Below are 144179 nucleotides of genomic sequence, written 5' to 3'. Positions count from 1 at the left end.
ACACTACTAGCTTCTGCAGATAATTTTAAAAATGGCATAACTATACATGGTGGATAATGAAAAGAGTTGTTTGAACATGGGAATAATTATTTGCATAACTATACACTACTCTATCCTCGATGCATAGTTGGCAATCTGGAATAGCTACATAGGCATTGTTTCTTGCTTGAAGTGGGCACCTCATAAGGTCATGTTTGTTACTGCATCCTTGATTCTCACGTTTTGAATACCTAATAATCCAAAATCAACAGTTGAATTTGGAAACTAGCAACCCTAAAGCTATAGGACAATCTGAACATATTTCTCAATGAGTGCACAGTAATGTCTATTTACTTCGCAATCAAACCCTTAGTAATGTTCGTGCATGCTAGAGAGAGACCGGCTTGCCTCACAACTTGTTTTGGTAAGAATTCGAAAGGGAGGACCATTTCTTTTGGTTAGTTCATAGCTTATGTAGAAATTCATAGTCCCATTACTTGTCATGAGTTACTATTTAGGCATTTTGTTTTTAGTTTGAGATTTTGGTGAACATTGTGTTGATAAGGTTGTTAGGTCTCTGAACTTCTCATCTCTAATTTTTCAAATTTTTTTTCTAGATTTGTTTTAGTTGCAATATATAGATAAATTGTTGTAGTAAGAATTTTTTTTTTATGAGATGTATGGGTATATATATATATATATATATGAAAATATAGGTTGATATTTTTTTTACATCTTTAAATTAATTTGTTTATTTTATGTTATTTTTCATCTTAAAAAAAAAATTTGTTAAGTTCTTTCAATTGATATTTTTGTTGTAACAAATACATATATAATTTTCATAATAAATAATTATTTGTAACAAATATGTCGTTGAAGACTATTTGTGATGGTACGCAAAAATCAAGGTTTGAGAAACATGATGAAATGCGATTTTCAAAGAGTACAAGTTCTCTTAGTTGCAACATCAATAGCCTTACATAATTTCGTAAGACGGAATAATCTCATTGATGAAGTAACGCAAATATACAAAATGCCGAGGACTACAAAGCGCCGAACCTTTTTGATCACCGAACAATGACAATGATTGGAGATATAATTATACCAGGAGATGAAGACATTAAAATGGCCAATGTGAGGGTGACTATTGCAGGTGCCTTGGCAACACGAACGCTAGTGCAGTAACTTTAGATTTGTCGGTAGGGGCAATTGGAAGTAGATTACAAGATTGTTTTTGTGTATATGAGAAATGTAAATTATGTTATTTTTGACATTTTGTTTTTGTTTGTTAAAGATTATTAAAAAAAAATAAAATTAATGCCATCAAAGTAAAAAAAAAAATTTAATTTTTTTTAAAGATTTATTTATGTACTGATTAAAAAATAAAATCTTTTAGATCATCATGAAATCTTTTTGTGTTTTGATAACTATGAATTTTTATCATGCAAAATCGTGACCCCAAGTGGAGATTGAAGGGGATAACCAGGTTGATATTCACCTGTATGTCTCTGAAAATGTTTCGCCTTGGGAGTGTGGTGCAATATTTAGCAATATTAAGCGGATGGTAGCTCAAAGGAGCTTCTCTTTTAGTTGGAGGCCAAGAACTACCAACAAGGCTGCTCATTGGTGAGCCTAAGCCTCTCTCCATGGTCGCTTTCCTCTTGATTAGGTTGCCAACCCCCTTATAGCAATCCCGATTTTTCCCGTCATATATTGTATTCCGAACTCGGGTCTATTGGTTGTATGTTGTTGTCTGTATCTTGTTTCCATCCTTTGATTCTGTGTATTTGAGTTTTAGGATGAGTTGGGCAAGTTTGGAGCAGGTTGGCTGTGAATTAGAACAAATGGTTGTTGCCCAGAATTTGACTGTTTCACTCGAGCGAGGCTTTTTGCGCTTGAGCGAGGCTTGCGTGTTTGCTTCTTCGCTCGAGCGAGAGTTCTTGCGCTCGAGCGAGCCTGGTCTGGTGTGTCTCTTCACTCGGGCGAGCACTCTAGCGCTCGAGCATGCGTCTACGTCTCTTTTTGACGTGAAGGTTGTGTTTCTTCGCTCGAGCAAGGCTTGGGTGTTTGATTCTTCGCTCGAGCGAGAGTTCTTGCGCTCAAGCGAGCCTGGTCTAGTGCATCTCTTTGCTCGGGCGAGCACTCTAGCGCTCGAGCGTGCATCTGCGTTTCTTTTTTACCTGAAGGTTATGTTTCTTTGCTCGAGCGAACTTTCTTTCGCTCGAGCGAGCGAGCTCTATGTTTTGTGTTTCTTTGCTCGAGTGAGGACTCCTGTGCTCGAGCGTACGTCTGGGTTGTAGACCTGAAGCTTCGCATTGTTGGCTCGAGCGACGCTTCTTGCGCTCGAGCGAGATTCTTTTGTGTCTGGTCGCTCGAGCGACCACTCCTTCGCTTGGGCGAGCCTCGAGTATATCAGATTGCAGCAGCGGGATTTTTACACACTTTTTCACTCTCTTCTTCCTCCAAACCCTAAATTCGACACACACTCTCTCTCTACAAATACACCTAGTTCTAGAGGTTTTCTACACTAGTTCCTTTGTATTAAAGCTTGATCTTTGCGAGGGCTTCGTTTTGATCCGAAAACGTTGGGATTTGGAGCACTTTGAGTTTCTTCCTTCTTCTCCTTTGAGCTCCTAAATTTGAGGTAGGGATAATCTACTCCTTCTTATGAGTTTTAACATAAATTTTAGTCTTTTTGTATAAATGGTGAAATATGGAAATTTTGAAAAGTTAGGGTTTGAAATTTGAAATATTGAAAAGAGGGGTTTTCAATTGTTGAGCTCCATGTGTATGTGAGACCTTGGGAAATGGGGTTATTGGTGTAAATTTGATGAAATTGAGCCTTAGGGCTAAAGTTTGAGAAAATTTGGGAAATGCCCTAATTGAATGCAATCAATTAATTTGTATAATTAATTCGGTAATTGTGGGAATATGAAATTGATTTGAAAATCATGAAATTGGATGGAATTGGGACTAATTGGTGTAGTTGGATTGATGAATCACTCACCGATGGAAAAATGTAATAAATTATCTGTTTGATAGATTTATTTATCTGTTTAGAAATAACTGCTTTGGGCTATCGATGGAGGATAGCCATGATTGTTGTAGACACTGAATGATGATTAGGTAAATTGGAACTAATTAATTGGAGTATGTCATTGAATATGACGGTTGGGTGAAAACATTGTATATGTGAATGGATTAGTCATTGTATATGACAACTTGTTAAATACATTGTATATGTATTTGTTTGGGAGGAGATAGGGGATGTACTCCATTATGTGGGAGGAGATAGGGGATGGACTCCATTGATAACTAAGTTGGCCGGAGTGTCCTGGGTGAAAGTCCCGAAACCTTATTTATTTATGGATGCCGGTTCCATCGGACGTAGTTCCGAAAAATGGCAAAGTTATGGAAGTGATGATCAATGATGCTATTGAAGTGTTGATATATGAGTTGTAGTCTCACTTTTGAATGTTTGGATGTCAATGAACTATGTCAATGAATTGATTGGATAGATAAGGGAAATGGATCGAAATATAAATGTTAATGTTGGTTGATCATGGAAAAGATATGAGATAGTTTTGAATTGTAAAACATTTATCAAATGCTAATATTTTAGTTAATTCTCATATTATGTTTAGCATATCTCTACTAGGCTTTGGCTCACCCTATATGGGACATTATTTTCAGGTACAAGTGGCATGCCGCCTCCAAGGAATTAGCTTTGGAGGTTGTGGGGCTGAAGTCTCCGTTTTGGTTGTTTTATTTTATGTTATATGTTTTTATTTCTAAGCCAAGGGCTTTAAATTGTAAAGGGCTTCTGACCCTCTTTTGTTGAAACCAAATGTTGACTTGGAAGGTTGTAAGTCCGGAGGGCATTTACTTTTGTTGTCAACATATGATATTTTTTGTAAAGAACACTCTGATGAATGGAAATATAATATCTCTGTTATGATTTTGGGATCTTATAAATGATTGGTTTGTGTACTATTTTGAGGACGTTACACCCCTCCCCCCAACAGAGCTTGCTTTACTTCTTAAATCCTCTTGGCTTAGGCCTCTGTTTGTTGCTGTGAGCTTTTTTTGGGATGTGTTTGCTTTTGTTTTTGGGTTTCTCTGGTTTAAAGCTTCCTCTATTCAAAATATATATATATATATGAAATAAAATAAAACGAACTGATACAAAATTAATTTGACGATCAGAAAAACACATTTATACAATTGTTAACAAATGTGGTCAAATGGATTGGAGTAATAGTTTATTTTGTAAATACATACGTATTTTCACAACACAGTTTTGTGTATGTGTGTGTGTGTGTGTTTTTTTTTTCTTTTCTTTTTTTGTTGTTGAAACAAGAGTTTTGCAAAATATTGGGTGAAAATAATTTTTTAATTTGACAAGTTTGGCTTGGTTATCACTTTTGAAAAAACTTGTGAAATTTTTTATCAAAATCGTCATGCCCAACACACACACACACACACAAAAATATTCAACATACAAAATTATGATGCAAAAAAAAATTGTTACAATTTGTATAAATTATTTCACAAAAACATTTCTTCAATTACATATTTTCAACATCGTCTAATATTTCGCTTTTTTACAAAAATAAAGTATGCATATTTTGTAAAAACAAAACTTTTGATTGAAATGTTTGATTATGTATTTTAAAAATAATTCATGAAAGACATTTTTTTTCTAAAGAAAACTCCCGTTTGTGTATGGGTTTTGAATTATGGGTTGGTTTAATATGAGTTTTGATGAGCAAATTTTTGTTATCAACAATGTTGACCCCAAAATCAAAAACACGGTACCAAAAAAAAAAAAAAAATTGGAATAGCAAAAACAAAAAACAAAAAAAAAAAATTAACGTACTCCATTTCATAATTCATTTGAGATGTGAGTTGATTTTTTGATTTTTTAATTATTTTAGTTTGGGGTTAAAAAACTTCATTTGTGATAGGTTTTTTGACTTTTTTGATTTTTATAAGAAAAAAAAATAAAATGATTATAGGTTAGATGTGACATTTTGTCATATTTAACTAAAATATATCAATTTTATCTTATATAATTATTTTAGCCCAAATATATATCCCAAACGGAGTCTTAGCATAAATTCCTGGTGCAAATGGATAAAAATGGGGGTCATTACACTTCAAAAATAATGCGTGTTCAGCCAAGTATGCAATAATGACACTCCTGCATCACTGCCCGCTGCAGGAGCAAGGACCAAAAAATAGAAAATGTTTGAGGGTCACAATTTTTGTCGTTATAATGGCTCAAAACTGTCAAAACGACGTCATTTTGACATGTTTTGCACCCAAAACGACGTTGTTTTTGCAGTTTTGAACCATTGTGGCCCCAAAAATTGTGGCCCTCTAGCATTGTTGCCAAAAAATAAAATAAAATAAAATAAAATAAAATAAAAAGAGATAGGTAGGTAAAAATGTAAAGCTGCATTTTTTTGGGTCGAAAAAGAGGGGTAAAAATGCAAATTTACATTACGAATCATTATTTTATATTACACGTAAAAAAAAATTGAAAATTTATTCTCAACATACCTCTTTTGTTTATCTACTTTTTTTTTAAAAAAAAATTTAAAAAATATTTTTATTTAGATTATGCCAAACATAGTCTAAAGAATTGTTTGGCATAAGCTTTTTTGCCTATTTTAGTCACAAAAAGATAAAATATACTAAAAAATCAATAAGACAAAATATCACATTCAAATCATAATCATTTTATTTTTTCTCTCACAAAAGTCAAAAAAATCAAAAAGTCCATCCCAAATGAAACTTTTTAGCCCCAAGTTAAAAAAGTCAAAAAGTCAACCCACATCTCCAACAAAGACTTAATTTAAAAACTAACTAGTCTTGTTTGAGAACATATTATCTTAGTAATTTTTTGATTTTTTATGAAAAGATATACAGATAATTAGAGAGAGTGATGTGACAAGTTATAATAACTTTTTAACATTTTGGTTAAAACTGAAAATTACCAAACAAGGCCTTAGGCTTGGTTTGGGAAGTGGGTTGATTTTTTTTGACTATTTTAGCCTGGATTTTGGAACGAATATTTTTTACTTTTGTGAAAGAACAAAAAGAAATTATTAAGATTTGGATATGACATTTTGTCTTACTAACTTTTTAACATATTTTGTCTCTTTGTAACTATTTTAATCCGGTAACCCCATTTTAGCCCATGCCAAACCAGGGCTTATATTCAAAGTTAGACACATTAATAACCACATGGCATAAAAATATGTTATTATATATAACTCACAACTATAACACAAATCTAAATCACAAATCTAATGTAACATTTTCTATCTAATTTTAAAAAAAAAAAACTTTAGAAGTAAATAAAAAAAAAACACTTGAAATATGAAAGGACATATTGAAAGGGAAAAAAAAACACTTTTAAAGGAAAATAAGAAAATAAACAAATATAAAGGGGCAAAGTGTAATTTAACAAAGGGTGGGGCCCAAGGTGTTTACCACGGGTCCCGTTTTGATGATCTAAATCAGTCTATATGTAAAGCTCGTCAAGTACTTCATCTCTACAAAAAAAATTACACTCAATATCGATAGTCTCTTGATTTGATCATATTTTTTTAATGGTAAATATGATTTTAAAAATAAATGTTGACAATATATGTTATGATCAAGGAGTTATCGATATCCGATCAATATGATTTTTTAGAAGAATAAAATACTCGACAAACTCTATACGATTCAAATAATTGAAATAACACCTACTAGTCCAACAGCACCGCTTTCTCTTTTAATAAAGTCAGGGGTTGTTTGGAATCCCCTATATTAGTACACTTCTTTATCTTTAAATTTTTTGTAGACACATTACCTCTCTATTTTTCTGCACATTTTTTGTTAAAAAATAAAAAAATATATACTTATTTAAATCATCTCAAATAACCATTTAATTTTAGCTGTCTTTTGATTCCATTCTTGTCAAATCAATTTTTTAGTTTTTGAAATTTAGGAAATCAACTATTCAAGTTTAAAATTAAAATAAGATAATATTAAGATAACGTTTTAAAACTATATCATTTTATTTTAATTTTGAATTTAAACAATTGAATTATCAGCGTAAAATTATTGTGGAGAAAAGAATGATAGAAGATTTTGATCGACAACTTTACACTAAAAATATGTATATTTTGGACAATAATCATTGGCTTGTTTTGCGGAGTAAGTTAAACGATGACTTTTTAATTTTTTTGACTTCTTATTTAAATATATATATGTAAAAAAAAAATAAAGAAAAAATGTGACAAAAAAATTAAAAAACCAAAAAATTTCGTTTAAACATATTCTCGACCACAAGCCAATATTGTTATGGTTGTCATATTATTGCTACTTACTGAATTACCCAAGAAGACCATTTCATACATGTGCAATGCATTTGAATTTAAAAAAGTGAGGTTTTAGTTTTAGCTGTATTTTGATTCCATTCTTATCAAATTGTCATAAAATTAAAGTAATAGAGAAGAAAAAAAGAGCTAAAGAGAATAGCAAAAAATTAGAATCAAGAGAATAAATATTTCTTCTCATTCCATCTTATGCATTCCAAAACATCTAGCAAACATTTGCTTATAGAGGAAAAATTTTAGTAGATACAACATGTGAATTTGAAGGAGTTGGTGGATATGGGAGGTTGGTGAAGTAAGTGAAAATAGTGAGATTGGAGGAGTTGTTGAGGTTGGACAGATAGGTAAATTAACACAATCTCATTTACTAAATTCCACCATGTTCCATTAACCTCATCTTTTTATCTTGAATCAAAATGATATCTCTTTTAATGGTTATCTAAATATTTCACAACACTCCCCATTGGATAATTATATACTAAGAATATACCTCGTTAAAACTTTACCAAGAAAAATCCAGTGGTAAAAAACCTTCTGTGAACAATATTCTTATATGCGATTTGTTTAGATTATTGTCTAATTAAAACATTGCTAAAGAAAATCCAGTGAGAAAAAATCTTAGACGAAGAAAAAAGAGTACAATCTACAAATTTGCTTAAATAGATGACTTTCCCTCAAAATTGTATAATAGATCTTTATGTTGACGCATCCCAATATTATGTACGAGCTTTTTGAATGTTGCAATCGGTAGTTGTTACCCAGAAGATAACCCAAGAGGGGGGTGAATTAAGTTTCTAAATAAATTGGTAAATTAAAAAATCAACCCAAATAATAAATAAATAAAGATGCTCAGTATAAAATACAGTAAGAAATAAAATGAGCAAAGAGAAGAGAAAGCAAACACAACGATTTATAATGATTCAGCACGCCGGGCCTACGTTCACTCTCCAAGTATCCTCCTCGGAAATTTCTCTACTATTCTTCAAATAGTAATTACACTACTAGTTTTATGAGTGCTAGTGTACTTTTATAACAAGTAACCAATCCCGATCACTCTGACTAGTTTTGAATCTGGTGCCTATATAGTCACCCCTCACCAAGTGATTTTATCTCAAAAATCACTCACAAAAAATACCACTCTTTTAATAAGAATAAGAATAACGGATATAAGATCCTTTTACAATTTTGTTTAAACTCTCAATAAATTTTTTCTTATAAAAAATAATTAATCACTAAAAATATACAATATAATATTTAAAAATACTTCAATATCACAATTTTCTTCAACGCTTCTCTAATTTTTTTGCAAGCAGAATACTCCAATATATGATTAAAAATTTATCCGTTAAAAGAAAAAGCCGCTCCTCTCGAATCACAAGATGAAAACCACGTGAAGACAAACCAAGCATGCGCAGCAGGAGTCCAGATCCCCTCCTTATCTTCTCTCCTTCACTCCCTCCGTACAAAGGCTGAGATTCAACAACCCAGATCCAATGGCTTAAAAAAAAAAATGAAAACAATTGAAATCAGTAATTTCCCGCCCCCCCGCTGCTACACATACACAGGTTATACATTCACCTCACTCTCACTCTCACTCTCACTCAGCCTTACACTCACCCCTTCTCCTCCACGAAGCTAGCCTCACAGGTGATACACAAAAGCTGTATAACCTGCATTTTCGTTTGGGCAGAAACTGAAATTTTAATTTCATTATTTTTTTTTTTTTAACCGTTGGATCTGCAACGGCTGATCTCAGCCGTTGCGCGGAGGAAATGAAGGAGGATTATCAAGGAGAGGATCCGAACTCTGCGGAGCAGGGCACGTTATAAGCTTTTTCTTTTTTTATTGTCGGGCGCCGCTTCAACTTTTCGAGCACACATGACCGGGCAACTTTATCTTTTGACAGATTGAGGATCTCTACACGGCTTCTTGGTAGGATATTGGCCCATTTTTTTGACTAATTTCAATAATTTAAATTGTTCATATTTTAGAATTTATCAAGTATATTGCATTTGTAAAAAAATTAAGTCGATTAAATATTGAAATCCATGTGTTCGGATCATTTAATTAAAAACCATTGTATTAAAAAATAAAATTATTTATTAAATTTTTTTAATAAATAATTTTTAGTTCGATGATTCAAAACACGTGATTTTTGATATCCAATCAAGTTGATTTTTTACAAGTATAATATATACTTGACAAATTCTAAAATATGAACAATTTACATAATCAAAATTGAGTCTAAAAATAGGCTTAATAACCCCCCAAATAGGGAGCCAACTAGAAATCCTCCAAGGAGAGGATCTGGGCTCACAAGCTTGAGTTTTGATTTAATAGGGAAAAGTCACCTTCGATGAACGGTGAACACCATTTGTGTACAGTACCTAACCGGCTAAAAATCAAAAGATAAATAGTGAAGTTACTATTTGCATAGGAATTTTTTTATTAAAAAATATATGAAACACTGTAAAAAAAAATTAAATAATATTTATATCATATCTAAATATATATTTTTATTTTATGAATTTTGTAGTTATTGTAGAAATAATTTTTAGATACATTCGGATGAAAGACAACCCACCATCACGTGAGTATACTAATTTTGTGAAAGAATGCGTAGTAAATTTACTATTTGTTGCACATAAAGTATTTTTATTTTAAATCGGTGCAATCAAAATCTATTTTTATATTTTTGTGTCAAATAATTGTAAAAATTTATATAATTACAAATTACAAATTATTCCATAATGTTTTAGACATTATCAAAATCAAACACATGATTAACAGTAGTGCTTTGGTAAATAGATCTGCCAAATTATTATTTGAGCGTATCTGTTGAACATCAATATTACCCTTCTTCTGAAACTCATGTGTAAAAGAATTTTGATAAAATATATTTTGTCCTGTCACCTTTAAAAAGATAAAGAATAAAAATTGCAATACAAGTCAAACGATTAATAAATTAAAAAAAAAAGTCGATCGTTATAATAAATAAATTTTTAATTTTATTAATTTAAATTATTAATTTTTTTATTTTCTTTCAATTTAAGTCATTTGTTTATTATCGTTAACTAAAAATGATTAAAAAAAAAATTTAAAAAAACAAAAACAAAAACAAAAAAAAGAAGATATTTTAGTTATTAAACTTATGCCTCGTTTGGTAAGATAGTTAGGACTAATTTATCTCACTAACAGATAAAAATAAGTTAAAAAATCAATAAGATAAAATATCATATCTAAACCATAACAAAAATACAGTCTACAAATTTGCTTAAATAGATGACTTTCCCTCAAAATTGTATAATAGATCTTTATGTTGACGCATCCCAAAATTATGTACGAGCTTTTTGAATGTTGCAATCGGTAGTTGTTACCCAGAAGATAACCCAAGAGGGGGGTGAATTAAGTTTCTAAATAAATTGGTAAATTAAAAAATCAACCCAAATAATAAATAAATAAAGATGCTCAGTACAAAATAGAGTAAGAAATAAAATGAGCAAAGAGAAGAGAAAGCGAACACAGCGATTTATAATGATTCAGCATGCCGGGCCTACGTCTACTCTCCAAGTATCCTCCTCGGAAATTTCTCTACTATTCTTCAAATAGTAATTACACTACTAGTTTTATGAGTGCTAGTGTACTTTTATAACAAGTAACCAATCCTGATCACTCTAACTAGTTTTGAATCCAATGCTTAGTCACACCTCACGAAGTGATTTTATCTCAAAAATCACTCACAAAAAATACCACTCTTTTAATAAGAATAAGAATAACAGATATAAGATCCTTTTACAATTTTGTTTAAACTCTCAATAGATTTTTTCTTATAAAAAATAATTAATCACTAAAAATATACAATATAATATTTAAAAATACTTCAATATCACAATTTTCTTCAACGCTTCTCTAATTTTTTTGCAAGCAGAATACTCCAATATATGATTAAAAATTTATCCGTTAAAAGAAAAGAGTCGCGCCTCTTGAATCACAAGATGACAACCACGTGAAGACAAACCAAGCATGCACAACAGGAATCCAGATCCCCTCCTTATCTTCTCTCATTCACTCCCTCCGTACAAAGGCTGAGATTCAACAACCCAGATCCAACGGCTTAAAAAAAAAAATGAAAACAATTGAAATCAGTAATTTCCCGCCCCCCGCTGCTATACATACACAGGTTATACATTCACCTCACTCTCACTCTCACTCTCACTCTCACTCAGCCTTACACTCACCCATTCTCCTCCACGAAGCTAGCCTCACAGGCGACCACTCCCAACAGCGACCCACTCCCGACGACGGCGACTCACTCTCACTCTCACTCTGTTTTTTTTTTTTTTTTTTCCCTTTCCTGGTGAACTTTTTTGCTGAATTGAAGTATAACAACCCTCACTCCAACTTAGTCATACTTGCATACATTTATGTATAACCTTGTCTTGTTACGTTGCATTTGCAAATCTTGCCTTCCTTTGCTTGAGTGTTGCTTGCATACTTTGTTCTTGCCTGGTGTGTTGCCGAGGTCATCCTTAGCCTAGTCACCTTTGGATCCCTTTTTACACTTGGAATTGTCTTGGAATCATTTTGGTTGATCTTCATCTTCGCCCTAGCATATTGGCCGAGATGTCACTATCTAGGCCGAGGTGTGCAGCACCAAGGCCGAGATGTGTATTATCTAGGCCGAGATGTTGCCCTTGCACCTAAGTGATTTTGCTTCTGGATTGGTATGACCTAGACCGAGGTGTGGCACATCTAGGCCAAGGTGTGGCACAGCTTAGTCAAGTGTTGTCCTTCCAAGCCGATGTCATTGTTGTCTACTTGCCGAAGCTTTGTCTTTAGTCGAGATCACCACTTGCCGGAGTACTATTACCGTCTAAGCTTGTTGAGCACACTTTGTCATAGTCTTGTCTTGTCAAGTCAGTCACCTTTTTGGAGAGAGCCAATCAGCCGATGCCACGTGTCCCAGCAGAGGGTTAAGTCAGTGACTGTCGAGAAAATATATCATTTTTGTATCAAATCTTGCCTTTTAGAGAGAGAGGCTCTAGGAAGTAGAAGGAGAAGCTTTTGAGTGAGAAAGTGGACTTCCAAGCTTGATTGTTAGAGTTTGAACCGTTAGATTCGAGTTTTGAGGTTAGAATCTTAATCTACTCTTGTTGTTCTTATTGATCATCTAGTTGCATTGCACGATCGAACCTGTTCTGCATGCCATGCATTGATTTAAAGTTGGTTTTAGAAAGAGACAATGGTGTTCATGTGTTCTTGGATAGAAGTCTTGTTTTTATCCGAAAGTTCGCAACAAGAACCATGTTTTTGTGTTTGTTTTCTTAAGATCTCCAAGTATGGGTACCCAGGTCCATGTTTTTGAACTCATAGCATGAAATCTCAGATTTTTTAATAACAAGTTATGATTTAAGCATGCGTGTTCTTCATCTTCTTCATTTTCCTGTTCGTCATGTTCTTGAAAGGGAAACCCAGATTTTCTCGACTTCGCTTTTGATTGTGGCCGTCGGGACCACACCTCAGCGAGAAGGTGTGGGACCTCGGCCAAGACCTGGTTGGTGCCCAGCTTATTTTTTCGAGATGAGAAACAGAGTTTTTGTTTTGATTTAACTTAGTTTTGAAGAATGCCGAGATCATTCGTTTGCATGTGAAACTTGTTTGAAAGAGCGTCCAATAGACTTTGCTATGTGTTTGTAGGACTTGGACTTTCGCCTTGACCCCGACGTTTGAAGAACTATGTGAGTGGTATTTTTAATAAAGTTATGTTATAAAGTTTTGATAAAGTCTTGCTTTGTTTTGAAAAGTATTTGATCAAGCATGAATGATTATCCCTATTTTGTGTATCAATTATTAGCTTTGTTTTGAATGACATTCTTGGAAAGTCCCTTGTGCTGGAGGACTCTAAACTTTCGCAGTACAAGTCCTTTTCGTGTTAGAGGACTTTAAGCCTTTGTAACATAGGTCCTTTTGTGCTAGAGGACTCTAAACTCTTTGTAGCACTCTTGTTTGAGATATCTCCCTCGCCACCGACGGCCTTGTGCGGGTGGGTTCGTTTAATCGATTCCGAGTCGATTATTCCCTTGTTTTGCCACTGACGATTTACCGCGTGGGTTTGTTGTTCGGTATGTCATCATTTTGTAATATGTTGATGCTAGTAAGCATCCTTTGGAGCTTCGAAGATTTGTTAGATGAACGTGGTTCATCCCTTGATTTGTAAAGTTTGATATGTTTTCTTTGAAAGACTTCAGCTATTATTCATGCAAATCCTTTATTACTTGTACCATTCACTAAGTATCCAAGCTCACCCTCTCTATATATATGTAGGTGATGAGCAGGACGGCGGCGACACCTAGATGTGTTTTTTTACAAGCTTGTTTTGGATTCATGTTATGTCGGCTTGACTTGTATTCTTGTTGGCAATCTTGAAGATTATGCTTCTCGACCTGTAATACTTGTATTTTGCATACGTCGGCTTGAGAAGCCTTTTGATCAAGATGTAACATGTATTTTGTTTTATTAAGCAACCGATTGTAAAATCATATTATGTATGTCATCCCGTTTGATCTATGCACAGTTCTTATGGACCGCTTGGATTTTAATTTACTGTTTCTGCATTTGTAAGCCCCTTATTTATACTCTGTGCGTGTGTGAATCCTCGTAGGAGGCCTTGGTAATCTCGGATTATTGGCCATCATGACACCATCCTACTAGGGGCGGTTTGGGGTCGTGACAGAAGATTCTTATACATTCAATTAAACCAAAGAAGACCCCACAATGCTTGACTATCTCAGAATCTCATGAAGGCTTTTTTTTTTTCTTCACCTCCTTAGCTGTTGAAAAGATATTTGGAGGAAATGAATGGACTAAATAGATATGCAAATTGGACCTTTCAGTTCATACTCTTTTATTGGTCATTATTCTATTTTCTTTGTTAAAAATGGACTAGCTCAATAAGCAGTTTTATACTCACTCTCACTATCACTCTGTTTTTTTTTTTCCCTCTTTGCTGGTGAACTTTTTGCTGAATTGAAGATTCTTATACATTCAATTAAACCAAAGAAGACCCCACAATGCTTGACTATCTCAGAATCTCATCAAGGTTTTTTTTTTTTTTTCTTCACCTCCTTAGCTGTTGAAAAGATATTCGGATGAAAGATACATCTGAATGGACTAACTAGATATGCAAATTGGACATTTCAGTTCATACTCTTTTATTGGTAATTATTCTATTTTCTTTGTTAAAAATGGACTAACTTAATAGGCAGTTTTATACACGCAAACACAGACATTGTTTACTGATGGTTGATCATATTCCCAACTACATTTAAATCTTAGAATCTACACCTGATCGTCACACAATGCCATATACGATCCTTCTGATAAAAAGTAGACCCAACTCTGGATTGAAGATGCTGAATTTTTTGTTGCTGTATTGTTATTTCTCACAACATGGAATCAACAATTTTGTGCTTAACCTATCATTTTTTAGATGGTAAAGTTGAAATTTAGAAGCAAAATGGCATCTATGTATCAGTAATCTGCTTGGAGAACTCTGGTTCACGAAGTACTCGGGTTCGTACATAGACTGGTTTGCTCACAAGGGAACTCTGGTTCGCAAAGTGAGGGCAAAGAGAATGAGGGCAAAACAATGGGTTAGGTTTGGGGAGTGGGTCGTCATCGAGAGAGTCGCCGGTGAGACGGGTTCAGTGAGGTGAAGGAGATGAGCGTGAGGACTCTGGTTTGCGAAGCAGACAGAAAGGGGCTGAGCTCGAAGGGACCTGGGTTGGGTTTAGGAGTGGGTCGCCGTCTGGGTCGCTGTCAGGGGTGGTCGCCGATGATGGTGGGTTTGGTAGAGGAGAAAGGGGCTGAGCTCGAAGGGGACTGGGTGAGAATGATAAACAAAAGCTGTATAACCTACGTTTTCGTTTGGGCAGAAACTGAAATTTTAATTTCATAATTTTTTTTTTTTTTTAACCGTTGGATCTGCAACGACTGATCTCAGCCGTTGCGCGGAGGAAATGAAGGAGGATTATCAATGAGAGGATCCGAACTCTGCGGAGCAGGGCACGTTATAAGCTTTTTCTTTTTTTATTGTCGGGCGCCGCTTCAACTTTTCGAGCACGCATGACCGGGCAACTTTATCTTTTGATAGATTGAGGATCTCTACATGGCTCCTTGGTAGGATATTGGCCCATTTTTATACTAATTTCAATAATTTAAATTGTTCATATTTTAGAATTTATCAAGTATATTACATCTGTAAAAAAATTAAGTCGATTAAATATTGAAATCCATGTGTTCGGATCATCGAATTAAAAACCATTGTATTAAAAAATAAAATTATTTATTAAATTTTTTTAATAAACAATTTTTAGTTCGATGATTCAAAACACGTGATTTTTGATATCCAACAAGTTGATTTTTTACAAGTATAATATATACTTGACAAATTCTAAAATATGAACAATTTACATAATCAAAATTGAGTCTAAAAATAGGCTTAATAACCCCCCAAATAGGGAGCCAACTAGAAATCCTCCAAGGAGAGGATCTGGGCTCACAAGCTTGAGTTTTGATTTAATAGGGAAAAGTCACCTTCGATGAACGGTGAACACCATTTGTGTACAGTACCTAACCGGCTAAAAATCAAAAGATAAATAGTGAAGTTACTATTTGCATAGGAATTTTTTTATTAAAAAATATATGAAACACTGTAAAAAAAAATTAAATAATATTTATATCATATCTAAATATATATTTTTATTTTATGAATTTTGTAGTTATTGTAGAAATAATTTTTAGATACATTCGGATGAAAGACAACCCACCATCACGTGAGTATACTAATTTTGTGAAAGAATGCATAGTAAATTTACTATTTGTTGCACATAAAGTATATTTATTTTAAATCGGTGCAATCAAAGTCTATTTTTATATTTTTGTGTCAAATAATTGTAAAAATTTATATAATTACAAATTACAAATTATTCCATAATGTTTTAGACATTATCAAAATCAAACACATGATTAATAGTAGTGCTTTGGTAATTAGATCTGCCAAATTATTATTTGAACGTATCTGTTGAACATCAATATCATCCTTCTTCTGAAACTCATGTGTAAAAGAATTTTGATAAAATATATTTTGTCCTGTCACCTTTAAAAAAATAAAGAATAAAAATTGCAAAATACAAGTCAAACGATTAATAAATTAAAAAAAAAGTCGATCGTTGTAATAAATAAATTTTTAATTTTATTAATTTAAATTATTAATTTTTTTTTCTTTCAATTTAAGTCATTTGTTTATTATCATTAACTAAAAATGATAAAAAAAAAATTTAAAAAACTAAAACAAAAACAAAAAAAGAAGATATTTTAGTTATTAAACTTATGCCTCGTTTGGTAAGATAGTTAGGACTAATTTATCTCACTAAAAAATAAAATAAGTTAAAAAATCAATAAGATAAAATATAATATCTAGACCATAACAAAAATATGTTGATGGTTTAAATTGAAATTAATTTAAAAAATTAAGATTTAAATTGATAAAATTAAAAATTCAATATTTATTTGAATACAATGGTTAAACTTTGGGATTTTGTTTATAATTTTTTCAAAAAAAAAAAAACACACATATTTTACGTTTAAATCTAAACTTGAGAGAAATTGAGGGACCAATGAGACCCATCACAGGTTTTGCTTCGATGATTAGAAAAGTTTATTACAAATATGTTTTTAAAAATATCCCATGAATTTTTTGAAGACAATCACAATAAAATAAAATGTTTTGATTCTTGGAATCAACTTAATTTTTTTTTACAGATGATATACACTGAGATTCTTTCAAAATGAACATTTCAAAATATGATAAATTACACTGACACTCCCTGAATTTCTTTGAAATCACACTGATACTGTCTTTATTCTTTGAAATATAATTACGCTCCCTTACTTTGATAGTAATATGTGTAACAGTTGTGTCCATCTGCTCATAGTAGGGGTGCTTGTCGTTCGATTGCAGCCGAGGAATCTCCAATCCGCTGAATTGGCAGATTGAAAAAAATCAATCCGCATCCGTCTGTCGAATTGGCAGATGTAGATTGAGCAGTTGGTGGATAGATGTGAATCGATTTAGTGGTTTAAACTTTTACAAATTTTGAACATAGTACAACATACTTGTCAACATTTTTTTTTAAGATAACAATCCAACTCAACATAACAAAAAGATTATCAGGTAAATTATCAAATACCAATAATAAATACATATAAGAAAATCATGTATTATCAAAACTATTTCATTACTTTTTTTATTAAAAAACTATTTAATTTGATTTTTTTTTTAAAAAAAGACAAAATTAAGCCTTATATTTTCCACACAAAAATACCAAATATCAACACTTGTGATTTGATAAAAGTCTTATAAATTGTTAAAGGTGCTCGTGGTTTTGTAGTTCGGTTGCGACCAAATGAATCTCAAATCCGCCATCCGTCCAAAACTAGACGTATTGGAAAAAAATCAATCCACAATTGTCTACTTGTTATCATGCATCCATCCAAAATGCAATGGATTTGGTTCGGTTCAGTCAATTTGGACGGATCGAAATATCAGTTGAGCACCCCTAGTTCATAGACTATCAATTAATGAACAAAAAATGATGAGTTCAGCATAAAAATATTTGAAATGCCAAAATTACCCTCTCTCTCCCTCCCCCTCTCTCTCTCTCTCTCTCTCTCTCTCTCTCTCTCTCTCTCTCTCTCTCTCTCTCTCTCTCTCTCTCTCTCTCTCTCTCTCTCTTTCATTTCCCACTCAAGGTCATAGCCACAAAACTTATATATATATATATAGGCCTCATCTGAGAAGATTTTGTTAGTAACTTTTTGATTTTTTAACTAAAATATAAGGTAAAAAAAACTAGTATATTTGGAATAATTTTTAAATTTTTTACAAAAAGATGTGCAAAAAGTATAGAAAAAAGAGAATCTTTGACTTTTTGGTATAGGTTATTAGTTTTTTAGTTTTTTTAGTAATTTTTTGACTTTTAGACTAAAAAGTGATATTGCCAAATGAGGCCTAAAATAGTCAAAAAGATAAAATATCAAATCACAGCATTTTTTTCTATTTTTTTTATATCTTTTCATAAAAAATTAAAAAATCAACTAAAATAATTTATTCTCAAATGGGGCCATATGTATGTATAAGTATGCATATTTACACATATCCATCGCCACTATTTCAAAATTCATAATCAATTCAAACAAATATGATATCGTAATTTTATAGAGGAAAAAAAGGTTTGAGAGAGAGAGAGAGAGAGAATGGTTAGAGAAGATTAGTTCATTCCCCACCACCAGTATAACCTCAACAGTGTTGAATTGTGATTTTAGGGGTAGAGAAAATTGTTGTGTCATTGAACATTGACAGTGGTAGTGGTCTTCTTGGTGGCTATAGCGATGGGGCGGATATAAAATGTCTTCTCACTTTTTTCTTTATTATACTATTCTCTCATTTAAAATAAATAAAGGACATGTTTGATTGAAAGGATTAGAGTATAGAATTGGAATTATTAGTTCATGGGCTCAATAATCCTATGTTTATTTTGAAATTTTGTTTTGGGATTATTAATCCAATGGATAATTAATCCAACAAATTTATAGGATTATTAGTAATGGGGTAGAAGTGAGATTATATATCATGAGCTGGGAAATAAAATAAAAAGACTCTTTTACCATTGACTAAAAATTAAAACACTTATTATTTTTATATAATTTTATATTTCAGAAGGCTAAACATAATTTTTAAAAATTTAAAAATATTTTTTGATATTTATTTTATCAAATTAGTTTATATTTAAAAAAATAAAAATAAAAAAACCAAACATGACCTTTGTATTTTTATTTTTCTTTTATTTATTTATTTATAATTTTTTTTCAAAACCACGTTTATGAAGAAATTTTGATAAAATGAAGATTGTGAATAGACATTGATGGATGGTAAAATTAGAAAAAAAAAAAAAAAAAGATAAATATAGTTGTAATCCTACATTCATATATTTTCTTATTCAATGCAAATTAAACAATAGACAATGAGATAATTTATCCTACTACTCCAATTGGATAGTGAATACTACACTAAATTGATGAGATTATTAATACTTTCACTATTAGTCCTATGAATCAAACATGACATAAGAGTATTATAATAATTTTACCATTTTAATTAATTGTGTCATTTGACAACAGGTAACAGTGTGATTTCAAATAATAATAAGGACGATACATTGATTTCAAAGACATTCAAATGTAATTTTCTTCTTAAATTATTAAAATAAATCTCACAAATTTCTCAATTTCTATCAAATTGACATTAAAAAAAAAAAAGAGAGGTGATTGAGTGCAAAACACTATCGTTTCACTTTGGAAAGGTGAATTGTGTTCTAAAATTTTCTTTGAGTAATACTAAAATCCAAACCCAATTATTAAAAAATTATCTAAAATTATCACCTAATTTTTTAGATTTATTTTATATATAAATTTCACACTATATAAATTTAATCACAACCAAACATCATCATTCTGAATAGATTTGAGGACCATAAGTTTGATCCCAAACTTTCTTTTTTTTTGTCATGTAAGGTATCCTGTGTCAACTTACGTGCACTAGACTAAGTCCCTACAATCTAAATAAACCTTCTAAAATACGACTTACGTCTTACCATCCATGATCCCAAGATATATATTTGCTGGCTAAGGAATTAGACTTACTCATTGGCTTTAGCTCTCACCCAAATTCCATATATGTATCGTAATTTTTTGTGTCCCCACTTTGTTTGCAATTGTTGAAAATTATAAACATTTAGTGTCACGACCCCAAACCGCCCCTAGTAGTTTAGTGCCGTGATGGCCAGTAATCTGAGATTACCGAAGGCCAACCTTCAAAATTCACACACAATCAGAGTATAAATATATGGGGTTTACAAGTGCAGAAGCAATAATTTAAAAATACAAGTGGTCTATAAGAGCAGTGCGTAAGTTACATGGAATGACATACAGCTTTACAAAATTTCACAACTTTGAGTTCAAATACAACGAAGTACAAAATACATATTACATCTTGATCAAAAAGCTTCTCAAGCCGACATGTGTAAATTACAAGTATTATAAGCCGAGAAGCATAATTTTCAAGACTACCGACGTGAATACAAGTTAGGCCGACATAACAAAAACCCAAAACAAGCTCGCGAATCACACCTAGGCGTCACCGCCCTCCTACTCATCACCTACATATATATAGAGAGGGTGAGCTTGGATACTCAGTGAATGGTATGAATAATAAAGGGGTTTGCGTGACTGGTATTCAAGATCTTTATCAAACAATACATAACATAATTAGTGCAAGTCAAAGGATGAACCAAGTCCATCTAGCAAATCTGTCAAGTTTCAAAGGATGCTTATTAGCATCATTATAATACAAGTGATGACATCTCGGCAAACAAGCCCACGCGGTAAACCGTCAGTGGCAAACAAGGCAAGACAAGAGAGATATCTCAATTCAATGGTGCCGTTGCATTATAGTCTCCTGACACTAAGGACTTGTGCTACTAATGCTTAGAGTCCCCTAGCACGTACGGGCTTCCAAACTTTGTGCTGCAAATGCTTAGAGTCCTCCAGCACGTAAGGACTTCCAAACTTTGTACTGCAAATGCTTAGAGTCCTCCAGCACGTAAGGACTTCCAAACCTTGTGCTGCAAATGCTTAGAGTCCTCCAGCACGTAAGGACTTTTAAAGATTGTGCTACAAATGCTTATAGTCCCCTAGCACGTACGGACTTCCCAAGAAAGTCATCAAAACAAGATAGTGTATATTTTCCAACTAGGAATAACCATTCATGCTTACAAATACTTTTCAAAACGAAGCAAAACAAGACTTTTATCAAAACATTATAACATAGCTTTATTAAAAATACCACTCACTTAGTTCTTCAAACGTCGGGGTCAAGGCAAGTCCAAGTCCTACAAACACATGGCAAAGTCTGTTGAATGCACTTTCAAACAAGTTTCACATGCATGCAGATGATCTCGGCATTCTTCAAGACTAAGTCAAATCAAAACAAACACAGTTCTTTATCTCGGGAAACATACTGGGTAACTGCTAGGTCTAGGCCGAGGTCTCACACCTCCTTGCCGAGGTGTGACCTCGATGGCCACTTTCAAAGAAATGAAGTTGGGAAAAATCTGGGTTTCCCTCTCTTGAAGAACATGATGAACATGAAGAACATGAAGAACATGAATATGAGGAAGATGAATGCAAAGATCATAATTTGCTATTACAAAATCTGAGATTTCATGCTATGAGTTCAAAAACATGGACCTGGGTACCCATATTCAAGGATCTTGTGAGAACAAACACAAAACATGAATCTTAATGCGAACTTTCGGATCAAACAAGACTTTTTCTTCAAGAACACATAAACACTATTTTCTCGTTCTAAAACCAGCTTTAAATCAATGCATGACGTGCAGAACAGGTTCGATCGTGCAATACAGCTAGATGATCAATAAGAACAACAAGAGTGAATCGAGAATCTAACCTCAATACACGAATCTACGATTCAAACTCCAAAGATCGAGCTTGGTAGTCTACTTCCTCCCTCAAGAACTCCTTCTTTTTCCTAGAGTCTCTCTCTCTCTAAAAGACAAGGATGTAATACAAAAATGTATATTTTCTGGGTCTGTCGGCTAACTTAACCCTCTACAGGGGCACGTGGCAACAGCTGGTTGGTGCTACTCAAAAAGGTAGCTGAGTGATAAGACAAGACTATGACAAAGTGTGTTCAACAAGCAAGATGGCATGGGCACTTCGGTAGGTAATGATCTCGGCTAAAAGCAAGGCATCAGCAAGTAAGGGAATAATGATCTCGGCTAGGAAGGACAACACTTGACTAAGATGTACCACACCTTGGCCTAGATGTGCCATACCTCGGTCTAGGTCATACCATTCCAGGACAAAATCACTTAGGTGCAACGGGTAACATCTCGGCCTAGATAATACACACCACGGCCTTGGTGATGAACACCTTGGCCTAGATAATGACATCTCGGCCAACATGTCAGGGCGAAGGTGGAGGTCAAACAAAGCGGTTCCAAGATAATTTTAAGCTGAAGATGACCTCGGCAAAACTCACACCAAGCAATGTACAAAACATGCTGTAACACTTAAACGAACAAGGACAAGACTTGAAATGCAAGCTTACAAGACAGAATCACATGAATGCATATGAGTATGGTTAGGATAGCGTGAGGGTTATTACATTTAGCATTCCCTTCTTCCCACTGGCACAAGTCAGGAAAGCGAAACAATGTCTTCTTTGAAAAAGAAAAAGAAGATTGGTAGTTCTAAATTAAAAATTTTAATAGTTTTAATTGATACGTGGATTTTATGTAATGTGATATTTTAATCTTTTTTTTTTTTTTTGATTTTCCACATTATTAGTATTTTTTTAGAACTCTCAAATTAGAGGAATGTATCATTTCTGTTTTAAAAAATAGATCTCTGGTTTGAAAAGTCTCTTTGATAATGTTTAGTTTAGTTTAGTTTTTGAGACATAAAAAATATATATATAAAAATTTATTTAGTTAATAATTTTTTAAAATACAATTCAAAACTTAATTATTTTCTACTCTTTTTTTTATTAATAAATTAATCAATCATTTTTTTTCTCTACCCTCTCCTCTCACATTTTACACATCATTTAATCAAATTTTCTCTCACACTCATCTATTCAACTAATATATATATATATATATATAGATATATTATAAATCATCCCAAAATTATTTTCAAAACTAATAACTAAACAAATTTTTAACTTTTAAAACTTTTTTCAACGACTTATTTTTCAAAATACAATTCAAAACTCACTTCAAATATTAAATCAAACGGAGCCTTTGCTTAGTTTATAATTTTTTCAAAACTGTTTTCAATCATTTTTTCTATCTCTTATCTTCTTCTGTCACATCTAACACATCAATCAATCATTTTTTCTCTCTTCTCTCTCATTCTCTTGGGATAAGTTCCCTTCCATATCTCATCTCTCTATACCTTCTCCATACTTTTATTTGCTTTAATTCGGGCACTTCGAATAATCAATCTCGTAAGCCCCACAATGAAGGTCAATCATGTAAAAAATTAGCTTCATCGAACAACTATAAACATAGGGACAAATCGCATTTTATTTTATAAAATAGATGGCTCAAATTTAATTATACTTACCATTCATTTTATAAAACAAAATCCAATTTATTTTTGTATTTATAATTTCTGATGAAATTAAATTTTTGCGTGGTTGACCTTTATTGCGTGACATACAAAATAGGCGGTTCAAATCATCAGTACGGGTCCGAATTAAAACTCATATTATGAGAATGGAGAAGCATAGAGAGTTGAGGTATGGAGGGGAGTTTATCTCTATTCTCTTACATTTAACACATTAATTAATCATTTTTTTCTCTCACATTCATCTATTCAACTACAAAAAAATTACAAATCATCTCAAATTATAAAACTACAAAACTCCAAAAATAATTTTCAAAATATAAAACTAAACAAATTTTCAAATTTTGAAAACTCTTTTTAAAAATTTATCTTTTAAAATTAAATTTAAAACTTAACCAAACGTAGCCATATGGTAGCATTTGATTTGATTTTAGAATCATGATTTTGATTAAGAAAATTCAAAACTCTATTCAAAACACATAATCAAGCAAAGTTTTCAAAATTCAATTCAAAAATTATTGTCAAAACTCATAACCAAATTATTTTCGAAACTCTTTTTTTTTTTTTTAAAAAGAAAATTCAATTTTTTATTTTATTTTTGTTATATAAAATTATTTTTCATTTCTTTGAAAAAATATTTTATTTATTTATTTTTGAAGAAAGATATTTTTTATTTTTTCAAAAAAGTATTATTTTATTTTTGTAAGTATTGGCCAAATAATTTGTTATGATTTAGGTATATATGAGCGATCCAAAAAAAAAAAATTAAATTTAAAAAAATTAAAATTTTTTAAACATTTTAAAAAATTAAAATATTTAAAAAGTAAAATAAAACATAAAAAATATTTAAAATAAAAAATTTAAATTTTTAAATACTTAAAATATTTTTAAAAATACAAAATTAAAAATAATAAATAAATATTTACAATAAAAAATATTTACCCTAAAAACATAAAAATATTTTTTTAAATATTGAAAAAAATAAACCTAAAACAATTTTAAAATACAACTCAAAACTCAAACTCTTTTCAATTTTTTTTCAAAACTCATAATTAAACAATTTTATTTTTCAAAACTCATTTCAAAATTTATTTTTCAAAACACAACTCTACACTCAAAACTTAATATAAAAACTAAATCAAATCTAGCCATTTGAGTTTTGAACTCTCAAAAATTATTTTCACAATTACGGGTTTATTTTTTAATATTTTTTACTATTTTTTTTTCTTTCTTTTTTTCTTTTTTATTTCAACATTTGACCATTCCCATTTCTATGTAGTGTAGTGGTGTCTAGCTCAGCTAAAAATAACTTTCAATCTTGCGTACGTCATGATTTTGATCTCACGAGGTAATCTAATTTAAAATTAACGTGAAAACACGTTGAGCCGTACCGTGACTAGGCTTAGACTTGGACTAAAAATATTTTAGTCAAAAAAAAAAAAAAATTATTATAAATAATCACTTCATCTTTTTCCTGTAATTTTTAAAAAATATTAAAAAAATATTAAAATAATTTATTCTAAACGTGGCCTTAGCACTCTCAATAATTGAGGACTTTAGGGATTATTTGACATATTTTTTTTATTCTTTTATTTTTTTAGATCACATTATTTTTCTATTTTTTATACATTTTTTTGATTTTTTTATACATTTTTTCGTAAAAATCAAAAAAATGTATTTATTTAAATTATTCCAAACACCCTCTTAATTTTCAAAATTAAACATTGAAAACTTTAAAAATTGGGGACTTTTCAAGAATTAAGGACTTTTAAAAAGTTTGAACTCTTAATTCATATTTTTTAATTTTTAATATATATATATATATATTTATATTTAGCCTTCGTTCGGCATGCCGGACTTTTTGACTATTTTAGTCACAAAAAGACAAAATATATTTTTTAACTCAATAAGGCCTCGTTTGGCAAGTGACTTTTTTAATCAAAAAGTCAAAAAGTTACTAAAAAAATCAAAAAGCCATCAACTTATACCAAAAAGTTAAAAATTCTCCTTTCTCTTTATTTTCTGCACATCTTTTCGTAAAAAGTCAAAAAGTCATACCAAATATACTAATTTTTTTTTACATCATATTTTAGTCAAAAAGCCAAAAAGTTACTAAAAAAGTATGTTCTCAAACGAGGCCTAAGACAAAATATCACATCTAAACCATAATCATTTTATTTTTTCTCTCACAAAAGTCAAAAAGTTAAAAAACCTATCTCAAATAAGACTTTTTAACCTCAGGTTAAAATAGCTAAAAAATCAGAAAGTTAAAAAGTCAACTCACATCCCAAACTACTCCTTAAAGGAAAAATTGATGATAAATTCAATATAAGAAATGTATAAGGCACTAGTGTATGACCATGACTAAAGACAAAGTGTAATTAATAATGAAATTAAAATATAATTAAATATTAAACTATTAAGTTAAAATATAATTTACCAAATTCATTATTAAAAATTTGAGATCAAAATATAATTACAAATCCGATTAATTTCGACTTTTGTAAAATTACCTTAGCATAAATGCACATGTTATTTATGTGTCGTGAGCTTTGTCACCGATACCGAACTGGGTAACAAACAACGTTCTGTTAAAAAAAAAAAAAAAAAGTTCTTCTTTTCAACTTTTAAACAAATCGCGTCACCCATCATCTCTCTTGTCTTTCTTTCTGACGTGCCTTTATCTTTCTTTCTCACTTGCCTTTTGAAAAGATTCTATAAGTAGTAAAACATATATATACTCTTTCGTCTTAAAATAATAGTTTCTTTTAAGGAATTTAATTTTTTTTAATAATATAATTATTATATTTGAAAAAAATTAATTTTTTAAAATTATCGTTTTAATAGTACATTTTTTAAAAATATCAATGTAATAATTGTACTTTTTATATTGTTTATTAATTTAAAAGAATGACAAAATAGAAAATTTATATTATTTTTGTACTTGATTTTTGAAGAGGGACTAATATTTTAGAATAATAAAAAATGAAATAAGGGACTAATATTTTGAAACGTAGAGAGTATTACTTTTATCACTTTTTTTTTTACCAGAACCTAAATTCAATTTAAACTTTAAGTTCAAACTTGTCCAAAAAAATAAAAAGCCAACATTTTCCAAAAAAAAGTGAATTTAAAAAAAACAACATTTAAACCCATTTTTTTTTAAAATGATGTTACATTTCTTAATAAACAACATTTTTTTATTATATTTTTTAAAATTTTGAGTTCAACACTGTCAACCAAAAATATATATATTTTGCACAAACATTTTTTAATATAACCACATTCACAATTCCATTTTTAAAATACTTTATTTCTCTACGCTTCTTTTTCCCCTCCAAACATAAAACGTTGGACATTGGACATTATTGTCTACAATACTCTTTTGGGGATTGAGAGCGGGTGCTGTGACAGCACTCATGCTGTCACACCACATATAATTTATTTTGATCATATTTTAGTACGGTAATATTTTTTTTATAATTTTTCTTCTCTCCACTTGTTTTTTTTTTTTTTCAAAAAATATGTTTTCAACAAGGTAGATGAACTGAAAAAAATTATCTACTCTCCTGTGATATTATACGTGTATATGTACATTGATATGTGGGCATGGGTGAAGTGTACGTATATATATAAAATAAAGTGTATATATATATGTATATATATAAAATAATAATTATTTTTTTTTGTGTGATGTTGTGCCGAGTGGTCTTCGTGGGACAGAACCCACGTGGCTGTCCATCAATTCCCTAATTGGCTATTTTTTTATTATTATATCGGTGTGTTTGGTTTTAATTTTTTAAATTTAATTTTTTAAAAATTAAATTTTTTATTTTTTATATTTTATTGTTTTTAGTAAATATTTTTAAAATTTTAAGTAATTTTTTTACTTTTTTAGATGTACCTTATTTAGATGTATCTAAAATAACAAAATATTTATGAAAAAAATATTTTAAAAAATTAATAAATACACAAAAATACGAAAATGTATTGATTTTTTTTATTTTTTTACATTTTTTGGTATTTAGTGTATTTTTAAAGATTTTTTTCACAAATATTATACTTTTTAAGTGTATTTATGTTAGATGTGTATAAAAATTTTAAAAAATACTTAAAATATTAAAAAAATTCATTGAAAACATTAAAATATGAAAAATAAAAAAATAGAATTTTCTGAAAATTATTTTCTAAAAACTAGAATCAGACATATATTTCTTTTTTCATTTTTTTCTCTCTCTCTCGCAGCATGCTCTTCTTCTCTGACGAGTCAATGTCTTTCTCTCCCCTTGATCTCTTAATATTTTCGAGGACAATAAATTTATAAATTTTTTATTTTATTTATAGAATTAGAAAATAAAATCCAATCTCTACAATTTTTTTTGTTTTCTTTTAATTTAGTTTCTTTTCACTCTTCAACTCTGTGTTTAATTAGGAGATTTAAGAATGAATTTAGAAAGAAAAAAAAATATAAGTAAAATATGAATATATTTTACTTAATTTTACACATTCTTTTCTCTTTTCAAATCTCTCCTAACAAAACACGAGTGGTGGTACATGCATACACATTAATGTACTAACTAGTGTTAAGTCATTATTATTGACTTCATTTATTATACAAATTACAAATACTCAAACGGTGGTGCAATATGCACCAATTAGTATACTAATTAGTGTACCAACACTAGTTATGATAGTAGTTTTGACCCCACTCATTAATCACATTACAAATCTCAAAACCTCTTAAATTATGCCACACCATCAATTAGTACATTAGCTAGTACACTAATTAGTACGTATAGCCTTATTCATACTCAAAATTTCTAAAATTATATCACATCATCAATTAGTATATTAATTAATACATATAACATTATTTAACAAAACACAATGTAAAAGTTATAATAGATGGCAATAAAAACATAAATACACACAATAAACGCATCACAAAAATCAAAAGTTAAGACATCAAAGAAATGGTCTCACCACGGTTCCTTTCCCTTACATTTTTATTTTTATTTATTTATTTATTTTTTTTGGGCGGGAGGGGGAGGGTTCTCTCAAATAAAGCTTCGGACCCCCAGTGGGGGTGCTGGGGGTCAGCTGTGATTGGGCGAAAAAACTATTTTTCTTTTTTTTTTTTTTTTTTTTCAGCCAATGATAGGCTGACACGTCACTGGGCACTACTAAAGAAAGGGCCTTTTGAGTCTGTTTTTTGAGTCGGCAAATTTTACCGTCGCAAAAGGTAGCCTTTTTGAGACGGCACAGAGTTACCGACTCAAATATCAAACCTTTAGCGCCGGCACCGTTGGCCGACACAAAAAATTAATATTTGATAGCATTATTTGAGTCGGTTGAATTTACCGACGCAAAAGATAAACCTTTTGAGTCGGCATAGACCTTTTGCGTTGGCAAATTTGTGCCGACGCAAAAAATTAGACCTTTTTGTGTCGGCAACTGATGCTGTAGCAAAAAAAAAAATTTATAGCCAAGATATATATATATATTTACTTGATTATATTTAATAAATATATTTATTTATACATATACTTTTATATTAATATTGAGTGTATATATTATAAATAATATATATCTCGTTTAATATCTGAAAGAGGTATGGTGGTGAAGTGGATTTAGTGCCGTGACCTCGGGTCAAATTGTCCAAATGGTGTGTGTTCAAAACTTGGGAGCCTCAATGAGAAAATTATGAGTTAAATTTTTTAAAACATTTAACCACTTTTTGAGTCGGCAATCTACCGTTTCAAAAAATTAAAACTTTTTGCGTCGGTAGATTGCCGACTCAAAAACTTTTTGCAACCCCACCATTTTCGTCCCTTGAGTTGCCGTCGAAACGCCGTCGCAAAAAGTTTTTGTGTCGGCAAATACGCTATTTGCGACGGCACGCTGCCGACTCAAAAGCCCTGTTTTCTAGTAGTGGGTTGTCAGTGGGGGTCACCTCACTGGGGGTCGGAAGCATGATTGGGGTTCTCTCTTTAGTGTGTTTGTCTCCCACTCATTCTCTCTCCATCTTTCGTCACTCATTGGCTTTGTTTGAGAAGTTGACTATTTTAATAAGTTATTTTAATTTTTAACAATTTTAATAGATTAAAATTTTTGTATTTAAAAAGATAGTTAAATTTTTATAATTAGATGTAATATGTGTGAGAAAAAAATAAAATGATTATGAATTTAATGTGACATTTTATCTTATTAATTATGTTAATTTATTTTATCTTTTTATAAATTTTAACTTTAAAAAAAAATCAAAAATTCACTTCCGGTCATTCTCTCTCTACCTATTATCTCTCCATCTTCTCCACTCATTCTCTCACATCTCTCCAGTTTCTCTCTCTCTTCTCATGCATAAAGGGTGTGCATTACACCCGAAATTTTTCCGCTTCTATTAATCTGCGAATGCGCGACAAAACTGGCCAAAGTATTGTCTTACACTGTCACAACCCAAAAATGAGCAAGGCAAACTCACCGAGAGGTCAAACCTCGAGCACTAGAACATTTGTACACAACAATTATGTGTAATTCTTATATGAAAAATATAGAGATTTCAAATAAATTACTAAATAAATTATTAAACCTCTCACACAAGTATGAGACCCATACACATGTGATTTGTGTGGGTTCCATACCTATGTGAGAGGTTTGGTAAATCATTTGGTAATTTATTTGGAGTTCCTAGCATAACTCTTCTTTATATTTATATCACCAGTAGTGTATAAAACCTTTCAATCAATTATCTTATATTAATTGATTCATTCAATTACAAAATATTATTATGTCACTTAGTTAATTCTCTTGCACCATCATCCAAAAACACTAAGATGAATTTATTTTTATGTGATGTTTTGAGAAATTAGTAAAAAGTTGACTTTTTAACTTTTTTGTGTACAAAAACTAAAAAACTAAAAAACTGACTTTTTACCAAAGTTTCCAAAGCACCCCTACGTCTAAATTCATATATATATATATATATATATATATATACAATCAACCTTCTTCATAAATACAAAAGATAAAACTATATCCTAGAATGACCTTATACAAAACCTCAACTACAAAACGCCCACATTTGATCCTCTAGAAAATCTAAGCTTCCAAATTGAGGCAAGCCAGCTACAGTCTAGGAATTTGAAAAAATATTAATTTAAAAATAATGAGCTAGAGCCCAATGAGTATACCAATTCCATGGAGTTATAAAACTCGTTCCTTCCAATTGGGGTCAATAATAAAGATAATAAATATAAGAGCGTGATCGGACTGAATTAATACATAGTGAAAAATTTCATAAACCATTATCAAGATTTTTCAAAAAATATAATAATGAGAAAAAATACATTTGAACAAGGAAATCAAAGCAAAAATATAATTTTTCAATACACTACATAGCTATCAACAATAAAGATAATAAATATAAGAGCTTGATTTGACTGATATTAATACATAGTGAAAAATTTCACAAACCATTATCAAGATTTTTCAAAGAATATAATAATGAGAAAAAATGCATTTGAACCAGGAAATCAAAACAAAAATATAATTTTTCAATACGCTACATAGCCTTAATTAGGGTTGCTCATGTAACGGCCCACTTTCGAGCCGTAAAATATATTAAAACAACTTCAAATATATATAAATTTTGCCCTAAAAATATAATTACACAAATTTCTCCAAAATATACAATAGTCTCCGAAATAAAAAATTATAAAATTCTCCAAATATAACAGAGTGGTGGGGCCCAAACTCTAACTTAATATTTCCTTTATTTGCTTTAAATCCGATATCTATTAAATTGCTCCACACCTGAAAAATAAAATAATTCGTAAAGTATACAATATGATAGGAATACAAAGCTTAGATGCAGAATAAATTAATAGGGATCTAACAATTTATAACATTACATCAACGATACGATAATCAAGTAATTTACCAAATTGTACAACAATTCAACCCGACATATGATAATTTATCCAGGACCAAATATCCGGTCATACTCAGTACATGACCAGTGACCAGCCTCACTCCTCTCACCGAAGCACAATCATTTATTCGGGCTATTGGTACAGAGTGTATTGGTAGGGTCCACTCAATCTATGTACGGAGTATTTCTACATCATTCAATTAGACAAATCAACATTGTTAACACAAAATATCTTCACAGAATTTTACCAAATGACTAGAATAATTAACAAATAAAAAACAAATGATTTTACAGAATTTATCAATGATCACAATAATTAAGAGGATTACAATTTGGGAATAGTAAAAATATAAAACTCTTTCCAAAAAAATTTAAAAGAAATATATTGTATACCACCCGAATTTACTTCAAAATAATTCATCCGTCACCATAAATCTAAATTTGCTCCATGGATCTCCAAAAATGATAGATTAAAATTCTTCTTTTATATAATTTTAAGGGAGATTAACCAATAAGTCCCTTATTTTGGACTTGTAATCCATATAATCCTATATTTTTTTTTTGTGATCTATTTAGTTCTTTTGGATGTGTAATAACTCATTTGTCCGCTACATTGAAGTGTCACATTTGGAAAAAGTACACTAAAGAGTTTTTTAGTGTCACATTATACCCATCACGTTAGAGTGTCATATTTGGAAAAAGTACACTAAAGAGTTTTTAATTTTTTTAGAGTATCACATCATACCCGCCATGTTGGAGTGTCATATGTCATATTTGGGAAAAGTACGCCAAGGAGTTTTTAATTTTTTTAGAGTGTCATATCATACCCATTGTCACGTTTGATAAAAGTAAACTAAGGAGTTTTAATTTTTTTTTTGAAGTGTTACATTTGAAAAAAATACACTAAGAAATTTTTATTTTTTTTAGGAGTAAAAGTTTTGGAGTGTCACATCATACTCTCCACGTTGTCACATTTAAGAAAAGTATACTAAGGAGTTTTTAATTTTTTTGGGATATTACATCATTGGAGTGCCACATTAATACCTGTCACATTGGAGCATCACATCATACATGTCACATTAATAAGAGGATATAGTTATCCACCAAAACACTATCAAAAATAAAAAATAAGACCACACAGAAATAAACTCTTCACTAATAAAACTTAACAAATCAATAAAAAAAATTTGGAACTAATTAAAACACTTATTTGTAAGATAGAATTTATTAATAAATATCCTTAATTTGAACTCTCACCCTAAACCCTCCCAAACTAAATTAAAATTATAATAACAAAAGAAGGGAGAACAATTTGCCAGATAAACGGGAAGATAAAACGGAGAGAGGAAACCGAGAGAAGGGGATAAGAAGTGTAATTGATAATGTGGTCCGTCCCGAGTGGATGGGTCGGGCTGGCCCAGGCTCTCCAGGTTCCGGTTCAGGGTGATGATTCCACCAAATGACCTGCAAGCAAGTCCAAAGGGGAACGGGGTAGTCCCCCAGTGAACCCTCCAGCGAGTGAATTAGTAGAGGAAGAAGGAAAATGTAGAGAGAGAGAGAAAAAGAGAGATAGAAAAGCCTAACCTTCCTCTTGTCTTCCATTCTTGCTTATATCCTTTGGTAATCATTTCACTGTCTCTCGTGACGTGCCTCGTTCCGCCGAAAGCCTGTGTCGTAGCTTACCTTGTTCAGGGTGAGCGGGCTCTGTTCCGACGGGGAGGTGTTGTCGTAATAAATGCTGTGATGGGATGCATTAATGGTGATGTGTTGTGGTAATAACTCTGCAGATCTTTGTCTGCTGACGTGGCCTGTGTTCCACCTGCCACGTGCCCGAATGCCATTGGCCCCCCGTGACTAGATGGCCTCCAGCTGTCCTGGGCTTTGCCAACCGGGTTATGCTATTGGTCCTAAGCGATGTGTTCGGGGTGGTTTGCTGTGGGTCGTATGCCTCGTGGGCCTGTCCATGTCAGTAGTCCCCCATTTCTGAGTGCAGCTTTAGTCCAACGAAGGGAATAGTAATAAGGAAGGGAAGGTCGAACCGAGTGGAGAGGTCTACAGGAAGCCGTGCCGATCGCCAGGGTGACTGAATCGGGAGAAGCTGACCGTGAGGGTGGCCGAGCGGGTGGGGTCGGCCGTGAGGCGTGCCGACCGCATGGGTGGCCGAGCGGGAGGGGTCGATCGAGAGGCGTGCCGACCGCGAGGGGGCCGAGCGGGAGGGGTCGGCCTCGAGGCGTGTCGACCGCAAGGGTGGCCGAGCGGGAGGGGTCGACTGAGAGGCGTGCCGACCGCGAGGGTGGCCGAGCGGGAGGGGTCGGCCGCGAGGCGTGCCGGCCGCGAGGGTGGCCGAGCGGGAGGGGTCGACCGAGAGGCGTGCCGACCGCGATGGGGGCCGAATGAGAGGGGTCGACCGTGAGGCGTGCCGACCAGGACGGCGTAGGGCTCAAAAAGAGAGGGGGTAGGGTGGGGCCATGTGATGATTTGAAATGGAAAGGACAGGGAAAGGGGAGGGGACCGTGCATCGTGGCCATACACGTGGTAATATCGTGGGGGAAGTGAAACGTTGGAGCAGAAATGAAACGATAGGTCATGAGGGGGGTTTTGAGAAGGCGGTTTTGGCGGCTGATTTGAAAGGTTTTGAAACGGGCGAAAATTAAATGTGGATCCATGGAATACGGGTAAACCGTGGGTGTTGGGTATAATGCGTTTCACCTACCGTTTGACAAAAACTCAAAATATCAAAGTGTTAATTCCTTCACTACGTACGACATACCTGTGTAGCATTCTCTCAACTTCCTTGCGCCTGTGTCAGAAGTGATTTGTAAGCAAACCCTAGAAATGGCACAAGAAGAAGTAGTCAATGTGAGGGTGGACCCGCTGGGGGATGATGATGCGGAGGAGTTAGCAGCGCAATACAGGACGGAGGCACGGATGGTGGGGGCGGGGTGGGGGAGACGGTGGGAGAATCGCAGGCATCGGCCCTGATATTGGCCCCAAAGCCACTAAGCCAGGTGGAGCCAGAGCAGTGGCACACTAAGGCGGACAAATCCACACTCACGGTGGCGGATTTGGAGGTGATTAGGGAACGATACCAGATTCCGACGGAGGTAGAGTTACTGCTGCCAACATCAAGGGAAAGGCCGTCTACTGCGAGGCCAGGGGAGTTTTCCCTGTACGAGGAGGCGCTAAAAGGGGGGCTGAGGTTGCCACTGCCTCAAGTGGTGGTTGACGTGCTGAATCGCCTGGAGGTAGCGCCGGGGCAATTGATGCCCAATGCATGGAAGATTCTGCTGGCCTGTGCGAGTGCGTGGCCTAAGGCGAATTGGGGGGAGGCCATGACGATAGACGAGTTCTTTTCGTGTTACAAGGCGTCGGGGCAGCAAGAAACTTGGGTCACCCTACAGGCGGTGATGGGGAGGGGATTGGTGGCGGGGCTGCCTACGTCAATCAAGGTGTGGCGGCCACGGTGGTTCTACGTGTCTGTTAATGGGGGGATGGGGGTGCGCACTATCTGGAAGGTGCCAACCAGGTCGATGGAGTCGAGACTGGGGGCGATGGCGGAAGAGAGGGTGAACAGGGTGAAGGAGTGGAGAGAGAGAGAGAAGGCCAGATGGGACGAGCTTGTCCAACCGTCTGCACTGTTTGAGGCGGGGCTGGGACCGCAGCTGAAAGGCGGAGACCTCAGCCGGGCGGAATTGGAGGCGAGGAGAAAAGCTCAGGAGATAGAGGATTAGGCCGTTTTGGCCAAGGCCGCGAAGTTCACGGAGGCGCAAAGGGACCGTCCGCCTCAACCGATCGCGCGGGAGAGGATCCGACTGCGCCCAAGGCCGTTGGGGGAAAAAGACTTAAGCAGTTTTGAGCCGCGGCCGCCGCCTGTAGACCCTGTAAAGGAACAGGCTAGAAAGGGGGTGGAGGCTCTAAAAAAGAAGAAGAAAAAGAGGAGTGCCCCAGAGGAAGCCGCAGATGCGTCTGGGGTCAAGAGGGCTAAGGTGGCCCCAACTGAGGTGGAGGTCCCTGTGGCTAAGGACGCCCCAGAGGTGGTGGAGATCATCCCAACGGTAGAGGTTGTGGAGATTGCTCCATCAGTGTAAGTGGAGGCTGGGCCGACTGAGGCAGTGCCGAGCGGAAGGGAACAGGTCCAGAAGAGGCCTGACCCCCAGGAAGGAGTGGTTCGTCTGGCTACGGCGATCTATCATGCGCGCGCGGTAGCTGGAAGGTTGGAGGGAGAAGAAGGCCCAGCCAGGGCGGGGGCAGACCGCCTGGTGAAGATTGTGGAGGAGACGGCTCTGCGCGCGGCATCAGGGTATAATGAGGCTGACCTGCTGAGGGGGTTATGCTCCGCCCAAATGGAGGTAACTACCTTGGCAGGGGCCCTCCTTAGGAAGGCAGGGGCCGCCAAGTTGAAGGCTGAGGAGGCCAAGGCCCAGTTGGCCAAATTGAAGAAGGACAGTGCCGACTGGAAAACTGCCCATGCCGAGCTGCCAGCAGTCAAGTTGGAGCTGGAGGACACACGCCGTAGGGTCGTGTCGCTCGAGTTCCAACTGGCTGGTGAACAGAAAAAGTTGAAAGAGTTTGAAAGGGCCTGCGCCGTGGCAGTCGAGCGGCATGAGGAGGCCATGACCAGCAATGAAGAGCTGGTCAGGCAAAAGGATGAAGCAGATTCCAGAATTGGAGATCTGTTGAAAGAGTTGGGGGAGGAACGCGCCAGAGTGGAGGAGGAGGAGAAGGGGAGGCTTCTGAGGGAATGGGAGGTAGAGGAGGCGAAGGCGGTGGCGGAGCTGGAGAGTCTGAAGAAGGGGGTGGAAGAGGAGAGGGCGACGGCGGCTGCTGAAAGGGGGGCCCTGCAAAGAGAGCTGGACGAGGATAGGGCGAAGGCGGCGTCTGAAAAGGCGGCCTACCCTGATCTGTGCGTCGCAGCAGTGGAGCAATATAAAGGGTCCCCCGAATTTCAGATAGTGGTAGACGCCGCTGTCGCCAGGAGTCTGGCTGGGCAAGAGTCTGGGGGGGTGGGCCCATCAAGGAAGACTGCTGGAGGTAGGACAGAGGCAGAGGTGATTGAAAACTTCCAGCAGTCAGACTTCTACAAGCACGAAATGGCCGAGTTCTGGGACAGCGGTTGGAAGATGTTCAAGCGCAGAGTTGAAGAGCTGTTCCCACACTTGGACCTTAGTAGTGTAACAATAGGTGAAGATGATGTGGCCCAGACCCCCCTGGACGAAGGCATTGAAGAAGAAGATTTGGCGTCTAGCGAGGAGGAGTAGCCAAGGAGGAGAAGAGGTGGGCGTGCTCTGTGTTTTGTTTTTGTTTTTTTTTTTTTTTGTAATGAACTTGTGAACACATTGTAAAGAAATAAGTGGATGGATGAATGTATGAAGAATTTAATTGTAATGAATTTGTGTATAAAGTTTATTTTGTTTACGTTGTCAGTTGAATTTTGTTTATTTTGCTTATGTTGCCAAAAATGAATGAAGTGTTGCTATAAAAACTGGTCATAAAGATTGGGTTAATAAAAATATCGTGTAAAGTAAAAGTTAAAAGTTCCTCCCTGCGGAGTGTGATTAGAGTTGTATGAAAATTGAAAGGATAATTGAAAAATTGGAGTAGGGAATTGTAGAACATAATATTAAGCACGGATGAAGAATCCGCGGATGAGGGCAAGAGGCAGGTTGCAAATTGTAACTAAACAGTTGGCAAATAATCTGATCAGTGAATGAAATAGGTGAGTATGTGGGGAATTTATCTAGGTAAAAACGTGGTCCTGGAGCTGTGAAGAAGCTTCAGAATGTGACTAAGTGTTAAAAATGTGATTCTGCTTGGCTTTGGAGTGCTCAGCCTGGCTGAGGTTGTTGAAGTGCTCAGTCTGGCTGAGGTTTTGAAGTGCTCAGTCTGGCGGAGGCTTTGAAGTGCTCGGTCTGGGCGAGGCTTTGAAGTGCTCAGTCTGGCTAAGGCTTTTGAAGTGCTCGGTCTGGCCGAGGCTTTGAAGTGCTCGGTCTGGCCGAGGTTTTTGAGGTGCTCGGTCTGGCCGAGGCTTTGAAGTGCTCAGTCTGGCTGAGGCTTTGAAGTGCTCAGTCTGGCTGAGGCTTTTTTGAAGTGCTCGGTCTGGCCGAGGCTTTGAAGTGCTCGGTCTGGCCGAGGCTTTGAAGTGCTCAGTCTGGCTGAGGCTTTTTTGAAGTGCTCGGTCTGGCTGAGGCTTTGAAGTGCTCGGTCTGGCCGAGGCTTTGAAGTGCTCGGTCTGGCCGAGGCTTTTGAAGTGCTCGGTCTGGCCGAGGCTTTGAATGCTGCAAGTGAAAAAGGTATAGGAGCGACATAGAGACAGTTGAATTATGAAAGTCTAAGTCACCAGTCGGGGTTTGCATTATGTATAGAAAGGGAATACAACAATATTGACAATACAAAAGTACGAATTTATTGATAGTAACGCTTCAAATGTTCCGCATTCCAAGGATGGGGCAGGTCTCGGCCTTCTATGTCTTGAAGTCGGTAAGTGCCTGGTCGTGGTCGGGCTTTGACAACGTAGGGCCCCTCCCATTTGCTTCCAGTTTGCCCTCGGTTGGATTCTTTGTAGCAGGAGTCACTTCTCGTAAGACAAGGTCCCCTACGGAGAACTCTCGTGGTCGAACTCGGCGGTTGTAGTGTGTTCTCATTTTCTGCTGGTACGAAGCCAATTTGACAGCAGCGGTCTCTCTGAGTTCTTCGACGAGGTCCAAGTCTGTTCGATGGAGTTCTTCGACTGCGGCCAGATCCCGATGTAAAACCCTAGGAGTGGGCAAACCGACTTCTACCGGAATAACCGCCTCAGCGCCATATGTTAAGCGAAAAGGGGTCTCACCAGTGGGAGTGCGAGCAGTGGTTCGGTAAGCCCAGAGTACATTTGGTAGTTCCTCAGCCCAAAGGCCTTTAGCAGCTTCGAGCTTGGTTTTGATGATTTTCAGAAGGGAACGGTTGGTGACCTCAACTTGGCCGTTTGCTTGGGGGTGACCGGGGGAGGAGAAGCACGGTTGAATCTGGAGATCTGCACAAAATTTTCTGTACTTCGCGTTATCGAATTGTTTGCCATTGTCAGAGATGATAGCTTGAGGGATGCCAAATCGGCAAGTGATCGATTACCAGATGAACCTGGTGGTGTTTCGCTCGGTGATTGTGGCAAGGGGTTCAGCCTCGACCCACTTGGTGAAGTAATCAATGGCAACAATCGCAAACTTGGTCTGACCTCGACCGGTGGGAAGCGGACCAACCAGGTTGATCCCCCACTTGGCAAACGGATAAGGGCTGCAGAGTGTGATTGACTCTGTAGGAGGAGCATGAGGGATGTTGGCGAAGCGTTGACATTTATCGCATCTGAGCACGAAGTCGGTCACATCCTGGTTGAGAGTTGGCCAAAAGTACCCAGTACGGAGTATCTTCTGGGCAAGGGACCTGCCACCTGAGTGATTACCACAAATTCCCTCATGGATCTCCTGCATTACATAAGTTGCTTGTGCTGGATTGAGGCACCGTAGATATGGCCGGGAGAAACCGCGCTTGTACAATATACCGTCGACAATGACGTAATTGGACGCTCGGGATCGGACTTTGGTAGCCTGCTGCTGGTCATCTGGGAGTGCTCCTGTGGTCAAGAATAGGAGAATGTCCGATGCCCAAGGGATGGGTTCATTTTGGATGTATTGTACGGCTTGCAGATCGGGTGAAATGGCCGGGTGGTGTAGATATTCGACGTGGACATCATGGCTGAGAGTAGGATGGTCAGCAGAGGCCAACTGAGCCATCTCATCTGCTTTGGAGTTTTCCGCCCGAGGAATGTGCCTGATGTGGAAGGTATTGAAGAGGCGAGCAATGGGGAGTGCCAGGTCTCTGTGAGCTCGCATCGTGTCGTCCCTGGCATCAAAGTCCCCCGTCATCTGACCGACGACGAGTTGGGAGTCGCTAAATACGCGGAGGTGGCTGACCCCTATGTCCTTGGCAAGGTGGAGTCCTGCTATTAATTCCTCGTACTCGGCTTCATTGTTGCTTGCTTCAAATAAGAAACGGAGGGCACATTTGAAGTAGCCGCCCTTAGGGGAGGTGAGGATGAGGCCGGCACCGCTTCCTTCTCTCCGGGACGAACCGTCGACATTAAGAGTCCAAGAATGGGGATCTTCTGGCTCTGTTGGAGTTGGTAGGGGCAGGGGTGTAGTGGTCGGGGTCGGCTTGGTGAACTCTATGATGAAATCAGCTACAGCCTGCCCCTTGATTGCTATCCGGGGGCGGTAAGAGATGTCGAACTGGCTGAGTTCTACGGACCACTGCATCAGTCTACCTGAGAGTTCTGGTTGCTGCATGACCTTCTTCAGGGGCTGGTCGGTGAGGACCACTATGGAGTGGGCTTGGAAGTATGGGCGGAGTCGTCTAGAGGCAATGACCAAGGCCAGGGACAGTTTTTCCAGCAGGGAGTAGTTTTGCTCCGCGCCCCTGAGAGCTCGACTGATGTAATAGACCGGCTGTTGGATTGAGCCATTTTCTCTGAGGAGAGCTGCACTGACTGCGGTTCCCGATACTGCTAGGTAGAGGAAGAGTGGTTTGCCCGTGATTGCTTGGGAGAGAAGGGGGGGTTGGCCATGCATTGCTTTAACTGTTGGAAGGCCTCTTCGGATTCAGTTGTCCATTCGAAAGTTTGTCGAAGAACTTTGAAGAAGGACAAACACTTATCTGTCGCACGGGAGATGAAGCGGTTGAGGGCCGCCACTCGGCCGGTGAGTCTCTGAACCTCTTTGACCGTCCTAGGCGACTGCATCTCAACCAAGGCCTTGATCTTCTCAGGGTTAGCTTCGATGCCGCGCTGACTGACCATAAAGCCCAAAAATTTGCCAGACCCTACGCCGAAGGCGCACTTCTCTGGGTTGAGCTTCATCTGGTACTTGTGCAAGGTGGCGAAGGTCTCACGTAAATCAGTAAGGTGATCGGAGGAGTATTTGCTTTTGACTAGCATGTCGTCGACGTAGACTTCCATATTCCGACCTATTTGGTGATGGAAAACGGCGTTAACCAGCCGCTGATAAGTGGCCCCAGCATTCTTCAATCCGAACGGCATTACACAGTAGTGGTAGGTACTTCGGTCGGTAATAAATGATGTGTGCTCCTGGTCAGATGTGTGCATCAGGATTTGGTTGTACCCAGAGAAGGCATCCATGAAGCTGAGCATTTGATGACCGGCCGTGGCGTCGACCAGCAGATCTATGCGGGGAAGGGGGTAGCTGTCTTTGGGACAAGCTCGGTTTAGGTCAGAGTAGTCGACACAGAGCCGCCATTTGCCATTGTGTTTGCGGACGAGGACCACGTTGGACAACCACCAGGATAGTCCACATTTTTGATGAATTGGGCCTCAAGGAGTTTGTCAACTTCGGCGGCTATAAGGGTGTTACGCTCCAGATGGAAAATGCGTTGCTTCTGGCGGTGGGGTCGAAAGTGGGGTTCGATGCTGAGGCGATGGGTTATGAGGGAGGGGTCGATGCCTGGCATGTCAGAATGGGTCCAGGTGAATACATCTCTGTGCTCGGTCAGGAGAGCAGTAAGGTCGGCCTTGACTTGGGAAGGTAATTGGCTGCCAATCTTGGCGGTTTTGATTGGGTTGGTGGGATCAATGTTAACTTCAACAAGTTCCTCTACAGGTTCACCTCTGACCAGCTCGTCCTCGTCTCGGACGTCAAGCCCTTCGATGATCATGGCCTCTTTTAGCTTGACTTCCTTGAGTGAGGTGACATAACACTCCCTGGCCACGGTCTGCTCTCCTTTGACAGTTCCGACACCGAGATCGGTAGGAAATTTGATGGCAAGATGATATGTAGATGTGATGGCTTGGAAGGCGTTGAGGGCTGTGCGGCCAAGGATGATGTTGTAAGCAGAGGGGCAGTCGACCACAAGGAAGGTGAGCAACTTAGTGGTCTGCCGCGGGTGCTCGCCAATGGTGATAGGTAGATCGATGGAGCCGATGGAGGTCACACGGTCGCCGGTAAAGCCGACCAGAGGGGTTTGGAGAGGAGACAAGCTCTCTTTCCCAATCTTGAGCTGGCGGAAGCAATTGAGGAAGATAATGTCTGAAGAGCTGCCGTTGTCTACGAGGACTCGTCTGACTTTGTAGTTGGAGAGGATGGCGGAAATGACAAGGGGGTCATCATGTGGGTAACGGACTCCTGCACAGTCAGTGTCGGTGAAGGTAATGGGTGCGATCCATTGTTTTGACTGTTTGGGAGGTCGGTCCACCGTTGCTACTGCTTTGTCTGAGCCCTGCTTGATTTTTCTGAGTTCTGCCTTCTGAGCCGAGCGGGATGGTCCCCCGCAAGCAAGGCCACCTGAAATAACTCGGATTTCTCCGACTGGTGGAGGGGGATTACCAGGAGGCCGAGGCTGTGGTGGTGGGCGATCGTGGCCTTGGTTAGGTGGGCCTTGATTGCGGGGTGGTGTTTGTCGGTGATTGTTCCTGGTGAAGTCGGTTCTTTGCCTCTGTGGAGGGCGGTTATCTGTGAATCGGCTGAGGCGGCCCTGGCGTATGAAGGTCTCAATCTGATCTTTGAGGTTAATACACTCGTCGGTGGTATGACCATGGTCTTGGTGGAAGCGGCAGTATTTGGACTGATCTTTTCGAGTGGAAGGGTTTCGTGAAGGTAGGGGCCACTTGAGGGGGTAGTCCCATTGGATCTGATTGAGGACGTGCTCCATAGGGGAGTTGAGAGGTGTGTATCGCTCAAACCGACCGGGCGGTCTGGTCGGAGTCGTCCGGTCGGCACGGGGGGGTCGGTCATTATAGTGGGGTGTTTGGCTATTATATTGGGTGGCTCTGGGTTCGGGGTCTTTCCTCTTGTCTCTAGGGGTCGGATTTTTAGGGGTGGGCTCTTGTCGAGCGGCCAGGGAATCTTCAGCATTCATGTACTTCTGGGCTTTGGATAGTAGGGCCGCCATGGTGGTTGAAGGGTTTTTGGAGAGGGAGAAAAGGAAATCCGACGACCGCAGGCCGGCCATGAAGGCGGTGAGGATGACCTTGTCGCCATTCTCCGCTACTTGAAGGGCCTCGGTGTTGAAGCGGGTGACGAAGCTGCGGAGCGACTCCCCCTCGGTCTGACGAATGTTGAGGAGTTGGGTGGCTGGGTGTCTCTAACGCTAGGCCCCGATGAAGTGGCTCAGGAAAGAGTCACTGAGGTGTTGGAAGGTGGAGACGGAGTCCGCCGGTAACTGGCTAAACCACAATCGAGCTGATCCCTTTAGTGTCACTGGAAAGGCTCGACACATGATCTCGTCAGGGAAAGCATGGAGGATCATGAGGGTGCGGTAGGTTTCCAGATGGTCGACTGGGTCTGTCATGCCATCAAAGGAGTCAATGGTAGGCATTTTGAACTTGGCGGGCAACGGTTTGTCGCGGATGGAGGCAACAAAAGGCGAGTGGGCGGTGGCTGAGGGCTTGTGTTGGATGTTCTGGATGACCCCTTGTAGTTGGAGTTTCATAGCTCGGAGTTCCGCGTCCCAAAGGGGAATGTTGTCGCCATGGTCGGTCAATGGGGGCTGGACACTGCTGGCTTCCCCTTCAGGGGGTAGTGGCACGACTGGCGGGCGTGGAGACGGAGGTGGTAGGCTCATATGTAGAGGAGAAGGGGGTTGTAAACCTTCTGGGTTGGGGGGAAAGGGTGGTGGAGCAGTGTGGTTCGGGGTTCTTTCTTGGTTGGATGGAATGTCTGGGGGTGGAGCAGGGAGGTTTCTTTGGAGCAAAGCATTGATCAGGGCCTGGTTTTGCTCGGCCATGCGGTTAATACTGTTGGTAAGTTCGATGATGTACTGTGGTGGGTTGTTTGGATGGGAAGGGTCTGTTTGATGATCGGTGGCATTATGGTGGGAGGCCATGGACGTAGTCGTGACCATACACCTGGACGGGTGAGAGGAAAAAGGTGATAGTGAGAAAGGGGGGCTCCGGCGATAGCGAACACAACTAGCGCACGAATAAACCACAAGATTCCCACAGACGGCGCCAACTGATAATGCGGTCCGTCCCGGGTGGATGGGTCGGGCTGGCCCAGGCTCTCCAGGTTCCGGTTCAGGGTGATGATTCCACCAAATGACCTGCAAGCAAGTCCAAAGGGGAACGTGGTAGTCCCCCAGTGAACCCTCCGGCGAGTGAATTAGTAATGATTAAAAGTTTTAAAATTAAAGTTTTAATTTGAGTTTTAATAGTGTAATATAAGATAAAAATCATAAATAAATAAACATAAATATAACATCATATCATGAGTCTTATTATTAAAATTTTTTATAAAATTTTAAAATTAGAATTCTCGTTTCTTCGGATGAGAAGAAGCAGAAACAATTGATGGAAGAAAGTGAGGAGGAGTAGGCTTAATTATAGGAAATAGGAAAGGAAGAAGAATATTAAAAAAATTAAAAAAGGAGTCAAAAAGATAAAGAAGTGAAAAGAGAGGAAGGAAAAGAAATGGTGGCAGGTAAATAGGAATGGCAACGGGGCGGGGCGGGGCCGGGGATCACCCTCCCCGTCCCCGATCCCCGATGGTAGAAAATTCCCGTCCCCGGTCCCGATCCCCGATGGGGAGCCTATCACCACCCCCGTCCCCGTCCCCAATGGGGATTGGGTTTCCCCGACCCCGATAATTCCCCGGCTAAAATTAAAAAAAAAAAAAAATCAGTCCATACAGATCTAAGCTGTGAAATCAGTCCATAAAAATAAAAAATAAAAATCAGTCCTTCAAAATAATCCATGAAATCAGTCCATATATTCACACACTCATCAACAACAACAACATCATCAACAGATCTGTGAGAGCATAAAAAAAATCAGTCCATACAGATCTGAGCTGTGAAATCAATCCATAAAAATAAAAAATAAAAATCAGTCCATAAAAAATCAATCCATAAAAATAAAAAATAAAAACACTAATACATGATTTTCTTCAACTTCATCTTCATCAGATCTGGGTCGGGGAAACACGATAGAAGCAACGGCATGGAGGACGACGGCGATCGGAGGGAGGCACAGAATCGGCGTGAGGCAGATCGGAGGGAGGGAGAGAGATCGGCGTGAGATCGGAGGGAGGGAGGGAGAGAGATCGGCGTGAGGCAGATCGCGGGAGGCAGTGATGGACATCGGGGAGAGGCAGTGAGGTCTCGGAAGGAGGGAGATCGGCGTGAGGGAGTGATGGAGGAGATCGGAGGGAGGGAAGGAGGGAGGGAGATGGGAGGGAGGGACATCGGATGAGGGAGGGGAAGGTTTGAGAGAGAGAGAGAGAGAGAGGGAGTGTGTGACTAAACTCAGTGTATTAGGAAACATATATGTATACTGTACACATATATTATATATATAAACGGGGGTATATTAGTAATTTCATGTCGGGGAACCGGGGCGGGGATCCGGATCGGGGATCGGGGCCGGGGTCGGGCCGAGGCAGGGGTTGAACACTGATCACCGTCTCCGGCCCCGAACAGATCAGGGATTGATTTTCAAATACCGTCCCCTCCCCGTCGGGGGTATTTTTCGGGGAAAAACCGCTAAAATCGGAGTCGGGGTCGGGGATCCCCGTCGGGCCGGTTTCAAATTGCCATCCCTACAGGTAAAGGCAAATAAATGGGTTGACCACGTTTGTTTGTCTGTTTTGTATTTTTTGTTTTTTAATACCACTGAAAGGTGGATGTGAAAGAAAAGGGAAAAGGCTATTTTTTTTATTCACCCAAAAAAATAAAGAAAAAGATAAAAAGTGGGTGTAAATTTATTTTTAAAAAGAGATGAATAACAATGAGATAAGTATAAACGAGATAAAATAAATATAAAAAAATAATTTAAATTAGACTCTTATCTAAAAATCTCACAACTAAATTATTATAATAAATCACTAATATCACTTACTAAAATATTAATATCTAAAAAATATGAGATTTCACAGTTTACCTTACGACTTAGATGGTGACAGTATCCTTACCCAAAGTATATTCATAGGAACATAACTCATTTCATCAAAGTATTTCAATTCTTATTTCAATATTTCGGTCTCCATGATCCTTTATGTACAACGACCTTTATGGTTCTTAAAATATTTCGGTTCTAGGACTCCAAAACATTTTGGCCCTTGTGGCTCCATAGACTATATTTGGTTATATGATCAACAAAAAGAAGTATTTTCGTATAACGTTTCATTGTCATTCCATCATCATCATCATCATAAAATTTGAAAGAATCAACTTAAATAAATTTTCATAGAAAAATTGATGCTTCATTATACAAATAAAATCGTTGATTTAAACTCGGTTTTTGACCTCCTTAAATTTGTAGATTTTTCAATACATACTAATATCATGATAACCCATGTAATTTAATTCATTCTCAAACTTTATATTTCAATTAGAGGGAATGTTTTCCATGGTAAGATATATTCACCTCCAAAATAGTAAAAAGGATAGATTTGAAACTCTACGAGTTAATTCCCAAGAGGTGTAGAGACGCCTTCCTCCAGTCTTAACAATGAGTAAATAAGATCTAAAATTAGGGAAATACTTTCAATGAATACTACAACATCCATCAAATTAATAATTTTTATACATGCAAAAACATCCATAGAAACTAAGAGTATGTTTGGTATGATGGAATGAAACGAGAGTGAGAATGGAATATAAGGTTGAATGGAATGGAATGTTTATTCTCATTCCATGTTGGCAATTGTTTGGTTGCAAACATGGAGTGATATAGGAATATGATGATAATTTTCATTATTATGTTTGGTTTTGCCTATTATCTCATGGAATGGAATAAGTTTTTATTATTTATTATTTATTTTTTAACAAGCTAGTAGCAAATAAATTAAAAATTTATATAGATTATGATAATGTTGATAGTTGTGGAAGTGATGGTGTGAGTCGTAGTGGCGGTGGTGGCGGCGGCAGTGGCGACATCGGTGGTGGTGATAGCAATGATAGTAGCATGGTGGTAGTAGATTGTTGTGGCCTTAGTGGTGGTGGTAAGGTGATATTATGATTGCGATGGTAGTGGTAGTGACGACAGCCAACGTTAGTAGAGTGGTGGTTCTCGTGATGGTGATGGTAGTGGTGTGATATTTATGAAGGTGGTAGTAGTAGTAGTAAGGTAGTGGTTGTGGTGATAGAGGCAGTAGTAGTAATGGGAGTGGTGGCAATATGGTGGTGTGGTGGTTGAGGTGGCCATCGTGGTGATGGTGGTAGTGGTGTTGTGGTGGCAATAGGGTGGCAGTGGCGGTAACAGAGATAGGAGAACGAAATGGTGATAGTAGCTAAATAATAATATATTTTGTAAGTGTTAACAAAAATAATAATAATAATAATAATTTTTTATTAATTCCATGATGGAATTGAATAGTTATTCCTTAAGTTGGAGGAATGAATAGGCATTTCCACATTTCGTTGGAATAGACATTCCAATGGAATGACTATTCTCACTTAGTTAAGGAATACCAAATAAGGGAAAGTGAATGCAAAAGCTGTAATGGGCATTCCATTGTAGCTCATTCCATCGTACCCACCGTGCTCTAAAACCTCTAATCTCTCAAAAAAAAGAAACTCTAAGCTTTGATCCTTCAAGAGGTTAAGAAAAATTTAGAGTTGGAACTTCTTTTGCTCTATTTTCGAAGAAAGAGGAGTGGGCAATCGGAGCTTTTTCCGACGAAGTAAGATGGCCGGTGGTGGTGGAGATGGTGGGGTGAGGTGGTGGTGTAAGGGTGGAGTAAATGTGGGGTGTTTGGTCAACAAGAAAGTAAGGAAAAAAGAGAGAAAGGTAGAGAAAAGTTAGAGAGAGAAGAATGAAGACAAAATGAAATAAAAATCTGCAATTTTTTGTTTTGTTTTTTGAGTTAAAAGTTGATGTTTAAGTTTGGAATTGGGTTTAGATATCCTAAGTGACTTTTAACTTGGGGGCTTTTGGGTTATAGGAAATGAGATTGAATTATGATGTATGTGGGGTCTATTAATATTATATTTGTTTATAAAATGGTGAAGACGATGCATAATACTTTGGGACTATGATAGGTCTCCATAGATGTGTTAGTAATTCCTCATGGGAGATGATATTAGAAAAACAATTTCTTGGGATTAGAGAAAGATTTACTATTTTGCCCTCTATTATCCTACCTAATTTACTTACTCTACTTAATTAGTTTGGTCTTTTCTTTACTATTTTTTTTTTAATTATTCTACTAGTTTTTACTCCACCATTCTTTATATTAAAATAATTTAATATAAAAATAATTTTTAATATAAAAATATAATAGTATAATAATATTTGTATCAAAAAAATTATATTAAAAAAATAAAATAGTACCAAAAAAATATATATTTATGAAATATAATTTTTAATATTAAAATATAATTTTAATATTTATAAAATATATATTCAATATTAAAATATGTAATGCATTTATTAGTTAGTATAAGTCCAAATATGATAATAATAAAACAAGAATATTTGTTAAATTTTACATGATTAATTTCACTCTTATCTCTCAAAATAAACCAAAACTATTACTAATGTACTAATTATCAGACAGACACAATTTGGTTTGGTTGTGAGAAACAAATTTTGGAGAAACTTTTTTTTGGTTTAGTGGTTTTGGAAAAAAAATTTCAAAATCACTTTCTATCTCTTACCTATCAATCAATTACTTTTTCTCTCTCCTCTCTCTTTCTCAATCACTATTTCTCACACCTATTTTTTTTTTAAAACTCTTTTCTCAATTTATTTTTTTTTTGAAAATTTATCTCCTAAAATCAAACCAAACCAAACCAAACCAAACAAGGCGATTGATAAATTTAGAAGGTGTTTGGGAAGTGGGTTTTTATGTAGGTTTTTTTAGTTGTAGGTTTTTATTGGATAAAATTTTTTTAGTGTTTGGGAAGATAGTTGGGTTTTTATGTGGTTGGATGTGATGTTTGTGAGAGAAAAAGTGAAATGATTATGGGATTGGATGTGATATTTTGTTTGGATGTGTTTTTTTTGATTTTGTAAAAAGTTTGTCTTTTAGTGAAAAAAATGAGAAAAAATTTGGAACCTAGGTTGCCAAACACCACCTAGTCGCTTCACTTCACTAACCATCCGTATATATATGTCCTCTTCTATTCATTATTGCAATTTGCAAGATCTGCAGATAGGTGAGCAAAAAGCTACGGTGAGCTATTCTTCGCTTAAATTATTGTTGTTTCACCTCATCCTTCATTTAAACAAACCACTATAAATTTTTTACATCAGAACTTTGATTGATAGTTATTGTTTCATTTCTCTTTCTTTATGGGGTGATCATGTTCTGTTTCAATTTGATAAATACACTATGCAAAAGCTGATAGTTTTCATTTTTTTATTGTTGAGGTTTGGTAAGACATTAAGCTATTGAAAGCTGAAGAAAATTGATTTGGAAATTCTTGTGAATCTTGTTGGTGACAAGGAAAGATATTTAAAATCTCACATGGTGCTAAAATCTTGAGATCTTAGAGGTATTTTTTTATTTTATTTTACGGACTTATTTATCTAAATTATGTGCTATTTTCTGTGAATATTTTCGTATATCTTCCTAGCATCAATACAGGATTAAAGAAAAGTGTTGTCTCCTTCATGATTTTTTCATGTTTCTGCAGAATTTTCTCTTCTGTACGCCCTTCATCCACAGTTGAATATCTCTATCTCACCATGACTCCGGATCGACTAAAATTGATGGTGTTGAAATTTTATTGTTCATATCTAGATCGGGTTATTCTCGACATTGTTTGAGAGGTAAAAATCTACCTAAGTTCCCTTTTCTTTTTCAAATCAAGCTCTTTGAATCATAGATTTAGGTATGAATTTTAAAAAAAAAAAAAAAAGGAAAAAAAAAAAGAAAATTGTGAGACAATTGTTAAGGGTCTGTTTGTGTAGGGATATATTTTCTGAGTACCAACACGTAGCAAGGTGACGCCGACGGGTTAGCCGAGGTGTCACGTGTCCTGGTCGTAACGCCGAGGTGATCTCGGCAAGGCCGAGGTTATCTCCAAAGATATCGGAATCCGAGATAAGTGGATAAGGGACAAGAGTCCTAGAATGAAAAGGGAACTCAACTTGGATGAGGGACAAGAGTCTTAGATTGGGAGAAGACTTCAGTTTGTATTAAGATAAGACTCTTAGAGAGTTTATCCTAATCTTACTGGGAGTCCAAGATTAGCAGTAATCCTGAGTCCATAGAAGTCAGGCTTCTATTGGGACTAGGTTTATGTTGGCTATAAAAGAGAGGCAGCCCCATGGGTCTAAGGTATGCTTTTGATACTCAAGCTTGTGAGTTTAATACTTGATTTATCTTTGAGAGATATACTGACTTGATCGTCGGAGTGCCCCTAGGTGGTCGAAACCACCGCGGGATTCTTATATTCCTGTTGCAGGTCAGTCAGGTGCCATCTATTCTGCCGGTGCTCTCCAACTGGTTACTAAGCGGGCAGTGTAGTCAGAAAATTACCCACACAATTTGGCGCTGTTTGTGGGAAAGAAAGAAGAATAGATGGCCAATAATGGACAGAAGGATCAGACTGGAGACAACGCTCCTGCTGGGAATGGGAGATCTATCAACCTCGACGTTGAAGGGGACAATAGCAACACAGAAACTCGTGACCGGAGTCACGGAGTGAAAGACGCCGGCCAGGAAGGTGACGCACCAAAGACAACAGATCGAAGCAGATACTACAACGAAAATGACCTCCAGGTATGGAAGGATAGATACCTGCGGAGAAACGAAGACCCTTCCAGAAGGGATGCAAAGACAGGGGGCATGAGCGCTCCCAAGAAGATAACATTCAAGTATAGAAGAACTCATCCTGAGTGAGCAGATCCCGGATTCCAGATCCTAGATCCCGGATCCGAGAAGACATGATCTCAGCCTAGACAAGTAGGCCCGAGAAGACGAGAGCTCAACCTAAGTGAGCAAATCCAAGATTCCAGAAGATAAGATCTCGGCACCTGAGTCCGAGAAGAGAAGAGCACAATGAGCAGATCTCAGATCCCAGAAGATAAAAAGGAAACACACAAGATCAGACTAAAGTTGGCCAGAATTGAGAAGTATGCTAGGGCCGAGGAAGACATGCCAGGAACAAAGGCGTCGGAACAAGAAAAGAGAAACGGCTCGCCGATGCGAGGCCGAAAAGCAAACTCAGGTTGGAGCCAAGTAAGATCAATAGAGAAACCAAGGCCGACAACCTCAGCTTGAATTTAACCTCGGCGACAAGGTCGAAGCTACATGTATGATGAGAACCCAAGTGGATTTTAAGTTCACACTGGGGATGTAGAGAAGAAGAATGCGTTTAGCAATTGTTGAAATTTGTGGACAATTTACAAGTTGGTTAAACGAAGATGATGTTTAACCGAAGTTAAGCTGAGATGATGCTTAACCGAAGTTAAGCTGAGATAATGCTTAACCGAAGTTAAGCCGAAGATGATGTTTAACCGAACTTAAACCGAGATGATGCTTAACTGAAGTTAAGCCCAGATGGTTCTTTATCTTCACTTGTTGAAATTTGTAGCAATTTACAAGTTGAAGTTAAGCTGAGATGGTTCCTTATCTTCACTTGTTGAAATTTGTAGCAATTTACAAGTTGAAGTTAAGCCAAGATGGTTCCTTATCTTCACTTGTTGAAATTTGTAGCAATTTACAAGTTGAAGTTAAGCCGAGATGGTTCCTTATCTTCACTTGTTGAAATTTGTAGCAATTTACAAGTTGAAGTTAAGCTGAGATGGTTCCTTATCTTCACTTGTTGAAATTTGTAGCAATTTACAAGTTGAAGTTAAGCCGAGATGGTTCCTTATCTTCACTTGTTGAAATTTGTAGCAATTTACAAGTTGAAGTTAAGCTGAGATTATTCCTTATCTTCACTTGTTGAAATTTGTAGCAATTTACAAGTTGAAGTTAAGCCAAGATTACTGTTTCTCTTCGCTTGTTTAAATTCGTAGCAATTTAAGAGTTGAAGCAAAACCGAGGTTATTGCTAAACACTTGTAGCAATCTACAGGTTGGTTAAACCAAAGAAGATGCTTAACACTTGTTGAAATTTGTAGCAATTTACAAGATAACGTTAAGCCGACATATGATCATCTGTTGAAATTTGCAGCAATTTACAGGTTGAGGAAAAAGCTAAGTATGTTGTTTAAACACTTGTTGAAATTCGTAGCAATTTACAAATAGATTATTGTTTAACACTTGTTATGTTAATCCTTGTTGATCCCTGTTACAGTATATGTTAATCCTTGTTGAAATTTGTAGCAATTTACAAGTAGGCTAGACCGAGATCACCGTTTAAACACTTGTTGAAACTTGAGAAAAAGTTTGCAAAGTTAACATTGAGTAGTATATGTTTCACACTTGTTCGAATTTATGAAAAGTTTACAGGTCAGTATCTTGCCGAAGCAAAAGTTTTGTAGCTATTATACCCGAGGTATGTAACCCCGAGAAGATTGCACAAAGGAGGCAAAGTATGAAAGGCATGCAAAATATTCTAAGTATAGAATCATGCAAGAGCAGTTAGAAGAAGATCAAGACAGAATTCATGGTGATTGACACGCCCTCACCATACAATATCATCTTGGGAAGGCCATGGCTGCATACAATGGGGGCAGTTCCATCAACGTTGCATCAACTACTGCGGTTCCCAACAGAACATGGGATTGAAGAAGTCATAGGGGATCAACTGCAGGCGGAGAATTGCTCCATGGCAGCACTGAAATCCACCTGCAGCATTCGAGAACTAGAGAAGGCAGAGATTGAAAACGAGGACATAGAGGTACTAGATAATGTCGGCAAGGAGCCAGTCGAGAGGTGTGAAGAGGCACTGAAAATCCTCATCCAGGAGGGGGATAAAGAACTCTTCTTTCTTCTCGGCTTAGGCTTAGCCGAAGAAGAAGAAAGGGAATTGGAAGCTTTTTTGAGAGCAAACATTGAGGTATTTACTTGGACACCTTATGAAATGCATGGCATTGACCCCGAGGTCACGTGCCGCAAAATGAACGTCGACAAGTCGGCCAAACCTGTAATCCAATGAGCAAGAGGGCCAACGGTGATACATGTCGAAGCAGTAGAGGAAGAAGTAGACAGACTTCTGGAGCTCAGGGCCATCCGAGAAGTCAGTTACCCAACATGGCTATCAAATACAGTGGAAAAAGGAATGATAATCAAGGAGCAAGGGATGTTAACATCGGCCAACAAACAGACATTTTTCAGAAGCAAAAAAGGTTGCATATGCAAAGAAAACAAAAGTACAAAGATGAAGACCCTAAGAACTAGGGACTAGGATAAGAACGTCGGACTAATCTACTACAAACGGTTGACGATGGTTCAGCATTAGCAGTCAGCTGGAAGAGCTTCTCTACCATGATCTCGGCAACAATTTCAAGAAGGGACGTGAGACTATGCAGAAAACAGAAACGAAGGCAAGAATCTGGAAATACAACAAGAAAAACAAGAAAAGAAAAATCAGAGTAAAAAAGATGACAAAGTTGAAGAATGAAGCCAAGCGCACAGGCACTAAGTAAGTATAAACAAGAAAGTAATGAACCAGACATGATACTAGTAGCAGAAAGCGAATATGACAAGAACAAGTGCCAGGCATTCAAACAATTCAAGACTTGAAGACAGATGAAAATAGAAGGCCACAGATGGAAAATAAACAGATTTAAAGTAAATCAAAAGAGTTATGAAAAATTAAGCTTAATAGCAAGTAAAGAGTTTATGAACCTACAAAGTGAAATGAACGCCGATATAAAAATCGCCGGAGTCAAATAGATGACTGGAAATCGGGAACTCACCAGAGAGTGTGAGTGGAGCAGGTGCAAAGCTCTTGGAGTTTACGAATTAATGGAACCAGAACCTCGGCTAGGAGGTGCGATTTCAAGCAGCGTGGAAAGCATGAAACTTGATTCTTGACACCAGTGGACAACAAAGTCCAGGGAACTTTGAGGTCGGCAAGTTTGATCTTGGACAGAGGGGCACAGATGAATGAACAGTGTAGATTCCATCACCTCAGAATGCCGAGGTAATAGAACCTAGGGGGCAGTTGTGGGGATATATTTTCTGAGTATCAACACGTGGCAAGGTGACGTCGACGTGTCAGCCGAGGTGCCACGTGTCCTGGTCGTGACGTCGAGGTGATCTCGACAAGGCTGAGGTTATCTCCAAAGATATCGGAATCCGAGATAAGTGGATAAGGGACAAGAGTCCTAGAATGAAAAGGGAACTCAACCTGGATGAGGGACAAGAGTCCTAGATTGGGAGAAGACTTCAGCTTGTATTAAGATAAGACTCTTAGAGAGTTTATCCTAATCTTACTGGGAGTCCAAGATTAGCAGTAATCCTGAGTCCATAGAAGTCAGGCTTCTATTGGGACTAGGTTTATGTTGGCTATAAAAGAGAGGCACCCCCATGGGTCTAAGGTATGCTTTTGATACTCAAGCTTGTGAGTTTAATACTTGATTTATCTTTGAGAGATATACTGACTTGATCGTCGGAGTGCCTCTGGGTGGTCGAAACCACCGCGGGATTCTTATATTCCTGTTGCAGGTCAGTCAGGTGCCATCTATTTTGTCGGTGCTCTCTAGCTGGTTACTAAGCGGACAGTGTGGTCAGAAAATTACCCACACAGTTTGGTAACGTTTACGTTTTCAGTTTATATTTACAAAAATTTTATAAACTGGTTTTTGTTTATTTTTAGAAAAACATAAACAACAAACGCGTTTGGTAATTGACAAAATGTTTAAAAAAATTTAAAAATATAAAAAAGAGTGACAAATGACAAGTGGTGGCAAGTGACGGCGGAAGACGGTGGTGGAAAGTGGTGACGGTGAGTGGTGGTGGGTGGTGGCGGGTGGGTGGTGGTGATGGGTGACGGTGGGTGATGGTGGCGGGTGGGTGGTGGTGGTAGGTGGGTGGGTGACGGTGGCGGGTGGTGGGTGGTAGCGAGGGGGTAGTGGTGGCGGGTGGTGGGTGGTGGTGGATGGCGGGTAGTGGTGGTGGTGGGTGGGTGGGTGGGTGACGGTGGCCGGTGGTGGGTGGTAGCGAGTGGGTAGTGGTGTTGGTGGTGGTGGCGGGTGGTGGTGGTAGGTGGGTGGCGGATGGCCGGTGGTGGTGGGTGGTGGCGGGTGGTGGTGGTGGATGGATGGGTGACGGTGGCAGGTGGTGGGTGGTAGCGAGAGGGTGGTGGTGGTGGTGGTGGCGGCGGCGGGTGGTGGGTGGTGGTGGCAGGTAGGTGGCGGATGGTGGTGGGTGGTGGTAGTGGGTGGGTGGGTGACGGTGGCAGGTGGTGGTGGTGGTGGTGGTGGCGGGTGGGTAGTGGGTGGTGGTGGTAGTGGTGGTGGTGGTGGGTAGTGGTGACGGGTAGGTGGCAGGTGGCTGGTGGTGGCGAGTGGTAGATAGTGGTGGTAGGTGGGTGATGAGTGGTGGTGGCGGGTGGGTGGTGGGTGGTGGTGGTGGTGGTGGGTGGTGGGTGGTGGTGGCGGGTAGATGGTAGATGGCTGGTGGTGGATGGTGGTGGTTGGTGGGTAATGAGTGGTGGTGGTGGGTAGGTGGCGGATGGTGGTGGCTACCAGTGAATGGTAGTGGCAGGTGGTGGGTGGTGGTGGCGAGGGGTGGGTGGTGGTGGCGAGTGGGTGGTAGGTGGGTGGTGGGTGGCAGGCGGGTGGTGGGTGGTGGTGCCAAGTGGGTGGTGAGTGGTGGTGCCAGGTGGTGGTGGGGGGTGGGTGGTTGGTGGTGGTAGCGGAAAACGGTGGTGGAAAATGGTGCTGGGTGGTAAAAAAAAAAAAAACTCAAAGCTCAGAACGGAAACACATTTTTTGAGTTTACATTTTTTGGCCAAATTTATAAACTGAGACCACTGATTTATAAATCAAAAATTTACCAGACAAGTTTTTATTTGAGTTTTTTAAATTTTTGTAAATATAAACAGAAAACTGAAAACGTAAGTGTTACCAAACGACACCTAATAAAATATAAGTTAATTTTTTTTATTTCTCTTTTATTGTCAAATTTTTATTGAGATCCATATCCAAATACAGTGTTATTTCTTTGTTTGAAATTTGCATTCAATCAAGGAAGCTATGTTTGTATGTTAATGTATAAATATAGATGGAGTTGTGTCCTGGACCGAATAATAAATATATACTCAAAATTTTATTTGAAAATTTATTAGAAATTTTTTTTTTCAAGTATTTGAATCCAAATTAATAAATAACATATTCTTATATTTTAATAAGTCTTATTATTTAGATATTTGTTTCATTAAATTTTAATTCTCATATTTAAGATATTTTTTTGAACAATTAGTGATATAAACATTTATATTTGACAACGTGAATGTTTACATTGACAGGGTGAATATTCACATTATGGTCTGTTCACACTATCAATGTTAACATTAATGCGCATTACCCTCTTATTGTTAGAGGTATTTTAGTAACTATGTCACTTCTAAGACTTAGTAGAATATACAAAAATAATTTAAATTAAGTAAAATATAAGTAGGTAAAAAAGAATTTATAAATAAACACCTCAATTTTATTCAACATTATTTAATTTAATTTTTTATTTTTTATTTTTATGCATGGACCTAAAAAATAGCTCTTGAATCTCCATCACAGGTTTAAAATATGGACAAATTTCTTACTCCCTCCGTTCCAAAATATTAGTTTCTTATTCCATTTTTTATTGTCTCAAAATATTAGTCCCTCTTCAAAAATCAAGTACAAAAATAATATAAATTTCCTATTTTACCCTTCTTTTAAATTAATAAACAATATAAAAAGTACAATTATGACAATGATATTCTCAAAAAATGTACTATCGAAAGGGTAATTTTGAAAAATCAACTTTTTTAAAGTGCAATAATTGTACTACTAAAAAAAGTTAGATTCCCCAAAAGGGACTATTATTTTGGAACAGAAAGAGTATTAATTTTTTGGACTGTAAATTTTGTGGTCCTGGACCTCCTTAACTTAATCTTAAGATATACAAGTATTTGAAGACTAGATTACTATCTTTTTTCGGATGTATCTCCAAAAAAAAAAAAAAAAACAAGATTATCAAGTTTTGGAAGGCTACCATAAACTCCATGTTTAGGATTTCAATTCATGTATATTATTTTTTAAAAATAAATAACAAACATAATTTAAAAATACATCATTAATTTTTTTAAAGATGAATGCATTAAAATTATGTAATTATATTTATCAAATCAATATAATTTTTTCAAAAAAAATTTAAACACACGTATTTAAAAAAATAAAATTTGAAAGGTAAATTACATTAAACTCCTCTCAACTATGACCTAGTTTTGAGTTGTCCCCTGAAGTATATGAATGGCAAAAGTCATTAACACTGTTAATAGAAATTATTAATTTACCTTTTTACCCTTCAATTATATTGCTACCAGACGACCATTATCTTCTTCAACAATTACCTGATTTCTTCCAAACCCTAATCAGATCAATTCAATCCCAAACCCTTAATTCCAGCGTCTCCACAATTCCAATTAACAAACACAGCAAATTCATTTGACAAAGGGAGTAAAGTCAGCCACTGTGAATCACCACAACAATTCCATATTTTTGCTGGACCTAATGATCAACAAAGGGAGTGAAGTTTGGGGGTGGCAATAGAGATAGGGGTGTTGTGTTGCAGGTAGAGAGGACGAAAGACTTAGGGTTTTGAACTCATTGAAGAGAGAGAGAGAGAGAGAGAGAGAGAGAGAGAGAGAGAGAGAGGGAGGTGAGGGGTTGGCGGTTGCTACAACGGCTTATGGCGATGGCAATGGCGACAATAGGGGTTGAAGACAATGACTCACCTCTCTTCATCTTACCCGCCACCACTCACCACCTCCCATTTCGATTCCCACCGAGCGGAAACCCCCTCCCCACACCTAATCAACGTATCACCATCAAAACCCTCAATTCTTTTGCTGTGAAACTTTTTTATCAAATCATAGTGGCTTGGCTAATAAGGGTTCTCTAGTTGGTATTAGCTAGGAGAGTTTCTGGCTATGGCTTGGCATTTCTGGCCATGGAGAGTTGCTGGTTGTGTATATATATACAATGTGTGTATGTATAATAAGGCTATTTTAGTCATAACCTTTAATTACATGTGATACATTTATGCCAAATGACTACCGGTTTGATGACAGAAGAGGTTTAGAGTTGCAAAACAAAACTATAAGAGGGTTGAATTTTAAACATGAAGGGATAACTTAAAAATGGAGGTTTTTTTTTTTAAATATTCCAAAAAAAAAAATCTAATTAGAGAATTAACTCACTTTTTAAACTATAATTAACTCACTTTTCAAACTATTTAAGAAATTAACTTACTTTTTGAAATTGCATTTTGAAAATGCGATTTTAAAATTGAAATTGCATCTTTAACATGCAATTTTACTTTAAAATTGTAAGTTGAAAATATAATTTCAATTTTAAAATCGCATTTTCAAAGTGTGATTTTAAAAACATGTTAGTTTTTCAAATAATTTAAAAAGTGTGTCAATTCTTTAATTTATTTTTTGTTTTAGAATATTTCAAAAAAAACTCCTTAAAAATGGGTCATAATTAAGAGGGATTTACCATAATTTATCCTAATTTGAATCAATGAAACAAAGTTTAAGGTGGACCCACAAACCAAAAATTCGACGGTCTAATCCTATAAGCCTTTAGCTGACTAGAGACATGCCAAGGGATATGTTCATAAGCATATTTTGAACATTTATTTATATCTTATATTGGTCCTGTTTGGTAGAGCTGTGAGAAAGTACTTATACCTTATGCCTTAACAGTTTATACCTTATAACTATGAATATAAGCTGATTTCTGACTTATAAATTAAGCATCTCCTGCCTCACTCAAAGAATAAGCTGATTTCTGACTTATAAAAATCTATAAGCTGCATTGTTAAGCTAAACCAAACATATCAAAATAGCTTAAATTAAGCTGAAAGCTAAAATAAGCAGCTTTTAAGTTGCACCAAATAGGCACATTGTAACAATAGTCTAACATTAAATGTTATTAATATTAGGAATGTAATTCAAATTGAATAAGTTTTAAGGTTAAACTGCACTCTCTTTTTTTCTGAAAAATTTTATCTTCTTTGATTTCAATTTTTTAAATTTAATTTTTTGAAAATTAAGTTTTTTACTTTTCGTATTTTTTTTTATTTTTAGTATTTTAAGAAATTTTTTATTTTTTAGATACACTTAATATAAATATAATTATTGTGAAAAAAATCTTTACAAAATTCATTCAATACCAAAAATACAAAAAAGACCACAAAATTTAGTATATTTTTATATTCTTATGTATATTTATTGATTTTTTAAAATATTTTCTTACAAATATTTTACTTGTTAGGTGCATTTAGGTTAGAAGCATCTAAAAAGTAAAAAAATTACTTAAAATGTTAAAAAAAAATTCATTAAAAAAAAATATGAAAATAAAAAACTAAATTTTCACAAAATTGAACCAAACAAGATTGTTAGAATAAATTCATATTAAATCAAGTCCATATGAAAGGATTTTCAAAATTTAAGTCCCTCAGTTATTAAATTGGGAGGCACTTTCTTTCCGGTCCATAATTTGGATTGGAAATCAATGTTTGAGACTGTGGATCCCACCATGGGATCCATTTCAATGTCGAACTATTCATTTTGTTAGGTAGCTCGTGTACATCTCGCACACAAAAAAGTAGATCAATTTGATAATTATTTTTTTTTGCTTTTGTAAAAAAAAGAAAAGAAAAATGGTCTATTTTAAAGACACAATGGTTGTCCCCCCCCCTCCCCCTCCCCTTTTATTGACAAACACAATATAAGTTATGATTATTGAATCAATTTGATTATTACTTTTTTGAATTTTCATCCCAAGCAAAATATTTGCTTTTCACTTGTTTCGTGACAAGTTGAGAGGCACAAAAAACTTGGACAGACTTCGCCTCGAGTGTTCTTGCAATTGCAAGTCCATTGATCAGGGCCTCATACTTGCATTCATTATTGGTTGTTGAGAAGTTCAGTCGAGCTGAACATTCGAGTATTCCTCTATTGGGAGTGCGTAAGACAAACCCTACTCCTTATCCTTTGCTATTTGAGGTCCCGTTGCACCACAAGATCTACGATGTATCCGATTGGCCATGGTTCTACATTTTCATCCCTTACACTTCTTGTTCGAGTGTGAACTCTGCTATGAAGTCTGCCAGGATTTGTCCCTTGATGGCAGTTCTTGGTCTGAACTATATGTCGTACTGTCCGAACTTAACCTCCCATTTGGAGATTCTTCCTGATAAGTCTAACTTGTGAAGAATCCTTTTGAGTAGATGTTCGGAATTCACGATGATGGGATGAGCCAAGAAATAATGCATTGACTTCCTGGAAGTGATTATGAGTGCTAAAACAAGCTTTTCTAGGGGTAAGTATCTTGTTTTCGTGTTGAGCAAGGTTTTGCTTACATAGAACACAGGTGACTACCTTCCTTAATGTCCTAATTAGTAGTGAGCTTACGACTTGATCGAAGACTGCCAAATAGACGTATAACGTTTCCCTTGGTTTGGGACTAGTGAGCAAAGGGGTTTTTGCCAGGTATTACTTTAGTTCTTACAATGCCTGATTACAATTCGATGTCCATACAAACTATGCCTTCTTTTTAACCAACTAAAAAAGGGTTTGCAATGATCGAATGATTGCAAATGAATCTGTAAAGTGTGGCTACCATCCTCTTAAGTGCCTCTATTCCTTTAATCGTCGTGGGAGAAGCAATGTTGAGCAGAGCTTTTATCTGGTCCGGACTTGCTTCTATTCCTTGTTGAGTGATGATAAAGCCAAGGAATATCCCTAACCCTACCTTGAAGGGCACATATCGTTACATTCAACTTCATTCTGAATCTTCAAAGGATCTCGAACACTTCTCAAAGATTTTCCAAATTATGACTGCTTTCTCGAGATTTGATCACCATATCATTAATGTACACCTCTAGATTCTGTCTTACCAGGTGTAGATAGCCCCGAACTCTCTTCGCGTGCGAGGGCGTGAATCATGTTCTTGGCTACTACAGTTCGGACTCCTATCACGGTTCTGAATCTAATCTCACAAAGTGCAATGTAAGACTGATAAATCACCAAAGAGTCCAAATTCGGCAAATCGTTTTGAAAAATCGATTTTAATCAAAAAGCGTCAAACATGGACTGCTTTGCCAGATTTCAGAGTCGCCACCTAAATATTTTATTTTGGGAAAATTTAGGAAACCCTGACTCGTGCCAAAAGCCACGTGTCCGTCATCACCAAAGTTGCCTCGGCTTGGGAACTTGGGTACGAGAGGGGAAGGTCCTGAAATGAGCACCCCCGCTCGCCCGATCAAAGATCGGCCTCTACTAACATGATATGTTGTTTTTGAAAACACATGTGTTCTTATTCAGATTATTAGCTAACTTACTATGTGATGCGCACAACACACAAGTATAGACTAAATCGCTCGATTTGGAACAAAACATCTCATGTTTGTTTTTTTGAAAATGATTTGAAGATGCTACTTGCAAGTAGGCTAAAACGCGGATTTGCCACCCTCAAGTGAGCTTAGAAAACAACATGATTTTGCCACTCTGCAAAGTGGGCTTAAAACGTATATTTTGATGAATTGTTCCAATTCAAGCAATGAAGCCTTCATCCACAGACATTTATGCAGTTAAACACTTAAGCAAATAGCCTCATGGCAAGCATGCTATCATGGTAGTCGCTTACACACATGCAAGGATGCTAAAGCATAAACACTCACAGTGTACTCCGAGCCAAAACAGAAGCTAGGTTAGAAATCAATGCATGATCCTAGCTATGTTAAGGTGCTTAATGCAACACATGCAAAAATGCGACTAAAATAGGCTCGGCTATCTAGAGTGGCATATAAATGCAACACTTGATAACATGCTTTGAAACACGTATTCAAGTAGGTATTGAAGTACAATGCAGTTTGAATGATGCGCCAAGCCCGGTGCATGCAAGACAAATGAATGGTGCACGCATGCAAGCATAAGTATGCTAATTGAAATATGCCCTAATCTAACCATTGAAAGCGGGTAAATAAAAGGGAGAAAGAAATGGGGGTCAGAAGACATGCACACACGCACGCACACTTATTACAACAGTGTGCCCTCTCGAAGGAGGGTCTGAATAAATAATACGAGCTAGCTACGCTAAGCTAAGCTACTTAACTAATCTAATAATCTAATTAGACTAATTATTACAAACCAAAACTAATTAACTATTCCTAGTTAACTAATTAGTTATTATAACACAAATTGATTAGCTAAGCACGTCAACTAATTAAGTACAAAACCAAGGAATTAGCTAGCTAAGCAAAGCAGGTAAAAGGAGCTTCAGGGCGAGAAGTGCATGCATGCTCGATCGCCTCGCTCGGAAATCCATTGCTATGCCCATAATTGCCTCTGTTTGCATTTTATTTGATCCCTGAGAAGTGCACAAACCTCCAGATAGTTTCTACTCTAACATGGGGACCTCCTGGTGGGCTGCCGACTAGAAAAGGGAGGTGTAGACCACCTGTAGACCAGAAAAACTGGTTGTAGACCAGAAAAAGGGGTCAGTCGACCACCTTTACTGGTCTACCGACCAGAAATTTTGCCAAACTCCAATTTTGCTGCAACAGAGAACAACAAGGGGTATAGCAGTGTATTTGCAAGATATGTGTGCGTAACCACCCTCCCTATCATTTCTCAGGTTCAAGAGAGTGCGATATTCGACTCTCGGGCCACCAACCGAGCATCGCAATGCACGATGGCTAAGAAGCTGAGTTTGCACAAGTCAATGTCAATGAATGCACAAATAACACATAAGAGCCTCCACCTCTATCATGCTTGATCAAGAGGGTCGACGATCGAGAAATGAGACGCGTTTCATCACTTCAAGTTTGAAACGTCCCTCGTTTCTCGTGTTTGGATTAACACCCAATCCAAACACAATGCAACACAAACAAGATGATCAACCTATCAATGTTAATGTGGCATGCACAAGGTTCTATCATGTTAACAATGCATGCAAGACATGTTTAAAAGCTAAGGCAAACAAAGCTAATGAAACATACTACGCATGAGGCATGCACTACCAAGTTTAAATGGCTAAACCAGCTATGGACAGACCTAAACCATGCCAAAACAAAAGCCAAAATGTGCTGAAACTTAAACACAAGAAGCAAGAAAAGCATGCTCAACTCATGGCTCGCAAACAAGGCACAAAGCTCAACCCTTAAACGCATTGAAAGAGTGATAAACATGAGAGTATAACAAGGCTATATGCTCTGAAATTATACGTTAAATGATGCCATATCACTCAAATAACACAAGTATAGCATGCAAGAGGCCCTAAAGCACAAGGCTAGTAGAGAGCGATACACAAGGAGCATGCAATACTAAGCTTAAACAACTAAACCAGCTCTGGACAGAGCTTAACCATGCCAAAACAAAGGCCAGAACATGCTAAAAAGGGAGCCCAAAAGCTTATACAAGCATGCATACGCATTGGCTCACAAACAAGGCATGGAGACACAACTCTCAAACACATTGAAGGAGGGGAAAATGTGAGAGTGTGGCAATGAAATATGCTCTGAAATCATGTGAGAAATGAGGCTGAAGCATGCAAATACCTCAAGCCAAGCATGCAAGATACCTCAAAACTCAAAACTAGTCAAGGCTATTGCACTACAAGCATGCACAACAAGCATCATACGACCAAGAAGGCTCAAAACAGAGCTAAAGCATGCCAAAATATGAATAAAAGCATGCTGGAGTATAGCCAAAATGAGCTAGAATAATAGGCTAAAGAGACAAGCATGCAAGGCTAGCTAGTAAGGGTTACACTACAAGTGTATAAAGCATGCAAGAGATGAGTCCACCAATCAAAATCAGAGTTATAACATGCCAAAATAACACCAAAAACATGCTTGAACTAAGCTAATTCAAACCACAAGAGCATGCTACTTTGTAAGGCTAACAAGGAGGATTACACTACAAGTGCAATAAGCATGCAAGAGGTGACCAAGACAGCCAAAAACAGAGTTATGGCAAGTCTGAAAAGTCACAAAAATGAGCCTAAACAAAGCCACAAAGAAGTAAAAACACATGCTCATTTGGTTGGCTATCAACACATGCAAACAAGAGAAGCAGAGAGGGGACCACCCCTACCTATTTGGGACCTCAAAACATGGTTTTTGTTACTGAAAAACCTCTGAGTTTTAGTAGTAAAAAGGCCCAAAAAGTTGGATTTGAAGGTGGTGAGAAGTTGCACAAAAGGTCTCACAAGCGAAGGGACAAAAAGGGAGAACAACCCCCTAGCCAAACAAGGCACAAACCAACACTTTTAGGACTGAAAAACAGAGGAAAAACAAAGGTTTTTGTAGTTCAACACTTCCCCCAAAACAGCCCCAAAGTAGTTGAAAACTAAGGCAAAACAATAGTGCATAAAGATCTTGAAAGGTTAGACTTTTACCTCTTGAAGCATAGCAGCAGAACAACCCCAATTCTGAGCTAAAATCACCTTTTGGAGCTCAAAAAAAGTCCCAAAGAATCTCAGCCCAATGGTGGTCAAGTTTGGTTAAGGAAATGCAGGCAAATGAGAGGTATATCTCCAAGTATATCTCTTGCATGCACACAAGGGCAAGAGGGAGAGCAAACTAGAGAGAAAAGCTGAAATTTAGCTTTGAAATTTGTAGAGAGAGAGAGATTTTAGTGTGAGAAGCTCCTACAATTGCTCAAAATGTTCTCTTCTTGCAAAATGAGTGATATGGCTTATATATAGCAATATACAAGAGTTTAGTCGAAATATCTGATTATAGGACAACTGGAGGTTGTGGAAGACAGCTGGAGGGAAAATATCTTCAAAAAATCTAAGTTTGGGACCTTAGTGGTCGGTCAACCACTTTTTCTGGCTGATCGGCCACTTCAACTGGCTGGAAAGAGGAAAAAGTGGCTGGCAAGTGTCCAAATTGAAGCCCCAGAAGTAAGCTTTCCAATAGTGGCAGCCTTGCATAAAAATTCCAACTGTGTAAAAAGTTATGCCTGTTTTGGTGAAGCCGCTCAGTTTCGATCCTACACGGATTTATGCCGAACTTCTCCTCAACTAGTTTTCTTCTCTCCTCTCTCATTTTCTTCAACTCCAAATCCCTAAACAAGGTGTTTTGAAAGATTTTTCAAAGATTTCATCTCTCTTTCATTCATTTCCACTTTGTCCTCGCTCGGTTTACCGAAAAATGCAACATTTAACGAAATGCGAGTCTCGAACATCGTACAAACTTTATTTCAAAAATATTTTGAAAGAGAGGGTTTTAAGGTCTAAAAACCATTCAAAATAGCTTTGGTCCAAAATGGGATATGAGGTTAGGATTTGACTCTCCTCTTGTCGAAGGAATCGAACCTTTGCACTGCACAACCTGCATCACTAAGTAAGCAATCAGCGGCGCCCAAGTCTTAAGGGCGGTCAAAAATGGGGTGTCTACACTAGGTCATGGAACATCTTTGCTATCCAGGTTTCCCCCATGTTCTTTAATCCAAACCACATCACCTTGTAGTAGAATAATCCTACAAGAGTGATGAATGCTGTGTTTTCCTGATTGTCTAGATTCATTGGTATCTAGATGATACCCTCGATATGCATCAAGAAACCTTATTCTGTGATGCCTCGATGTGGAATCCACCAGTTGGTCGATCTTCGGTAGAGGAAATTTTTCCTTCTGGCAGGCTTGATTTAGACTGGTAAAGTCAACACATACTCTTCATTTTCCATTCTTCTTTTGCACAAAAACAATATTAGATAGCCATTTCGGGTATTGAACTTCCCTGATGGCTTCTATTTCTAATAGTCTTGTCATTTCTTCCTTGATTGCCTTGGTGTGGTAGGGTGTCGACCTTTTGCTTTTTGGACTATCGAGTTGTAGTTTGGGTCTACATTGAGCTCGTGGCATACCATCTTCGGATAAACGTCTTCCATATCGTAGGGAGTCTACGCGAACATGTCTCTATATTGTAGTAGAAAGTGGGTTAGTTGGTGTTTGTCTATCGCGTTGAGGCTTTTCCCAACGAGAAAGAATTTTTCTTTATTTTCTGGGTCGATCGACACCTTTTCCAGTTCTTCAGTGCTGTTTGCGGTGAGCTCTGTGCCAACCAATTCTTCGCATACTTCTTTGGCGCGAACTTCCTAGATTCTTTTGTTAGATAAAGACCCTACCAAGCATTGCTTAGCGAATATCTGATTTCCTCTAATTTCACAATGCCATCTCTGATCAGAAATTGTATGACTTGGTGAAAAGTGGACGGAATTGCCTTCATCTTGTGGAGCCATGTTGTTCCAATTATTGCATTGTATAGTGAGGGGATGCTCTCCACCTAGAACTCTACTTGTTGGGTTACGACATTTGCTCTTACTGGCAAGATCTTTTCCAAGGGATAAATCGGGCTTGAATTAAAGTTGAACAGCGATGACTTAGTTGGATGTAGGTCTTCATGTGACAAACCCAATTTCTTAAACAATTCATGATACATGGTCTCTAAAGAACTTCCTTGGTCCACCAGCACCCTTCTAACAGTAAATCTTTCGATTTGCAGGATTACTACCAAGGCATCGCTGTGCAGGTGTTGGGCTCACATCAGATCGTTGTTGGAAAATGAGATCTTTAGCTTAGATGGTGGTGATCTTTTTGTGGGGGTTTCAGATAGGAACATGACCTCCTTTAGGTATGCCGACCTCTTTGTCCATTCTCTTATCTAGTTTATTTGATTCTTTGGAGGGATTAAGTATATCATATTAATGGTTGGGATTGGTTGAATGCTTCCATTGTTGTTGCCATGCTTGCCTTTGCATCTTGCTGAGTAGTCAACAAATGCCTACAAGTGTTTGCTTTGGACAAGTTTTTCTAAGAATTGCTTTAGGGATTCGTAATCTTCGATGAGGTATCCATAATCTTTGTGATAGGAACACCTCATCCTTCGATTTTTGAGAGACGGATCCCCAACCATCTTCTAAGGCCATAAGAAAGACGGCTCATTCTAGATCTTCATGAGGATCCGGTATATTGGTTTGTGAAGGTGGTGACAATCGCCTTATATGCTTCCTTCTGAGGCTTGGGTAGGATCCAGATTTCCTTTATTATTTTCTTCGGCTTTTGGGCTGAGGTTGTATTGGGCTCTACTCCTCTGCTCTTTTCAGATTGTCCTTGATCTTACAATGTTGTTCCATGCAGCTTATTAAACTTCCAATGTCAATGGGGGGTTTCTTGGTTGGGGATTGTCACTTTTCTCTAGCTTTCACTTTTCCATTTCTTCATCATAAGGAGCACCTCTTCTACTTTTGGTGCTTGACTATTGGTGATAAAGTGTGAGATGAATGTCTGCTACAGTTGTCTCTAATCATTGATAGATCGGGCTTCTAACTTGTAGTACCATATGAGGGCCATCTCTCCCAGATTGGAAGAGAACATTCTGTACATAATTGGCCAAATTTGCTCCATAGGGTCATGGCTTGCGTGTAATTCTGTATGTGGCTGGTCAGGTCTCCTTTACTGTCATACAGGTTAAACTTTAGAGGCGTGAATCTCTTTGGTGGGTCAATACTGTTGATGGCTTTAGAGAAGGAAGAGGCCATTTCTTCCAAAAAAGTTTATTTCGAATCGGTTTTGGGCTTTCTCTAGTATGTTGATCGAGCTAGCTCCCTAGGTCATTTTTTGGGAGATCAGGTGAACCGTTCTGATTGGTATGACATCTCTTCGACGTTCAACTAGGGGTGGCTGCTGGCCGTTTGGCTTGCGTCCATTTGGGGGACATCTTTTTTGTTCGGATGCTTTGCCTCTCATATGCCTTTCTCCGGTCCTCCTTCTTTCGGACTTGTTGTAGTTCTTTCAGGGTCTCGATTTGGGTAGTGAGTTGGTCCAGTAACTGATTTTCCAGATCATGTTCCCTTGGGGGAGATCATGCTTATCGAGTCTTCTGGTGGTATTTTAGAATCATGGCCAAAGTTTTAGCCTAGCATGTTCTTGATCAAAGTATGCTGATGATCACTTGGTATCCCTTTTAGAGAAGGATGGGCACTTATCTTTTCGTCGCTCCCACTGACGGCGCCAATTGTAGAAGGTGAAATTATCTCCCAAGGAAAACAAGATGATGCGCCCAATCCTTTGCCCTCTGTAAGAGAAACCAAACGTTAGTGATCACTCTCGACCAGGGTAGACAGGGATGACTCTCCGACAATCAAGTCAACATACTAATTGGCCATAGCACATAAATATTTAAACGAGAAATATTTATGGAGTAGAAGTTAATCTAGATTAGTAGAATTGGATTTGTTACCACTTACTTGTCCCCTTATGATTTGCTTGCTTACTCATTTATAGCTATTCTGGCTCAAATTTTATTTCACAGATCTTGTTTTGATTGAAGGGGTCTGCCTATATCTATTTTGTTCGGGCAACTTGCCATGTTGCCCTTGTCTTTGATTGTTGGATTTCTGTCATATGGACGGCCTGGATGATGCTAGACGTTAATGACCAGTTCGTCAAGTGTCATGTTCATAGGATTAATTTGATCGGACGACTCCGCTTCCTGCTAGGCCCAGCCTATGCTTTAGCCTTGTCTATTGTACGGTTGTCATCGTTGGATGATACCTAATTCGACGTCTCTATTTTATTTTACAGATTTGTCTTCTAGGAGATTATCTTTTATATTTGTTTGTCCCTCCATACACCTTGATTGTATGCCAAGTTGTTGCCAGTTACCCTTTGTGGGCTTCAAGCGATGAGTTTGGACTGACCACTTTCTGTTTTGGACTAGCGTAATTGGGTTTGGGTTTGGGCTTATATTTTTTCCTTCTACAAGAGGATCCGCACTCGAAGTAAGGGTAATTGAAAAAAAAAGAACAAAAGCAAGAGGACTTATACTATTAAAAAGACATTGATAAAATCTTTAGAGGGTTCACTCAGCGCACCACCCTGATGAAACCTATTTTTCGTTTGCAGGTATACGGCGTGAAGTGGATCATTCGCTTGGCAGCAACAAGGTAGAAATTCTGACTCACCACAATAATCATAACAAAATAGAATCCATTTAAGTGTAGGGAAAATTAGTGAAAAGCCTCTTTTCATGAATTTGTTTAGTCATAAATATTATTGAAATAGTTATGACCCAATAAATTCTACGTGCATGAAATTGTATATTAGAAATCTTTTTTATTGAATTAGATGTTATTCGATGATTATTTTATCCTTATTTTGGTCAACATGCTAATATTTTTTTAATTCTTTTCTTGATTTGTGAAAGTCAATTGTTAGTTATAGATTAGCACCTATGGGAGTTAGTCTCCCTACTTTTTATAATTACCAAGTGTTTGCCACTTTAATTCAACTCTCTTAAGGAGAGTTAAACCCATGACCTCCCCATAGGGATAAATCCTTAGAAAAGTCATGATGGCCAACTTAGCTTAGTTGGTTAACATGCTCATATTAAAGAAATTTTTTTTTTTAAAACTTTAAAATTTTACAACTTTTAAAATACACATATGTTTTTTTTTATTTATTTATAAAATACAGATTTTTTATATGGAAAAATTTATTTTATTCCCTTGTGATTTGAGGCCAAAGTACTTTACCCCTATAGTTTAAAATAGCCAGAAAGGTCTCATGTGATTTTGAACTTAAGTGCAACCGTTAACATAATTAGCTAGAGATGTAAAATGACTATAACATCCTCTCTCTCTCTCTCTCTCTCTCTCTCTCTCTCTCAATACACAGTTTATAATGTTTAATATTAATTCAATCCCTATACGTTCTCTCTCTCTCTCTCTCTCTCTCTCTCTCTCTCTCTCTCAATACACATAGTTTATAATGTTTAATATTAATTCAATCAAAACACAAGTAATTATAAATTCTTAATTATTTATTGTAATTCTTAATTTTTTATTTTAATTATATTTTAAATCACAATTCCTAATTATTATGTATTTTATATTTCCTTAAAATATTTAGTTATATTTTATATTTTAGATTAATCGTTCATTATTTATATTATATTATTTTTTAATTAACATATTAATCTTTTTATTGTATTAATTTCATTTTATTATTTCAAAAATATAAACCCACTATAAAATGGTGTGTGTGATACACCTTCCGTTAGTTTGATTATAAAAATAACGGCGACACTTTAGACCAAAATCAAATAGGGACTTTTTGATTATATTTAAACCATAGGAGGTGAAATAAATTTAATCTCTTTTTTTATAACTACTCAGCGAGATCGTTCTCAATTAAATACAAAATTATGTAAAATAAAATAGTACACTTTTTGAGAATTTGAAAGTAAAATTTTTTTGACTTTTAAAATTTCATACTTTTGAGAAATATTTTATCATAGGACTCATCATCATCACATTATAATAGTGTGAATTTTGTAATAAGTGTGACATTTGTACTTTTAATTATTAAGATATTATTAATTTTTAGAAAGTATGAAAGTTAGTATGAATACTTTTAAAAAATATTCACACTTTTTAAAATATTATAATTTATAATTCATTGAATGTGTGAAAATTTGTAGTTTTTAAAAAATTCACAGGTAAATTATAGTTTGCACCCGTGCATGCCCTTATACATGAAAAATATCTAGACAAAGCTAAGGCAATAGTCGAACAATTTTCCTCATTCTAAATACAACACGTCAAAAGAGATCAAAATAATCACACAGATACGTAGTTAGCCTTGCCACCGCAATCAACCTAGATGCAAAACGAAAAATCGAGATTGACATCATTGAAACACTAAGTATTGAAGGAAAAGTCCAGATTTTGAACATCCTGCCAGGTGAAAGCTGAATGTGCCCTATAATGTCCTACTTATCTGAAGAAGTATTGCCAAATGATAAAAAGGAAGCACATCGACTTCGATAGCAAGCTATGCGCTTTTGGCTAAATTAAGAAAACTAGTTGTTTAGAAGATCACACTTGGGGCCCTACCTTAGGTGCGTGCATGTGAATGAGGTAGAGAGACTGTTAACCCTATAGCAAACCCCTAGCCATTCGCATAACGGGGACTAGATTTGGTTAGACCTATGCCAAGGGCACTCGATAACAAGAAGTGGTTGATCGTCGCCATAGATTACTTTACCAAGTAGATTGAGGCAGAGCCCTTAGCAAGTATCAAGGATGTAGATATTAGGTAATTTGTGTGAAGAAATATTATATCTAGGTTTGGGATACCAAAGGCCTTTATATCCGATAATGACACACAATTCTATTGTGGCTTATATCGAAAGCTATGTGAGTAATATGGGATCAAGGCCTACTACTCTACTCACGTCTACCCACAAAGAAATGAGCAGGCAGTAGCATTTAATAAGACGATTCTGAATGGAATGAAGAAACAATTAGATGCCGCAAAGGGAAAATGGGTCGAAGAGTTTCCAATAGTGCTTTAGGCGTAAAAAACTACACCAAGAACGACAACAAATGAGACTCCATTTGCTCTAGCATATGGCATGGAAGCTGTTATCCCTCTTGAAGCCAAGCTCTCCACAGGAAGAGCTAATCTAGTATAGAATGGAATGAATGAAGATTTAATCACAAAGGAGCCAGATCTATCCAAAGAAAGAAGGGAGAGAGAGCTTTCATTTGCCTTGCTTAGTACCAACAAGAAATAGTTCAGGCGTACAACAAAAGAGTTCGGCAAAGCGGATATGGGATTGGTGATGTAGTTCTAAAGAAGGTTTTGCCAAGCAGTCACAAGATGGTTGATGGAAAACTTGGACCAAACTAGAATGGACCATACCAAATAATCGACATAGCTGGAGAAGGGGCGTACGAGCTTGTCGATCTACACAAGAATGTTTTCCCTAGGTTATGGAATGCATTACACTTAAAAAAGTTCTACCACTAGCCTTGTAATTGCAATGTAATAATGCTTAGATATAAAAACATAATGAATAAATACAAGGTTTAAGGACATTGTAGGAAAAATCTCTTTTATATTGATTGTAAACTTCTTTACATTGAAAAAAGCAAAAACATGGCTACCCACAAAAACTAAGATAAGGAGCTCGATGTATTAAAAAGAAAAAAAAAGAAAAAAAAGAAGAAGAGAAAAGTTAAAGATCATAGATCCTTCAGCTCGACTGGAATAAGAACGTTAGGATTAGGAAGAGGGACTTCATTAAATAGGGGCAGACTCGACCACTCCTGCCCACCTCATCGCCGATGTCCAATCATTTCTGAAGAAAAAGTTCTTTATTTTGTTCATTTGGCCGAGATAGGCAGCATTGCTTCTCGCTAAGCAGTAGTAGCCTTTTTCATGTCAGCCGCTGAGCTCTAACTTCCTCTAAGGTAACCTTGGTGGCCTCGAGTTTAGCTCTAAGCTGATCAAGTTATTGGGGACAACCTAAAAGTTCTCATCTGTCCTCATTTGTCTAGATTCGATCGTAACAACTCTCTCTTCTGATTGGGATGCCAGATCCATCGCGATCTATTTGTTTTCCTTCTCTCGGTGATTTCTCTCCCAAGTCACCTGAACATCAGCCTCCCTGAACATGTCATGGATTCCTCAGCCAAAGACCTGCTGGTCGGATAGACCTTCTAGCTAATGGATGTCTGCCGGGATGTGCATGCCTTCAGTCATGGCCAGTGCCACACTAATCCTCGAAAAGATGGAGTCACATTTATTCAGTTCACGGTTCTATATCAATGGCTGGTAGACATACTGAATAGGACTTTCAGATGAGGCCTTTGCTTGATTTTCGCCCAACGTGAGACGACAACGGCTTGCAAATATAGACGCCTCCTCAGGTGAATGCTCTACCGATCTACGGGCCCCACTTTAGTCCGCTTCTTAGATCATCATGGGCGACAAGTTTCTACCCAGGGACACAACGGTGTCTTGTGATAGCTAAAGAAGAAGAGTCCAATGATTTGACAGCAATTAGTGTGCCCTACTGACCTTGTTCGGTGCTCTCGAGTCGGTCAGACTCAGTCAATAACAAAAGCAACAGTGGTTCTTGCTCCTAAGATGCCTTGACCGCTTCAACAGTAACAACGAGGGCAGAAAGAAGAGGAGGTACAATAGGAGCAATCCGAGGAAGATATTGGTTGATCAACACTTTAGTTGTTCGGGAGGTGGCTCCCTTAAATCTCCAAACAATTTGGAGAGCTTGAAGATTAATGCCCCATGCTTCATCGTGGTGGTCAATATTCACTTGCCGATAAGCTAAAACAAAAAGAAAAGTGCAAAGAAGAATTATAGTTAGAATTCGTAGCATAATAGATAAAAGTTAACAAGTAAGATATAAGAAAAGTCATTTACATCTAGCATTCGGGAGATGGTGGCAGCACCAAGTGCAAAGTCAAGGGAAGTGAATTCCTAAGTCCCTAAAGCCATAACATCTTTCTCGTCTACTAAGAAAGACCCATGAAGCACTTGAACTAGGGAGCGGTCCCGATCTTGACTCTTGGAGGCCAAAAAGAACGTTCTAGTGCTAGACTGACAAAGGCTGTAGCAGTATTGAAGGTCCTTTAAACCTAGGTTGATGTTCAAAAGGTTATTTAGGGATAACATCCCATTTTCATCTTGAAGAAATTGGTGTTGAACAAAAATAGGGGAACCCCGTAGTGAGAAAGAACCTCGCAAAGAAGGGAATGAAGGGGAAACCTAACCCCACCCTCTACGATGGCTGAAACCAGGCATGGAATTCTATCATCTGAAGGAAATAATAAATTATCACTAGGGCGAGGAGCTTTGATAGCAACATTGGTAGGAATGCCGCAAGTCGCTCGAAAGTGTTCTAATCCCTCGAAAAAACTAACAAGATAGGTGTATTTGCCCATTGTCACAAAGCAAATATTTGAAGAATAGAAAAACTTACAGATAGAGAATCATGAACAAGAGGCTTGAATAAAGCTTTTTAAATGGTGAAGCCAAACCCCCCCCAAAAAGCACAGGTGTTGATGCCTAAGGATGTCTTGGTAGGAAACGCTATCAAATGGGATCACACATATCAAAGTAATGATTTGAACCCATATCTGTGAAAGAGGAAGGGAAACGATGCACTACTCAGATGCGCATGTCAATTCATATAAGAACATACCATCGCATTTAATGCAAAACATTGACGAGCATTCGGAATGGACAACACGTGCCCAACTAACATAAGCCCATTAAAGCTAAAGCCCCTAAAATATTAAACCTAAAACTAAATTGGCAAACAAAAGACCTATCCTGGGGATAGTACATCAACAGGGATGTTGTCGATCTCTTGTTTAGAGTAAGGAACAAATATATGATGGTTTCTTATGAAAAACCTATCCAAGGGATAATACATCAGTAGGAGTGTTGCCGATCTCTTGCCTAAAAAATAAGAAGTGATTCTACAATGATTTTTCCCCACACACAAAAAATAATATAAATAAATAGACAAAAGGTAGAACGATAAAGGAATTCATATTGATAAATACATAAAACAATGTTTACATAAAAGAAAAAGAAAAAGAAAAAGAAAAAATAAAAATCCTTAAAAATTACATCCTAAAAAAAAAAAAAAAACATAACAAACAAAAGAACAAGTTTTTCAATTTGTGGTGCGAGGATTTTCTGTGTTAGATCCATTAGCAACTTCCTCAGTGGGCTTCTCCAAGGCCTTAGGTCGGGGGTAGGGCATGTTCTTCATCAACTTGAACTCTTTCAAAACCTCAACAGCACGAAGAGCTACCATCCATCTTTCTTCAAAAAGGATGTTCTCTAGCTTGATGAACTGTGCTCCTCATAGCTAGTTGTGGCCTCATTGCATCCCTCTTTCTTCGTAGCTTTAATAGGTGCATTAAGACCAACCTTGTACGCGTCTAGGGCGGCAGAGAGCTACTGCTTTTCCTCCTTCAAGACGACAATCTCTTCAGCCAAAGACTTCAGCGCGATATCCATTGTATAAAGTTTTTTCTCCGTCTCCACTACCTTGCCCTCTGAAGCTGCTACCCTGAGCTCCAGTTCCTTCACCCTCTTATTCTACTTATCTTTGGCAGACTTGAGTTTGTAAGCAGTTTGGATGAACCTATCATAATGGCTCATGGCCTCATGAGTGGAAGTGAACCCATTGTTGTTATTGTATAAAGAATACGCGCTACCCTTGTATGGTTGTGATGCCGAGCTCAATGATGCCAAGGACTAGGCGCCTTTTTATTTTTTGTTCATATGTATTTTGTTTTCCTTCTTTTTTTTAGTTTGGCGCTATAATAGTTGCCCTATTTCCATTGTGATCTCAATTGCTGTAACTTGTTGACTCGTAGTATAAATTGCCTTATTTTGTGTTTCTGATCATATTCTTTACTTAGAACTAGATGAAATTGTTGATTAGAACAACTCGATATTTTATAAACTTGGACTCCTTTGTATTTTACAAGCGGAGATCAAAATTATACATTACATTCTTCATAACACAAGTGACATGTTTACGTAACAGAGGCAAAACGCTAAACTTGAATGAACACTTGTGCATGTTGCATGACATTTCCTTGCGGTAGCTGTGGGATAACCTCACACGTTACTTGGTCATGATTTCATAGGATCCATAATCCTTCAGATATCTATCTCATGGGGTAGACGATGGGATCCAGGATGTGAATAGTGTTGTATCCAAGGATATTGTTTGGAATTCATGCTTGGTACTGCTGCACTCAACCTCGGTGAGGGTGATCAGGTCATAGTATATGGTTGAGGCTAAATGCACATATTTCTGTAAAAAGTCCATTCGGCCCACTCCTCAGGTGTTATACATCAATATCTTGATCAGGCCCTGTCTAAGGAAAGAATGTTCCCCTGACTTATTGGGATCTACACTTAGTGACTCCGATTCGCAAGTTCCCACATTGTTTCCCAACCAAGTGATGGATGTGGGTAGTGATGATCATTGGAACCTGATGCTTGTAGGTCGTTCAAATCCCAGTTCACGATGAGATCTCCTTTTGTTTGTTGGGGCGTTATTGGAATGATTGCAAAATGATGGTCAAGATTAAATGGAGTAAGAAATTGGAACTCAGCAGCATGCACCACACTTTTGCCGAGTACAACATTAGGTGGTAGTGTTGGCAGATGACGAACAAAAAGCATGGGCAGTGGTTTCATGGGTTAGAGGACGCCACCATACCACTCGCCTAATGCTCTTGAGCAAAAAGAGCTACTTCAGCAGGAGCTATAAGATGTTCAACCCATGGTAAGTCATAAAACAAACCATAGAACTACCAAGGCGGCTGAGCTAGGAATTGCTTGAATCGCTTCCACATTGGTTCTGCTCCATCTAATGCCATATGCAAGTTGGATGGTTTAGGGAGTTCTCAAATAGGCTTTGTTAAGCAAAAAATAATGTTGAAACAACCAAATGTGATTATGACATGGGTCATTACGTGATGCCCCAGTGATATGACCTGGCACTATTTCCAAACATTTTTCTTTTCAGATAGGGAAAGAATAAAGTACCATAAAAAGTAGTAAGATGTTTCTAAATTTTTTTCTTTTTATGTTCATAGCCCTTTGTATAATCATGGCTCCCCTCGGTAAGGACTTTCATTGACTGGAAGTCGTTGCTGAGTGTGTGTATTAGACTTTAACAAGGCCAATGCTTCATGTGCGTGAAGGCTTTTATACATAGAGATCCTTACCCAAACAAAGCTAATGTTTCGCGTATATGGAGATCCTTACTGAGCAAGGCCAATGCTTCATGTGCGTGAAGGCTTTTATACATGGAGATCCTTGCTGAGCAAGGCCAATGCTTCGCGTGTGCAAATACTTTTTGTACATGGAGATCTTTTCTGAGCAAGGTCAATACTTCGCATGCGTGAAGGCATTTTATATATGGAGATCTTTGCTGAGCAAGGCTAATGCTTTGTGTGCGTGAAGGCTTTTTATTCATGAGATCCTTGCTGAGCAAGTTCATTGCTTTACGTGCGCGAAGGCTTTTATACATGGAGATCCTTGTTGAGCAAGGCCAATGCTTCACGTGTGGAAAGGCTTTTATGGAGATCTTTGTTTAGCAAGGTCAGTTCTTCGCATGTGTGAAGACTTTTTATACATGGAGATCCTTGTTGAGCAAGACCAGTGCTTCGTGTGCACAAAAGCTTTTTATATATGGAGATCCTTGTCGAGCAAGGCCAAGCCTTTGTGTGCGCGAAGGCTTTTGATACATGGAGACACAACACAGTATAATTGGTGAAAATTTCACTTTATTCAAACATAAGTATGAATCCCTAAACGACACTCATGTTTGCATAAGTGAGGCTATTACTCACAGTTTAGGTATTACAGCTCAGTGATAAAACTTTCGTAAGTTAGAAGAGTTCCACGGCCTTGGGATCTTGTTGCCTATCATGTCGGAGAGTCTGTAAGCCCCTCCCCCTACAATTGCATCGACTTGATATGGTTTTTCCTAAGTCGGTGAGAGTTTTCCATTTGCCGGATTCCTGGTATTTGGAAGTACTTTCCTCATCACTAATTCTCCTAGAGTGTATTTGCGAATCTGAACATTTCTGTTATAAGACTTGGAGAGCTGTTGTTGATATTGGGCTAGTTTGATTAGTGCCAAATCTCTTTGCTCTTTAATTAGATCTAGATCGAGTACAAGCATCATGTCATTTCACCCTGTATTGAGGGCAAGAGTTCTGAGGGTAGTGACCTTGATCTCTAGTGGTATCACAACCTTATTACCTATGTCAAGGTGTAGGGTGTCTTTGTAACGTCCCAAAATTTATAAACCTTTATATAGTCAATTCTTATTAAATATTCACCGTTTTTCATCAAATAACTCCATTTCTCTTAAGATAATGCTTTAAGAAAAATATTATCTCTCATTAAGTAAATCTCGTTCTCATTGAACTATATTGAACTATTACATCTTATGCTCACAATACAAGTTATAGTTCACAAAATTAAAGAAATCAAAAGTAAAGATACTCTAATGGTATACAGGTTTCAAGGGAAACCCCTTGGTTACACAAAAGGTCGGACATTCAGTCCCAACACAAAATAGCTTTGGAGCTTTAACAAATAACATCTAATGAGCCCATGTGCTCTATTCAAAATCTTTACCGGCTTGTCACTTGGGCAAAGTCACACCATCAATTCTTGAAATGTTGTTAGTTAATGCCCAGTAGGAAATACTTGTTAGGATCATGCCATGCACTTGTTAGGATAAAATCCATATTTTTCCTTTTAAAACCAAAAATGTTCAATGCATGATTTCCATTCAAATTCTCGTCTACAACCATGAGGTGGTAAATACGTTATGACGTCCCAAGAAAGAGCCCTCAAAACCATATATACATATATAGATTTATATACAGAAAATATTCTCACATTTATAGACTCTAAAACGGCGGGGTGACGGGAACCCAAAACCTTTCCTTTCCACATTTGGTGACTCCTAAAACGGCGGTCTCGTGGACATCCAAAATTATGTTTTTTTTTTCCACGTTTGTCGACTCTAAAAATGGCAAGCTCGTGGACATCCAAAAACATTTCCCACATTCGTCCGACGATAAGCTCAAGACAGGGCAATTGGGCACCTTGACTCCCCGTACATGTACCAAATACAACACATAACCCATTACTAAAACCCGACTCAACTACCCGGACTCATATGCTATTTAACCCCTTCGACATTTTCAAGCATTCACGAGATTTTAAAATGACATGAGAAAATTATAATGCACATGATGCATGAGTTTTCAAATCCAATTTCTCTAAGGTTTGTTCAATTCACAACATTTAATAGTATCAACAATAAAGGGTTTCTCTAATCCCATCATTTTTCATAATCTCAATAATTACCTATTTTAATACATATATCCAAGAAAATTCAATAATCTCATCTCTCAACACCATTCCATAATCATTCACCCAATTTCAAGATTTAAGAGTCAATTTGGCCAAACCTATTATTAAATCAAATTTGAAAAAAGAGTCAATATTCACCATTTTCTAACAATAATCAAGAATGATATGCATAAAGTTTTCCAAAACATGGAGTAAAACCCTTTTTATTCATCAAACGCACTTTAAATCACTAAATCATCTCATACATTACTATAACTAAGAAAATACCACATATATATCTCAAATTATAAATATATTAAGTTAAAAGTACCTCTACCTCAAGAATGGAGATAAGAAGATGAACATTCAAAGAGAACTTCGAAGGTAAAGCAATTTAATCGGTAGATATATTGGTTTTCACTTCCTCTTTGCTTATCTTGCAAAATCTAGGTTGAATCTTTGATAAATGTAGAAGAAATCATGGTTGTAAGGCTAGGGCTTTGGATGTGGAGGAGAAGGAGAGAAAAGAGAGAGAGAAAAAGTGACAAGATTTGGCTAAAAAGAGGGATTTTAAAGTGCTGACTTCTAATAGACCGCTCGAGTAGTCAAAACTTGGCTCGAGCGGTGAAAGAAAGTTCCCAGAATCTCTATAACTCGCGCAGACCGCTCGAGCAGTCAAAAGTTTGCTCGAGCAGACTTGCTTTCAACACAGGTTCTCAAATTTCAAACAGGCATAACTCCCTCGTCCGGACTCTATTTGGGTCGTTCTTATGTCTAAATCGAAGCCTTAGAAACAAGCTTTGCAATAGTGCTAGCCTCACATATAGATTCAAATTGTGTAAATAAAAAAAGATAAAAGAATGAAGACTGCTCATAGGACAATTATTCGAATCAATGTTTTTGGTTCAATCCTACTTTACCATTATGATACCACCTCAATCAATATTCTAAAATGAATCAAAAAGGCTCCAAGTACAATAATAAAAGTGTCAAGAGCAATCCCACTAGTCCAAGGAATATGAAGTGTTATAGTTTCATTGATTGACCTTCGGGGTGTGTTCGATATGCCCAGATGTCGAATGATGGCCAAGGGTTTAGTTTCTATCCATTTTGTGAAGTAATTGATTGTGACTATTAGATATCTTTTGTTCCCTGGTTTGCATGGCAGTGGTCCCACAATATCATGCTCCCATTGAGCAAACGACCATGGGCTTATGGGAGAAGTCAACTTTTTCACTGGGAGACGAGTCATCGGGGAATATCATTGGCATTGCTCACATTTTAGCATGTACTTCTAAGTGTCTTCCCTCATACTCTGCTACCAATACCTATGCGTAATTGCGTTGTGGGCTACCGCCTGAGTGTGTTTCACAACTTCCCTCATGAATTTCGTAAAGCAAGCTATTTACCTGGCTTGGATGGATACATTCCAAATATGGACTCGAGGTTGACTAGCGATATAGTTTTCCATTAGGATCGAGCTAATAACCCATCGCCCTTAGTTGCATTTGGTGCACCCCTTTCTTTCCCTCTGACAAAATTTCATTTCTCAGATAATCAATGATAGGGTCCAACCAATTTGGAGACTCATTAACTAAATGTACCTGCATTTCTTCAACATCTTCAATATTCGACGACGGGACAAAGTTCATCTTAATTGTTCTTTTGACGTTTGAATTAACCACCGATGCTAGAGATGCCAGTGAGTTGACATGTGTGTTTTGCTCTCCTGTTGTCTAGTTTAACTCAAAATTTTGGAATTCATCCAGGGATTGGTTAGCATTCCCTGCATAAGCCACCATCTGATTGTCTCTAGCCGCGTACTCCTTTTTCAGCTAGTTAATCACTAGTTTTGAGTCACAAAATATCTATAGACTCTTCGCTCCTAAGTTGCTAGAATGTTTTAGCCCAACTAGAGGGCTACATACTCCACTTTGTTGTTGAGGCTTTAAAATCGAGTTTGACGGGTTGCTCAATAACAACACCCTTTAGTGTTATAATTACCACTCTCATTTCGGCGCCTTGCTGACTCGAAGTGTTGTCATAGTACAACTTCCATGTTTTGTCGATATACATTCTTCAGTCAGGGCTTGCATCTTTGGGTAACTCCCCATTGGGTGATAACCCTAGGGTGAATTCGAAAATAAAATTTGCTAGAACCTGACCCTTAATCACGTTTCTTGGGGAAAACAAAATGTCATATTGTCCAAGTTCCACTGTCCACTCTGATACCCGATCGAAAGAATATGCGCATTTGAGGATGGACCTCAGCGGATGATCTAGAAGAACCCTTATAGTATGCGTTTGGAAATAATGTGCCAGCTTCTTGGATACTATAATGAGGGCCAGTATGAGCTTCTCTAGGGGAAGGTATCTAGTTTCAGCATCGACCATAGACTTGTTGACATAAAACACAGGCTGTTGGCCTTCCTTGTTATCTTGTAAAAGCACTGCACTAACGGCATATTCTGAAATAGCCAGATGCAAAATTTGCTCCTTTTCTTGCTCGGGTGTGGAGAACGACGATGTCGAGGTTGGTTATATCTTCAGTTATTCAAGATAATGCTGACATTCTTCCATTTAGTCAAAAGCTCTACCGTAGTGCAAGGTTTGGAAGAATGGGCAACATCGGTTTGATGAGCGACTAGTAAATCTTTTCAGGGCCGCCACCATCCCCATAAGTTTCTGGACTTTTTTTTACCTAATTGGGAGACTTGAGTTTGGTGATCATTAAATCTGCTTTAGATTAGCCGTGATTCCTCTGTGATTAACAAGGTACCCCAGGTACTTTCCTGAACTGATGCCCAATGCGCATTTCGAAGCTTTGAGTTTCATCTACTATTTCTTGAGAATTTGGAATGTATTCATTAGATCTTAGATGTGATTTGACTTTAATTTGTATTTTACCACCATGTCATCAATGTAGACTTCCATCGCCTTTCCTAACTTTTTTTTGAACATTGTCTTAATGAGCCTTTCATAAGTTGCCCCAGTGTTCTTCAGTCTGAACGACACCACCTTGTAACAATAAATCGCTCTCGGGGTTATGAATGCCGTTTTCTCTTGGTTCTTTTTGTGCATGGCGATCTGATGATACCCTTGCACGCGTCAAGAAAACTCATTCTCTCATGGAACGTTGTTGCATTAATTACTAATATATGTGCGGCAAGGGAAGCAGTCGTTCGAGCATATGTTATTTAAATCAGTGAAATTGACACAAATTCGTCATTTACCATTTTTTTTTCATGACCATTGTAGTTGACAGCCACTCCGGATAGAAAACTTCGCGAATTACGTTGACTTCGAGCGATTTTTTGACTTCCTCAATCATCGAATCGACATGCTTGACAACAGATCTCCTACTCTTTTACACGATGGGTTTACTAGCTGGATTAACATTGGGTTGGTGAACCATTATCTTAGGGTCAACTCCCGGCATTTCATGCGGAGTCCATGTGAACACATCTACATTGGTGAGCAGGAGCTGAGTAAACTCATCTTCTTCAGATGGTGACAACTCATCTCTAATTAAGAAATACCTTTCATGATCTTCAGGGGAGGTTTTTCTCAAATCTTCTATTACTTTTTTCTTGGAGGGTTTCCCATCATCTTCAAGGACCTCCTAATTCGGTATGTGGATAATGTGGACACAAACTTCTTTAGATTTCTTTATGATAGCCGTCACGTAACATTCCTTAGCCGTTACTTGACACCCTCTGATCTGTTCCACTCTATGATAAGTATTTGGCACTGCACTTAAGGTATGGAGCCAAGTTTGCCCCATAATAACATTGTATAGTGAAGGTAGTTTTTATAACAAGAAACCAAACCTCAATTGTCTTACTTCCAGCTTTCACAGGGAGGACTATGGATTTGATGGGGTATTCCAGATTCGTGTTGAAGTCAAATAAAGGATTCTGTGATGGCTTCAAGTTATCTTCTTTGAGGCTGAGTTTCTTAAAAGTTTTGTAGTACATGATCTCTGCCATACTATCCTGGTCAACCAAGATCTTTTCCACTGAATACTTGTTCATGCGCAAATTGATCACAAGTAGGAATGGCAACGGGGCGGGGCAGGGCCGGGGACCACACTCCCCGTCCCCGATCCCTAAAAGTGAGATATTTCCCATCCCCGCCCCCGATCCCCGACGGGGACCCATAGCCCGCCCCCGTCCCCGCTCCCGATCAGGGATCCTCGATCCCGAAAAATCCCCGATTTTTTTTTTTGATCTGTAAAAATCTGTAAACAATCCTATTGAAATATATTTTCAAACATATTTGTAACTCTGTCCAGCATATTTTCTGTAAACATATTTGTAACTCTATCCAGCATATTTTCATATTTGTAAATCTGAAATATATTTTCAAACATATTTGTAACTCTGTAAACAATCCTATTCAAACATATTTGTAACATTTTCAAATTAAAAAAATCTATAAACATCTAATTCAAACATATTTCAAATATGATATTTGTCAACATATTTTGTATCTGTAAAGAACAAAATAACATCTATGAATAACTGTGTCCAGTAGAATGGTCCTATTCAAATCAATATATACAAATCAATAAATCTGTCCAGCAGTTCTCAAAAAAAAAAAAAAAAAAAACGAATCTGTCCAGCAGCATTCTAAACAAAAGAATCTGTCCAGCAACATTTAGTGTCATCAACAAAACATCCTAAACAAAACATCTATCAAATATTCTAGCATCCTATTCTAACATCTGTCAATATATCCTCAACAAAACATCTGTCAAATATTCAGAGAATAGCATCATGTTCAACAAAATAACACAAACAACAAAACAGATGTCCAGCAGCCCACACACACAAGAAAATTCAACAAGTTGCAAAGAGAATAATTAGTCCCAAGCACAACCCGCAAGGGATAGGTTACCCAAAAATTGAAATTTAAAAAAAAAAGAAAAAAATTCCATTACAACATAAAAAATCAAATGCATTGTTTCTCCAATTCTCATACAAATCACACAACAACTTTCATCATCTCCTTCAACTTGAATTCCTGTTAAATAACAAAAGGAAAAAAACAAATAATTAATAATTGAGTTTCAAACTTCTAACAGTGAAAGAGTTTCAAACTTCTAATTAAATAATTGAGTTGCCTTAACCAGTATAGCATAGCAGAGATAGCTATTCTCTGTAATCTAGCCAAGGAAAAAAATGAAAGAGTTTCAAACTTCTAACAGTGAAATAACAAATCTAGAAAAGTAGAAATATCAAAGAAAACTCGTACATAGCAATATAAAAGAAAACTCATTACACTATCAGTCTAGTTTAAACTATTTTTCTGAAAATTGAATTTTTTATTTTATTTTAGTGATTTTTTTTTAAAAATATTCAAACTCTACTTCAGCATTCAACTCAAAGAAATGAAAAAATGACCAAATACAAAAGGTGTAAAGTGTAATTTATCCAAATATTATATACAGAAAGAAACAATGCATTACTAATCAATGCAACAAGTGCTTGTATTGAAATTCTGTCCTATACTAGCAACCAAGATATATGATTGGATTAAACTGTTTCTTTGCAGAGAATGTGTAGCATTGTGTTGTTTTTTACACCCAATTTTGAACATATTAATGTTTTCTTCCATTTTCAATAATGGTTGTCCTGCTGTAGTGCTTCACAAAAAAAATTATTAAATATTCTTAAAACAGATGTGATAATAATATGAAATCATAACATATTTGAGAGAGTCATTTTTTTGTTATTATTATCTTTAATTAGTTAATAAAAGTGAGTTAATATGACTCACTCATAAAACTTTTTGTTTTATAATTAATTTGAAGCACTTGTAAATAACTATCCTTCATACAAACACAGTGCAATTAACAACTGCAATTAATTAAAGCAATAATTTTGTTTTTATACTCTATTACCAAAGACTTACACGAGAAGCTGGTTTCATTTTTAATTATGAATCGGAGTATAATTATGAACCAAAGTCAACCAATTTGATTCATTGGCAAATTAATATCACTCAAATAATTTCTGAATGAGCAAACCAAATTAATATCACTCAAATTAATATCAATCAATAAAGAGAAAATACCTGGATGAGCAAACCAAATGTCAGTAGTGAGCAAACCAACTGAACTTAATTTCTACACACAGAATAACATCATCAACATCATCATCTTCAATAATATATAAAATAAACAGATCTAAAATAAAAATATATAAACAGATATATTTATATATATATATAATAAATAAATTTAGAGGAAAAAAAAAACAGAGGTTGAAGAAAACCCTAGATCGAAACCCTAGATTGAAATATATATATATACACCCAGATCGAAACCCTAGATCGAAACCCTATATACACTCAGATGTATATACATATATATAATATAGACATATATGTAAACCCTAGATCGAAATCCCTAGAGAGAGAGAGAGAGAGATACCTAAACAGAGAGAGCAGCGATGGAAGAGCGGCGGTGAGGGAGAATCCGCGGTGACGGAGGAGCGGCGGTGACGGAGAGAAAGCAACAGCCCCGTCGTCGTGTGTGTGTGTGTGTGTGTGTGTGTGTGTGTGTGTGAGAGAGAGAGAGAGAGAGAGAGAGAGAGAGAGAGGGAGGCAAAACGGTAAACGGCAGAGGTGAGGTGGTGAGGGAGGCTCGATGGTGACGGAGGATCGCCGGTGAGGAGGGAGGCTATAGCGATCCCGGTTGTCCCTTTACTGTTCAGTTGTATTCCGGACTCGGTTCCGTGGAATTGGTAGTTGTATCTATCTTGTTGTCGTCCTTGAAATCCATTTGTTTGAGTTTTAGGATGTGTTGGGCTTGGTTGTTACAGGTTGGTAGGGCTTTGGCTCCCATTGTTGTTGCCCAGTTTTTGAGTGGTCCGCTCGAGCGGGTCATTTTGCGCTCGAGTAGGGTTTATACCCTTCTAGCATTTCGAGTCCCTGCAAAACTTCTGCAGGTGTGTTTTCTACGCTCGAGCAGGTTTCTTGCGCTCGAGCGGGTTACGCTTGAGCGGGATTGTTGGCGCTCAAGCGGGTAGTACCTCGTTGGTGAAAGTTCTAGGAGATGAAAATCTACGCTCGAGCGAACTGGTCTTTCGCGCTCGAGCGGGTGTGCTTGGTCTTTGTGTCTTGGAGCTCGAGCGGGAATTCTTACGCTCGAGCGGACCCAGTTTTCTGTTCTTTACGCTCGAGCGTCCTGTTATCCGCTCGAGCGGGTATGTCGTATATCAGTTAGTAGCTGGGCGTTTTAAAATCACTTCTTACATTCTCTCTCTCTCTCTTACTTTCTAAAAACACTTTTTGAGAGCTTCTCTCTCTAGGATCTCCCTTCTCTCTAGGGTTTGATCTAGTTAGAGTGTCTCCCTATCCTTCGGCCTTTGTAAAGAGTGTGTTGATCGTCGAGGGCTTCGTTTTGATCCGAGAATCTTGGTGTTTGGAGCATTTTCGTTCTCTTCTCCTTCTCCGTTTGAGCTCTAAGTTCGAGGTAGGGATATCCTACTCCCCCTTATGAGCTTTGTCTTTGAATTTTAGCATTTTGATATGTTGGGGGTTGTTGGGTAATTTTGAGAAAGTTTGGGTCTTTGTGTAATTTTACAAAAGATGGGTTTTATTTATAATTAAACCTATATGCATGTTTGGCATAGAGAAATGATATAGATGATGAACAATAGATGAAAGCGGAACCTTAGGGTTGTTATGTTAATTATGGGAAAATACCCTAATTAGTTGGATAAATTAATTTGTATAATTAATTTTGAGAAATGAGGAATTAAATTGAGAGTATTCAAATTGAAAAGGATTATGGGATTAACGGGTGTAGTTGGATTCATTTAATCGCTCACCCAAGTTGAATGTTGATAATATATCCATTTGGTGCATTTATTTTCTGTTTAGAAATAACTGTTTGGGGCTATTGGTGGAGGATAGTCTTGATTGTTGTAGACAATGCATGATGATTAGGCAAACTAAAACTAATCGATTGTGTATGCTATCGAATATAGTGGTTGGAATAATACATCGACTTTATGTATTGGTTGTTCATGTATATGATCTATGTTTATATACATTGTGTGTATGTGGGAGGAGATAGGGGATGTACTCCACGGTTTAGGGGAGGATAGGGGATGGACCTCTAAACCGGATTTCGTGTGACATTGATACAGCACTACAATGTGTATCAAGTGTTGATTATGGAAGTATTTAAATTGATTTGATATAGCACTAAAATGTATATCGTTATCAATTGCGAAGTATAGAAGAGTTTCTATGTTATGTTGATACAACACCAAAATGTGTATCGTTCGTATAGTATGGGAGTGGTTTATGTGTTATTGATACAACATCAAAATGTGTATCCATCATGAATTTCGAAAGTGTTTTTAAGATGAGTCTTATTCTCATTAAGTTATTTGACTAAGTGCTGAGCCTTGTTTTCAAACTCAAGGTTGAAAAAGAAATGAGAAATGAAGTGTAACATGGACTTAAATGTCATGAAACTGAAATGTGATATAAGTGAGTTTATCGGTGTTGACTATCTATCAACTGCTAATCTTTTAGTCATTGTTCATAGCTGGTTTAGTGTATTTCTGCTGGGCTGTGGCTCACCCTTTATGGGACATCATTTTCAGGTTCAGGTAGCATGCCACCTCCAAGGACATAGCTTGGGAGGCTAGAGGCAGACAGACTGCTTTTGTTGTTTGCTTTCTTTTGATGTATTACATGTAAATTCAAGCCAAGGGCTTAATATGTATTGAGTTAGTACTCTTTTTTTTTGTAACCAAGTGTTAACTTGGAAAGCTGTAAGCCCGTAGGACACTTGCTTTTGTTGTTAACATGTAATACTTTTGTAAGAACTATTCTGATTAATGGAAAGATGGTTGGTTTCTTTTATGTCGATGCATGTCTAAAGTGATGGGTTTTACGTATTATTTTGAGGGCGTTACAGAGGCGTGGTGGAGAGAGAGAGAGAGGAGCGCTGTGTGTGAGAGGCTGAATGTGTGTGTCTGTGTCAAACCTAAACAAATACAAGCATATATATATATATATATATCTAGGGACAAAATCGTAATTGTACCTCGGGAACTAAGCGGGCTGGGACGGGGTCGGGGCCGGTTCTGAAACACCTATCCACGTCCCCGGCCCGGATATCATCGGGGATGAATTTTTGAATACCATCTCGGGCCCGTAGGGGATATTTTTCGGTGAATAACCACTGAATTCGGGGTCGGGGAGTCGGGTCACCGTCGGGCCGGTTTCAAATTGCCATCCCTAATCACAATAGCGTCATCATCGGGGAGATTGACCCCAATGAGATCTTCGTCAGAGAAGTTAATTATGTAGTCTAGACAGCGCTGTTGGTGCTTAGAGTCCGACTTGGCATTCGGTAACTAGATTATTAAGTTCGTGTCCATTGTCCTAGTATCTCCTTGAGTGGCTGAAACTCTTTGTGGGTGAGCAACCTCATAGATATCGTGGAACACTCCGATAGGGAAGAATCCAGCCTTACTACAAGTTCTTTTCATAAGATACACTTTCTCTTTTCTCTTGTCCGCCTCGACAAATATTCCTTGAGATGTCCATTCTTTATCAACTCTTCAAGGTGGTTCTTCAGAGCGTAATAATTCTTAGTGAGATGCCCATGATCCTTTTGATAACTGTAATAATTATCTTTGTTACACTTTGTTAGGATCTCTGTCCATCTTCAAGAACCAATAGAAGTATAGTCGAGTCTTGATATGTGTTACGATCTTGTAAACAGGTTCAATGAACTCTGTATATTGGCGGCTTTTGAATGTTCTTGGGGACGTAACCTGGTACTGCTTTTCTTGACATCGAGATCCCTTTCTCGGGTCACTTCTAGTATCACGCCTCTAGGGCAGTGAGACATCCTTCAAAAACTTGTCATTGGTGGCGGGTGAGATCGCCTTTAATGGCTCTACTAAGACGATGGTGTTTTTGGTTTGGATAGCATCGTCCTCAACCCTACAATACCGCTTCACTTTCTTCATCAAGTCACTAACTCTCTTGGTAGTTTTTGATTTAGGGCTTGCCTCAAGGCACTATCTTCCTGGAGTCCCATTTTAAGAGCCGTGTTAGCCATGGACTCATTACAGTGCTCGATCCCATTATATCACTCCCAATACCGATTGGAGTAAGCGCGAAGGGTCACTTATTGTAGGATTTTCATTGGCTATAGTTCGTCCATCTGTTGAGGTTGCTTTTGATTGATGATGAACCTTGCCTTAAACGACTTTTGAAGTTGCCGAAAGCTTCGAATTGAGTTTGGCTCCATTTTATAGTAGCATCGCATGGCTAACTACCCCAAACTTAATGAGAACATTTTGCATATCAGCTTTTTTTCATCCTTATACAGCATGGCCTGTTGATAATGTCTAATGTGATATACGCCACAAATGTGGGGGCTTTAAACTTTTTTGGGAGAGTAGCTTTCTCTACCCAACGCGCAAAGGGTGCACGGTGGAGGTCGTTTTTCAAATCTTCATTGTCTGTGCAGGCAGAGCTTTTATTAGCTTGTAACCATGGACTTTTCTCATAACTTTCGTTCGAGTTAGTGTTATGACCATATCTGGTTGTGAGGTGATGCATTCTGGATCTTGCATGATCATGATTCATCCCTTTGCATAAGTTATATGCCTTCGAGGATTTATTGACATGCGAATCCTTGCATTTGCTAGCCTGTCGACTCTCTGAGGTGCGATCCCTTTTATTACGGTTAGAGGTCCTTGCCTCTTCTAGTTCCTTTAGCAGGCACTAGGTTCTCCAAGGCCATAACTTCTATCTTCTTTCCATCTCTCTAGAGGCGATCAGAAAGCGCCTGAACAGAGTTATCTAAAATGATGTCGTTTGCTTCTACTCTGAGTTTCGAGATATCGCCCTCGTATTGGATGGGGCTAGTGGGGTTGTACTAGTAGGGTCAATTGGCAATTTCCTTGATGCAGGGTTTACGATGTTCTCATTTCCTGCCTTCATAGATAGGTCACACTAGTGGAGGTTTTCTCATCGACAACGCCAATTGTGGTGAGTTAGAATTTCTGTCTTGTTGTTACCAAGAGGATAATCCACTCTACGTCATATTCTTGCAAACAGAGAATATGTTCCAGCGGGGTGGTGCGCCAAGTGAACCCTCCGAAGATATTATCATCCATTCTCTTTGGTTCTCTTCTTGGCATGCGCATGCTTGGCCGATGCATATTTGTGACCCCTTACGATTCATGCTTCTTAGTAAAGCAATGCCAATTACTATATGCTTTAATTTTGGTTACAACAATTATTAACGTACAAATATTTGTGAATAATGTGTATGCGTTTTATATAGTATCTACAATTTCCCATCTCTCCTCAATTGTTTCTCTTATGTTTATCATATTTTTAGAATTAAAAAAAAAAAGAAAAAGAAAAAAGAAGAAAAAAAGTTTTTGGTAGAGAGAGCCTCAATGTACATAAAACACCTAAGTTGTATTTGGTTTATAAATTTAGAGAGGAATTAAAAAAGGGGCAAAAAAAAAAAAAAGTGAAATATGAATAAAATATAATTATATTTCAATTATATTTTACATATTTTTTCTTTTTTCTTTTTTCAAATCTTCTCACAAATTTATGAATCAAACATAGGTTTAGGTTGTGTTTAGTTCAAGGATTTGAGAAAAAATTTGAAAAAAATAGGTGAAATATAAATAAAATATACTTATATTTTACTTAATTTCACACGTCTTTTTTTATTTTTCTTTTCAAATCCCTTTTAAAATCTATGAACCAAATACAATCTTAGAGTATTTGGTTGGGGCTAAATTAGCTTACAAAAAAACAAATTAGGTTAAAAATCACAAAATATCACATTTAAACAATAATTATTTCACTTTTTTTCTCACAAAACCATAAAGAAGTTAAAAGTTTATCCCAAATAAATTTTTTTATGACAAGTTAAAATAACCAAAAAAATTAAAAAAAATCAAGCTAAAAAAATTTATTCCAAAATTGACTTCGGAAGCTCACAAGTCCTACCAGATATATATTTGTTTGGTGAGATTTTTAGAGGGATTTCTACCGTGAGGGCATCTATTGAAAGTCCATTTTGTTGCCGAAGTCGCGGAGAGTGGCTTCTCGAAAGAACTTGGCGAGAAGTGAATTTTCAGTTCTATGATAATTATTAAAATTTTAATTTTGCCATCTAATACTATTATATTTGGCCATTACTAACCCTAGTGATTATTATATTTATAAACTTACACCTTGTTTGGTTTTCAAATTCCAAAATTAATTTTTAATATTTTTGTTTTTTACATTCTGTCTTTAATAAAAAATTTTTTAATAAATTTAGTTGAATATTTATTAATTTTTGGATACATCTAATGCTTCTAAATGGTAAAATTTGTGAAGAAAATTAAAAAAAAAAAAAAAATTAAAATGAAAAATATTTATTAGTGTTATTTTTTTGGTCTGTCTTGAATTATATATATATATATATATATATTTAAATATTTTTCTTTTTAAGTACATTTACATTAAGTGCATCCAAAAAAAAAAAAAACACTAAAAAAATAATATAAAAAACATTTAACGTAAAGATAATTTTCTCAAAACTAAACAACACAGAGATTTTCCCAATTAAAAAAGATTAGAAAATGTGGAGTGTTCATTGATTCATATGTTTTTGTTTTTTTTGAGCCAAATATTTTTTGGTATTTATTTCAATCAAATTAATTTATATTTTGTTTCAAAAAAAAATGCAGAAAATAGATTTTGAAAAACAAATGAAATAAAGTGATTTGACTTTTGTTTCTGTTTAAAAAAACTAAAAATGATCATTGAAAAAAATATTCGGAGAAGTTCTGCCAACAAGGTCTTAGTATTATTCATCTATATTTTAAGGTTCTGTTTAAATTATGAATTTGATTAGAGATTGGAAATGAGGGGACAAAAAAAAGAGGGGGTTGAAATTTGAATGAATTATATTTATATTCTACCCATATTTTAATATTTGTTGAGTAAATCATCTGTACAAAAAAAAAAAAAAAAAAAAAAAACACACACAACCATTTGTATTTTAAAAAAATAAACGGTTAGTATGATTTTGTTGATAATTTTTTTTTAAATATAATCAAGACTTGATCATGGGTTATAAATATCCAATTATCCTAATTTTTATTTTTATTTCTATGAATAATATGTTTTATATACCGTACAATGTGAATAATTCGGATCATCAAATAGATTAAGCTTAACAATAACCTTATCCGTTTCTTTTTCTACTTAGTTATTGTCAATTTCTTTTTCATTTTTTGTTTTCCTAATCCGCAAAAGAGAATTTTATTTTCACTCTTTATTTCTCTTCTTTGATATCTCTGTTTTTGTTTTACCTGTAGATACAGACGGAAAATGCAAGCCGTACTGGATGGAATTGTAGAAGCAATAGTTGAGCCAGTGATCCAGTTAGTGGTGGTCCATGTTGGTTTTGTTTTTCAGTACAAGAAGCAGCTGAAGAACCTGGAAATTGAAATTAAAAACCTTGAAGAGCAGAGAAAAAAAAATCAAAAAAGAAGTTGATGAAGCCATTACTCGTGGTGAAGAAGTTGATGAACCTGTTTCAATCTGGCTAGCAGAGGTGGAAAAAAGAGTTCAGAAAATTCAGGATGACAATACTATTAACGAAAACAGGCAGTGCTTTAAACTCTCATGTCCAGATTACATCTCGCGCTACCGAATGAGCAAGGAAGCTGAAAACAAGATTGAAGAAGTAAAAAATCTCACTCAGAGTGGCAATTTAATCTCAGATGCACATAGTAAGAAAAACAAAAAAGAAAAACAGAAAAACAAGAAGAAAAAAAAAAGAAAAAAAAGCAAAAGTGGATTGAAAATATGTACCCCGCAAGCCGTACCAGATACAATTGTAGAAGCAATAGTTGAGCCAGTGATCCAGTTAGTGGTGGTCCATGTTGGTTTTCTTTTTCAGTACAAGAAGAAGCTGAGGAACCTGGAAGATGAAATTGAAAAGCTTGAAAGGCAGAAAACAAAAATCGAAGAAGAAGTTGGTGAAGACGTTACTGTAGCTGTTTCAGAATGGCTAGCGGAGGTGGAAAAAATAGTTCAGAAAATTAAGGATGACAATACTATGAACGAAAACAGGCAGTGCTTTAAATTCTCATGTCCAGATTACATCTCGCGCTACCGAATGAGCAAGGATGCCGAAAAGAAGATGGAAGAAGTAGAAATCCTTATTCAGGATGGCAATTTTAGCAAAGTTGCAAATCCTAAGCCATTTGCTCAGGAACTTCAATTCCCATCATCAAGTACAAACTATGCAAATTTTGAGTCGCGAAAATCGGTTTTCAAGAACATCATGGCGGCATTACAAGATTCCAATGTTAAAATGATAGGACTATATGAAATAGGAGGCGTTGGTAAGACGACAATGGTCGAAGAGATTGGCAAACAGGTGAAAAATGGACTTTTTGATGAAGTTGTGGTGGCTGTTGCCTCTCAGGATGCAAATGTGAGCAATATTCAAGGGCAACTCGCTGCTCGCTTGAATCCGGAACTAAAAGTGGGAAATTCTGTTGATTCTCCTAAACTCCTTGAAGTGAGAACAGCAAACCAATTGTGGAATAGATTGAACAATGGGAAGAAAAATCTCATTATATTGGATGATATTTGGCAAGAATTGAACTTGAAGACAATAGGGATTCCTATCACTGATGGAAACAATTGTTGCAAAGTTGTGATAACGTCTCGAATCCTAGGAGTGTTGGAAAAGATGCATGTTGATAGGTATGTTCCTATGCCAGTATTATCAGAGAAAGAAGCATGGGCCCTGTTCAAGAAGACGGTGGGAAATTCTGTTAACTCTCTTGAACTCCATGATATAGCCGGTTTGGTGTGTAAAGAGTGTGGAGGCTTGCCGATCGTTATACTTGCAGTTGGAGTCGCATTGAAAAATGATGTGCGAAAACATGTCTGGAAATCTGCACTTAATCAGCTAAAAAAGAATATTGCGGGAATCAACCCAAAAGTGTATGCTTCCTTAAAGTTAAGCTACGATTGGTTAGAGTCCAGTGATGTAAAATCATGCTTCTTGCTATGTTGTTTCTTTCCTAAAGATGATGAGATTTCAATTGAAGTCCTGGCAAGACACTGCATAGCAAGAAGTTTGCTTAGACAAGACACAAATTCACTAAGAGAAGCAAGCCATCGAGTACTTACAGCGATCGATCACCTCAAAGATGCTTGTTTGTTATTAGAAGGCAAAGATGAAAACTTTATCAAAATGCATAATGTCATTCCAAAAGTTGCTCTTTCAATTGCGAAAGCTGATGGCGAGGAAATTCTAGTAAACCATGGTGTCAAAAAGTGGCCCAAGGAAGATACATGCGAATCTTGCTCAGCAATCTCATTAAGGTTCGACAACACTCTTGAGCTTCCGGATGATTTGGTATGTCCACAACTCCACACCTTGACCATACTAGGTACCTATCCTTTGCTTAATGTTCCAGATAGGTTTTTCAGTGGAATGGAGAAACTTACAATTTTAGAATTGAATAGAATCTGTATGTTGCCTCCATTATCTCTTGCAAATTTGGTTAACCTTCGGATGTTATGGTTAGATTATTGTGAGTTGGGAGACATAGCTATACTCAAGGATCTAAATAATAACCTTGAAATACTTAGCCTTCGAGGTTCTAATATCGAGGTTTTGCCATCAGAGATAGGACAATTGACTCGTCTTCGGTTGTTAGATCTGGGAAATTGTTACCAGCTCACAGAGATTCCACAAGGTGTCATATCCAATTTGTTTCGCCTGGAAGAATTATACATTTTAGATGAGTTTGGGCAAAGGGAGGAAAGAAGCAAGGTGAATCTTGATGAGTTGGGGAAATTGACGCAATTAACCACTTTACAGGTTCACATACCAAATGTCATGCTATTGCCCAAGGACTTCTGCTTTGAAAACTTGATCAGATTTCAAATATCAATGGGTAAGGAATATGGTTTTTATGAAACTTATTCAGAGTCGTGTAAACTTGGGGGTGTTTCCTTAATGGACAAGTTTATCGTCTTGTTGATGAGAGCTGAAGAGCTACATTTGGAAAAAATTGAAGGTTTACAAGAGGTGCTGCATGACAGAGGTGGAGAGGGGTCTTTGATGGAACGTCATGGACTAAATCCATCAGGGTTCTTCAATAATTTAATTGATTTAACAATTAAAGATTGTAGGTTGAAATATCTCTTCTCCCTGTCCTGTGCAAGAGGATTTCCACGACTCCAGAGACTACAAATATTTGATTGTGAGATGATGGAAGCAATAGTTGGAATTGAAGAAGAAAAAGATGAAGATGAACTCTCAAGTCAGGTAATTAAGTTCAGTCAGTTGGAATATTTGCGTCTCGAAAATCTACCCAAGCTCATAAGCTTCTACCACAAAGTGGAGAAGATGACAACATCTGAAGGAAATTCTTCTACCCAAGCACAATTTTTGCTTAATGAAAAGGTATGCTTTATCAATACCCTTTTTATTTGTTTTAATCCATTATATCTAGTTATTATAAAATGATGATAAAAAAAAGAAAAAAAGAAAAAGGAATACAATCAAACAGTGCTAGGGTCTTTTCAATAAAAATCCAAATTGTTAATCCCTAAAAAAATCACCAAATTGTTTGTCATACAGTTCCAAGCATGAAATCATTACAACAAATCAAGATTTTAAAAATAAAAAATTATGAATAAAATTATATTTTGAGAACAAAATATTTAAGTTGTCAAAAGTGTCCTTGTTGTATGTTTAGCGATGAAATTAAATATTTAATGAGGAGTTACTATCATTTTTGGACCAAAATTTGTCTTAAAAAATGAACATCTTTTGCACCAAATTGGTTTCACTTAAAGTGTATTTATTAACAACATTTTTAAAATTTTGATGCTAAAAGTCTGTCTTCTCACGTTTTGAAAAGATTTTTTTAACAACAATCCTTGTGTGACAACAAAAATTAGTCCCTAAATATTTTTCATTTTGGAGACAAAAATTTGATTTTTAAAACTCTTTCTCCCTTCTCTCTATAAATGAAAAGAAATATCAATTATTTCCATTATTTCATTTCCACGTCAAATTTAATTAATCATTTTTTTTGTCACCAAGTATTCCAAATGAAGTTTTAGTTAATGGTTTACTTTTAGATTTGCTACTAAACAAAACTAATGTGCACCTAGCCCCCTACCCATAATCTATATGAAGTAAAATTTAGATTAAGCCCCAAAGTATTAATCTAAAACTTTTATTTTAAATGTTAAAAATATGCATTACTGGTTCAAATTTATGTTGACAGGTAAATTAACCTAGCAAAAAACTTATGCCAACATACTTGCGTGATTTTTTTTTTTGTAAATCGATAGAAAATTAATTATAAATGTGAGAAATATTACATCAAACTAGACAATCAAAGTTCAAAAGTAGACAAAGCCATATATTGTATCAATGAAAAATGCCAACTGAGTTGTGATACACACAGTAACTTGAACTTTTTTGAAGTTCTAACGTTTATGCTATGAATAACTTTCAAGACTCCCAAAAAGGTTCTTTCAATTTGATCATCAATAATGATATGATTTGTTAAGTATCAATTTTTAATTTATCACAAATCCAATCATATAAGACATAACTGTCTTGCCACATCATTATGGATGAATTATAGTATTCAAATTGTGATTTTCTAATATTTCTATTATAAAATTTAATAGTAAATGGGATTCAAACTCAAATATTACCAGCAAGCCTAGACACCAGAAAATATACTCTTATTTAGGAGATTTTATAAGTTTCTAATTTCAATATTCTAGGTGGAATTTAATGTGTTTTTAAGTTGGGAAACTCTACAATACACACCTCTTAAAAGTATTATTTTAGTTATGATTCATGAGATCATATGTATTCATAATTATGTCATTTTCTTATTTAATTATGATCAATTTTCTTCTTTAGTTATGACATTATTTTAGTTATGACTCATGAAATCTTTAGTTATGTCTTACGTGGTGTTTGGTTATAATTTTTTTATTTTAATTTTAAAAAAAAATATGATTAAGAAAATATGAAATGATGTAATTTTTTTCTTAGTTATAAAGTGCATATTTTAAAAGTGTTTATCATAATATTTCTCTTTTAAGTCTGAACAACTTTTCACCATCTGAAAAAAAAAAAAAAACGTGAACAACTCCCTTCAACACACCACATTTACCTAAAGTGAAGGAATATGTAAGTTTGTTAAATTGTGTTAAGGTGCCGGAAAAATGTTTATGGTATGACAATATCGTTTTTATTCTTTTTTAGAATAAGATTATATTATTATATTTTTAAAATATCTTTGATGATCTATTTTTCAACTAAATGTTTTAAAATAATACTATCTAAAAGGGTATTCAAGAAATATTGTCAATAGTGGTAATAGGCCAGATCGGTCAATTATTTATGGTAATACTTTTTTTAATATTATTAATATTTGATATTACAATGAAACTGAATAAATTATAATTGTCAAATATAATGCATAATTTATACAAAAAAATTCGAAAATATAAGAGAAAAAACTTAAACAAATATACAAAGAATAAGATTCACGCATTAGTAGGACGATTCGAACCTCTTATGCCCTGAAAAGTCATAATGTCATACATAAGTGAGCCCTGCTCTTGTGTTTAAAGCCTTGGCAACTCAATATTTAGTTTAAAAGTCAAAAAGTCACCAAAAAAAAAAAAACTAAAAATGCAACAACTTATACTAAAAATTCAAAGATTTATTTTTCTCTTTACTTTTTGTACATATTCTCGTAAAAAATTAAAAAATCATTCCAAACATACTAATTTTTTTGCCTTATATTTTAGCTAAAAAATAAAAAGTTACTAAAATAGTCTGTTTCCAAACAAAAAATTAGAGATTTTATCTATGATTATAGCTACATGATTTTAATATATATATATATATATATTTATTTATAAAAATGAATAATAATATGTTTTTAAAAATAAACCTTTTAATTTTTTTTAAGACATAATAAAATCATAGGATTAGGATTAACGAAACAATCTAAATTTTTTTGTGAATGAGTTACACACATGGGGCCAAAATGAAATCACACTTGTCGAATTTTGAATGGAAAAATATCCTGTGCCAAACCAAAGAGATTAAGGTAAAATTCAAACAAACTATAGGCACCAGTGTAATAAATAAATTATATTGCACTGATGGTCCTATAGTTTGTTTGAATTTCAATTTGAACTCTCTAATTTTATATGTGATTTTTTTCGGTTTGAAATGTTAATGGCGTATAATGGAGGAATTACATTACAACAAAATTGTAATCTCTCATAGCTTGACCTTTTTCTTTTCCCTTTTAAATTAATGTTGTTCGATAGTGATATCTGGGAGTTTCTAAATATTGGTTTAACAATAATGTAATAAACCTTGCAGGTTGTATTCCCCGTTTTGGAGGATCTGTTCATAAACAGAGTACGAAACATAACAAGTATATGGGATAAATTGCACTCAATAGAGTCGTTTTGTTCTTTGAGGCGCATGGTGATCGACGATTGTGAAAAACTGGTGAATATTGTTCCGTCTTATATGCTTCCGCAGTTGCGAAATCTGGAAGTTCTCAATGTTTATAGTTGTCTAAAGATGTTAGTGATAGTCTCAGAGGAAGAGGGAAAAGAAAAAGATGTTGATGAAAATACCATTTTGTTCCCTAAACTAACTACTTTGAATCTTAAAAGTTTGGACAACCTCAAAACTTTCTACACACAACCCTTCCTCAACCACCAGGTATGAACTGAATGTCCTCTAACTCTTTTTTATAGTTGTGCTATGTTTTTTGATAGACCAATCCTAGTATTCCATCCGATGACTCATACAATACCCATTACAGATTACTGGAAAATTATTAATAATCTCAAATTATCTCATACTTATCAACTGAAGTCTCAACAAAATGTCATTTGTCAAAACTTAAAGCAGACTTTTTCCTCGCCGTTTCCAATTTTACGCTGAGCAAAGCTCATACATTTTTTTTTCTTCCTATAATAGAAAATAATTTTATCCACAATCATACTAAAAAATATGGCCTTTATCTTATTTGTTATCCATTTTTCACACTTCAAGACACTTAAATGAATCTCATGTTATTTCTTAACGTGGGTCCTATTGTCTAGAAAATTATTAGGTGCTCTCGGAATACCATATATCCATATTCCTTAATCAATCATCATTCACCATTCCCCTTCATATTTCTCAATTACTCAACACAAAATTATAATACTCCATATTCTCCACCAATCATAATACCATGGAGCACTACGTGGCCGTACTCCCAAAGTACTCAATAATCACCCTGTCTAAAAAATTATTAGGTATGTCCGGAGTACTACGTTATGTCTAGAGTTAGAAAAAAATATTATGTACACTCTTTTTCTTGTATTAAACGTATAGTACATCCAGCACATGTCATCCCTTGATCCATTGGTGATGAAGTGGAATTTTGGCTCGTCTAATACAAAACATGAATCACCATCATCACCGAGGTTCAATTCCAATCAGCAAATTATCCTACTTCATTAAGTTACTAAACAATATGTCAAAATAAATTTTGACAGGTTGCACTCTCAAAGTTGAAAAATCTCTGTCTCGATCAATATTTACAGCAATGACTTTTGAAAGGAAAGGTAACCATGAAATGTTATGAATTTTAATTTGCAGAATTTCTTCCTCAACCAGATTTATGGTGAATTACTTTTTTCATTTGACATTTTTTTTTAAATTTAAAAATCATGGAATAATATGAAACTGAACTTCCTATATTATTTTATTTCCTTGTACATCATTTTCCTTTTATTTAGGAATGTGCAATTATGAATGAAAATGATGATAAGGAAATTGAGCAGGACAAACAACGACTTCTGAGAGGAAAGGTAATCATAAAATGTTACGAATTCTAATTAGCATAATTTATTCCTTAGCCAGATTTATGGTGAATTATTTTTTTTTAAATCTTGGAATAATATGAAACTAATCTTATATATTTTTACTTCCTTGTATGTCACTTTTCTTTATTTAGGAATGTGAAATTATGAATGAAAACGATGATAAGGAAACTGAGCAGGACAAGAGACGACGTTTAAAAGGAAAGGTAACCATGAAATGTTACGAATTTTAATTTGTATAATTTTTTCCGCAACTAGATTTATGGTGAATTACTTTATTTTATGTGATTTTTTTTTTTTTAATCTTGGAATAATATGAAACTAACTTCCAATATATTTTTGTTTTCTTGTATGCGGCTTTCATTTTATTTAGGAATTCCGCAATTATGAATGAAAATGATGATGATAAAGAAACTGAGAAAGGGCAAACAAACATTTCTCCAACTTTTGACTACATCTATGACTGATGGTAAAATAGCATGCGGCAAACAGTAAAGTAAGTTGATCATCCTTCATGATTATTACGAGGAATGTTACTGACTAAGAAACAACACACTCAATAAATAAATAAAATCAAGGAAAAAAAATGTGTAGCTTTGATTCATTAAGTGTAGGATTTACAATACAAATGTTAGATCATAACCACATTTTTTTTGTGTGTGTGAATATATTTGTGTGTTTGATTTCTTTGTCTGTAGCATTAGTCCTATTATTATTGATGGAATTGGCTTCCCTCCATCCACTTTTTGGACAGGAGGGTACAATTTCCTCCGTTTGGGAAGTAAGTTGGCTTTTTAACTTTTTGGCTTTTTTGGCTATTTTAGCCCGGGCTAAAAAGTTTGGTTTGGGAAGGGCTTTTTGACTTTTTTGCTTTTTGAGTTTTTTTTGTGAGAGAAGAATCTAATGATTATGGGTTGGATGTGATATTTTGTTTTTTTGTGGCTAAAATAGCCTATTTTGTCGCTAAAATAGCATATTTTGTCTTTTGTGACTAAAATAGCCAAAAAAGCCCGTTTAGCTCTTGCCAAACGGAGTATATTGTGGGCTCATTTTTGGTCTATCTTAATAATTTGAATCATGCAACTTTTAGTGTCATCAGATTGCATTATTCAAAAAAAAAAAATAAAAAATTAAGTTGATTTGATATTGATAGTCACATGTTTCAATCAAATTTGTCTTTAAAAAATGAATTGCAAGTATAATTTCGCAAAAAATAGACCATCTATATTTTTAAGACAAATGTGATCCAAACATATTTGTACTAATTTCTAATCAATCTAATTTTTTTTTAAAAAAAAAAAATTCACCAAAGACGAAAATAAGCTAGCAAAAAGCCAAAAAAAAAATCCAAACACCCACAATATCATAAAATTATAAAATTATGAAGAATGTGTTAGCATAATGGGCATTGGTGTAGCTACATTGTAATCAATGGTTCAATTGAACCCACTGAAATGTTAGACATAATCCATGTTAATTCAATATTTTAATTAATACTTGTTGGTATTTTTTCATAATAATATATGAAAAATATATAAAATAAATTAAATAGAAATGACACAATAAATTTTTTTAATATTTAAAGAATGAAATACAGAATAAAATACATAACTAAAAATACATAAATGAATTAGATTACATTACTAATAGAATAAATTATTAGCATGGATAACTAAAGATTAAAACTCATCTTTGTAAACTAAATTTTTGAAAAAATTAGAACAAATGATAAGAAAAGAAGCAAATTGAAACCCACATTAGATAGTTTTCTTAAAATAGATTCACCACCTCTCGATGGATGCTGGAGGTACGACGTCGTCCGTCTCCCAAGATACGTCGGTCGAAACTAGCTAATTCAAAAGCACTTTCTGAATAGTTTCGTTGAACTTGACAATGGTTGCACCCTCTCTAATAAGAACCAAAAAAGGAGGCTAGCAAAAGAAGATAGGAAACATTTTCTTTGGTGAAAAAAACATCTGCAACTTTTTATCTCAAAACACCATCTTATTTTCTATCACAAAACCTCTCTAAAAAACACCAACTAAGTTGGAGGAGAAAGGCATCTATTTATACTAGTAGGGGAGAGCCTTAGCCATGAAGGCTAACATCAATATGGTCATCAAATGTCATCAACTCTAGCCATTAGGGCTAGACTTACAAAGGTTCAAAACTCCAAAACTATTATTTAAATCATAATGTGTATATAATGTATAAGTTTTGAGAATTAAACTATATGGGTTACAAAATTGAAACAGGTGTTGGGTCACAACCTGATCCAAGCCCAATCTCAAACACATGCACAAACTAAGCCCAACATAGCTTAGCCTAAAGCTCAAGATCAGGTCCAGGTCCAAGTCTAAGTCTAAGACCAAACCAAACACATGCACAAGTACAAATCTAGGCCCAGTCCAAAAGACTAAATCCAAATCTAAACCCAACTTTATTGATACTCACTTTATGAGACAATTCTCATTCACAACTTAATAGTTTCGACTCATTATTTTTGTATTGTAATCTTCTCACCTAAGATAATACAAAACTACCACTACAAGAAAATGCACCTACGGCGACCAAATTGGCGACTAAAAAAAATTATAGTCGCTGAAAGTATAGGTTTTGGCGACTAAAACAACATTAGTAGCCAAAAGTAAAACTTTTTGGCGACTAAAAAAATTTAGTAGCCAAAAGTATACGTTTTGGCGACTAAAAATCAGTTAGTCGCCAATTATCTACTTTTGGCTACTAAAATATTTAGTGGCCGAATGAAAAATAAAAAAATGATTTTTTCTCTTTGGCAACTAAACTTTGGTCCCCAAAAATGTACTTTCAGCGACAAAAAAAAATTTTAGTAGCCAAATATTGACTTTTCGCTACTAAAATATTTAGTAGCCGAATGGAAAATAAAAAAATAATTTTTCTCTTTGGCGACCAAATTTTTAGTCGCCAAAAATGTACTTTCCGCGACAAAAAGAAAGTTTAGTCGCCAAAACTAAAATATTTGGAGGGATTAGTTTCAAAATTTGGAGAGATTTTATAAAACTAATTGGTGACTAATTGAGATTTAGTCGCTAATGGTCTTTTCGCTACATTACACTTTTGGCTACAAAAAGTTTAGTCGGTATTGATTATTCTTTGGCGACCAAATATAATTTTAGTCGCCAAAGGTAGAAACAATTTTTTTGTTTTAGAGGGAACCGAATATTGGCGCCCGCGCCCTTCTTTCACACAATTTTTTTTTTTCAGATGAGAAGACAAAAATAGTTGCGTCATTTTCTTCTTATTCGGTTCAATCTCTTGCTGCTTTCACATTTCATCTATCAATTCCCACATTCCTCCATCAACTCTCTTCATTCCAAACCCTAATTCACTACTTTCGTTATCCATATCATCAATAAACTAAGTCACTGACAATTGTGAATTTTCAAACCCTAATCAACGCAGATTCGATCTTCGAAATTCAATCAGTTTGGTTTAGGGAATTGGAGAGACGATGAGTGCTCAGAAGAAGAGGAATTTTCAGATAGAAGCTTTTAAACATCGGGTCGTGGTGGATCCGAAATACGCAGAGAAGACTTGGAAGATCTTGGAACATGCGATTCAGGAGATATACAATCACAAAATTGGTTGTGTTCTCTCTCTCTCTCTTCTTGGGCTCACTGCCTCCATTGCCTTGTTTCAACCACTTGCTCTTCTGGATTTCGAGTGATTCTCTGCCTAAACACGCGATTTTCATCCTTTATTGGTAAGTCTCTCTCATTCCTTTGCTTTATTTCACTTAGGGTTTTAGGCTTTAGTTTTTTGTTTTGTGCGATTGAACCCTATATAGCCATGTTCGGTTTATTTTTTTCATCTGAGTTCGTGAAGTTGTTCTCCTCTTGAGTGCTTACTTTGTTTTATTTATTCCTACTAGATTTAGGATTTATTTTTACTTTTACTTTATTTTTTTAAATTAGTTGTGTTGGTTGCTAACATTGTCTACATAGTTTATTACTTATATTTATTTATTTTTTCCGTTGAGTATAATGTTGTTACTAATTGTGGTTGCTATTTGACGGATGATATTGGGATTGGTGGTATTGTTGATTGTTGGATCTTGTTTGGGGGTTATGATTGTGACTTTGGTGGGTGTTTTCTACCCTCTTGTTGGGATGTCTAAATGTGTCGGGTTGGTTTGTCATCTCTGTTGGAGTGTTTTTTCTGACACACAGTCTTAAGTTATGGCCGAATCTTCCAAAAGGAAAAAAGCTACTGCCTCCTGCTTGTCCTATAACTCTGATAAATTCCAGTCAAAAGAGAAGGCCAAATTGTTTTGGGATTTCTACGAGTCTAGAACTATTCACTTAGAAAGAAATGTATTCAAGTTTGTTAGAAATTAAGGAGTTGGACATATTCATCATTTAGTTTGTTAGAATATGATTGTTGGTTAGATTGCCTAGCATAAACATTTATACACACATTTTATTTTCCCCTCTTTTTTCTTTGACTTGAGAATTCAGGGTTTTCTAAGTGAGAATTCTCTTTTGTTAGATGTAGAGTTATCTCTCTTTGTTTCCTCCCCTCAATTTTATTTTGTGATTTTCCTGACTCTCTTTTCTTCTCTCCTTCCCTTCTTTTCTCAAATTCCCCCCACTGTTGCTTCTCCTTCTCCTTTTCTTTCCTTCCCTTCTTTTCTCAAATTCCCCTCCACTGTTGCTTCTCTTTCTGCTCTTTGCTCTATAGATATGCAACTATTTTGAAATTTTATTGCCTTTTACCTTTACAAATTGTTGCAGGTGTACCCAGATGGGAAAATGAGTCAGCATTTTGCAAGCTTAAAACCTGGCGATGTAGTGGAAGTGAAAGGGTAAGACATACACATGAGCAACCAGTAGGCAAGTATTTTTCTGTATTTCTTCTTACCATTGGATCCATTTGGTTGATTAGAATGAGTTGAAATGGAATGAAATGGTCATTCTTAGACTCCACTTCAAAATGATTATTTCCTTATGATAGTGAATGATGATTCTACTTTTAATGTGTTTTTTGTCATATTTTTAGTCAACCAAATATGGGAATGGATATTTTGGTGGAATAATCATTACATTCCAATGAACCAAACACTACCTAAGTATTTAGCAATTATTCATTTTAGTGTAAGAATTCAAATTGTAAATTCTAAAGGAAAAGTCTATTGCATTTGTGTCAAGCTTAATTAATTCCAGATGTTGGCTCGTAGTAAGCTACATATATGCTTTACATGCATATTCCTGCAGTAGATGTTGATTTTAAATGTTTGTGTCTTTGGACAATTCTGTATGCTAGTGGGCTTATTATGCAGTTTTATGCAATGTATGTATATGTTTATTGTTCAAGCAAGTACAATGAATTGAACAGTTGCAACTCAGAGTTAATATAACTTCTGTCATTATGTTTCAAGAATTCTAAGCCTTGGTATATATTTTAATTCTACAATTCCCTCATGTTTGCTTCTTATGGTTTATTATGATATAGACATGTAATTATAGTAAGTTATTATCTCAGAGGATACAAAAGACAAAGTCAGATATAATTGCAAAGGCTGATGGTAATTTTGTTCCAAGAGAAAGAAGAAAGAGACACAAGGAAAAATATTGGTTAGACCCTCTGGCACGCCTGCCTGGAATTACACTTTGTTGTCCATTTTTTTTGCAGTAATGATCTGAAATCTTAAATGAATCAATAAACTGTGCCAATCACATTAGATATTGGAAGTTCCTAAACTTGTATTAGGGTGCTTGCTATTTGTGAACTGCTCATAGTTCATGGAGTAATAACATTGATTATAGTAAGGTATCTTGTACTTACCTGGCAGTAGCATAAAAAGATGTTTGCCATGCAACATTTGCTACCAAAAGTATTTTGGCAAGAAAAATGTCGATGCCACTTTATGTTGTTCAAGTTAAGACTTGTGTACAAAGAAAATGGTAATCTACTAATTTTATTTTTAGCTATTTATTTATTTTATTTTATTTTATTTTTTATTTTTTATGTATAAGTAATAAAATGCTAACGTGTAAGTGTTAACAAACAAACTGAAGGAGTATTGAAATCTAGCTGAACCTGACATAAATATCAGATAAGAATTTGTGATTTTTTTTTAGAGAGAATTGACTGCATGGCCTTGTTTATTGTGGTGCTCGACATAAACTGTTTCAATGATGGAATCAATCTTTTTGTGTTAGCAATTTTAAGATAGTATACTAATGCTTATTGCTAAAGCATGGTCAGAGTGTTCTGTTGTGAAAAGATAACATTATTTTGATTAGTATTTAATGTAAGATTGAGATTAATGTAATCTTCCAAGAATTAAAAATGGAGGTTTATTCATTATTAGATACTTGGACATCCTTCAGTGTCAGTTGTGTATTAAGTTTATATCTCATACTTAAAACAGAAAATTGACTTATTTTGTTTTCCTTGGCCTATGCAATATTCTTTTAAATCCGATTTAATCATTGCCCAAAATTCGTCTTTGTTCTTGCTAAACTGATCTGTTGAATTTAAGATCTTTGACTCTTTAGTGCTGAGCTGATCACATTTCTTTTATTTCAGGGTTTCTCTTGCATTTTGGTTTTATTGCTCCATTGTCATATAAAATATTGGTTCTATACCCTTATCTAGTAACTCTTCCTTGAGTGATCTAAAAGTTAGTTTTAGTAATTTTCTTTTTTCTCTAGTTATCATTGCATTTGATTCATTTTCTCTAGTTATCATCTGCTTGAGGTATAGGCTCTCTTCTAATTCTTCTTTCTTTTTATCATATTTTTTATTTTAGAATCCTTTATTGGGCCTTTCATGTGTTTAGGAGGAAACATATTCTCATGTAATCTTCCAAGAATTAAAAACAGCTCCCAAACCTCCGTGTGCCCCTCATGGACAGCATCCCCACGACTAATAGGGCTTGTGACAATTCACAGAATTTTATTAGGACCTGTAGGTTGGGAGTTAGAACTAAAAACGTCCAAAACTTAGTCGAAAAATGCCGTTTCGGGGGCGAAAATTGAAAACAGCCCCTGAACCTCTGTGTGCCCCTCACGGACAGCATCCCCATGACTAATAGGACTTGTGAAAACTCACGGAATTTTATTAGGACCTGTAGGTTGGGAGTTAGAGGCGAAAAAGGCCCAAACTTAGCCGAAAAATGCCGTTTCGGGGGCAAAAATTGAAAACAGCCCCTGAACCTCCGTGTGCCCCTCATGGACAGCATCCCCATGACTAATAGGACTTGTGACAACTCACGGAATTTTATTAGGACCTGTACGTTGGGAGTTAGAGCCGAAAACGTCCAAAACTTAGTCGAAAAAGAGCATTTCGGGGGCGAAAATTGAAAACAGGCCCCGAACCTCCGTGTGCCCCTCCCGGACAGCATCCCCATGACTAATAGGACTTGTGACAACTCACGGAATTTTATTAGGACCTGTAGGTTGGGAGTTAGAGCCGAAAACGTTTTGCATAAGGAGCTCTTTATCTAAACATTTTTTCTTTTAGTTTTACCCCCTCTGACTGGATTATTTAATACGGATGAGGTTTTGATCTCTATTTTGCATCCTCATAGCCTACTTCTCACCATTTCCTTAATTTCTTGACATTGTTGTGGGTGTTTGTCTGATCTGTTGCTTTGAATACTAGTAGTTAGTCACATGGTGAACACGTTATTCTAAAAAGCTCACATTGCACATGTCCTGCACGCTTGGGCACTAGCAGGTGTTATCCCATTAGAAAACTAGGTGGAGGGATTTTTAACCAATTTCTAAAATGATTATGTTATCAATTAATGTTATGACTCCGCTTTATTCATATTACAGTGGTCTAGTTACCCTCAAATACTCTAAAGAACTCTGTGGACTCGTTCTGTGGTCGTTGGTTGTCAAGCCATCTGTTAAATATGTCAACATGAGAGCTTTAGCTATGAAACTAATTCTTTGCGAAAGCAAGTGCCTCATTTTAGCTATGAGAACTCTGCGAAACTAATTCTTTGCGAAAGCAAGAGCTAATTCAAGTCTTTTCAAGGTTTGGAGTAATTATTTTTATCATGTATTTTATAGCGACCCCGGTCTTTTCCCATTTGATTATTGTATCCGGACTGTTCCGTAGATTCTGTCATTGTATAATTGTTGTTGTTGTTGTTCCTTATTTTTCTCATTTGGAAGTATAGGATGTGTTGGGCAGGTTTGTGCAGGTTGGTTGGGTTTAGAAACCAAGTGTTGCTGTCCAGAATTTTGGTTATTCGCTCGAGCGAGGAGTTTGTCGCTCGAGCGAGATGTTGTTTTGGTTCTTCGCTCGAGCCGGGGTTTGGTAGCTCGAGTGAGAGTTTGCGTCTGGGTTGGACCTGTAGCTTTGCATTCTTGGCTCGAGCGAGCTTTTCTTCGCTCGAGCGAGTTAGTTTGTTCTTCGCTCGAGCAATAGTTCCTTCGCTCGAGCGTGAGTCTGGTTTCAGACCTGAGGGTTTGAGTTCTTCGCTCGATCGAGCTTTCTTTCGCTCGAGCGAGCTTTTGGGTTGTTGGCTTGAGCAAGGCTTCCTTGGCTCGAGCGTAGTTTCTCTGTGTCTGGTCGCTCGAGCGACCAAGGCTTCGCTCGAGCGAGCCTGTCCAGTTTAAATACACAGCAGCGGGATTTGATCAGTCTTTTTCATATTCTTTTGATTCCAAACCTTAGGTTCGACCTCTCTCTCTCCCTACTCACCTTCTCTCTTAGGATTGATCTGTTTAGAGAGTGTTTCAACCCTAGATCCTTCATTAAAAAGATAGAGGGAGTCGAGGGCTTTCATTTAATCTGAACATTTGGCAATTTGGAGCATTTTGGTCTTTGGGCACTCATCTCTGTCTTCACCATTAGGGTTATTTTCTTTGAGGTAGGGATTTCCTACTCCATTTTATAGGTTTTGTTCTAAGTTTTGGTATTTTAACATGTTGGGGATACTTTGGTGAATTTTGGAAAAAAACCCTGGTTGTTTTATTGAATTAATTTGTATAAGTAATTCATGGAATTGGGAAAAGAGGGTTAAATTCATGGAATTGGGGAATTCATTGATTAAATGGCATAATTGAGTAATTGGTATCATTTGTCTATTGAATTGTTGACATAGTTATTTTCAGTTTAGAAATAACTGTTTTGGGCTATCGGTGGAGGATAGTCGTGATTGTTGTAGACATTGCATGTGGATTAGGAATAACTGAAACTAATCACATTGATTAAGTCATTAATTTTGACTATGGCATTGATACAGAAAATACGTGTATTGATTGAGCATTGCATTTGCATACTTTGTTTTGTGTGTGGGAGGAGATAGGGGATGTACTCCACGGTTTAGGGGAAGATAGGGGATGGACCTCTAAACCGGATTTTGTTTGGGAGGAGATAGGGGATGGACTCCATTAGCATCACTTTTATGTGTGCTTATTTATATAGAAGTGTTTTATTGATACAGCACTAAAATGTCTATCAATCTGGAAGTATGAAGTGTTTGATTTGAGCTTGAGTCTCATTTGTTTGTTGATATTGGAAGGATGTGAATATTATATATGTGATTCACTGTTGTAAGTTTGGCCAGGTTCTGAGCCATGTTGATAAAATTGGAAAGTAAAACGTATCTTAGACAATAGTGTCATGAGACTGTGAAATGAAGTAATTGATTATCTTGGTTAACCATCTGTTGAATGCTATTGCTTTATTCATTGCTTATATGTGGTTTAGTATATTTCTACTGGGCTGTGGCTCACCCTTTATGGGAACATCATTTTCAGGTTCAGGTGATAAACTACCTCCAAGGACTTAGCTTGGGAGGGTTTGGCTTCTGGATTGAAGAAGACTACTTTTAGTTAATTGTCTTTAATTATTAGTACATGTAAACATTCAAGCCTAGGGCTTTTCTTGTATTGAGTTAGAACTCATATTTTTGTATCCAAGTGTCGGCTTGGAAAGATGTAAGCCTGTAGGGCATTTTATTCGATGATACATGTAATGCTTTGTTTGTAATACTCTGATGAATGAATTAATAAATTGTCTTCTTTAAATAATGAATGACAATGATATATAATGGGTTAATTTTGAGGGCGTTACATATTTTCCTAATATGTGAAGCTTGTGGAATTTAATTTTCTATTTCTTTTTGTCCTTTCCTAGTTGCCATGGATTTATAAAATTGAAGATGCAGAGCACATATGGAACTTCGGTTGCATTTGTTGATTTTCAGGTACTTTGTTACTGTCATTGAAGGTTAAAAAAACAAGCTGTAATTTTTTTTATAGTAGTATGAAGTGTCATGATGGCTTTTCAATATCTGGTGGATCTTCCTTATTTTTGGGATTGATTTTAATTCAGCATAGTGAATGAAAAAAGCTACTTAGAATTCTTTGGATGATAGTAAATTTGTTATAAACTCAATAGACGTTTAGGGTCTCATCATTTACCTACAATGCTTTTATAGAAGAATTTACGCTGATTTTTGAATGAAATGGTAAGTACACCCATAATTTCTATAATTTGGTAATACCTACACAATTTACTTTTACATTTAACTATTAAAATTTACTTAGATAGATTTAGAGATTAAAAAGCTAAAACAAGAACTCATGATGGGTCCATGTTTGGATGTCTTTCATTAGTTAATAACTATTACTCTTCTTGTCTTTTAATGTTTGAAATTATTACAATATATATATGTCGTCCAGAAGTGCCTCTATATGCACCAAACTAATGATTAAAATTTGTTTTTTGCAGATGTTTTTGGACATACAAATGTGGATATATTTTTTTTGACTAGTACAAGAGGGCATTGTTTTTATATCTCTATCCGTATGTATAGTGGTCTGTACAAATTATTTTTTTGGTGTGATAAATATCAGCTAAGTTGGCATGGTAGAAATTAACATAGCACGTGGTACAAAATAGTTTTGGGGCAGTACAAAATATAATTTTTGTTGTGGTACAGAAGTTCTAGGTGTACAATTAATTTGGTTATTCTTGTATTATGTATGGAATTAAATTATTGACGTTGGATTAGACTTGGTTCTTATGGAATTTGTTATATATATATAATTGGACGTTCAATATTAATTATTTGGATGGTTGAAACTGAAATGTGTGCACGTTGTTGAATGCTTGATAACATATTTAGTGTTGACGGATTATATTGTTTATATAGGGCACTGGTTGTATTCATAATGGATACAGGTTGTTTAGAAATTTCTTTTTTTAAAAAAAAAAAAAAACACGTTAAAATATTTGGCCACAAAATATTTTGGTAGCCAAATACGGAATCAAATGTTTTGGTGACTAATAATTTAGTAGCAAAAACATAACCCAAAAAGTTTTTGCAACCAAATAATTAGTAGCTAAACAATTGAGAATGAGAGAAAGAAACTGTTGGCCACTAAATTTTTTAGTCACAGAAAAAAAATGGTATCATTTGGCGACTAAAACATTTGGTGGCAAAAAGTGAAGAAGTGAATGTTAAGAGGCATTTGGTTACGAAACTTTTAGTGGGCAAAAGAAACAACGACCAAAATTACTTAGTCGCTAAAAATATGTATTCTATTGGTGACCAAAATGTTTGGTCTATAATAGTCATTCTCATTTTATGGTAGCACTTTTAGTGACTAACACTTTAGTCGCCGAAATCACCTTTTGCCGACTAAATAATGTTTCGTAGCCAAATGAGTACTTTCCGCGACCAATTATTTAGTAGCTAAAAGTGACACTTTCCCCGACCAAACCAACTTAGTAGCCAAAAGTACTCATTTGGCGACTAAAGGTTTTAGTGGCAGAAACATAACATTTGCCGACTAAACTAAATTTAGTAGCTAAATGTAGTCACTTTCGGCGACCAAACAAAGTTTAGTCACCAATACTATCGCCGATAGGGTAAAGGCGACGAGATTGGTGACAAAATATTTTAGTCGCTAAATCGTTTTAGCGACCAATTATTGGACTTTTGGCGACCAATATTTTGGTAGCCAAAAGTGACATTTCTTGTAGTGTACTCAGATCCACCTCAACCGGCGGTTGGGTCCCACTTTAATTTTGAATTAAAATTGCTGAAAAATCATTATTTTTCAACAATACTTTGTAATTTCATGAGATAAATTTAAAAAACTAAGTGATATTTTGAAATTTCATTAAAATGACCCCACTAAATTATATTATTTTATGAGAATGACAACTTTTAACATAAAAAAATATTGATTTTTTTTTTTTTCTAAAATATGATTCATATTCGAAACTTAGTTGAAAATCAAAAACAAAATGATATATTTCTAGCCTTATACATTTTTAGTTATTTTTTTAGTACATTAATACTCGTGTAATGTATTTTGATTATTAATTGACCCCACTAGCAATAAATACTAGCTCCGCCATTGATAATGGGTCACACTTTTAATAAAATTAACAAAGAGAACAGCAAATGAAAATACTTTTAGTGGGTCACACTTTATGTTTTCTTAAATGATTAAAATTAATTTTTTTTCTCCGATTATGAATCTCCATGCATCCTGCACATATTTGATGAGAGGAAAATTCATATTTTGTTGTACATTTACACCATCAACAGTTTGCATTGAAGTTTTGGTCAAGCACAAATTTGCTGGGGAGTGTAGAACGCTGGACTACCTTGTGCACAAATTTGCTGGTTTCTCTATTTGGCCAATAAGAAAGGTGAATGTTTTCTAATATTTTTCATTTGTATATATTTTTAGCCACAATGGTTTAGTTTTATAGCTTCCATTGTGAGCTTGATTTCCCATTCCATTGTTTATGAACAACTTCTTGAGTGTGCATGCAACTTGAAAAACTATTTAGCTACCTACAACTGTGATGATATGTATGTGATTGTGTACCCTATTTGGCATAACCTATATAAGTGCACTTATTTAGATAAGTGCACTTATTTGAATCACATCACATTTCTACTTTTCTGCACATCTTTTTGTAAAAGGTCAAAAAGTATACTTATTTAGATTATCCCAAATACTCGATTTGTGAGTGGATTTGTGTATATGATTTTGGATGCTTGGTATGCTAATTATTAAGGGATGTACATTTGGGTTGTATTTGGATCATGGATTTCGATAGAAATTTGAAAAGGAAAAAAAAATGGCACTGAAATATAGGTAGAATATAATTATATTTCATTCACATTTTACTCATATTTTCTCTTTCACTTTCCAAATCTATATCCAAATTCATAATCTAAACACAATCTTGGAGTGCATTGCATGGGAAATATTATGAGAGCAGTTTATGTCCTATTTGCGTTTTGATTGTATCTGTCTAATTTTGTTTTTTCGACCATAATAGGATCGGTTAAGAAAATTCGATTCGATTAATTAATACTTCCATTTATGTAGATGATTTATGAAAAAAAGTTAAATTAATTGAATAATTATAATTACATGATTTCATATATATATATATATATATATATATTACAAAAATAGTACAATACATATGATTTTAATAAAAAAAAATTGTTGTGCATTTTCTTAAAAGACAAATATGTTGAAATCTTATGGGTATAATCAATCTATTTTTATTTTTATTTTTTTTATTAATAAAGAAAAATGCTAGAAGCAGCCCTTAGGGCTGTTGTTAATGTTGCAAAATGTGTAAAAATTATATTAAAATGTGTATAAGTTGTATAATTACACGGGTTTGGTTTCTCTGAAGTTATCATATCGACTTGAGAGAGTGTTTGAGCTTGATAAGTCCATTTTGGGACCGATTTCGGTAATCTGAATTGTTCACACTTTAAAACTCGTTGAGTAGAATGTTCATATAAAATATCAAGATGATTGGACATCGATAGCAATATGTTTGAACAATATTTCTTTTAAAAAATGAATGACAAATATACACTACAAGAAATCTAGGCTATTGTAACGCCCTCAAAAAAAATAACATAAAACCCAACAATATAGACATGCATTGATTTACAAAAGTTCCACATTCTTCCATTCATCAGAGTTTCATTCCAAAAAGTATTACATGTTAACGACAAAAGCAAATGCCCTAAAAGCTTACAGCTTTCCAAGTTAACACTTGGTTACAACAAAAAAGTACTAACTCATTTACACGTTAAGCCCTTGGCTTGAATTTACACATAATACATCAAAAATAAGACAACAAAAGTGTGTCCGCCTCTAGCCTCCCAAGCTACGTCCTTGGACGTGGCATGCTACCTGTACTTGAAAATGATATTCCCATATAGGGTGAGCCACAGCCCAGTAGAAATATACTAAACCAAATATGAACAATGACTAAAAGATTAGCAGTTGATAGATGGCCAACACAGATACTTTCCCTTATCACACTTTACGGTTTCATGACATACAAGTCCATATTACAGTCCATTTGCCAATCCCTTTCAATTCTCAATTTACAACCATGGCTCAGAACCTGGCCAAACAACTCATATGAGACAGTAACTCATATCAAACACTTCCCATTTCATAATAGATAAGCATACTAGCTATATCACACAACAACAGATAAGCATACAAGCTATATCATCACTTCCACAGATATGCATATGAGCACTATCACACTTCCAATGACAAGCATATGAGCTCTGTCAATACATTAATAGATAAGCATATGAGCTCTATCTATGGAGTCCATCCCCTATCTCCTCCCAACACATCCGGTTTAGAGGTCCATCCCCTATCTTCCCCTAAACCGTGGAGTACATCCCCTATCTTCTCCAACACAACACAATGCATATAAACAACAATTATACACATCATCACACAATACATAAATTTAATGTATTCTTTCAATCGTCAATCTCAATGACACATTCCAGTGATTAGTTTCAGTTTGCCTAATCATCATGCATTGTCTACAACAATCAAGACTATCCTCCAACGATAGCCCAAAGCAATTATTTCTATACAGAAAATAAATGCAACAATGGATATATAATCAACATTCCAACTAGGTGAGTGATAAATAATCCAACTACACCCTTTTATCCCATGACTTCCCAAATCAATTCCTCATTTCTCATAATTAATTATGCAAATTAATTAACCAATGTAATTAGGGCATTTTCCATAATTTACATTACAACCCTTAGGTTCCATTTTCATTAATGTCTTAACATTAATTTCACATTTTCCATGCCAAACATGCATCTAGGTTTTATATAGCTAAAACCCCAACTCTTGTAAATTTACACAAAAAGCCCCCAAACTTTCACAAATTTACCAAACCAACCCCAGCATCTCAAAATACTAAAATTTAAAGACAAAGCTCATAAAGAGGAGTAGGATATCCCTACCTCGAAGTTAGAGCTCGGATGGAGAAGAGACCCAAAACCAACGTGCTCCAAAGACCGAGATTTTCATATCAAAACGACGCCCTCGACGATCAACACAATTTTCACAAAGGCGAAGAGAAGGAGGACACTCTAACTAGATCAAACCCTAGAGAGAAGGGAGTATCTAGAGAGAGGCTCTCAAAAATGGTTTTTAGAAAAAGTAAGAGAGAGAAAGAAAAGCAAAAAAGTGATTTGAAATCACCCAGCGGATAACTCATATACGTATGACCCACTCGAGCGGAGAACACGACGCTCGAGTGCCAAGAACAAAAATCTGGACACGCTCGAGTGCAATAAGGCCCGCTCGAGCGCCAAGACACAAGAATAAAGCACTTCCGCTCGAGCGAGAAAACCAGTCCGCTCGAGCGCAAATCTCCCTCTCCCAGAACCCTCACCAAGATAGTACTACCCGCTCGAGCGCCAACAATCCCGCTCGAGCACAACCCGCTCGAGCGTAGAAAACACCTCTGCAAAAGTTTTGCAGGGACACGAAATACTGGGAGTGTGCAATCTCCGCTCGAGCGCCAGAACACCCGCTCGAGCGCTAAACTAGAAACCAAACTCTGCTCGAGCGCAGAATGACCCGCTCAAGCGTAACACCAAAAACCTGGGCAACAAGGATAGAGACCAAGGCTTAACCCACCTGTCCAACACAAGCCCAAAACATCCTAAAACTCAAACAACGAATTTAAAGGATAGCAACATGATAGATACTACTACCAACTTCACGGAACCGAGTCCGGAATACAACAGAACAGTAAAGGGATAACCGGGATCGCTATAACCTCCCTCCCTTAAAGAATTTCGTCCCCGAAATTAAGCACAAGTTTTTTTTTTTTTTTTTTTTTCAAAAACAGGTTTTATCCATTCTCAATAATATTACAACATAATATTAAACAACCCGACCCATTACCGGTCAATTCCATCTCTTTTCAAGAGGCAAAACACAAGATATATTACAAGTGCATTATCAACATGCAATTTCCTTCCATTTCCAACCATTTTCAACATACATGGTTCACAGTTCATATCATAATCAATATACATGATATAACTCCAATTCTACAATATAGCCAACATATGCAATATCATAATCAACTCCCATATCAAGGTAAGTTCTACAACGTACTTTACATTAAACCAAAACATTACCAATGTTTTACAACTTAAGACATATATAAAGCTCTTAAGTCCAACCACATTACATAATCTAAACACCAGATTACTCATTAATAAACAAGTCCGGATATTTCTCGCGGACCTCCAACTCACGTTCCCAAGTGGCTTCTTCCACTCCGTGATGTTTCCACAAAACCTTTACCAAAGGGATGGTCTTGCCACGCAGGACTTGATCCCGCCTATCCAAGACCCGAACCGGTCTCTCCTCATACGAGGCATCCTCATCTACCTCTAAGTCGGTCCAATCTAACACATGTGATGGATCCGGCTCATACTTCCGAAGCATACTCACATGAAACACGTCATGCACTCCGGACAACTGCGACGGTAAGGCTAAACGATAAGCAACCTCTCCAACCCTCTCAAGGATCTCAAAGGGACCAATAAATCGAGGGGATAATTTCCCACTCTTCCCAAACCTCATCAAACCTCGCCTAGGTGATATTTTCAAGAAAACATGATCACCTACCTCAAACGCCAAAGGCCTCCTCCTACGGTGGGCATAAGATTTTTGACGACTCTAGGCTGTAACTAGCCTCCTACGAATAAGTTCAACTTTCTCCGTCGTCTCCCTAACCAACTCCGGACCCAACAAAGGTGCATCACCCACCTCGGCCCAACACACTAGAGACCTACACGGTCGGCCATACAAGGCCTCAAACGGTGCCATACCGATGCTAGACTGGAAGCTGTTGTTGTAGGCAAACTCCACCAATGGCAAGTGCCTCTCCCACGTCCCACTAAAGTCAAGGACACAACCTCGAAGCATATCCTCAAGGATTTGAATAGTCCGCTCGGACTGCCCGTTGGTCTGAGGGTGATAAGCCGTACTAAAGGTCAACTTAGTGCCCAAGGCACTCTGCAAACTCTGCCACAACCTGGAGGTAAAACGAGGATCTCTATCTGAGACAATCGTCACTGGGACCCCGTGCAATCTCACTATGTCCCGAATATACAAGTCGGCAAGATGATCTACCGAATCTCTCATGCGCATAGGAATAAAGTGCGCCGACTTAGTCAACCGGTCTACAACCACCCAAATAGCATCACTACCCCGCTGAGTCCTCGGAAGACCTACAACGAAGTCCATAGTGACATGCTCCCACTTCCACTCGGCAATAGGCAAGGGTTGCAACAAACCCGCTGGCCTCTGATGCTCGGCCTTCACTTGCTGGCAAGTAAGGCACTTCGATACGAAAACAGCCACATCTCTCTTCATACCCCGCCACCAAAACTGGCGACCCAAATCCCGATACATCTTAGTGCCTCCCGGATGCACCGCAAGACGTGAATGGTGAAACTCTCGGAGTACTTCCTCTCGGCAAGACTCCGGTACAAACGAACGGTCTCGGTATCTCACACTTAGGTCAGGATACACCGTCAAACCCTTCTCAACTTTCCCACTGGAGATCTTCTCTCGGAAGGACTCTCCCTCAAGGTCACCTCTCTGTGCCTCTAACACTCTAGTCACAAGTGTGGGCTGTGCAACAACAGAAAACAAGGCCGCAGCCTCAACAGATTCGCCCAGATGCAAAGCAAACTCGCCAAGTACACCCAACATCCCTCTTTCCCGGATGGCTATACAAGCTACATCACTAATGGATTTCCTACTAAGGGCATCGACCACAACATTGGCCTTCCCCGGGTGATAATGCAACTCAAAATCATAGTCCTCAATGAACTCCATCCATCTCCTCTGCCTCAAATTCAAGTCCCTCTGGGTAAACAGGTACTTCAAACTCTTGTGGTCCGAGAACACCTCGAACCTCTCACCACAAAGGTAGTGCCTCCAAATCTTCAAGGTAAAGATCACTGATGCTAACTCTAGGTCGTGTGTAGGGTAATTCTTCTCGTGAATTTTGAATTGACGTGAGCCATAAGCTACCACTTTCCCCTCTTGCATCAATACACAAACCAAACCCTTTCGTGAGGCCTCACAATAAACCGCATAACCCAACCCTCTCTCCGGAATAATCAAAACCGGAGCGGTGGTCAATCTAACCTTCAACTCTTGGAACGACTTTTCACAAGTCTCACTCCATACAAACTTGACCCCTTTCCGCGTCAATCTAGTCAACGGCGAAGCTAGTCTGGAAAAATCCTTCACAAACCGTCGGTAATACCCAGCTAATCCCAGAAAACTGCGGATCTCAAACACACTCTTAGGCTGTGCCCAATCTTGCACTGCCTCAACCTTGGATGTATCAACAGACACCCCTTCCCTGGATACCACATGGCCTAAGAATTTCACCCCTCCTAGCCAGAACTCACACTTCCCAAACTTGGCATACAGCCTATGGGCTCTAAATAACTCAAGAACCACTCTCAAGTGTGTCTCGTGCTCCTCCTCTGAAGGCGAATAAACAAGAATGTCGTCCACGAAAACGACTACAAATCGATCCAAGAATTCCCGGAAGATCCGGTTCATCAAGTCCATAAAGACTGCTGGTGCATTGGTAAGCCCGAATGGCATCACCAGAAACTCATAATGGCCATACCGTGTACGGAATGCCGTCTTAGGAATATCCTCCTCCCTGACCCTCAACTGGTGGTAACCCGATCTCAAGTCTATCTTAGAGAAACAAAGGGAACCCTTCAACTGGTCAAACAGATCATCTATACGGGGCATAGGGTACTTATTCTTGACGGTAGCCCGATTCAACTTCCGGTAGTCTATACACAATCTCAAGGCACCATCTTTCTTTTTAGCAAAGAGGGCCGGTGCTCCCCACGGCGAAACACTAGGGCGAACGAAACCCTTATCTAGCAATTCCTGGAGTTGAATCTTCAACTCACTCAACTCGGCTGGGGCAAAACGATAAGGTGCCATAGAAATCGGCGCTGTGCCGGGCACTAAATCAATAGAGAACTCTATCTCTCGATGAGGTGGCAAACTAACAAGGTCCTCGGGAAAGACATCCGAATACTCACAAACCACCCTCGGCAACACAACATTGGTCTCATCACACTCACCACTCTCAAAGCTAGCAAGTAGACCACTAAGCTCACTTCGTCCTCACGAATCATACCCCGGTGGTAGAACACAACCAACCCGGTCTCCCAAGAAATGGAACCACTCCCCGCTTAAGGTACATAACGTGACCCTCTGGCGGTAGCAATCGATAACAGCCCGGTATGACGATAGCCAGTCCATACCCAAAATAACATCAAAGCCCTTCATGGACATGACCACAAATGGAAAAGGAAACCTATGGTCGGCGACCTCTATATCACAACCTCACCTTGTTTCAAGATCAATTCACCACCAATAGGCGATACCACACAAATAGGAGATGCTAGCTGTGCCAACTCCAATTCCAAAACAGATGCAAATGCAGCAGATACAAAAGAATGAGATGCACCCGTGTCAATCAACACGCTAGCAACCGAGTTGCAAAACAGAAAAGTACCTCTCACTACTGATGGATCCGGTACTAAATCCTGCGCGGTAACAGCATGCATGCGCCCCGTAAGCCCCTGGTCTACCTGCTCACCTCTAGCAGCATACGACTGCTGCACTGACTGGGATGACGAAGCTCCCGGATTGGCTCTCGAGGCCTGCACAGACTGAGCTGGCTGAAATCCCTACGTCTGCCTAGAACTAGACGCTCCCGAAGTAGCACTCAACTGTGGGCAATACCTCTTCAGGTGCCCAGGCTGACCACACTGATAGCAAGACAAAGGCTGGCCCCTGCCCTGACTCTGGCCCTGAGGTCTAGCTGAAGAAGAAGCAGCTCGCTGACCCCCTCCCTTCTGCGGGCAAACTGAAGACTTGTGACCTTGCTGGCCACACGCAAAACAAGTCAGGCCGCCCTGACTACCTCTTCCCGAGCCCGCACTCGGCACCGGAAAGGTCGATCTAGCAACTCCACCCTTAGACTGCTGAGGGTTAGAACCCTTCTATCTCCTGCCATCACCCTGACCATCTTGGCTCCTCTTAGAGCCTCTCTGCCCCTCATCCTCCTCCTGCATCATGAGCTCCATATGAGCTGCAGCATCCACTAAATGTCTATACTCTCAGATGTAAGACCCACCAACTCTCAGCTTGAGGCCCCGTCTTAACTTCCGCTCAAACTCATAGCAACGGCGTTCTTCGGACGCCACCAACTCAGGTGCAAACCTGGACAAACTAGTAAAAGTGGCGTCAAACTCTGCCACAGACATGCCCTGCTGATTAAGCCGGCTAAACTGATCCCTCAGCTTCTCCCTAGCCACTGCAGATAAGAACCTCTCCTGGAAAGCATTTACAAACGCCTCCCATGTACCACCAATATGAGCCTTCTCGTACTTCCACCATTGACCCGCATCTCCCTTCAGCTAGAAGGATACCAAGGTCACTTTCAGTGCCCCGTCCTCGATGCCAAGCATCTCGAACGTCTTACTCATTTGTTCCAACCACTCGTCAGCCTTCAGTGGCTCCTTTGGATCCCCAACAAACTCATCCGGGTTAGACCGGAAGAACTCCCTCTTCAAGAAAGAAGGCCCTGCCTCAGCTGCCTGATTCCCAGCTCTGAGAATACCCAAAGCCCCTGTTATCTCTTGTGCCAAGGCACTCATAGCCTGCTGGCCCGCTGGCTCGGCCACGTTGGCCTGACTAACACCCTCCTGCACTGCCGGAATATCATCCGGTAAAGGTACTTCCTGCCTCGCAGGCCTACCACGCCTAGCACCTCTTCCTCGCCCTGACATCCTAATAAAGGTAATACAGAACGCTAACACATTCACAAATGTGCCAAAACTAAACACTCACGTCGTAATGCTTGGACAACTGTAATTCATTCCACGTAAGCACATAAACACATAAGCACTTACGAATTTCATTTCCGGATAATGATAGTCCCGAGGCGTTACTAGAGTTCCGGTTAGAAACAGCATTGATCAAGTGCCTTTCCAACAAGACTCACAGAAACCCAAGGATCCAATCAACATCCTAGAAACTAAATCCCATACCTACATAGTCACATAAGAATGTTATCAATTAAGCACATAACATATGACACTACATCTAAGTCTCTATCAAGCGAGACAAACCCATTGTGATCCTAATCACTTCCCACGTACCCAAAGTATTCGAACCCGGTACGCTCTGATACCAAGTTGTAACGCCTTCAAAAAAAAAACATAAAACCCAACAATATAGACATGCATTGATTTACAAAAGTTCCACATTCTTCTATTCTTTAGAGTTTCATTACAAAAAGTATTACATGTTAACGACAAAAGCAAATGCCCTAAAGGCTTACAGCTTTCCAAGTTAACACTTGGTTACAACAAAAAAGTACTAACTCATTTACACGTTAAGCCCTTGGCTTGAATTTACACGTAATACATCAAAAATAAGACAACAAAAGTGTGTCCGCCTCTAGCCTCCCAAGCTACGTCCTTGGACGTGGCATGCTACCTGTACTTGAAAATGATATTCCCATATAGGGTGAGCCACAGCCCAGTAGAAATATACTAAACCAAATATGAACAATGACTAAAAGATTAGCAGTTGATAGATGGCCAACACAGATACTTTCCCTTATCACACTTTACGGTTTCATGACATACAAGTCCATATTACAGTCCATTTGCCAATTCCTTTCAATTCTCAATTTACAACCATGGCTCAGAACCTGGCCAAACAACTCATATGAGACAGTAACTCATATCAAACACTTCCCATTTCATAATAGATAAGCATACTAGCTATATCACACAACAACAGATAAGCATACAAGCTATATCATCACTTCCACAGATATGCATATGAGCACTATCACACTTCCAATGACAAGCATATGAGCTCTGTCAATACATTAATAGATAAGCATATGAGTGCTATCTATGGAGTCCATCCCCTATCTCCTCCCAACACATCCGGTTTAGAGGTCCATCCCCTATCTTCCCCTAAACCGTGGAGTACATCCCCTATCTTCTCCAACACAACACAATGCATATAAACAACAATTATACACATCATCACACAATACATAAATTTAATGTATTCTTTCAATCGTCAATCGCAATGACACATTCCAGTGATTAGTTTCAGTTTGCCTAATCATCATGCATTGTCGACAACAATCAAGACTATCCTCCAACGATAGCCCAAAGCAATTATTTCTATACAGAAAATAAATGCAACAATGGATATATAATCAACATTCCAACTAGGTGAGTGATAAATAATCCAACTACACCCTTTTATCCCACAACTTTCCAAATCAATTCCTCATTTCTCATAATTAATTATACAAATTAATTAACCAATGTAATTAGGGCATTTTCCATAATTAACATTACAACCCTTAGGTTCCATTTTCATTAATGTCTTAACATTAATTTCACATTTTCCATGCCAAACATACATCTAGGTTTTACATAGCCAAAACCCCAACTCTTGTAAATTTACACAAAAGCCCCAAACATTCACAAAATCACCAAACCAACCCCAACGTCTCAAAATACTAAAATTTAACGACAAAGCTCATAAAGAGGAGTAGGATATCCTTACCTCAAAGAATGACCCCCAACCAAGAAGGCGAAGAGAACGAAAATGCTCCAAACCACGAACTTTTCGGATCAAAAGATAGCCTTCGACGATCAATAACTTTTTTGTAAAGGCCAAAGGTGAGGAAGTCACTCCTACTAGATCAATACCTAGAGAGAAGGTAGAGCTCTAGAGTGAGAAGCTCAACAATGGTGTTTTTGGAAAAGTAAGAGAGAGAAGAGAAGTGGAAAAAGTGATTTGAAAAGTCAAAACACGGAGCTTTAACCCAGTCGCCCTGCTCGAGCGTCAAACGCCCCGCTCGAGCGTCACTCACAGACTCCCGCTCGAGCGTCAACAATCCCGCTCGAGCGGCGGATACACACTCCCAGAACTTATACAGAACTAGGTCTCCGCTTGAGCGTCAACTCTCCCGCTCGAGCGTCACACACAACATCTCACTCGAGCGTCAAAACTCCCGCTCGAGCGCACAACACTGCAGAGGAGATACTAGAAGATGGAAAACTACGCTTGAGCGTCGAAAACCCCGCTCGAGCGGACAGACAACAACAAAGGGCCCGCTCGAGCGTCAAAATCCCCGCTCGAGCGTGAAGGCCAAAATCTGGGCAACTACTCTTGGTTTCCAAGTTCAACCAACCTGTTTCAAACTTGCCAAACACAACCCAAGACTCGAACACAAGGAGTAGAGGATGTAAACAAGACACACACAACAACTAACTCCACGGAACCTAAGTCCAGATACAACAATTAAAGAAAAGGGAAACCGGGATCGCTATAACCTCCCCCCCTTAAAGAATTTCGTCCCCAAAATTAAACACAAGTTCAAAAATAGGTTTTCTCCATGTCCAACAATATTAGGACATGATATATAAACATTTCGACACATTACCGGTCAATTCCATCTCTTTTCAAGAGGCATTTCACAACATATATTACAAATGCATTATCAACATGCAATTCTCTTCCACTTTCAACCATTTCCAACATAGATGGTTCACAGTTCATATCATAATCAATATACATGATACAACTCCAATTCTACAATATAGCCAACATATGCAATATCATAATCAACTTCCATTAAACCAAAACATTACCAATGTTTTACAACTTAAGACATATATAAAGCTCCTAAGTCCAACAATATTACAAAATCTAAATACAAGATTACTCATCAGTAAACAAGTCCGGATATTTCTCGTGGACTTCCAACTCACGTTCCCAAGTGGCTTCCTCCACTCCGTGATGTTGCCACAAAACCTTCGCCAAAGGAATGGTCTTGCCACGCAGGACTTGATCCCGCCTATCCAAGACCCGAACCGGTCTCTCCTCATACGAGGCATCCTAATCTACCTCTAAGTCGGTCCAATCTAACGCATGCGATGGATCCGGCTCATACTTCCGAAGCATACTCACATGAAACACGTCATGAACTCTGGACAACTGTGGCGGCAAAGCTAAACGATAAGCAACCTCGCCAATCCTCTCAAGGATCTCAAAAGGCCCAATAAATCGAGGGGACAACTTCCCACTCTTCCCAAACCACATCAACCCCCGTCTAGGTGATAATTTTAGGAAGACATGATCACCAACCTCAAATAACAAAGGCCTCCTCCTACGGTCAGCATAAGATTTCTGACGACTCTAGGCTGTAACAAGCCTCCTACGGGTAAGTTCAACTTTCTCCGTCATTTCTCTCACCAACTCCGGGCCCAACAAAGGTGCATCACCCACCTCGGCCCAACAAACTGGAGACCTACACGGTCGGCCAAACAAGGCCTCAAACGGTGCCATACCGATACAAGACTGAAAGCTGTTGTTGTAGGCAAACTCCACCAATGGTAAGTGCCTCTCCCACGTCCCACTAAGGTCTAGGACACAACCCCGAAGCATAGCCTCAAGGATCTGAATAGTACGCTCGGACTGCCCGTCAGTCTGAGGGTGATAAGCCGTACTAAAGGTCAACTTAGTGCCCAAAGCACTCTGCAAACTCAACCTAGCAGTAAAACGAGGATCACCATCTGAGACGATCGTCACTGGGACCCCATGCAATCTCACTATGTCCCGAATATACAAGTCGGCGAGATGATCTACCGAATCTCTCACGCGCATAGGAATGAAGTGCGCCGACTTAGTCAACCGGTCTACAACCACCCAAATGGCATCACTACCCCGCTGAGTCCTCGGAAGACCTACAACGAAGTCCATAGTGACATGCTCCCACTTCCACTCGGCAATAGGCAAGGGTTGTAACAAACCCGCTGGCCTCTGATGCTCAGCCTTCACTTGTTGGCAAGTAAGGCACTTCGATACGAAAACAACCACATCTCTCTTCATACCCCGCCACCAAAACTGGCGACCCAAATCCCGATACATCTTAGTACCTCCGGGATGCACCGCAAGACGTGAATGGTGAAACTCTCAGAGTACTTCCTCTTGGCAAGACTCTGGCACAAACAAACAGTCTCGGTATATCACACTCAGGTCGGGATACACCGTCAAACCCTTCTCAATTTTCCCACTGGAGATCTTCTCTCGGAAGGACTCTACCTCAAGATCACCTCTCTGTGCCTCTAACACTCTAGTCACAAGTGTGGGCTATGCAACAGCAGAAAACAAGGCCACAGCCTCAACGGATTCGCCCAGTAGCAAATCAAACTCACCAAGTGCTCCCAACATCTCCCATTCCCGGATGGCTATACAAGCTACATCACTAATGGATTTTCTACTAAGGGCATCGGCCACAACATTGGCCTTCCCCGGGTGATAATGCAACTCAAAATCATAGTCCTCAATAAACTCCATCCACCTCCTCTGCCTCAAGTTCAAGTCTCTCTGTGTAAACAGATACTTCAAACTCTTGTGGTCCGATAACACCTCGAACCTCTCACCATAAAGGTAATGCCTCCAGATTTTCAAGGCAAAGATCACTGCTGCTAATTCTAGGTCGTGTGTAGGGTAATTCTTCTCGTGAATTTTCAACTGACGTGAGCCATAAGTTACCACTTTCTCCTCTTGCATCAGTACACAACCCAAACCCTCTCGTGAGGCATCACAATAGACTGCATAACCCAGTCCCCTCTCCGGAATAATCAAAACCAGAGTAGTGGTCAATCTAACCTTCAACTCTTGGAACGACTTTTCACAAGTCTCACTCCACACAAATTTGTTCCCTTTCCGTGACAATCTAGTCAACGGCGAAGCTAGTCTGGAAAAATCCTTCACAAACCGACGGTAATATCCAGCTAATCCCAGAAAACTGCGGATCTCAAACACACTCTTAGGCTGTGCCCAGTCTTGCACTGCCTCAACCTTGGATGTATCAACAGACACCCCTTCCCTGGATACCACATGGCCTAAGAATTTCACCTCTCCTAGCCAGAACTCACACTTCCCAAACTTGGCATACAGCCTATGGGCTCTAAGTAACTCAAGCACCACTCTCAAGTGTGCCTCGTGCTCCTCCTCTGAAGGCGAATAAACAAGAATGTCGTCCACGAAAACGACTACAAATCGATCCAAGAATTCCCGGAAGATCCGATTCATCAAGTCCATAAAGACTGCCGGTGCATTGGTAAGCCCGAATGGCATTACCAGAAACTCATAATGGCCATACCGCATGCGGAATGCCGTCTTAGGAATATCCTCATCCCTGACCCTCAACTGGTGGTAGGGGTGCAACTCGGGCGGGTTCGGTCAGGTTGGGGGTCTGCCCAAGCCCGACCCGAATTGTATTTGGCGCTGCCCAAGCCCGCCCAAGCCCGACCATGAACCCGAATATTGTTGCCCAAGCCCGGCCCAAGCTTTGTATTTTGAACTCGGGTTGCCCGAATTGCCCGAATTGCCCGAATTGCCCCGAGTTCAGAAACCTGTAGGTAGATCTAAGGGTAGACATAAAAGATGCTAATCTAATGGTAGAAAACTAACCAAAAAAAAATAAAAAATAAAAATTAAGACTAACTCTTTTACTTAATAGAAGACTAACCAAAAAAAAAAAAAATAAAATAAAAATTAAGACTAACTCTTTTACTTAATTTATATATATTACATAATTTATTAAATTATATATATATTATATATTATATATTATATAATTTATATAATATATTAAATTGAATTCGGGTTCGGGTTGCTCGGGTTGGCCATTGGTTCTGCCCAAGCCCGGCCCGAATTGCAATTCGGGCATCAAAAATCTGCCCAAGCCCGTCCAGATTACAAGGTATAGTTGCCCAAGCCCTAAAAAAACTCGGGCTGGGCTCGGGTTGCTCGGGTTGAGCCCGCCCGAGTTGCACCCCTAACTGGTGGTAACCCGATCTCAAGTCTATCTTAGAGAAACAACGAGAACCCTTCAACTGGTCAAACAGATCATCTATACGGGGCATAGGGTACTTATTCTTGACCGTAGCCCGATTCAACTTCCGGTAGTCTATACACAATCTCAAGGCACCATCTTTCTTTTTAGCAAAAAGGGCCGGTGCTCCCCATGGTGAAACACTAGGGCGAAGAAAGCCCTTATCTAGCAATTCCTAGAGCTGAAATTTCAACTCAACCAACTCTGCTGGAGCAAAACGGTAAGATGCCATAGAAATCGGCGCCGTGCCAGGCACTAAATCAATAGAGAACTCTATCTCTCGGTGAGGTGGCAAACTAACAAGGTCCTCAGGATAGACATCCGAATACTCACAAACCACCCTCGGCAACACAACATGGGTCTCATCACACTCACCACTCTCAAAGCTAGCAAGTAGACCACTAAGCTCATTTCGCCCTCGCGAATCATACCCCGGTGGCAAAACACTACCAACCCGGTCTCCCAAGAAATGGAACCACTCCCTGCTCAAGGTACATAACGTGACCCTCTGGCGGTAGCAATCGATAATAGCCCAGTATGACGATAGCCAGTCCATACCTAAAATAACATCAAAGCCCTTCATGGGCATGACCACAAATGGAAAAGGAAGCCTATGGTCGGTGACCTCTATATCACAACCTCTAACACCTTATTTCAGGATCGACTCACCACCAATAGGTGATACCACACAAATAGGAGATGCTAACTGTGCCAACTCCAATTCCAAAACAGATGCAAATGCAGCAGATACAAAAGAATGAGATGCACCCGTGTCAATCAACACACTAGCAACCGAGTTGCAAATCAGAAAAGTACCTTTCACTACTGATGGAGCCGGTACTAAATCCTGCGCGGTAACAGCATACACGCGCCCTGTAGGCCCCTGGTCTACCTGCTCACCCCTCGGAGCAAAAGACTGCTGCACAGACTGGGATGACGAAGCTCCCGGATTGGCCCTCGAGGCCTGCACAGACTGAGCTGGCTGAAAACCCTGCCTCTGCCTAGAACTAGATGCTCCCGAAGTAGCACTCAACTACGGGCAATACCTCTTCAGGTGCCCAGGCTGACCGCACTGATAACATGACAAAGGCTGGCCCCTGCCCTGACTCTGGCCCTGAGGTTTAGCTGAAGAGGAAGCAGCTCGCTGACCCCCTCCCTTCTGCGGGCAAATCGAAAACTTGTGACCCAGCTGGCCACACGCAAAACAAGTCAAGCCTCCCTGACTACCTCTCCCCGAGCCTGCACTCGGCACCGGAAATGTCGATCTAGCAATTCCACCCTGAGACTGCTGAGGGTTATAACCCCTCTGTCTCCTGCCATCACCCTGACCCTCCTGGCCCCGCTTGGAGCCTCTATGTTTCTCCTCGTCTTCCTCCTGCATCATAAGCTCCATATGAGCTGCAGCATCCACTAAGTGTCAATACTCTCGGATGTAAGACCCACCAACCCTCAACTTGAGGCCCCGCCTCAACTTCCGCTCAAACTCATAGCAACGGCATTCTTCGGACGCCACCAACTCAGGTGCAAACCTGGACAAACTAGTGAAAGTGGCCTCAAACTCTGCCACAGACATACCCTGCTGATTAAGCCGGCTAAACTGGTCCCTCAGCTTCTCCCTAGCCATTGCAGATAAGAACCTCTCCTGGAAAGCATTCACAAACGCCTCCCATGTACCACCAACACGAGCCTTCTCGTACTTCCACCATTGACCCGCATCTCCCTTCAGCAAGAAGGATGCCAAGGTCACTTTCAGTGCCCCGTCCTCGATGCCAAGCATCTCGAACATCTTACTCATCTGTTCCAACCACTCGTCAGCCTTCAGTGGTTCCTTTGGATCCCCAACAAACTCATCCGGGTTAGACCGGAAGAACTCTCTCTTCAAGAAAGAAGGTCCTGCCTCAGCTGCCTGATTCCCAGCCCTGAGAATACCCAAAGCCCCTGCTATCTCTCCCGCCAAGGCACTCATAGCCTGCTGGCCCGCTGGTTCGGCCACGTTGGCCTGACCAACTCCCTCCTGCACTGCCGGAATATCATCCGGTAAAGGTACTTCCTGCCTCGCAGGTCTACCACGCCTAACACCTCTTCCTCGTCCTGACATCTTAATAAAGGTAATACAGAACGTTAGCACATTCAAAAATGTGCCAAAACTAAACACTCACGTCCTAGTGCATGGACAACAGTAATTCACTCCACGTAAGCACATAAACACATAAGCACTTACGAATTTCATTTCCGGATAATGATAGTCCCGAGGTGTTACTAGAGTTCCGGTTAGAAACAGCATTGATCAAGTGCCTTTCCAACAAGACTCCCAGAAACCCAAGGATCCAATCAACATCCTAGAAACTACATTCCATACCCACATAGTCACATAAGCATGTTATCAATTAAGCACAAAGCGTATGACACTACATCTAAGTCTCTATCAAGCGAGACAAACCCATTGTGATCCTAATCACTTCCCACGTACCCAAGGTATTCGAACCCGGTACGCTCTGATACCAAGTTGTAACGCCCTCAAAATAATAACATTAAACCCATCAATATAGACATGCATTGATATATAAAAGTTCCGCATTCCTTCATTCATCAGTGTTTCATTACAAAAAGTATTACATGTTAACGACAAAAGCAAATGCCCTAAAGGCTTACAGCTTTCCAAGTTAACACTGGGTTACACAAAAGAGTACTAACTCATTTACACTTTAAGCCCTTGGCTTGAATTTACATGTAATACATCAGAGAAAATAAAACAACAAAATGTCCGCTTGCCTCTAGCCTCCCAAGCTACGTCCTTGGAGGTGGCATGCTACCTGTACCTAAAAATGATATTCCCTTATAGGGTGAGCCACAGCCCAGTAGAAATATACTAAACCAAATATGAACAGTGACTAAAAGATTAGCAATTGATAGATGGCCAACACAGATACTTTCCCTTATCACACTTTACGGTTTCATGACATACAAGTCCATATTACAATCCATTTTCCAATTCTTTTCAATTCTCCATTTTATAACCATGGCTCAGAACCTGGCCAAACAACTCATATGAGACAGTAACTCATATCAAACACTTCCCATTTCATAATAGATAAGCATACTAGCTATATCACACAACAACAGATAAGCATACAAGCTATATCATCACTTCCACAGATATGCATATGAGCACTATCACACTTCCAATGACAAGCATATGAGCTCTGTCAACACATTAATAGATAAGCATACGAGCTCTATCTATGGAGTCCATCCCCTATCTCCTCCCAACACATCCGGTTTAGAGGTCCATCCCCTATCTTCCCCTAAACCGTGGAGTACATCCCCTATCTTCTACAACACAACACAATGCATATAAACAACAATTATACACATCATCACACAAAACATAAATTTAATGTATTCTTTCAATCGTCAATCTCAATGACACATTCCAGTGATTAGTTTCAGTTTGCCTAATCATCATGCATTGTCGACAACAATCAAGACTATCCTCCACCGATAGCCCAAAGCAGTTATTTTTATACAGAAAATAAATGCAACAATGGATATATAATCAACATTCCAACTAGGTGAGTGATAAATAATCCAACTACACCCTTTAATCCCACAACTTTCCAAATCAATTCCTCATTTCTCATAATTAATTATACAAATTAATTAACCAATGTAATTAGGGCATTTTCCATAATTAACATTACAACCCTTAGGTTCCATTTTCATTAATGTCTTAACATTAATTTCACATTTTCCATGCCAAACATGCATCTAGGTTTTATATAGCCAAAACCCCAACTCTTGTAAATTTACACAAAAGCCCCAAACTTTCACAAAATCACCAAACCAACCCCAACGTCTCAAAATACTAAAATTTAACGACAAAGCTCATAAAGAGGAGTAGGATATCCCTACCTCAAAGAATGACCCCCAACCAAGAAGGTGAAGAGAACAAAAATGCTCCAAACCACGAACTTTTCGGATCAAAAGATAGCCTTCGACGATCAACAACTTTTTTGTAAAGGCCAAAGGTGAGGAAGTCACTCCTACTAGATCAATACCTAGGGAGAAGGTAGAGCTCTAGAGTGAGAAGCTCAACAATGGTGTTTTTGGAAAAGTAAGAGAGAGAAGAGAAGTGGAAAAAGTGATTTGAAAAGTCAAAACATGGAGCTTTAACCCAGTCGCCCCGCTCGAGCGTCAAACGCCCCGCTCGAGCGTCACTCACAGACTCCCGCTCGAGCGTCAACAATCTTGCTCGAGCGGCGGATACACACTCCCAGAACTTATACAGAACTAGGTCTCCGCTCGAGCGTCAACTCTCCCGCTCGAGCGTCACACACAACATCCCGCTCGAGCGTCAAAACTCCCGCTCGAGCGCACAACACTGCAGAGGAGATACTGGAAGATGGAAAACTACGCTCGAGCGTCGAAAACCCCGCTCGAGCGGACAGACCACAACGAAGGGCCCGCTCGAGCGTCAAAATCCCCGCTCGAGCGTGAAGGCCAAAATCTGGGCAACTACTCTTGGTTTCCAAGTTCAACCAACCTGTTTCAAACTTGCCCAACACAACCCAAGACTCGAACACAAGGAGTAGAGGATGTAAACAAGACACACACAACAACTAACTCCACGGAACCTAAGTCCGAATACAACAATTAAAGAAAAGGGAAACCGGGATTGCTATAACCTCCCCCCCTTAAAGAATTTCGTCCCCAAAATTAAACACAAGTTCAAAAATAGGTTTTCTCCATGTCCAACAATATTAGGACATGATATATAAACATTTTGACCCATTACCGGTCAATTCGATCTCTTTTCAAGAGGCATTTCACAACATATATTACAAGTTCATTATCAACATGCAATTCTCTTCCACTTTCAACCATTTCCAACATACATGGTTCACAGTTCATATCATAATCAATATACATGATACAACTCCAATTCTACAATATAGCCAACATATGCAATATCATAATCAACTCCCATTTCAGGGTAAGTTCTGCAACATACTTCCATTAAACCAAGACATTACCAATGTTTTACAACTTAAGACATATATAAAGCTCCTAAGTCCAACAATATTACAAAATCTAAATACAAGATTACTCATCAGTAAACAAGTCCGGATATTTCTTGCGGACTTCCAACTCACGTTCCCAAGTGGCTTCCTTCACTCCGTGATATTTCCACAAAACCTTCGCCAAAGGAATGGTCTTGCCACGCAGGACTTGATCTCGCCTATCCAAGACCCGAACCAGTCTCTTCTCATACGAGGCATCCTAATCTACCTCTAAGTCGGTCCAATCTAACACATGCGATGGATCCGGCTCATACTTCCGAAGCATACTCACATGAAACACGTCATGAACTCCGGACAACTGTGGCGGCAACGCTAAACGATAAGCAACCTCGCCAATCCTCTCAAGGATCTCAAAAGGCCCAATAAATCGAGGGGACAACTTCCCACTCTTCCCAAACCTCATCAACCCCCGTCTAGGTGATATTTTCAGGAAGACATGATCACCAACCTCAAATAACAAAGGCCTCCTCCTACGGTCAACATAAGATTTCTGACGACTCTGGGCTGTAACAAGCCTCCTACGGGTAAGTTCAACTTTCTCCGTCATTTCTCTCACCAACTCCGGGCCCAACAAAGGTGCATCACCCACCTCGGCCCAACAAACTGGAGACCTACACGGTCGGCCATACAAGGCCTCAAATGGTGCCATACCGATACTAGACTGAAAGTTGTTGTTGTAGGCAAACTCCACCAATGGTAAGTGTCTCTCCCACGTCCCACTAAGGTCTAGGACACAACCCCGAAGCATAGCCTCAAGGATCTGAATAGTACGCTCGGACTGCCCGTCAGTCTGAGGGTGATAAGCCGTACTAAAGGTCAACTTAGTGCCCAAAGCACTCTGCAAACTTTGCCACAACCTAGCAGTAAAACGAGGATCTCTATCTGAGACGATCGTCACTGGGACCCCGTGCAATCTCACTATGTCCCGAATATACAAGTCGGCGAGATGATCTACCGAATCACTCACGCGCATAGGAATGAAGTGCGCCGACTTAGTCAACCGGTCTACAACTACCCAAATGGCATCACTACCCCGCTGAGTCCTCGGAAGACCTACAACGAAGTCCATAGTGACATGCTCCCACTTCCACTCGGCAATAGGCAAGGGTTGTAACAAACCCGCTGGCCTCTGATGCTCGGCCTTCACTTGCTAGCAAGTAAGGCACTTCGATACGAAAACGGCCACATCTCTCTTCATACCCCGCCACCAAAACTGGCGACCCAAATCCCGATACATCTTAGTACCTCCGGGATGCACCGCAAGACGTGAATGGTGAAACTCTCAGAGTACTTCCTTTCGGCAAGACTCCGGCACAAACAAACGGTCTCAGTATATCACACTCAGGTCGGGATACACCGTCAAACCCTTCTCAATTTTCCCACTGGGGATCTTCTCTCGGAAGGACTCTACCTCAAGATCACCTCTCTGTGCCTCTAACACTCTAGTCACAAGTGTGGGCTGTGCAACAGCAGAAAACAAGGCCGCAGCCTCAACGGATTCGCCCAGTAGCAAATCAAACTCACCAAGTGCTCCCAACATCTCCCATTCCCGGATGGCTATACAAGCTACATCACTAATGGATTTTCTACTAAGGGCATCGGCCACAACATTGGCCTTCCCCGGGTGATAATGCAACTCAAAATCATAGTCCTCAATAAACTCCATCCACCTCCTCTGCCTCAAGTTCAAGTCTCTCTGTGTAAACAGATACTTCAAACTCTTGTGGTCCGAGAACACCTCGAACCTCTCACCATAAAGGTAATGCCTCCAGATTTTCAAGGCAAAGATCACTGCTGCTAATTCTAGGTCGTGTGTCGGGTAATTCTTCTCGTGAATTTTCAACTGACGTGAGCCATAAGCTACCACTTTCCCCTCTTGCATCAGTACACAACCCAAACCCTCTCGTGAGGCATCACAATAGACTGCATAACCCAGTCCCCTCTCCGGAATAATCAAAACCGGAGCAGTGGTCAATCTAACCTTCAACTCTTGGAACGACTTTTCACAAGTCTCACTCCACACAAATTTGACCCCTTTCCGTGTCAATCTAGTCAACGGCGAAGCTAGTCTGGAAAAATCCTTCACAAACCGACGGTAATACCCAACTAATCCCAGAAAACTGCGGATCTCAAACACACTCTTAGGCTGTACCCAGTCTTGCACTGCCTCAACCTTGGATGTATCAACAGACACCCCTTCCCTGGATACCACATGGCCTAAGAATTTAACCTCTTCTAGCCAGAACTCACACTTCCCAAACTTGGCATACAGCCTATGGGCTCTAAGTAACTCAAGCACCACTCTCAAGTGTGCCTCGTGCTCCTCCTCAGAAGGCGAATAAACAAGAATGTCGTCCACGAAAACGACTATAAATCGATCCAAGAATTCCCGGAAGATCCGGTTCATCAAGTCCATAAAGACTGCCGGTGCATTGGTAAGCCCGAATGGCATTACCAGAAACTCATAATGGCCATACCGCGTTCGGAATGCCGTCTTAGGAATATCCTCCTCTCTGACCCTCAACTGGTGGTAACTCGATCTCAAGTCTATCTTAGAGAAACAACGAGAACCCTTCAACTGGTCAAACAGATCATCTATACGGGGCATAGGGTACTTATTCTTGATCGTAGCCCGATTCAACTTCCGGTAGTCTATACACAATCTCAAGGCACCATCTTTCTTTTTAGCAAAGAGGGCCGGTGCTCCCCATGGTGAAACACTAGGGCGAACAAAGCCCTTATCTAGCAATTCCTGGAGCTGAACTTTCAACTCAACCAACTCTGCTGGAGCAAAACGGTAAGGCGCCATAGAAATCGGCACCGTGCCGGGCACTAAATCAATAGAGAACTCTATCTCTCGGTGAGGTGGCAAACTAACAAGGTCCTCAGGAAAGACATCCGAATACTCACAAACCACCCTCGGCAACACAAGCTGGGTCTCACCACACTCACCACTCTCGAAGCTGGCAAGTAGACCACTAAGCTTACTTCGCCCTCGCGAATCATACCCCGGTGGCAAAACACTACCAACCCGGTCTCCCAAGAAATGGAACTACTCCCCGCTCAAGGTACATAACGTGACCCTCTGGCGGTAGCAATCGATAACAGCCCAGTATGACGATAGCCAGTCCATACCCAAAATAACATCAAAGCCCTTCATGGGCATGACCACAAATGGAAAAGGAAGCCTATGGTCGACGACCTCTATATCACAACCTCTAACGCCCTGTTTCAAGATCAACTCACCACCAATAGGCGATACCACACAAATAGGAGATGCTAACTATGCCAACTCCAATTCCAAAACAGATGCAAATGCAACACATACAAAAGAATGAGATGCACCCATGTCAATCAACACACTAGCAACCGAGTTACAAAACAGAAAAGTACCTCTCACTACTGATGGAGCCGGTACTAAATCCTGCGCGGTAACAGCATACACGCGCCCTGTAGGCCCCTGATCCACTTGCTCACCTCTAGGAGCATACGACTGCTGCACAAACTGGGATGACGAAGCTCCCGGATTGGCCCTCGAGGCCTGCACAGACTGAGCTGGCTGAAATCCCTGCGTCTGCCTAGAACCAGACGCCCCCGAAGTAGCACTCAACTGTGGGCAATACCTCTTCAGGTGCCCAGGCTGACCACACTGATAGCAAGACAAGGGCTGGCCCCTGCCCTGACTCTGGCTCTGAGGTCTAGCTGAAGAAGAAGCAGCTCGCTGACCCCCTCCCTTCTGCGGGCAAACCAAAGACTTGTGACCCAGCTGGCCACATGCAAAACAAGTCAAGCCTCCCTGACTACCTCTCCCCGAGCTTGCACTCGGCACCGGAAAGGTCGACCTAGCCACACCACCCTGAGACTGCTGAGGGTTAGGACCCCTCTGTCTCCTGCCATCACCCTGACCATCTTGGCTCCTCTTGGAGCCCCTCTGCCCCTCATCCTCCTCCTGCATCATAAGCTCCATACGCGCTGCAGCATCCACTGAGTGTCTATACTCTCGGATGTAAGACCCACCAACCCTCAACTTGAGGCCCCGCCTCAGCTTCCGCTCAAACTCATAGCAACGGCGTTCTTCGGACGCCACCAACTCAGGTGCAAACCTGGACAGACTAGTAAAAGTGGCCTCAAACTCTGCCATAGACATGCCCTGCTGATTAAGCCGGCTAAACTGATCCCTCAGCTTCTCCCTAGCCACTGCAGATAAGAACCTCTCCTGGAAAGCATTTACAAACGCCTCCCATGTACCACCAACACGAGCCTTCTCGTACTTCCACCATTGACCCGCATCTCCCTTCAGCTGGAAGGATGCCAAGGTCACTTTCAGTGCCCCGTCCTCGATGCCAAGCATCTCAAACGTCTTACTCATTTGTTCCAACCACTCGTCAGCCTTCAGTGGCTCCTTTGGATCCCCAACAAACTCATCCGGGTTAGACCGGAAGAACTCCCTCTTCAAGAAAGAGGGCCCTGCCTCAGCTGCCTGATTCCCAGCCCTGAGAATACCCAAAGCCCCTGCTATCCCTCGTGCCAAGGCACTCATAGCCTGCTGGCCCGCTGGTTCGGCCACGTTGGCCTGACCAACTCCCTCCTGCACTGCCGGAATATCATCCGGTAAAGGTACTTCCTACCTCGCAGGTCTACCACGCCTAGCACCTCTTCCTCGTCCTGACATCCTAATAAAGGTAATACAGAACGTTAGCACATTCACAAATGTGCCAAAACTAAACACTCACGTCCTAGTACATGGACAACAGTAATTCACTCCACGTAAGCACATAAACACATAAGCACTTACGAATTTCATTTCTGGATAATGATAGTCCCGAGGCGTTACTAGAGTTCCGGTTAGAAACAGCATTGATCAAGTGCTTTTCCAACAAGACTCCCAGAAACCCAAGGATCCAATCAACATCCTAGAAACTACATTCCATACCCACATAGTCACATAAGCATGTTATCAATTAAGCACAAAGCGTATGACACTACATCTAAGTCTCTATCAAGCGAGACAAACCCATTGTGATCCTAATCACTTCCCACGTACCCAAAGTATTCAAACCCGGTACGCTCTGATACCAAGTTGTAACGCCCTCAAAAAAATAACATTAAACCCATCAATATAGACATGCATTGATATATAAAAGTTCCACATTCTTCCATTCATCAGAGTTTCATTACAAAAAGTATTACATGTTAACGACAAAAGCAAATGCCCTAAAGGCTTACAGCTTTCCAAGTTAACACTTGGTTACACAAAAGAGTACTAACTCATTTACACTTTAAGCCCTTGGCTTGAATTTACATGTAATACATCAGAGAAAGTAAAACAACAAAAAGTCCGCCTGCCTCTAGCCTCCCAAGCTACGTCCTTGGAGGTGGCATGCTACCTGTACTTGAAAATGATATTCCCATATAGGGTGAGCCACAACCCAGTAGAAATATACTAAACTAAATATGAACAATGACTAAAAGATTAGCAGTTGATAGATGGCCAACACAGATACTATCCCTTATCACACTTTACGGTTTCATGACATACAAGTCCATATTACAGTCCATTTTCCAATTCCTTTCAATTCTCAATTTACAACCATGGCTCAGAACCTGGCCAAGCAACTCATATGAGACAGTAACTCATATCAAACACTTCCCATTTCATAATAGATAAGCATACTAGCTATATCACACAACAACAGATAAGCATACAAGCTATATCATCACTTCCACAGATATGCATATGAGCACTATCACACTTCCAATGACAAGCATATGAGCTCTGTCAACACATTAATAGATAAGCATATGAGCTCTATCTATTGAGTCCATCCCCTATCTCCTCCCAACACATCCGGTTTAGAGGTCCATCCCGTATCTTCCCCTAAACCGTGGAGTACATCCCCTATCTCCTCCAACACAACACAATGCATATAAACAACAATTATACACATCATCACACAATACATAAATTTAATGTATTCTTTCAATCGTCAATCTCAATGACACATTCCAGTGATTAGTTTCAGTTTGCCTAATCATCATGCATTGTCTACAACAATCAAGACTATCCTCCACCGATAGCCCAAAGCAGTTATTTCTATACAGAAAATAAATGCAACAATGGATATATAATCAACATTCCAACTAGGTGAGTGATAAATAATCCAACTACACCCTTTAATCCCACAACTTTCCAAATCAATTCCTCATTTCTCATAATTAATTATACAAATTAATTAACCAATGTAATTAGGGCATTTTCCATAATTAACATTACAACCCTTAGGTTCCATTTTCATTAATGTTTTAACATTAATTTCACATTTTCCATGCCAAACATGCATCTAGGTTTTATATAGCCAAAACCCCAACTCTTGTAAATTTACACAAAAGCCCCAAACTTTCACAAAATCACCAAACCAACCCCAACGTCTCAAAATACTAAAATTTAACGACAAAGCTCATAAAGAGGAGTAGGATATCCCTACCTCAAAGAATGACCCCCAACCAAGAAGGTGAAGAGAACGAAAATGCTCCAAACCACGAACTTTTCGGATCAAAAGATAGCCTTCGACGATCAACAACTTTTTTGTAAAGGCCAAAGGTGAGGAAGTCACTCCTACTAGATCAATACCTAGGGAGAAGGTAGAGCTCTAGAGTGAGAAGCTCAACAATGGTGTTTTTGGAAAAGTAAGAGAGAGAAGAGAAGTGGAAAAAGTGATTTGAAAAGTCAAAACACGGAGCTTTAACCCAGTCGCCCCGCTCGAGCGTCAAACGCCCCGCTCGAGCGTCACTCACAGACTCCCGCTCGAGCGTCAACAATCCCGCTCGAGCGGCGGATACACACTCCCAGAACTTATACAGAACTAGGTCTCCGCTCGAGCGTCAACTCTCCCGCTCGAGCGTCACACACAACATCCCGCTCGAGCGTCAAAACTCCCGCTCGAGCGCACAACACTGCAGAGGAGATACTGGAAGATGGAAAACTACGCTCGAGCGTCGAAAACCCCGCTCGAGCGGACAGACCACAACGAAGGGCCCGCTCGAGCGTCAAAATCCCCGCTCGAGCGTGAAGGCCAAAATCTGGGCAACTACTCTTGGTTTCCAAGTTCAACTAACCTGTTTCAAACTTGCCTAACACAACCCAAGACTCGAACACAAGGAGTAGAGGATGTAAACAAGACACACACAACAACTAACTCCACGGAACCTAAGTCCAGATACAACAATTAAAGAAAAGGGAAACCGGGATCGCTATAATTTTTTTTATTATGAAAAAAATATGATTGTAATTTGATAGCATAAAAATATTTGTGATTTGTATGATTGAAGTTATCTCATTTTTTGATGTATTTGGTCTAGCCAAAAAAAAAAAATTATAATTTGTATTTGGTTTAGCAATTTCTTCTTTTGTGTACTCTTTTAATGGTTCTTTTGATTGAAGTTATCTCCTTTTGTGATTTGTAAAAAAAAATTATAATTTGATTTTTTAATATGATTGAAGTTAGATAAATATAAACACTCACAAAGAGAAAAATGTGATTGTAATTAGTTCAATAGTTTTTTTTTAATGTGATTATAGTTAATTCAATGATTCTTTTTTTTAATGAGATTGTATTGTAATTAGTTTAATGGTTCTTTTTTTTCATTTTTTTTTATTATGAGAAAAATGTGATGTGATTGTAGTTTGTTCAATGGTTTTATTTTTTAATGTGATTGTATTATAGTTAGTTCAATGGTTTTTTTTTTTCATTTACTTTTTTTTATTATGAGAAAAATGTGATGTGATTGTAGTTTGTTCAATGATTTTTTTTAATGTGATTTAATTGTTTTATTTACTGTTTTAATGGTTATTCTTTACAATTATTTTTTTATTATGAAAAAAAATATGATTGTAGTTAGATAGCATAAAAATATTTGTGATTTGTATGATTGAAATTATCTTCTTTTTTGATTTGTATTTGGTCTAGCTAAAAAAAAATATAATTTGATTTTTTAATATGATTGAAGTTAGATAAATATAAACACTCACAAAGAGAAAAATGTGATTGTAGTTAATTCAACGGTTCTTTTTTTTAATGTGATTATAGTTAGTTCAATAGTTTTTTTTTTTTTTTTAATGTGATTGTATTGTAATTAGTTTAATGGTACTTTTTTTTCAATTATTTTTTTATTATGGGAAAAATGTGATATGATTGTAGTTTGTTTAATGGTTCTTTTTTTTAATGTGATTGTATTGTAGTTAGTTCAATGGTTCTTTTTTTTCATTTATTTTTTTTATTATGAGAAAAATGTGATGTGATTGTAGTTTGTTCAATGATTTTTTTTTTAATGTGAGTTAATCGTTTTATTTACTACTTTAATGGTTCTTCTTTATAATTATTTTTTTATTATGAAAAAAATATGATTGTAGTTAGATAGCATAAAAATATTTGTGATTTGTATGATTGAAGTTATCTCATTTTTTTATTTGTATTTGGTCTAGCCAAAAAAAAAAAAAATTATAATTTGATTTTTTAATATGATTGAAGTTAGATAAATATAAATACCGACCAAGAGAAAAATGTGATTGTTGTTAGTTCAACGGTTATTTTTTTTATATGTAGATTGGTCAGAAGAATGTCTATACATTTCGAAAGGTTAAAAAAAAAATGTAAGTATAACATTTTTACTTTATAACATTTTATAAATACATAATATATGTATTGTTCATTAATTATAATACTAAGCCTTCGTTTGGCAATGACTTTTTTAGTTAGCTTTTTGTCTTTTTTTACTTTTTTAGCCTGTGACTTTTTTGTTCATTTGGTATTCTTAATTGGCTTTTTGGCTTTTTAGCTTTGGAATAGTGAATTTTTTTTTGTCTTTTTGTGATTTTTGGCTTTATGTGTTTTTTTGATTTTTTTTTTGTCTTTTTGTGATTATTTAGCCAAATATGATAACCAAACACCACTTAACTATCATGTTGACAATGCAGGAATGCTGATGGAATGCCCACAACAATTTAGATTTTAGTTATTTTTTTGTTTTACTTATTCAGTGAATTTCGAACAAATGTAATAAATTCCTATTTTTATTACCTTAATTATGCAATGTCAACATTTTCTTTTAAAATTACATATATTTTATGCTAACAATATATAAATATGTTTGACATAATATAAATAGTTTTTTTTTAAAAAAAAAATTAATCCCGTGCATAGCACGGGTGATATGCTAGTATCTATATCTATACTATATATTAAACAAAAGGGGGTTTTTAACCCCAAGCCTTGTGGGAGCTCCAATCTCTCAATCTAAATTTTCTGATTTAAAAAAAAAAAAAAAATCTTAGCATTTATTAACATATCCCAACTCCCAAGTGTTACCCTTATAATAACACTTTAATGCATTAAGAACAAGCATAAAAAAATTTCTTTGAAATCCAACACATATGAATTCCTTGAAAAGTCCCAACACATATGATTATTGTCCCTCATAATAACACTTTAATGCATTAAGAACAAACATAAAAAAAATTTCTTGAAAAGTGCAAAACATATGATTATTATCAAAATATTAAACTTTAATATAATATAATAAAAAAAACATTTAATTCCTCGAAAAGTCCAACACATATGATTATTATCAAAATATTAAACTTTAATATAATATAAAAAAGGAAAAAAAGAAGACATTTAAAAAATAAAATTTAAAAATCACAATTCACATATATAGATAATTGTAAACACAATAAAATAGGAGGGCATTCATGTCTACACGTTTTTTTATAAGATCTCATCCATTATAATAAGATAACACTTTATTTCTCTCATCTTATAATCTATATATATATATATATATATATATATATATATATATATATATATATATTATATATTATCTATTCTATATATTAAGCAAATTGGGGTTTTTAACCCCCAAGGCCTGTGAGAGTTTCAATATCTCAATCTGAATTTTTTAAATTTTTTATTTTTTATTTAAAAAAAAATCTCAACATTTATTGATTTGGTCAAAATCCCCTGATCAGCATTTATTAAATTATTTCAATCCGCATGTCTTTCCACATGCCTGCATTTATTGATTTGGTCAAAATTCCCTAATCAGCATTTTAAATCCCATCATACAAATAATTATAAATACAATCCATATATAGTTACTGCAGTACCCTTTTTAACTTCTCTCATACACTATGGTTAGTGATGAGATTATTAAATTATTTTTATAAAAAATCTTAAAAAACATAATTTATATATTAAAACAAATCTAAAACAAATCTAAAATATCTATAATTATCCTGTGTATAGCACGGGTGATAGGCTAGTACTATATATTAAGCAAAAGTGGAGTTTTTAACCCCAAACCTTGTGGGAGCTTCAATTTCCCAATCTAAATTTCCTAATTTTTTGATTTAAAAAAAAAAAAAAAAAAAACCTTAGCATTTATTAACTTCTCCCAACCCCCAAGTCTTACTCTCATAATAACACTTTAATGCATTAAGAACAAGTATAAAAAAAAAATCTTTGAAATCCAACACATATGAATTCCTTTAAAAGTCCCAACACATATAATTATTATCCCTCATAATAATACTTTAATGCGTTAAGAACAAGCATAAAAAAAATTTCTTGAAAAGTCCAACACATATGATTATTATCAAAATATTAAACTTTAATATAATATAAAATAAAAAAAGACAATTAATTTCTTGAAAAGTCTAACACATATGATTATTATCAAAATATTAAACTTTAATATAATATAAAAAAGGAAAAAAAATGAAGACATTTAAAAAAAAAAAAAAAGACATTTAAAAATCACAATTCACATATATAGATAATTGTAAATACAATCCGTACATAGCACGGGTGATATGCTAGTATTATATAAAGAAAAAAGGGTTTCTAACTCACATGCCTTGTGGGATTTCTAATATCCCAATCTTAATTTTTTAAATTTTTGATTAAAAAAAAAAACTCAGCATTTATTGACTTCTCCAAACCCACAAGCCTTTTCGACTTCTCTCATACCTACTCCTACACCCTTTTCAACTTCTCCCATACATTATGGTTGTTGATGGGATTGTTAAATTATTTTTATAAAAAAAATTTAAAAAATAATTTGTATATTAAAAAAATATCTAAAACAAATATAAATTCTTATTAAATCTATATATATATATATATATATAGATATATCTATCCTATATATTAAGCAAAATGGGGTTTTTAGCCCCAAGTTTTGTGGGAACTCCAATCTCCTAATCTAAATTTCCTGATTTTTTGATTTAAAAAAAATAAAATCTTAGCATTTATTAACTTCTCCCAACTCCCAAATCTTACCTTCATAATAACACTTTAATGCATTAAGAACAAGCATAAAAAAAAAAAATTCTTTGAAATCCAACACATATGAATTCCTTGAAAAGTCCCAACACATATGATTATCATTCCTCATAATAACACTTTAATGCATTAAGAACAAGCATAAAAAAAAAATCTTAAAAAGTACAACACATATGATTATTATCAAAATATTAAATTTTAATATAATATAATAAAAAACAGACATTTAATTCCTTGAAAAGTCCAACACATATGATTATTATCAAAATATTAAACTTTAATATAATATAAAAAAAGAAGACATTTAAAAAAAAGAAAAAGAAAATATTTAAAAATCAAAATTCACATATCTAGATAATTGTAAACACAATCCGTGCATAGCACGGGTGATATGCTAGTATCTATACTATATATTAAGCAAAAAGGGTTTTTAACCCCCAAGTCCTGTGGGAGCTTCAATATGCCAATCCTAATTTTCTAATTTTTTGTTTTTTTTAAAAAAAGATTAACCTCAGCATTTATTAACTTCTCTCAACCCACAAGACTTTTTAACTTCTCTCATAATTACTACAGCACCTTTTCCAAAACAAATGATTTGTATATTAAAAAAAAAAATTAAAACAAATATAAATATCTATATCTATATCTATATCTATCTATTTATTTATATCTATCTCTAATCCACAAGTTTTGAAGGAGTTCTAATATCTGAACCTTAATTTCTTAATTTTTTTGATTTTTTTTGAAAAAAAAAAACTTAGCACTTATTAAATTCTTCTAAGTCTTTTTAATTTCTCCAATACACACACTCTTTTTAACTTTTCACATACCTATTGCAAACAATGAGTCTCTTTTTTGTTTTCTCCTTCTTCACTTCTCACTTCTACACTTTCAACTTCAGTGACCACGTGTGCAAACAGTAAGTTTTCTTTTTGTTTTCTCCTTCTTGACTTTTCCTTTTATTTACTGTTTTAATATTGTAGTTAGATAGCGCATAAAAATACTTGTGATTTGTCTAACGAATAAAAAATT

At 37.4% G+C, this 144179-nt stretch overlaps 1 protein-coding gene and 3 long non-coding RNA genes across 5 annotated transcripts; all 4 read left to right on the top strand.

Annotated features, from left to right (window-relative positions):
* Positions 1-49183: 49183 nt before the first annotated feature.
* On the top strand, positions 49184-68838 carry LOC114305867 (uncharacterized). The gene is made up of 2 exons (XR_014336030.1): positions 49184-49321; positions 68579-68838. It is a non-coding gene; the product is annotated as an uncharacterized LOC114305867 (long non-coding RNA).
* A 19940-nt stretch (positions 68839-88778) lies between these two features.
* Positions 88779-95733, top strand: LOC114264029 (disease resistance protein At4g27190). Its single transcript, XM_082881088.1, has 5 exons — positions 88779-88894; positions 91774-91839; positions 91928-92144; positions 92361-94892; positions 95725-95733. Exons 1-5 carry the CDS (start codon positions 88779-88781, stop codon positions 95731-95733), a joined length of 2940 nt encoding a protein of 979 aa, XP_082737214.1.
* Positions 95734-97871: 2138 nt separating this feature from the next.
* LOC114268007 (uncharacterized) lies at positions 97872-99872 on the top strand. The gene is made up of 5 exons (XR_014336029.1): positions 97872-98213; positions 99041-99109; positions 99284-99355; positions 99502-99573; positions 99741-99872. It is a non-coding gene; the product is annotated as an uncharacterized LOC114268007 (long non-coding RNA).
* A 6970-nt stretch (positions 99873-106842) lies between these two features.
* LOC145794777 (uncharacterized) lies at positions 106843-110440 on the top strand. 2 transcript variants are annotated; one of them, XR_014334727.1, is made up of 3 exons: positions 106843-107395; positions 109508-109577; positions 110105-110440. It is a non-coding gene; the product is annotated as an uncharacterized LOC145794777 (long non-coding RNA). The 2 variants fall into 2 exon arrangements; XR_014334726.1 differs by lacking the exon at positions 106843-107395 and having other exon boundaries at positions 109446-109577.
* The last annotated feature ends 33739 nt before the right edge of the window (positions 110441-144179 follow it).

Source organism: Camellia sinensis, chromosome 7, assembly GCF_055761805.1.
Source record: "Camellia sinensis isolate YWXY chromosome 7, ASM5576180v1, whole genome shotgun sequence".
Classification (NCBI taxonomy): domain Eukaryota; kingdom Viridiplantae; phylum Streptophyta; class Magnoliopsida; order Ericales; family Theaceae; genus Camellia; species Camellia sinensis.
This window is presented reverse-complemented; position numbering and strand designations above follow the sequence as displayed.

Bases quoted from the DNA above. Each gene is read 5' to 3' on its own strand.
- LOC114264029 (XM_082881088.1), top strand. From the start codon at position 88,779: ATGTCTAATGTGATATACGCCACAAATGTGGGGGCTTTAAACTTTTTT. The intron at 88,895-91,773 runs GTCTGTGCAGGC...TTTTACCTGTAG, and splicing joins TCGTTTTTCAAATCTTCATT to ATACAGACGGAAAATGCAAG. The intron at 91,840-91,927 runs GTTAGTGGTGGT...CTTGAAGAGCAG, and splicing joins ATAGTTGAGCCAGTGATCCA to AGAAAAAAAAATCAAAAAAG.